The sequence below is a fragment of the Hevea brasiliensis genome, chromosome 6 (assembly GCF_030052815.1).
Source record: "Hevea brasiliensis isolate MT/VB/25A 57/8 chromosome 6, ASM3005281v1, whole genome shotgun sequence".
Lineage (NCBI taxonomy): Eukaryota > Viridiplantae > Streptophyta > Magnoliopsida > Malpighiales > Euphorbiaceae > Hevea > Hevea brasiliensis.
Genome location: NC_079498.1, coordinates 107,043,874 through 107,183,300, shown reverse-complemented (window position 1 = coordinate 107,183,300; position 139,427 = coordinate 107,043,874). Strand labels below are relative to the sequence as shown.

At 34.6% G+C, this 139,427-nt stretch overlaps 14 protein-coding genes and 1 non-coding gene across 23 annotated transcripts in view; 8 read left to right on the top strand and 7 right to left on the bottom strand.

The window, feature by feature from the left end:
- The window catches only part of LOC110658948 (COP1-interacting protein 7), an 11,890-nt gene extending 1,539 nt beyond the window's left edge, over positions 1–10,351 (top strand). For all 3 annotated transcript variants that reach the window (XM_058149141.1, XM_021816750.2, XM_021816749.2), the window contains 8 exons: positions 1–42; positions 127–157; positions 1,779–1,821; positions 2,407–2,559; positions 4,524–6,663; positions 6,791–8,213; positions 9,007–9,090; positions 9,946–10,351. The exon at positions 1–42 is cut by the window's left edge and continues 58 nt beyond it. In XM_058149141.1, coding sequence (XP_058005124.1) covers positions 1–42; positions 127–157; positions 1,779–1,821; positions 2,407–2,559; positions 4,524–6,663; positions 6,791–8,213; positions 9,007–9,090; positions 9,946–10,010 — 3,981 coding nt within the window. In that variant the 3' untranslated portion in view covers positions 10,011–10,351. The remainder of the gene's footprint in view (positions 43–126; positions 158–1,778; positions 1,822–2,406; positions 2,560–4,523; positions 6,664–6,790; positions 8,214–9,006; positions 9,091–9,945) is intronic.
- Positions 10,352–12,532: 2,181 nt separating this feature from the next.
- LOC110658928 (ABC transporter B family member 19-like) lies at positions 12,533–18,507 on the top strand. Its single transcript, XM_021816713.2, has 9 exons — positions 12,533–13,741; positions 13,876–13,930; positions 14,126–14,301; positions 14,443–14,607; positions 14,709–15,004; positions 15,105–15,421; positions 15,782–16,005; positions 16,089–18,026; positions 18,160–18,507. Exons 1-9 carry the CDS (start codon positions 12,533–12,535, stop codon positions 18,505–18,507), a joined length of 4,728 nt encoding a protein of 1,575 aa, XP_021672405.2.
- Positions 18,508–20,474: 1,967 nt separating this feature from the next.
- Positions 20,475–23,752, top strand: LOC110664817 (uncharacterized). 3 transcript variants are annotated; one of them, XM_021824687.2, is made up of 5 exons: positions 20,475–20,657; positions 21,260–21,923; positions 22,235–22,459; positions 22,716–22,807; positions 22,918–23,752. In XM_021824687.2, exons 2-5 carry the CDS (start codon positions 21,273–21,275, stop codon positions 23,543–23,545), a joined length of 1,596 nt encoding a protein of 531 aa, XP_021680379.1. In that variant the 5' UTR covers positions 20,475–20,657; positions 21,260–21,272; the 3' UTR covers positions 23,546–23,752. The 3 variants fall into 3 exon arrangements, with proteins under 3 accessions (XP_021680379.1, XP_021680372.1, XP_021680369.1); XM_021824680.2 differs by having other exon boundaries at positions 21,061–21,923; XM_021824677.2 differs by lacking the exon at positions 20,475–20,657 and having other exon boundaries at positions 20,670–21,923.
- A 909-nt stretch (positions 23,753–24,661) lies between these two features.
- On the bottom strand, positions 24,662–27,530 carry LOC110658950 (uncharacterized). The gene is made up of 4 exons (XM_021816754.2): positions 27,247–27,530; positions 26,097–26,774; positions 25,608–25,952; positions 24,662–25,061 (listed from the first exon to the last, which is right to left on the bottom strand). Exons 1-4 carry the CDS (start codon positions 27,340–27,342, stop codon positions 24,786–24,788), a joined length of 1,395 nt encoding a protein of 464 aa, XP_021672446.1. The 5' UTR covers positions 27,343–27,530; the 3' UTR covers positions 24,662–24,785.
- Positions 27,531–28,647: 1,117 nt separating this feature from the next.
- LOC110664794 (25.3 kDa vesicle transport protein SEC22-1) lies at positions 28,648–36,572 on the top strand. Its single transcript, XM_021824658.2, has 6 exons — positions 28,648–28,832; positions 29,500–29,722; positions 30,062–30,222; positions 30,330–30,476; positions 35,158–35,234; positions 35,831–36,572. Exons 2-6 carry the CDS (start codon positions 29,535–29,537, stop codon positions 35,912–35,914), a joined length of 657 nt encoding a protein of 218 aa, XP_021680350.1. The 5' UTR covers positions 28,648–28,832; positions 29,500–29,534; the 3' UTR covers positions 35,915–36,572.
- Positions 36,573–36,903: 331 nt separating this feature from the next.
- On the bottom strand, positions 36,904–40,809 carry LOC110665205 (3-oxoacyl-[acyl-carrier-protein] synthase II, chloroplastic-like). The gene is made up of 13 exons (XM_021825233.2): positions 39,944–40,809; positions 39,632–39,834; positions 39,341–39,544; positions 39,104–39,214; positions 38,895–38,990; positions 38,693–38,738; positions 38,519–38,598; positions 38,353–38,421; positions 38,186–38,270; positions 37,934–38,088; positions 37,777–37,857; positions 37,560–37,619; positions 36,904–37,384 (listed from the first exon to the last, which is right to left on the bottom strand). The coding sequence occupies exons 1-13, from the start codon at positions 40,323–40,325 to the stop codon at positions 37,268–37,270; spliced, it is 1,689 nt and encodes a 562-aa protein (XP_021680925.2). The 5' UTR covers positions 40,326–40,809; the 3' UTR covers positions 36,904–37,267.
- Positions 40,810–50,820: 10,011 nt separating this feature from the next.
- On the top strand, positions 50,821–54,441 carry LOC110658954 (zinc finger CCCH domain-containing protein 62). The gene is made up of 9 exons (XM_021816758.2): positions 50,821–51,124; positions 51,214–51,329; positions 51,477–51,591; positions 51,683–51,741; positions 52,081–52,132; positions 52,366–52,477; positions 52,937–53,035; positions 53,134–53,261; positions 53,376–54,441. The coding sequence occupies exons 1-9, from the start codon at positions 50,934–50,936 to the stop codon at positions 54,193–54,195; spliced, it is 1,692 nt and encodes a 563-aa protein (XP_021672450.2). The 5' UTR covers positions 50,821–50,933; the 3' UTR covers positions 54,196–54,441.
- Positions 54,442–57,384: 2,943 nt separating this feature from the next.
- LOC110664770 (peroxisomal (S)-2-hydroxyacid oxidase GLO4) lies at positions 57,385–61,383 on the top strand. Of its 2 annotated transcripts, none has more exons than XM_021824622.2 (12): positions 57,385–57,523; positions 58,467–58,614; positions 58,693–58,817; positions 58,896–58,942; positions 59,016–59,093; positions 59,258–59,382; positions 59,580–59,637; positions 59,891–59,953; positions 60,207–60,276; positions 60,582–60,682; positions 60,781–60,885; positions 60,987–61,383. In XM_021824622.2, the coding sequence occupies exons 2-12, from the start codon at positions 58,472–58,474 to the stop codon at positions 61,164–61,166; spliced, it is 1,095 nt and encodes a 364-aa protein (XP_021680314.1). In that variant the 5' UTR covers positions 57,385–57,523; positions 58,467–58,471; the 3' UTR covers positions 61,167–61,383. The 2 variants fall into 2 exon arrangements, with proteins under 2 accessions (XP_021680314.1, XP_021680323.1); XM_021824631.2 differs by lacking the exon at positions 57,385–57,523 and adding an exon at positions 57,536–57,671.
- Positions 61,384–62,042: 659 nt separating this feature from the next.
- LOC110664782 (peroxisomal (S)-2-hydroxyacid oxidase GLO4) lies at positions 62,043–67,166 on the top strand. 2 transcript variants are annotated; one of them, XM_021824642.2, is made up of 12 exons: positions 62,043–62,244; positions 63,011–63,158; positions 63,239–63,363; positions 63,439–63,485; positions 63,568–63,645; positions 63,760–63,884; positions 64,536–64,593; positions 65,125–65,187; positions 65,320–65,389; positions 65,941–66,041; positions 66,406–66,510; positions 66,791–67,166. In XM_021824642.2, exons 2-12 carry the CDS (start codon positions 63,016–63,018, stop codon positions 66,968–66,970), a joined length of 1,095 nt encoding a protein of 364 aa, XP_021680334.1. In that variant the 5' UTR covers positions 62,043–62,244; positions 63,011–63,015; the 3' UTR covers positions 66,971–67,166. The 2 variants fall into 2 exon arrangements, with proteins under 2 accessions (XP_021680334.1, XP_021680343.1); XM_021824651.2 differs by lacking the exon at positions 62,043–62,244 and adding an exon at positions 62,574–62,879.
- A 334-nt stretch (positions 67,167–67,500) lies between these two features.
- LOC110664760 (protein PHYTOCHROME-DEPENDENT LATE-FLOWERING) lies at positions 67,501–77,752 on the bottom strand. Its single transcript, XM_021824604.2, has 12 exons — positions 76,998–77,752; positions 74,331–74,388; positions 74,149–74,213; positions 73,937–74,020; positions 73,442–73,522; positions 72,919–73,080; positions 72,737–72,835; positions 71,281–72,650; positions 70,689–70,906; positions 70,450–70,598; positions 69,487–69,525; positions 67,501–69,395 (listed from the first exon to the last, which is right to left on the bottom strand). The coding sequence occupies exons 1-12, from the start codon at positions 77,148–77,150 to the stop codon at positions 67,893–67,895; spliced, it is 3,981 nt and encodes a 1,326-aa protein (XP_021680296.2). The 5' UTR covers positions 77,151–77,752; the 3' UTR covers positions 67,501–67,892.
- A 1,753-nt stretch (positions 77,753–79,505) lies between these two features.
- LOC110664751 (nuclear pore complex protein NUP107) lies at positions 79,506–117,355 on the bottom strand. The gene is made up of 24 exons (XM_021824592.2): positions 117,044–117,355; positions 116,017–116,396; positions 114,659–114,728; positions 114,122–114,237; positions 112,035–112,066; positions 111,779–111,904; positions 109,780–109,938; positions 109,432–109,524; positions 109,174–109,341; positions 108,688–108,786; positions 108,028–108,263; positions 107,876–107,933; positions 107,416–107,504; positions 107,116–107,247; positions 98,740–98,862; positions 98,097–98,195; positions 97,800–97,988; positions 83,916–84,087; positions 83,625–83,781; positions 83,232–83,434; positions 82,337–82,478; positions 81,474–81,634; positions 80,552–80,668; positions 79,506–80,075 (listed from the first exon to the last, which is right to left on the bottom strand). Exons 1-24 carry the CDS (start codon positions 117,109–117,111, stop codon positions 80,007–80,009), a joined length of 3,258 nt encoding a protein of 1,085 aa, XP_021680284.2. The 5' UTR covers positions 117,112–117,355; the 3' UTR covers positions 79,506–80,006.
- On the bottom strand, positions 96,319–96,425 carry LOC131181075 (small nucleolar RNA R71). The gene has a single exon (XR_009149702.1). It is a non-coding gene; the product is annotated as a small nucleolar RNA R71 (small nucleolar RNA).
- Positions 117,356–117,614: 259 nt separating the features above from the next.
- On the top strand, positions 117,615–121,365 carry LOC110664734 (protein FLUORESCENT IN BLUE LIGHT, chloroplastic). 2 transcript variants are annotated; one of them, XM_058149137.1, is made up of 5 exons: positions 117,615–117,773; positions 118,223–118,383; positions 119,933–120,092; positions 120,318–120,638; positions 120,932–121,365. In XM_058149137.1, the coding sequence occupies exons 1-5, from the start codon at positions 117,617–117,619 to the stop codon at positions 121,132–121,134; spliced, it is 1,002 nt and encodes a 333-aa protein (XP_058005120.1). In that variant the 5' UTR covers positions 117,615–117,616; the 3' UTR covers positions 121,135–121,365. The 2 variants fall into 2 exon arrangements, with proteins under 2 accessions (XP_058005120.1, XP_058005121.1); XM_058149138.1 differs by lacking the exon at positions 119,933–120,092 and having other exon boundaries at positions 118,223–118,375.
- Positions 121,366–122,167: 802 nt separating this feature from the next.
- On the bottom strand, positions 122,168–127,714 carry LOC110664722 (oligouridylate-binding protein 1B). 2 transcript variants are annotated; one of them, XM_021824556.2, is made up of 12 exons: positions 127,413–127,714; positions 125,777–125,838; positions 125,290–125,392; positions 125,065–125,141; positions 124,906–124,967; positions 124,727–124,814; positions 124,507–124,582; positions 124,395–124,425; positions 123,716–123,835; positions 123,345–123,430; positions 122,942–123,118; positions 122,168–122,725 (listed from the first exon to the last, which is right to left on the bottom strand). In XM_021824556.2, the coding sequence occupies exons 1-12, from the start codon at positions 127,512–127,514 to the stop codon at positions 122,687–122,689; spliced, it is 1,023 nt and encodes a 340-aa protein (XP_021680248.2). In that variant the 5' UTR covers positions 127,515–127,714; the 3' UTR covers positions 122,168–122,686. The 2 variants fall into 2 exon arrangements, with proteins under 2 accessions (XP_021680248.2, XP_021680238.2); XM_021824546.2 differs by having other exon boundaries at positions 122,168–122,789; positions 127,413–127,713.
- Positions 127,715–130,339: 2,625 nt separating this feature from the next.
- Positions 130,340–132,546, bottom strand: LOC110664720 (protein TIFY 10A). The gene is made up of 4 exons (XM_021824535.2): positions 132,042–132,546; positions 131,579–131,774; positions 130,866–131,116; positions 130,340–130,695 (listed from the first exon to the last, which is right to left on the bottom strand). Exons 1-4 carry the CDS (start codon positions 132,193–132,195, stop codon positions 130,499–130,501), a joined length of 798 nt encoding a protein of 265 aa, XP_021680227.2. The 5' UTR covers positions 132,196–132,546; the 3' UTR covers positions 130,340–130,498.
- Positions 132,547–139,427: the final 6,881 nt, after the last annotated feature.

Sequence of the window (139,427 nt, the reverse complement as noted above, 5' to 3'; positions counted from 1 at the left end):
GAGATGTCTCAGTTGGAAGCAGCGCGGAAAATCTACTCTCAGGTAATACTGCTATTTTATCTAGCAGATAACAGCTGCATAATAATTGTAAAGATCATTACTAAATTTGGGAACTCTTTTATTCAGGGGGGCAGAGATCAGCTTTCTGGTGCTTTAGGTGCGCAGCTCCTCCTTTTCTTTCTCCCTTTCAGTTGGTTAATTATACTCATTTATCTGGATGCAACAAAATTAAGTACTAGAATCTTCCATTTATAGCAAAAATTACTGCATAATGTCTTAAATTTTTATCAATATAGGGCAGTAGTTATATATAATGAAAGAAAATACCCAAGTCCTGAATTCTGTTACACACCTTTTTCTCATATAAAAGTTCATGAATTTTGAGTGGTTTTAGAATCTTTCATTTGCACACAATTCCACTGGAAAGAAAATACACAATCAGTATGGCTGTAGTCAAGTATCATTGCATGGAATCTAGACATTTGTGGTTGTATGGATTCAAATCCATAACTGGTGGAAAAGATAACTATTATATGCTATTTTCCTCAACAATAATATGTTCTTATTTTTATTCTTCTTTAATTAATTTTTCCTTATTTATTATGAGGAAACTGATACCAATATTTAAGTGAGAATAGCTTATTTGGGTACTGCATTCCTCTTAGTTGGTTTGGCCATTTCAGAACAGTTATGTCAAGAGTGGCCAAACTCCATATGCCTGCTTTGACAATGCAACAATTTCTAAAATACCTTTCTTTTGCAGAATTTTCTAATCTACTATGAAGTTACTTATATGTATTGTTTGATGTATGGTGCCTTGATGTCTAAAACCCTTAATAAGTGATATATATATATATATATATATATATATATATATATATATATATATATTGGTCTTGAGAACGTCTTCAGTAGGGATGGTAGATGGGCAGGTTTTCGCGGGTATCTGCCCCGCCCGAATCCTAATAGGATGGGTTTGGATTTAAAATTTTATATCCGTCCCTGTTTCAGGTTTAATACTGCATATACTTACCTGCTACTCGAACCTGTTTAGCTAAATGGGTAACGGGTAGTGGGTACTCTAACCCATTCATGTTGATGAACTTGAATTGGTTATGTTTCATTCATAATGATTTTAATGTTGTTTGTTTCATTTATTGTTAACTTTATTTATAAATTTCTTCTATGATTTATTTCACGAAAATAATTTATGAAATGAAATTATAGTATTATTTTTATTTAGTTATTTGAAAATTTAGAATATTTTTGGCCATAGTTTTTAATATTTCAGGCTTGGGTTTGGTTATCTGACCTGTGGATCTCTTATATGATTAAAATTTCAGCAAAAATATATTAAAAATTTGGTTTGGGTGGGTTTACGTGGTATGCGGGTAATGATAAATGGGTTTGGGACAGGTAGTAAAAAGATATTTTAAAATTGGGTTTGGGTTCAGATCGGGTGGTATGCAGGTATAATTTTGTGGCTTTAGACATCTGCATTAGGTGGAATAGAGGAAAATGATGCATAAAGAGTTATTGTAAGGCAAATGCCATGTAAAACACATTGCCCCTCCACCCCAAGAAAAATACTTTAAGGTCAACTTTTTGACATGATTGATTGTCCTGGCTCTTATGTTACTGCTTTGGTGAACTTATTCTCCTTATGCTAAGAAGTATCTGAAATTTAATAAAATTTTCCAAATTGGAATTATCTCTGTGAACCAAATAAAGTACATATTGCTCATATACTGACTCAGGATTTGGATAACTTGCTCCAGGTGGAGATGGATCAGGAGCGGTGGCAGGAGCTGATGCAACGAAGTAAATTTCCATTTCTAATTTTTTGGGCACCATGCTTGATTATGTTTTTTGAAAATTTTGACTAGTTTTGGAAGTCCCTACACCTGTTTGAGTTGTTGATTTCATCTTCTGTTGGAAATTTGGAATTTTAAGGAATATTGTACCTTTGATGTAATTTTTGGTCATTGATTGATTAGCTTTTACTGTCAAATCATGAAATTTATGAGAAATGGGGAGTTGCAACATGCAATTTGTTAGTTGAATGAACTATCAAGTTATGAAGCTGCTTTTTATTTGATCTTGAGATATTTCATGGATATGTGGTTTCATGGTAGATTTAGTAGTTGTAAAGATACTGTCTTAAATTGTGTATTAAGATTCTAATGCTTCTGAGGATAGGCTAGTAAATTATCATCTGTTATGGAATAGTAGAAATGCTATAGCCCATGGCTTATTATTAAGTGGATGATCAGTGATGATGATAGGAGTTAAATGGTGCACAGTATTGACAAAACTAAACCATTTGCTGCATGATACGGCCAGTCAACATATGCTTGATGCATTATGCTTCATGCTTTCTTTTTATTTTTTTGCTGTACTATGCAGGAAGGAGCTTCTACGGGCTATTGATGTACGACTTATTGCAGTTAGGCAGGATTTAACCACAGCCCTTGCTCGTGCATCAGCTGCTGGCTTTAATCCTGACACTGTGTCAGAGCTCCAGCACTTTTCAGATCATTTTGGTGCCCATCGCTTGAAGTAAGTAGTCTGGAAAATCCTTAAAACCAAATTGCTAATTGTGTGTTGATTGCATGTGCTTGTGTGCATATTGTGGCTGTGGCTTCAATTTAACAATATTCTGTAATGCCTTAGTGCTGCCTTTGAGGGGTTCAATATAGTGTTTCTTTGGTCTGGTTGAGTGGCAAGCACATGAGGAATGTGAAATGAAGGGAAAAATCTTGAAGAACTTAGTTGCTTTAGGCTTGGATTTTCTCTCTAAAATTGCAGACAAGCTAAGAATTTGACATCAATTTAGCGTTTGGCTGGATTTTATTTTTAGTTTTATAGCTGTACCAATGGCTTGTCTGTGTGAACAGATCCAACTTTGGATTGTATAAGCCAACAAGCCATTGGATGTCAAAAGAAAGTTGAATATGACGTGATAACAAGTAAAAGTGTTGGTTTTCCTTGCACATTTCTCAATGTGACCTTTATTCTGTATAACCCAGGTTAAGATTCACAACACTTGATCTTTTGCAATTCCTTTCCCAGTTTCCCAATGTGCTGCTTATTTTGTTGTGACATCAGAACTTCGGGCAAAATTCACCAAATTATAACATTTATTGCTTCCTATCAACTTTAAGATTGAAACACATTTCTCATACATCTTTTAGTAGTTTTGTTAAACAGGGGCAATATGAAAACCAAGGTATGCATCTTCTCTTTTTGCTTCTCCTAAAAAGAAAAAAAAACCTTGGTTATCTTTCTGGATCTAAGAAATCCCTATTATTTTTAGAGGTTCCCAAAAAAACTATTTTGTCTTGTCAAGCTGTAGCAAATGCTGATAAGTTGCAGCTGCGGGTCCTAAACTTAACCTAAGATATCACAGCATGCCTTTTTGATGGTTTAACTCTTCAGAAAATGAAATATCACCAGGTAATTTAATAATTTGTAACCTTTAAATGAACTTTTGATGCGCTGGCCAGACAAAAAGGTGGTATCTAGCATTCGTTGTTTAAGATTTATGGTGGGGATAATAGCGACACATCATGAAACTTCATATTTTGTCTGGATGCTGTTGGGCAATGCTGCATTATAATTTCCCTTGATGTACCTCAAGTGATTGTATTTGAGTATGAGGGGAGCCATTGGTTTCTACATAGTTGTAAATATTAGTGTTCCTTGTTTTTAGCTTTTTTCCATTGGTGGAGTAGGTTTATTATTGAGTTTGATTATACTCTTTGTGATGTCTTATTAGGGTACTAAAAACTTGTTAGGAAAATGAATAAGCAAGATAGAGTAATCTGTATATTACATTATCTCTCTTAAGCTCAATTTTCAGTATTAAATGATCTTTAGCATTTGTTTATCTCCCTTAGCATTAGCATTTCTTGTTATTTATTTCTTCTTTTATTTGTTATCCTAAAAGTTTTGGGTTGGAGCATTGGGATCCCTTCATGTAGGTCACACGGGGTCAAGCAGAAAGCATCAAGGACAATTGGAGGAAATTCTTAATGATTATGCTGAAGTGTCCTGAATGAAACATGGGACCAGTCATTATTAATCATTAATACTTGCTATTGGGACGTTATCTAAAATATCCCCACTGCAAATTTTAACATATTGCCCAAATTCAGTTTGTAGGCTGTACATTTGTTTTTCTTAAACAAGCCTGGTTGACCCCACTATTTAGGAAGAGTCTAACATCCTCCTATGTTGGAAGCTTATGACAAACACAGGAAAAATAGTTGATTTCAGATCTCATTTTGATATTAAAAAAGATAAAATTCTCTCATTTTGATATTAAAAAAGATAAAATTCTTATGTTCTCAACTTTTCCTGTCATGGTATGGCAGGTTTAATAGTTATAGGGTTTTTTTCTCTTTTCTCCAGGTGCCAACTTTCTTGTACTTCTCACCTTTTTTTTTATTTATTTTTTATTTTCATTTTCATTTTCCCCCAAAATTACAAACTTTAATTGGACCGTTATGTATTTTTTGCAGTGAAGCCTGTAACAAATTTATCTCATTGTGCGAGAGAAGACCAGACCTGATCAATCAAAGGAAGCTAGGTGTTGAGGAGCCAGTGGTCAGGGCTTCATGGGGATCTGACATGTCAATTGATGACCCATCTGAAGAGCCACTTAGATCCCATAATGTTAGGGCCCACCAATCCTCGTTACAAAATAAACACCAACACCAGCAAGCCGGCCGAGAACAACAACTAGATTTAACGCAAAGGCAACACCACTTTAACCAATCCAAAACTTCTACGTTTCATTCAAATACATCTGTACCTGCTCAATCCACTGTCCTGAACGAAAAAAAGGAAGAAGATAAGAAAGAGGAGTCTACCTGGGAGTCATCACCTAGTCTACCAAGCCAACCTGCAAGGCGGCTCAGTGTCCAGGACAGGATCAACCTGTTTGAGAACAAGCAGAAGGAGAATTCGGGTGGAAAACCTATAGCTGTAGGCAAATCTGTAGAACCGAGGAGACTCTCTTCTGATGTATCTTCTGTACCTGCAGTTGAAAAGGCTGTATTGAGGAGATGGAGTGGCGCTAGTGATATGAGCATTGACCTAGGCAATGACAAGAAGGACAATGGCTTTACAGATAGCCCTCTGTGTACACCTTCTTCATCTTCTGTATTAAGTAAAAATAACGTGTTTCCTACCCCATCTGTAGATACAAAGGATCAGAAGGTGTTGAACGATACAGCGAATTCAGTTAAGTCTGATGCCACGAGTGTTTCTGGGTTCAAAGGTCAGGGTGAGTGGCAGACACATGTTGGTGGATTTGTGGGGAAGGATGAGGAAGTGGGGTTAAAGGGGAAGGTGAATTTAAAAGATCAAGCAGGGTCTCAGGCCCAATTGAGGTCATTTACAGGTAGAGCTGAGCAGGCCACTGTTGATCTGGGGGTTAGAGAGAAGTTTAGGGGTACCTTGGGTGCAGATGAGAAGAGTAGTGGAGTAGAAGGTCATCGGGTTGTTGAGGGAAAGTGGAGAGGTAATTCAGATATAGGGGAGACTGTTGGAGTGAACAACCAGGTTGGATTGCAGACTCAGATTGGAAGTTCTGTAGGTGGGGTGGGGGATGTTGAATCTGGGAATGGAGTTGAGGATGTTAAAGCAAGGGATCAGCCATTCAGTCAGTCGCTGGTAAGGGGTTCTCGGACTCATACTGGACCTCTTTCTGGACAGCTTGAAGGTGGTTTTGGAGTGAAATTAAGGGAAGGGTCATATAAAGAGTTTGAGAGTGATCAGTCAGTTTCTCCGCAGCAGTGGAGGTCATCTACAGGTGAAGTTGAGCAAGTGACAAAGGAGGAACTAACAAAGGTGGAAGATCTTGAAGTTCCACGAATGAAGGTCCAGAAACCTTTTTCTGCAGGTCCAGAACAGACTATGAAGCTGAAAGGCAGAAGAGATGAGACTGGCTCTACTTATGGAAATAACAAGCCAGTCTTTCCTAATAAAAAGGTTTCTGAGATTCAGCAGAGCTTTAGTACCGTGGCAGCACCATCAGTAGAGCAAGTTCAGAGGGTAAGGCAATCTAAGGGGAATCAGGAGCTCAATGAGGAGCTGAAAATGAAGGCAAACGAGCTTGAAAAACTTTTTGCTGAACACAAGCTTCGGATTCCTGGAGATCAATCTGGTTCTACAAGGAAAAGCAAGCCTGCTGAGTTGCAGGTTGAACAGGCAATAAATTCACAGTACAAAAAACTGACAGCATTGGAAATATCTCCTGCACAGGTTCAGGACAAGAAGACAGAGGCTGAACCTATTGTGAGTGCTAGTGATAATGCCAATTTTAGTACTCCACCAATGAAGATAGTAGATCAGGACTGTGGCGGTTCTTTGAGACAGAATTTCTCTGAGATGAGTTTTTCAGATGATTCTAGAGGAAAGTTCTATGAGAAATACATGCAGAAAAGAGATGCAAAGTTGAGGGAAGAGTGGGGTACAAAAAGAGCAGAGAAGGAAGCCAAGTTGAAGGCAATGCAGGATAGCCTTGAGCGGAATAGAGCTGAAATGAAGGCCAAATTTTCTGGGTCTGCGGACAGACTGGACTCAGGTGCGAGTGCTCGTCAACGTGCAGAGAAGCTCAGAACATACCACTCTCGTTCTAGCATCAAGAGAGAGCAGGTATTCAATATTTCTGCTATATCTTTGAGAATTAAGTTCTGATGCTGATGAATGTTTAATTTTTGCTTTCATTTTTATTTATTGGAATTTCAGAGCTTCCTCATTTGGTAAGATTCTCCTTTTACAGCATCTGGTGGATTCCATTCAGAGTGAGGAGGATGAGGATCCTTCTGAATTTCTTGAACAGAAATATTATGGACAAGATAGATCATTAGGTGAGGTGTCTTTAACGGATGGTGCTTCTAGAAGCTCCCAAAACAAGAAGTTGGTGCTAAACAGAAATTTCTCTTCATCTACCCCTCGCACAACGGCAGCACCAGTTCCACGGTCATTAGTCAAAATTTCCAACCCCAGTTCTGGGAAGCGAAGAGTGCAATCAGAAAATACTCTTGCACAATCAGTTCCAAATTTCTCTGATTTCAGAAAAGAGAACACAAAGCCCTCTTCTGGAGTCAGCAAAACAGCAAATCGCACACAGGTGAGAACTTATGCCCGCAGCAAGAGTACAACTGAAGAGATACCTCTTGCAAAGGAAGAAAAGCCTCGACGTTCTCAGTCCTTGAGGAAAAGCTCTGCTAGTCCTACTGAATTCAGGGATTTGCCTCGTTTGAACTCCGATGATATTGTTTTGTCACCGTTGAAGTTCGATAAAGAGCAAACTGAGCAGGGCCTGTATGAAAAATTTTCAAAGAATGTGGAGTCGAAGCCTTTCCTTCGGAAGGGTAATGGCATAGGTCCTGGTGCTGGTACTAGTATTGCCAAACTGAAAGCTTCGGTGGCATCAGAGGCTTTGAAAAACGAAGAAGAATATGAAGAATCACCTTTTGAGGCAGAAGATTCGGTCAATGTAGCAAAAGAAGAAGAGGAAGAGGAGGAGGATCTAGAAACAACAGAGTTTGAAGATTGTGCTAACACTGAAAATGGTAAAACAGGGTTAAGCCAGGAATCTGATAAGATTTCTGAATCTGAGAATGGTGATTCTTTGAGATCTCTTTCTCAAATTTCTCAAATTGATCCTTCTTCAGTTACTGAACTGCCGGCTTCCGTTCCTTCAACATTCCATGTCGTGGGGTCCTTACAGGACTCACCTGGGGAAAGCCCAGTGTCATGGAACTCCCGCATGCATAATCCATTTTCCTACCCGCATGAGATCTCAGATATTGATGCTTCTGTGGAATCTCCAATTGGAAGCCCTGCATCCTGGAATTCTCACTCTCTTGCCCAAACAGAGGCTGATGCTGCTCGAATGAGGAAGAAGTGGGGAAGTGCTCAGAAACCTGTTCTAGTTGCTAATTCGTCCCATAATCAGTCACGCAAGGATGTGACAAAAGGGTTTAAACGGTTGTTAAAGTTTGGAAGGAAAAGTCGTGGGACCGAGAGTTTGGTTGACTGGATTTCTGCGACGACTTCTGAGGGAGATGATGATACAGAAGATGGGCGAGATCTTGCCAATCGGACATCAGAAGACTTGAGGAAGTCAAGAATGGGATTCTCACAGAGTCATCCTTCTGATTATGGCTTCAATGAAAGCGAGTTGTTCCATGAGCAAGGTCACCTATATATTTCCTTTCCTTATTGTTAATCGTTTTCTTCTTGTTTGCTGAGAATATTAATTTTACCTGCTTGGATCAAATTAAATTCTAGCAACCATTTCTCTTTTATTGAAAAATTCCATTTGGCAACAGGGTTGTCAACATTGTCATAAAGTTAGCTTGTGAAAATATTTTCCATTTCTAGTGTATTGCCATAGAGATTTTAATGGGGAACAAATTTATAAATAGCTAGAAGCTCAATTATTTTGCTAATGTCCTTTCCTGGATATCCTCTTTGCGCCAATTTTTCTGCTCTTGTGTTTCCAAGATTTCCAATGACAAAATTATCAATCATTATCTGACTTGTTTTTATAACAGTGGCACTGGTGGCCTTTGTGGTGCTGGTTCATTGATCTTCCATATTCTCTCTGCCTGTGGGAATTTTGAACTTCATTAATATTTTAAACTTACAATTTGGCCCATGTAAGTGATGTTTTGATATTCATATGCCAAAGTTATTGAAGGGGCATAATTAGTACAGTAGTGTTCAACTGACAAGGGAGCCTGCTAACTTTTTGCATATCTTTACTTCAAATCTTTGTGTTTTAATGTTTTTGTATTTATAAATAGTTCTCTTTTATATAAGCACTTTGGTGGAGATATATTTCTCCACCTAATTGTAGGCTTTCAGTTGTTAAGTTTTTAAATGTTCTTGTTAAGTTTTTATTCTTCTTGCAATTTTGCTTTTTGGCCTGCATATTTTGGTTATACAGCTGAATCTTGCATAGATGATGTGTCTCTTTTATTGCAGATCAAGCTATTCATAGCTCCATACCAGCACCTCCGGCAAACTTCAAACTGAGGGATGATCATATGTCTGGAAGCTCTATTAAAGGTGATTTTATTAAAATGTTAATATAGTTGTGCAAATGGTAATTTTGTTGGCTGCAAATGTAATAAATGTTTTAGGATGTAGAAATGGTCTCTTAAAGATAAATTTAAATGACTTCCCAAATGTATCCAATACATTTCCATAGGACTTGGTCTTGGTCGTTATATAGTATTGGTTATTGAACTGAAGTCGCATTGGGCAAATATAAGTGTTCCTAGCAACACTCTAGCTCAGACAAATTTGAATCTAAAACTGTAAAGGGTAAATTAGAACTCACTATTGATCAATCTAGGGTTACAAATGAGCAAAGCCAAGCCAGGGTGAATGACTAGGTGGTTTGATCTGTTCATTAAGCCTAGACAAGCATGTGGGCACCAAAACCAGTGATTAATGTTTTTACAATGGTAAGTTCACATGAGAGGGAATGCATCCTGCTTTATATGCGTAATAGATGTAGGAACAAAAAAGCTTGAAAATCTTACCTGTGATCTGAAGTTGTGTTCTTATGTTTCAACAAAGAACACTTTGAAAGTACTTCGAGAAGTAGGTATTGACTGTAAGCAGTCTTTCCATCATGTGCTCTCATGCTTGCTTGCATCTGAGTTTTGCTCAATGAGCTCAACAAAGAGGCCTATTGGTCGTGCTCTTTTTTAGATGATCTGAGCCAGATCAATTAAGAGTTCTTAAGATTTCACTTTGAAAGTAATTCAGAGGTCATTTGCAGTTCTGCTATTAATAATTGTTGCAAGTTAAATTGGCCTTCTGAAGGCATGAAGTAATGAAGGGAAGCTTTCTGTTTCTTTTGGAATTTTTTTGTTTATGATGTTATATTTACACTTTTGCATCCAAATTTTACAGCTCCACGATCGTTCTTCTCTCTTTCATCATTCCGAAGCAAGGGAAGTGACTCAAAGCTCAGATAATTACATGAGAGAAAAGTTTAGAGCCACTGCTTGGAGTATCTCAAGTGATAGGGTGTAAAGGATTATATATAGGATACAAATGCTTGTGTTGAAATACGTTATATATTGTATCGAACAAAAATCGCCGATTGGCATTCTTGTGATTTTGGTAGTCTAGGAGCATTCTTTTTTCTTCTTCTCTTTATTTGCTTTAGCCTTGTGTGATGCGTTATGAGCATTCAGACTCTTGGCAGAAATAGTGTTGGTGACCATTTTAAGAAGAGTGATGTGATTATGCGGAGTAACAGCATGTAAACAAAGACTACTTTATTTTATAATCTTCTTCGCTTTATTACTGCTAATGTTATGCTTTTCTTGTTGATAGCCATAATCTCTCTCTCCCTCTCGGATGTTAGATGTTAATTGAGAAATGGTCCAGTGAAGTGTGCCTGCTTTCAGGTTAATTTAAATTGAACGCAAACCTACATAACTAAAAGAGTGAGCGTAATGAGTTTCTACGCCATTGTAAGGTTGAAGGCTTGATGAGTAGGGGACGGTTAAGTCTAATTGACTAAAGTTATTTTCGTGGAGGTAACTCAAAACTTTAGACATTGTAACAGTTTTCATCTCTTTTGAGTTGGAGATAATTTCAACTAGACCCTGATGGATGCATAGACTAGTAAAACTGAAGAGATTCGTAGACTCAAATTATAAAGAAGAGCAGAAACTCTAAATGGGCTACTACATTTAGTTCAAGTGATAACTGGATTTATAAACTTAGAAAAATATTATAGTTTCACATTAGTCAAGTACACAGAATTGAAGGATAATATAAGCAAAGGAAAACAAGTCCAATTAACTTAAGCTATTTTAGTAGAAGTATCCTGAAATTCAATAACTAGAGCTTGCTGACAGTGAACAAAGCACCCTTGTAATCTCCACTTTTGGAATTATTTAATTGGGATTTTCATCAGTGGACAGAATCAGCCAGATGGGTCTATTATTGTAATCTTCAAATGTTAGAACGTTGTTGATCTCTTGACCATTGGACAGACTGCAAATCATTTTTAAACTTTGCATGTCTTGTATTTTTATTATTTTTTAAAATCATATAAACCCATTTATGTTTGGTCATTACAAAGTGCCATTGACCCTTTTGCGTATAGTTTTAGATAGTCTCAAAAATGCAATTGCTAATGCTGTGATAGACATTTGGAGAACCTGTTAACAACTATTTCCAATATTAAAACTTGGTCCAAGAAACATGAATTTATTATGGGAGATTTTTTTTTTTTAATATTAATTATCAGATGAATTGATTACTTCATCTTTTGACCTACATCATTAAGCATTTAGTTCCTGGCACTATTATAAAGATATTCAAAGGGCCGGCCTTATAGCCTTGTATACTGTACACTTGCCATCCACCGTAGTAAGGTAGACCAATCCATTGATTCATTGCACAAACAAGCCAATTTTATTATTTACCTATGCTTTGAATTCACATTTTTGTTATTTACTTGAAAAATAAAGCTTTGAACTCTCTTCTCAAACTAATTTATGTTTAAAATATGAACATGGATCTCTTTCTGTCAAAAGCGTTGTTTGAAACAATCAATACTCAACTTATTAATAACTTATATTATGCTTGTATGATGCAAATGCAATAAAGGAGACAAATACAAGGGTTAGGCCAAAACATAAAATAAAAATTATTTGATTGCAATGTCAAAATAATGGCATGTTTTTATGTTTAGTATATGTAAATGTTTTTATATTTTAATAAAATTATTAAAATTTTAAAAATAATTTTTTTTTTAAAAAGTATTTTTTTTAAATGATTTAATTTTTTTTTATTAATAAAATATTCTACATTAACTCATTTTCTGACTACCCAAGCACTAAAAAACGCTAAAATTACTATTCTTATTGCATCTTACAAGTTGTTGTAAATAGCAAAGAAAGGGTTAGAAAATGACGAAAACTTGGTAAGAAAACTTTTTTTAAAAAAAATAAATTTATATTTCTAACGAAAGAATGCAGATTGTTTTAATCTTTTCATATTATTTAAATTAAAACGGATAGAAATAGAGAATTTTAGGTTGAATATACACTAATACAATATAAAATTAAGATAATTATAATTTCAAATATATACTAACATAATAAATTTTTATTTTTATGATGCTCTATTTTCAAGTATTAATTATGGCATATGAAAGAACAATTTATCCTTTTCATTATATATGAATAAAGAAAAAAAAAATCTTTCTTACGTGCCAATGGAGATAATTCCTAATTAACGATATTTTTAAGGACTTATTCTCCAATAGATGAACATCTTGAATTTGCAGGCTGCAAAAACAAGCGGCTTAATCAAAGAATCTGAACATTCATTAGTCACTAAGTTCAACCTTGTTCTTTGCTAAAAAAAAGGAAAACTTGAACCTTGTTCTTTTCGCTCATGGCCTAACAAAGTTTCTCTCTAACACTCTCCCTTGCAATTTCTTTACCCCATCAAAGTTCAAACACTTTCAATATCAATGGCTGATTCCTCCTTCGAAATCGACCACTACTCCTACGACCGTTCTCGAAACCATCGTCACCGCAGGCAACGCAGGCACAGAACAACACCTGCTACTTCACACTATGCTTCACCTTCATTTACACAGTTCAGCTCTACTGAAATATCCAGGATTTCTACTCTGCGAAGGACTCCTCGTGGTTTTCGACCAACTCCGTTTGCCTCACAGAATGATATGTCATGGCAGGGTGAACTTTCATGGCAGTTTGAGCCCTCAGGGTGGCAAGATAACCGAAACTTCGGTGCAGTCTTTAGCCCGTGGACACCTGGGACACCATCAAATGCCAGTCGAGTTTTTAGAAGATCTGCCAATGACTATTACCTTTCTCGCAGTTATTATGGTGGGTTTAGAAGATTTACAAATCCATATTATGACTATAATTCTAGCTGCAGTGTAGTTACTTCTGGTAGGCTTGAGCTACAAAGCCATGCTGCTAGAGACAATGATCAGACTTTAGTAGTTCATGTAAAGAACTATAATTCAGATGGTTATGGAAAATCCCATCATGGGGTTTCAACATTTCAAACTAAAAAGAAAGAGCCAATTGGAGGTTTTAGTCCTTTGGCTACATTGGATGAACTTAGTGTGACTGATTATTACACACCCGAGGATGCTAAGAGAGAGGTGGCATGCTTATCTGAGACTGAATCTCGTTGGCATTCAGTTTCACATGCTTATATGGAACTTGAGCATGATGGTATTAGTCAAATTGATCATGGCATGTCACATGGAGGGCATCATCATCATCATCATGATCATGGGATATTACATGGTGGAGTACTTGAACATCACCATTCTGGGCATCACCGTATGAGGCATCAAGTGCATGATGATTGCAAATCAACTAGCCATCATTATGGTGCTGAATCTAATCATGGATATGATGACATTGATTGGAAATTGAGGTACGGTGGTGATGAAGAAGATGATGATGAAGATGAAGATGAAGAGGATGATGATTATGATGAAGAAGCACCAAAGCAAATTGGGCTGTTTGGTCTGTTCAAGTATTCAACAAAATGGGATGTTGTCCTTGTGATTTTGGGTTGTTTAGGAGCTCTTATAAATGGAGGCGCTCTTCCATGGTATTCTTATCTCTTTGGAGATTTTGTGAACAAGATTTCCAAATTAGATGACAAATCCCAAATGATGAAGGATGTAGAGAAGGTACACATTTTCACTTTTTGTTTGTTAAAATAACTTGTGGGAGCCTTGTGCAGCAGGGATTCCCTTTATATTCATTTTCTTAGTGTTAATTTAAGCTCGTCGTTTATTTATTTATTTATTTTTTGTAATTACAGATTTGTCTACAAATGACTTTACTAGCAGCAATAGTTGCGGTTGGAGCATATTTAGGTAAGAAAGATTATAGTATGATCACTGAACTTTTATTTTGCAAAAAAAAAAAAATCCATTTTATGATTTTCTCTTCACTGAAACGTATGCAAGCCTCTTCAAAATTTGTTAAATGTTACTGCAGAATTCTAATGACTTATTTGACAGAATCAAAATCACTTTCCTCTTTAAGTAACAAAATGTTACATGAAACAGAGATATCTTGTTGGAGATTAGTGGGGGAACGATCAGCTCATCGAATACGTACCATTTACTTGCGAGCAGTTCTAGGGCAAGATATCAGTTTCTATGATACTGAAGTCAGCACAGGTGATGTTATGCATGGAATTTCAAGTGACGTTGCACAGATCCAAGAAGTGATGGGGGAAAAGGTCAATCCTTATTTTCTATCTAATTGTGATTAAGCCTGCGAGATGTTTTTCTAATTTTAATAGGCCGGCGAAATTGTGAATGAGCTTACATTGACTGATAAATAGAAGTGATTTGTGTGAACTTCTCTTACGTAATTGCAGATGGCACATTTCGTCCGTCAGGTATGTACTTTCATCTGTGGATATACTGTTGGATTCTTAAGGTCATGGAAGGTATCTTTGGTAGTCTTCTCAGTCACTCCATTGATGATGTCCACTGGCATGGCTTATAAGGCCATTTATGTTGGTCTAGCAACAAAAGAAGAGGTATGGCACTAACTTGAAAGAATTCTGATGTGCATTCTGCTAATTGCTCAAATAAGATTGTTTAACCTTTTGTGTTGTTTCTGATTGTTATATAATTAAAGGTTTCATATAAGAAAGCTGGTGGGGTTGCTGAACAAGCTATTAGTTCAATTAGAACTGTAATTTCTTTCGTTGCTGAGGATCATTTGGCTGAGAAATATGCTGAGTTTTTGGAAAAGTCAGTGCCTATTGGGGCAAAGATTGGGTTTGCAAAGGGTATAGGAATGGGAGTAATCTACTTGGTTACATATGCAACATGGGCGTTGGCCTTTTGGTATGGGGCTATCTTGGTTTCAAGGGGTGAGATTACTGGAGGTGCTGCCATTGCTTGTTTCTTTGGTGTCAATGTAGGGGGAAGGTAATGAGTTCTTTTCTTTTTGAGACATTTTAATCTTTCCAGCCATTAGCTGTTAATGCAATGAGAAGAAATGAAATATTATCTTCTTTTTTTGCAACAGGGGCTTGGCATTGTCACTGACATATTTTGCCCAATTCGCGCAAGGCATTGTAGCAGCAGGCAGGGTGTATGAAATAATAGACAGAATTCCTGATATAGATCCTTACAGTTCCCAAGGAAGGACATTGTCAAGTGTTCGTGGAAGGATTGAGTTTAAAAGTGTTACTTTTACTTACCCATCTCGTCCTGATACTCTAATTCTCAACTCTCTCAATCTCGTCATTCCATCTTCAAAGACTCTTGCATTGGTTGGTGCTAGTGGAGGTGGCAAGTCCACCATTTTTGCTTTGATAGAGAGGTTCTACGACCCCATTAAGGGTAATTCCTACCAATCTATATCAATAGTGTAGGTTGCTTCAGACAAAGAAGTAGAGAAAACTCACATTTCATTAAGTCAATACATAAGCATATATAGCATTACAAAAGGTGCATCAGTCATCACATGTTTAGTTACTGTTTACATCATCAGCTTTTCTACCTAAAAACAGAGAGCCATACTTGGCCATACTTAGCCATACTTCCAAAACCAAAAACTAGACAAAGTACATTAATGAAAATGACATAATTTCTGCATAATGTGACAACAAAAATGTCATAACTATCATCAAATAGCAATTCTATATACGAGTGGAATTCTATTGCATTCCTAATAAGATTGTTTTTTTGATGTTATTGCAGGAGTGATTACCTTAGATGGTCATGATCTGAAGACACTGCAAGTGAAGTGGCTGAGAGATCAAATAGGCATGGTTGGGCAGGAGCCAGTTCTTTTCGCCACTAGCATACTAGAAAATGTGATGATGGGGAAGGAAAATGCCACCAAAAAAGAAGCAATTAAAGCTTGCATTGCTGCCAATGCCCATAGCTTTATCTCTGGCCTTCCATATGGCTATGACACTCAGGTAGTCCGAACACAATCCTTGTAAAATTGCAGGCATAAGATTATATACAGAAATATAGGTTAACTCTTGCTACTTTTGGACAGGTTGGAGATAAAGGAACTCAACTTTCAGGTGGGCAAAAGCAGCGAATTGCGCTAGCTCGAGCCATGGTTAAGGACCCTCAAATCCTTCTTTTAGATGAGCCCACTAGTGCCTTGGATGCAGAGTCTGAGTCTATGGTCCAGCAAGCCATTGATAAGACTTCTAATGGTAGGACAACCATTGTCATTGCTCATAGGCTAGCAACAGTTAGAAATGCCAATGCCATTGTCGTTCTTGATCGTGGCTCTGTAGTAGAAATTGGTAACCATCGCCAGCTAATGGAAAAGGCCGGTGCTTACTATAACCTTGTTAAGCTTGCCTCTGAAGCAGTTTCAAAACCTACTGGGAAAGAAATGGGTGCTTACAGGGAGGCAGAATATTCCATGTACGGAAAATCAGTAGATGATTCGAGATCAAAGAATGTGGAGGAGACGTCAAGATCAACATTAAGATCAAGGCACTTGAAATCTATGCATTTGGAGAACCAAACAGAAGAGAAAATGCAAGAGAAGCCAAAGCCAGGACAATATCAACTCTCAGAGATATGGAAACTCCAAAGACCAGAAATTTTCATGCTTCTTTTTGGCTTCCTTTCTGGTATGCATGCAGGTGCAATTCTCTCAGTCTTTCCTTTCCTTCTTGGGCTTGCCCTTCAAATCTACTTTGATCCGAACCCTTCAAAATTGAAGAGAGATGTTGGACACATCTCTTTGGCTCTTTTGGGTCTAGGAATAGGGTGTATTCTTACCATGACAGGCCAGCAAGGTTTTTGTGGATGGGCAGGAACTAAACTAACAATGAGAGTAAGAAACCTCTTATTTCGATCCATACTAAAACAAGAACCAGGTTGGTTCGATTTTGATGACAATTCCACGGGAGTACTTGTTTCAAAGCTATCAATTGATTGTATCAGCTTCAGATCAGTTCTTGGTGATCGAATCTCAGTCTTGTTAATGGGTTTATGTTCAGCTGCTGTTGGACTTGGGGTATCATTCTACTTGGAATGGAGACTTACCCTTTTGGCTACTGTTCTAACTCCTTTCACTCTTGGTGCTAGCTACTTGAGCTTGATCATAAATGTTGGGCCAAAGTTAGATAATAGCTCTTATGCCAAAGCTAGCAACATTGCTGCAGGTGCTGTTTCAAATATAAGAACAATAGCAACCTTTTCTGCCCAAGAACAAATTGTTAGGTCCTTTGATAGAGCCTTAGATGAGCCCAAGAAGAAATCTGTGAAAAGATCACAGATTCTAGGTTTAACACTTGGTTTCTCTCAAGGAGCAATGTATGGTGCATATACCTTGACCCTTTGGTTTGGTGCCTACCTTGTAAAAGAAGGCAAGACGAACTTTGGTGAGGTGTACAAAATTTTCCTCATTCTTGTGTTGAGTTCTTTTTCAGTTGGACAATTAGCTGGGCTAGCACCAGACACTACCATGGCCAGGACAGCAATTCCTGCTATTTTTGATATTATTTATCGCAAGCCATTGATAGGTAATGATCAAGAGAAAGTTAGAAAAATTGACAGATCAAAACCACTAGATATTGAGCTTAGAATGGTATCATTTGCATACCCTTCTAGGCCTGAGATTACTGTGTTGAGGGATTTTTGTTTGAAGGTCAAAGGAGGTACTATGGTGGCACTGGTGGGTGGTAGTGGGTCAGGGAAATCAACTGTTATATGGTTGATACAAAGGTTTTATGATCCTGATCAAGGGAAGGTGACAATGGGAGGAATAGATTTGAGGGATCTTAATGTCAAGTGGCTAAGGAGACAAATAGCTTTGGTGGGTCAAGAGCCTGCTTTATTTGCTGGAAGTATAAGAGAAAATATTGCATTTGGAAATCCCCAAGCTTCATGGGCTGAGATCGAGGAGGCTGCAATGGAAGCTTACATTCACAAATTCATCAGCAGCCTCCCTCAAGGATATGGAACCCAGGTAAGCTCTATAACAATCCAGTCCTAAGTGACCCAAACAACTAAAGTTATTGGTTGAATATGAATTTAGTCGCCAATGCTTGTTACAAGTTGTATTCCCTGGCAATGACAATTTTTGTTTTCTTGATTTTCAGGTGGGTCAGAATGGGGTTCAACTATCAGGTGGCCAGAAACAAAGAATAGCAATAGCAAGGGCAATATTGAAGAGATCAAGAGTGCTACTGCTAGATGAAGCAAGTAGTGCATTGGACTTGGAATCAGAGAAACATGTCCAGAAGGCACTAAGGAAGGTCTCCAAGCAAGCCACCACAGTAGTAGTAGCCCACAGGCTATCTACAATTAGAGAAGCTGATATGATTGCTGTAGTGAAAGATGGTGCAGTTGTGGAGTATGGAAGTCATGATGCCCTCTTGAATTCCCATCTTAATGGTGTTTATGCTGGCTTGGTTCGAGCTGAAACTGAAGCCACTGCATTTGCTTGACTCTTTGCGTACTGGGTTGTAAATGTTAACCATTTTTGCCAGAGCCCATTAAGGCTAGATCTGTTTTGATTGTTTCCAAATGGATCCATAAGATATTGAATATTGAATCTCTCCAACAATTCTCGTCCATAGCCACAGAATGGCCCTATATCATAATTTTTTTTTAAATATTGAATATTGAATTTTTTTTTCTTTTTAAAAAATTTGACTTAGATTAATAATCGAAATCAAAATTAAAAGGGACTATATTAATTAACTAGAATCATCTCTAACCAAACTGTCCATGACTAAATTACCATGTATATTATTGTCCTGTAGTTAAATAAATTATGGATTAAAGTAGAATATAATGAGCTCTCACTTCAAATACTGACTTTACATTTTAACTGTAAAATATTAATGTTGATGAAAGCTATTGAGCATGAGTATGACTATTTAATAATACATATATCTCAAGCACTGTATAAAACTATTAGGGTAAAAAAAAGTTGGGATGGATTGGGGTTGGTTGAATTAATTATTAATATGAGTAAACTTTGATGAAACATACTTCTTGATGCCATTAATCAATATACTATCCCAAGATTGTCCAATATAATAAGAAAAATCAATATAGAAAGATTTATTTCGAGGTTTAACATAAAATCGTTTAGAGTGGAGAAAGAGAATCTATATAACTGACTCCAAATTTTTGGAATAAAGGCTTAGTTGCGTTGAGTATTATTTTTAGACCGATCTTTTAAGGGTTCATGGTTGCCTCTTTTAATAATATCTTCTTTAATAATCAAGCTTATTTGACTTTATTATTACATTCAATATTTATTTGACAATATAGTGAATCTTATTATTGTAATAAACACTTTGTTTTGTATTACGAAAGCGTGTAAGTTACAAAGAAATAAAGTAAACATACAAAACACTAATATTTATGTGGTTCACCCTCTTAACATAGGGCTACATCCACGGGCATACCATCTTCCACTATCAACAATAATAAATCATTATTACAAGCTTATAGTTATACTACCCATAAACCCAATTACACCCAAGAGAACTCATACTACACAACTGCTCATAATAAATATATTGGTTAGTCCTTCTCAGTCTCCTCTAGACATAACCCAATATATTTACTATTATAATACTACACCACAAAGGGTTTCTTCAACTATATGGGCAAGAGCCCTCTCACCAATGTACAAGAATCCCTTCCTTTTGAATTCTTTATTCTTTCTCCACCTTAGGCTGAAGCCTCTCTCCACTGCAATAGGCAAAAGCCCCTCATCAATGAGCAGAGCCAAATCCGCAGTAATTGGCAAGACCTCTCTCTACAATGGGCGACAACTTCACTCCATGAGCTGAAAGCCACTCACTTCAATGGGCAAAAGCCAAATAACCTTTTCCATCATTCTCTTATTTATGGTGTTAATTCCCTCAATCTTTATCTGATTAGGAGTCCTACTCAATTTAGGAATAACACTAAAATAAGAGTTCTAATCATTATAGGAAATACTTCTCCATCCTATTGAGTAATATTTCTCCCACTCAAATTAAGAAAAAATCTTTCTCCAAATTCCATTAGAATTTTGAGTTATAATTCTAACACACTTGTTGGTAATATTAAAAGATTTATGATTGTTCAGGTATACTTAATTCTAATTGGACAATATAATGATTAATTTTGGCATGCAAGAATAGGACACTTATTAAAAGAATAGACATCAAAATATCCCTCACCTTCCCAAAAACTCCACCCCCTCTAACTCCAAAAGGGAAATGCGACCACAAAGAGACCCACTACACATAGACCAAAATACCCTCAGAATATGTCAATGATTCTATGCAACAAAAATTTGATACTTGAGGTTACATTCGTCATTTCCTGTCAAATAGAAATGAGCGAAAATTTCTCGTATGTGATTAATAGTATTTAAAATCATCTCTTGGCTTTCAAGCTAAGAGACGTTGATGATTACGTGACTGTCATGCAAAGCTATAGAGATTCTGGGCCGCGCCAATGGGTTCTGCCACCAAAACAGCATAGTCTTGAGTTGAAGTTGCCTACCATCTCCGTTCTTTCCCTTCACAGAAGAATCCTTCATCTTTTTCTTGCACTTTCTTCCTTGGAGTTTAGTGTTTCTTCTTAAAAGGTATTCCTTTCATATCTCTCTATCAACTTATATATTTGTCTATACTTCAGATTATTTTGAACATTTGTAGCTTAGCTGTACATTTAAGTACCTCAATTATTTTATGCTTTAGCATCATCAAGATTTAGCTGTCCAAGTAGCCTCTTGTGTTTATGCAGCATCTTTTGGTCTAGGGATAGTGCTTTGGATTGATATTGTCAATTTCCAAGAAGACAATTACTGAAATTTGTAGTTAATTTGATTATCATATGAGGTCTAAAGGCAGCAATGCAATCCGCTATGCATATTTAATGTTTGAACTGATTAAACATCTGAGTTTTGCTCTTCATGGTTCTTATAGTTCCATATTATATGCATTGTGAAGAATCTTCTATTCTGGAGTTTTCGTTTGTTCAATTTGCAGGGCATTAGACTAATAGTTTGGTGGTCGAGTGCTCAAAAAATTTGATGTAATGAAAAAAAAAAAATTCTAGTCCTATAAATTATGAGGCCCCTTCACTGTGTACCTATAATTATGATCCAACACTAAGTTTGGTGCATCATTCAGCTTTTAAATTTGGCTAAAGAAAGGAATTTGGTAAGGAGTTCATATTTTGTACTAGGGAACCAAAAAGAATGGCATCACTTACACCAGGAGTGCTACTAAAGCTTCTTCAGAGTATGAACTCCAAAGCAAAGGTTCGTGGAGAGTATCGGTCTGTTCTGCTACAAGTTATCAGCATTGTTCCTGCCTTGACTGGCTCAGAGCTATGGCCTAACCAAGGCTTCTTTGTAAAAGTATCTGATTCCTCGCATTCGACCTATGTGTCATTATCCAAGGAAGATAACGACCTAATTATGAATAACAAGTTACAACTTGGTCAATTTTTCTATGTTGATAGAATAGAAGCTGGAACCCCAGTTCCAATCCTAGTTGGTGTTAGACCAGTTCCAGGACGAAATCCTTTTGTGGGAAATCCAAAAGATTTGATGCAAATGTTAGTACCATCTGAGGGTCCTGTACCAGTGGATAGTGAAGGAATAAATGGCTCAAAATTTAAGGAATTATTGGAAGGGAAAGAGGGGAGTCCAAGACACAGAATTGTTATAAAGGAGGAAAAAGCTGCTGTTGCTTCTAGATATATGCAGGGTGTTTTGACAGCAAGTTCCAAAATAAGTGGACCTGACTCAAGTGGAGGTGGGAAGAGCAATGAGATGGAGGACAATGGAGCAGGTAATAAGAAGGTTGGATTAGTGAAAGGCAAACAGCAAGAAAACAAAGGTCAGGTATGAAAATCTTGCCTAACGTACGTGTTGATCTTGCAGATATAGATAACAGGTTCTGCTACATGATTTTCTTTAAGATTCTTCCATTTCTTTTCTTTGACAATATTAAGGTGCTACTGAATTACATAGTCCATTGTGCTCTTGCATGATAGATCACAAGATGTTTTCTCCGCAAATTCTGAATGATCAGTTTTTATGTCCAGCAAAGACAAATGGCAATTCAAATCTTTTGTGAAGATAAAAAAATGTTAATCCTTTGCACAAAGATGTAAATGTCAATCAAGTGACAGATATTGCCATTAGCATTGCAGGCACGCCCAACTACTCCTCATCGAAATCGACATGACTCAATTTCATCAAAGCCAGAGGTTGCTGTATCCTGTGCCAAGGAGACTCCAGTGCCTTCCAAGAGCACATCAACAAACTATTCACCAAATAAAAAGGAAAACACAAACTTGAATTCAGATAAAAATATTTTTCCTGAGATTTCAATATCTTGGACCTCTCTGCCTCCAAGCCTCTTGAAGCCTGGGAAGGTTCGTTTCCATTTTTTGCTTTTTTATTCTGTTTTTTCAGTCTGTTCAGTTGGCTTGATGATTGAAGATAAATTTTTAGTTTTGTGCATTGTGATAATAGTCATATTGTTCGTAAGGCCCCTTGATAGTATCATGTATTGATTTTGAGAACAAGTATAGGAAAAAATTATTCATGCAGCAATTCTTGTATCAATTATAATGTATAATACAGTTCTTTTCCCTTTTTTTCCCTCATTATTTGTTGTCATTTCATAAGGGAATGGTTAGAAGAAGATTTTTAGCTTCTTTGATCGCAGCAGAAGCTCAGAAAGAAGCATCTACAACCGCAATTCTTATCAAGTGTCTCAAGTGAGTACATAATCTTCTGTGCCAAAACACATTTCTTTTCAAGTATTTTATTTGATGTAATGATAATATTGTTTCTCATAGATGTCACTCACTTCCATATTTTTCTATAGCATGTTTGCCGATCTCCGCTCCTCTGCCTCACAAGAGAACCCCCATCACTCTCTGACCAAGTTCTTCACACTGCAACAGCTCATCGACCAACCAAATGTAACAATCCCACTAAAAGATAAATCACTTAAAATATCGACTCAGTTTTCATTTCCGGACACAGAAAAAACAACAAAAAAGACAGGTCTAAGTCATGCTAAGAGTACATCGAAGCCTCCAAAGTCTTCAATAGAGTTAGGAGCGACTGAGAAGCTGGAGTGGGCTAAAGGAGATGGAGCAAAAGAAATCAATGAACTAAGGGAGGCTGTCTTGAATGAAACAAGAAATTGGTTTTTAAAATTCTTCGAAGGAGCCTTGGATACTGGGTTTCGTGTTGCTATCCAGGAGAAGAAGGGTAAGGACAGTTCTGGGCGGAGAATGGAGCCAGAGAACAACCATATTGCTGTCACATTGTCACAGCTCAAGCATGCAAATGAGTGGCTAGATAAACAAAGAAACAACTTCAGCTCTGAAAATAATAATGGATTATCGGAGACTGTTGATCGGTTGAAGCAAAAGGTTTATGCTTGTTTGCTTGCTCATGTTGATTCAGCTGCATCAGCTCTAGAGAATCGATCTGATCGAGGTTGATGCAAAAGGGTATTTAAGTTTGAATTTTATGTATCCCCATTGTCCAAAAATAACTTATTAGTAATATTGATTATTGATCCAGGGTAAATTGAGCCAAACAATATTGCAAGTTTGGCAAATCATATTTATAAATGGAAATTATGTGTGGAGTTTTATTTTCATGTAATAAGAGGCCATTTGAAGGTCTGCAGAGTGAGATTTGTTAAAGCTTACTAGATTGATCATGAAGATATGCAGAAGATGAGTCAAGAAACGTCTAACAGAAATACATTTATTTCAAGTGTAACTCCTCACTATAGGCATCAATAGTAACCAACTTATCAGAAGATTAATTAGAATTCTTACCTTGAAGCAGTAGGGCCGTGCTCATCTTTTGAACTTTATGCTGCTCATAAGAGAGAGGAGTCCAAGCTGGAGAATAAGGGCACATGCTAAATTCTCAGATTATCATGCTGATATATTTAGCATGTGCCCGGCTTCTCCAGCATGGCAAAACCCCTTTCCTTTCTGCCATTTTGAATTGAGACAGTTAGGGCTTGGTTTATAAAGTTCAAAGACAAGTACATTTTTAAATGAACAGTAAAATTGCACTTAATTGGTTGTTATTCAAATGTTGCATAATGCTGCAAGCTGATTTGTATCCCACACATTTGTTTTGAGAAGCATTTATTGGTGGTGTGTTTGATTATTGTGGCTTTTGGAATAAGCATTTAATATATTGTCCTTGAAGTAAAATCCAGTGTCATGTTAAGGTGAACCACACAACCTTTGGCTATGCGACGGTTGGAGGTTAGGCTGCCAGAAAGGTGGTCAATTAGAAGTGGAAAGCACAGGTCATTTGTGGGAACTAGAGGCCTACAAGATGCCAACGGAAAGTGGCCTTCCGAATCAATGGCAGCCACCCACCATGGGCCAGTAGGAGATCTAAAAGAATCACTAATGAACACCTTCCCAAAGCGCATCCAAAATCCGTATAGTATAATAAGAATCATAGCATAGGCAACCTCCAAAGTGGAAGTCCTCATAAATAAATAAATAACACCTTGATCACTCACTCAAAATATTTCATGTTGCAAGGATGTTTCATATCATGCAAAAAATTAAATTTAAAAGAGATTCCTCAAGAAAAGGGTCATATTATATTCCCCTCAACAAGTATGTCAAATAACAGTATCTCCTATTGCACCTGTTTGGCATATATTTACAATCACTAGAAACAGCTCCAAGCATATCCAATATTTCAGTACTCTCTGAAAGTTAGATTTAAACGGCCTGGACGAAGATTTGTTTCTTCAAGTAGAGACTTGGGAGCAGTGTTGGGGTGAACTGATCGTACTCCATGAAATATATGTCTAGACTTCCCACCAAATATCAGCACATCTCCTGATTCCAGTATAACTTTTGCAGCATTCTTTTCATCTCTGTTCTCACCATACACGAACTCTCCTTCATCTCCAATTGAAAATGAAACCACAGGCAATCGTTTCTTTAGACTTCTTTCACTTTCATCTTTATCCTGCATGGATAATCAATCATGAGTTCTTTGCAGGACAAAGGAGTATTAATCAATCTCCAGAAAGGCAAGAACATAATTGAGTTAAATGCACAAGGCATCATGGTTGACACAATTTTAGAAAATTCTGGTCATGCTAAAAAAGTGATGCAATTTCAATTAAAACTGCCAAACTATTTAATTCAGTTCTCTACAATACAATACAATACAACTTAACTCAACTCAACTAAGCTTTTATTTCAAACTATTTAATTCAGTTCTCTACAATAAATGATAAAAAAAAGCTAGCTCAGTTCACATCCAAATACTCAAAAAATTTGAGCACATTTGGACAACATTGAAGTTGGAACAGTAAGGTTCTAATAAAAATTATATGAAACTCTAATTCACAACATCAACTAATTCAATGTTATGTGTTCACTCTGGACAATAATCAATGAATGCACTGCATCCCAAACATAAAGAGAAGATTAAAAAAAATATTCCTTACTTCAGTTAATCAACATTTAGTGAAAACTCCACCAATGAAACTAAGTTTTTTATTCAAACCTGATGGAGACCAAGCCGCCCACTTGCTGAGTAAAAATTTACAATACAGATGTCTGGTGACATCCATGGCAGACAATCTTCTAAACTGCTTGCTTCAGAATTTCCTTCTATGAAAGCACAGGAATCTTTCATAGCATTCTCAACCAAGCTACAAAATTCATGAGGAATCTTGGGTGGTTTAGCACCATCTATTGGTCGATATTCTCCATACATACTAGTATTGGGGTCCCAATTCCTACCAAGGCACATCATTCTCAAATGCAGTTTTGCACCATCATGGTAGTTAGGTTGATAGAAACCTCCAGGGCCTAAGCCAAGGTCTCGGCATTTTTTTACCATTTTAACCTAGAATCACATCAGAGCACAAAATAAATAAACAAGACCGTGAACAAAAGAAAATTAACAAGAAGAAATGTTCCCAAAAAAGAAGAGATATAAAAGGAGTAATAAATCGCTAAAGACAGATAATAAGAGAACATCAAGTGAAACCTGATCATCCATAGACAAATAACCCTTCAAAAGAACCATCCCCGATCTTAATATTTTTCCCTCTAATTTGGAAGCTCGCTTGACCTCATTCCGCTTTTCTCTGTTTTTCGCAAGCAACGAAGGCTTCAAAATTACAGGAGTACCAGTCCTTGGCAGAAAAATGTCAAAAGTCTCAATCAGTGTTCGATGCTCTGAATGCTCTGATTCTCTGTTGCATTCAGTACTCTTAGCACACTGTTGTTGGGATGGCTGGTCTTTAGCACCAGAATTCAAGGACGGCAGAGACTGATTTTGCTGGGTAGAAATATTTAATTTGGATGAGAGATCATGATGTAATGTCCCCTCCTTCACAGCTCCCTCTGTTAGCACTTGTCCAGCCTGAATATTCACCACATTATCCTGTGAACTTGAACAAGCAGACGACAATGCAGAACTACCTTCAGAAGCAGAATCGAAAGCCTCAAAAGATTCCAGTTGTTTTGATTCAGAACCACTAGCATTTGAAGCATTTTGATCCTGCTGAAGCACTTCTGAATGGATAGTCCCATCCCCTGAAGGCTTCTTTGGTAGATAAACTTGGGTAGGCACTTTGGAATTCGTACTTCCCCTTCTGCCATGTGACGTTCCATCCCTTCTGCTGAATGAGGAATCATAACAAGCTCCATCTGCACCATCCATCTAGTTGGCAAAATAAATAACATCAGGGAACTTGTCCATCAAACTATAACGTCAATGAGAAATATAGGAATTACTAATTTATCAAAAATATGCTAGTAGCTAAAAATAGGTTAAACAGTAAAATGGGTTATTAACACAACAATTCATTCTTAAATAAAGCAAGCTTTATAGCAGGCAGAAAAGGTAATCAAAAGAATTAAATCTTTCTACCCATACAGATAGTGCCATTTCACTGATTTTCAAGCTTTAAAGAGCAAATCATATAAACACACTATTCTGTTTGACAATTGCAATAAACATCTTCCAGTTAAACTACAAGAGAAGAACGACAAATTGAATGAAGCCCAAAAAGCTTCTGCGTTAAATTAATCACTTGTGAGTATAAACTTTTCAGAAATAGAATTGATCAACAGAGAACAAAATTGAATTAAATATAAAACCAACAACATTAAAAACGAGAGAGGTTACATACATGGCGGCCACGATAAGAAGAATGACCGGCGGAACGGGAGGATCGCCCTCTGGGATTGGAATAACCACCTGATGAAGAAGCTCGGCCACGATTCATGATTGGCGAGGGAAGTTTTGGCGGGAAAAAGGAAAATTAAGGAGTAAGGTCAATTGGCCAATTGCTAGTATGAACTATGAGAATGGTAAAGCAGCACTTGCATGGAAAGAGATAAAGATGGAGAAGAAGCGAATGAGAGAGAGAGAGAAACTTCTAATTGGTTTCTTTCCAAGCAGTGAACTTTGGCCTTCCTTAAGGAATATATATATATATATATATATATATATATATATATATATATATATATATATAAGGATTTTAGATTTTAAATATATAATTTTAATTAATTAATTTTATAGTAAACATATATAAATTTTATGAATATAATTAGTAAAATTTAATTTTGTAATTTATTTGAATTATATTTTAAGTATATTATGAAATTAGTTAATTAATTAAAATATAAACTTTTATGTAAATATATATACATTAAAATTTATTTAATATATTTTATTTATATAAAAAATATAATAAATACATCTGATATAAAAGATACATAAATTTAAATATAAAAATTTAATATAATAATTATTAAATTTATCTTTATATGGATTTCGAATTTTTTATAAACACACATAATTATAATTTACAATTTACTAAATATACTTTCATCCATTTAGCACAATTTTCATATAAGTTGTTAAAATTGCAATTTTTCATAAAAAAACATAAAATATATTTAATTAGGTTCATTAATGGATTTCAAGTCGAAACGATTTCTATCCGGGAGTAATTTCGAATTTTAAAATTCATTAAATTTTTTTTATTAAATTTAATAATTATATTTAAATATAATTTTTAAAACTCTTAAAATTAATTAAAAATAAAAATATAAATTTTTTTTTAATAATTAAAATATAATTTATGCAACTTAGATATATTGAATAATATGCTATTTTAATAGTAGTTAATTATTTTAATAATTAATAATTATTTTATTAACATAAATTATTAATTATTTATATAATAATTTAAAATAAAAATATTCATTTAAATTTTTATTAATTATAAAAGTAACGATATCTTTTTTTATTGGATAATAAATTACTCTTATAATTTTTAAATATTATTATAAATATTATATTATCTAATTATCTAATAATATAAATATTTTAATTAGATTAAAACATTAAAAAATATTATTAAGAAAGTTTTAATTTTAATATAATTAAAAAAAAATAATTATTTTTTGAATAATTAAAAGTGAAAAAAAAAACCCAGCCCACGGAACCTTTAGCCTGGCCCAAATACTTCGATGGAAAGAAAAAAAAAAAAAAAAAAGCGCCTGACCCAAATAGAAGGCTAGTTCGATATTGTACCTTTGAAATTGCCGGTGGCAGTTTCACTTTCAAAGTACAACCTTCAAACCGCTTTGTATTTTCTTCCGTCGATCCCCGGTCTCTGTTTTGCTCGCAGATTTCACCATCAGCTTTTTCTCTTCCCCAGATCTCTTACATCATCGAAACCATAGTCCCAGATGCTATAATCAGGTACTTGTCATTATAAGCGTGTGTGATTGGATAATTACGTATTGAGGTCCGCATTGAATTAATGGGTATTTTGCAAATTTGCTAAACAAGTGCTTAGATGATTTCATCGGTTAGTATTTCATCTGTGGAGATAGATCACAGATTTCTTGTTTTCTAGGTTTGTTTCCTATTGCATTATTCATGGTTAAATTAAATAATTTTGTTAAAAAGAAGAACTGTGTGTCTCTTTCTCTCTCGGGGTTCATTTAGGGATTATTAATGATATGTAGAGAACGTGATTTCTTGGTATTTTATTTAGGGTTAATGACAAAAGATTGCAGTTTTTATTTCTGACTTTGATGATTGAAGAAAAAAAGAAACTTCTTGTTGTGTAGTAGTTTTGGATTTATAGATGGGGCTTTTCTTGACAAATTGGAGTGGGTAGGGTATTATCGTAAGATTTATGCAGACAATTTGGGTTCTTTGCTGTTCGCATATTCAAAATGTGGTCCCTTATCTCAATTGAATGTTTTGTCTCTTGCAAATGATTTTTGATAATAAAAAGCTATAGAGACGCTTAGGTTTCTTATTCTTGCTAAAACGCCAGTTTGAAAGTGTTGGCTTGGTTCAAAATCTGCTTGTTTGCTATCTAATTTATCTGGGTTTTTCTATGTTTAACGTAATGCAGTTACTTTGTAAATCTGAGGAAGATAGAAAGTAAAAATGGTGAAGCTGACAATGATTGCCCGAGTTACCGATGGGCTTCCACTAGCTGAGGGATTGGATGATGGCCGTGATGTGAAAGACATTGAAATGTACAAACAACAAGCAAAGGCTCTATTTAAGAATCTTGCTATGCGTCAAAATGAGCCTTCGAGGATGTCCATTGAAACTGGTCCTTATGTCTTCCAGTATCCTGATTATGTTTGGACTATTTCATGGGATTGCCTTTTAAATTTTGGATCAAGTATAATGTGCTCTCAACACTTGCCCTGTGATATCAATTGTGCTGAACATTTTACATTGCTTAATGAGCTAACTCAAGTCTCACTTTATTCTACTTGATATTGTTGAATTAAAATGGTTTGTTCCTTGCTTTAAGCTTCATTTGATTATTTGATGTGTGTGTGTGTGCTTGTCTGTTCTTGTGTTCATATGTATTACAATTATTCCATTCTTTCTGTAAGCTCATTAAAATATGCCTGTGGAAGTTCATATGTGTGATCATTTACCTTGACTTTAGAACTCAGTTATATTATTGAAGGACATGTTTGTTACCTCACAATGTGTGACCGTTCGTATCCTAAGAAGCTAGCCTTTCAGTACTTGGAAGACCTGAAAAATGAATTTGAGCGTGTTAATGGGGCTCAGATTGAAACTGCTGCTAGACCATACGCCTTCATCAAATTTGGTAGGTCTTTTTGTTTCATTGAACTTGTTTTTCACATTTAATATTTTGTGGACGTTGTTTCCTATACCTCTGCTAGGCTTGATTTGCTTTTATTTTATGTTTTAAAGATACTTTCATACAGAAAACAAAGAAATTGTACCAAGACACCCGTACTCAGCGGAATATTGCAAAGTTGAATGATGAACTCTATGAAGTTCACCAAATAATGACTCGTAATGTGCAGGAAGTACTTGGTGTTGGTGAAAAACTAGACCGTAAGATACACTCCTTTATTTGCACTTAATTTCAGTATATTCTATTATTCTTCTTATGCTCAAATGGATCTCAAAAGAATAAAATGCTGGATATCATAATTAGAGTGCAGGGAAGATCTAAGCTTGAAATAAGTGCAAGTTCATACATACTTTCAAAATATGCACATGATTGTAAGATTTGATGAGTTGATGAATGCATACAGAAGACAACTTGGTTAGATAGGTTAACAAAGCCTGTGTTGCTTTTTCACATTCAACTCAACTCAACTCAACTAAGCCTTTATCCCAAAAATTTGGGGTCGGCTATATGGATTCGCTTTTTCCACTCTAAACGATTTTGGGTTAAATCCTCAGAAATGTGTAATGCTTCTAAGTCATGCTGTACTACTCTCCTCCAAGTCAAATTAGGTCTACCCCTTTTTTTCTTTCTATCCTCTAGCCTAATGTGCTCTACTTGTCTAACTGGAGCCTCCGTATGTCTACGCTTCACATGACCAAACCACCTCAATCTCCCTTCTCTCAACTTATCTTCAATTGGCACCACTCCTACCTTTTCTCTAATACTTTCATTACGGACTTTATCTAGTCTAGTATGGCCACTCATCCACCTTAACATTCTCATCTCTGCAACTCTTATCTTAGATGCATACGACTCTTTCAAAGGCCCAACACTCACTACCATATAGCATAGCCAGTCGTATGGCAAGACGGTAAAATTTTCCTTTTAATTTATTGGGAATCTTACGATCTCATAAAACTCCCGTGGCACGTCTCCACTTCAACCAGCCAGCTTTAATCCTATGACTAACATCCTCCTCACATCCCCCATCTACTTGAAGGACTGAGCCTAGATATTTAAAGTGATTACTTTGGGACAGTGCCACTCCATTCAAACTAACTCCTTCCCTATCACCGCTTTGACCTTCACCGAACTTGCAATGCATGTATTCTGCCTTCGTTCTACTTAACTTAAAACCCTTTGACTCTAGAGTACTTCTCCAAAGTTCTAGCTTCCTATTGACTCCTTCTCGTGTCTCATCTATCGTAACAATATCATCCGCAAAACATCATGCACCAAGGAATACTCTCTTGTATATGTTTCAGTTCATCTAAAACTAATGTAAAAAGGTAAGGGCTTATGGTCGATCCTTGGTGTAATCCAATTGAGATCGGAAAATCTCTTGTGTCCCCTCCCACTGTGCACAATAGTAGTTGCTCCTTCATACATATCTTTCAATACTTTTATATTCCTAATATATACCCTATTTTGTTCTAACGCATTCCATAAGACCTCTCTTGGGACGCTATCATAAGCCTTCTCCAAATCAATAAAAACCATGTGTAGATCTTTCTTCCCATCTCTATATTTCTCCATCAAGCTTCTAATGAGAAAGATCGCTTCCATAGTTGAACGACTGTGCATGAAACCAAATTGATTGAGAGAGATAGAAGTATCATGACGTAGTCGATGCTCCACAACTCTCTCCCACAACTTCATAGTATGGCTCATGAGTTTAATTCCTATAGTTTGAGCAACTCAGTATGTCTCCCTTATTTTTAAAAATAGGTACTAAAATACTCTTCCTCCATTCATCGTGCATTTTCTTTGAGTTTAGAATCTTATTAAATAATTTAGTTAACCATGCCACTCCCATATCTCCCAAATACTTCCACACTTCAATTGGTATTTCATCTGGGTCCACAGCTTTACTTACTTTCATTCTCTTAAGTGCTTCCTTTTCTTATAAAGTTCTAATCCTTCTAGTGTAATTTAGTTTCTTTTCTTTTGTTGTTTAATCTATATTCACGCTTATTTCCATTTTGACTATTATTAAAGAGATCATTAAAATAATTTCTCCATCTTTCTTTAATGTCCTCATCTTTCACCAACACTTTTCCTTCTTTATCCTTAATGCACCTAACTTGATTGAGATCTTGACATTTCCTTTCTCTACTCCTTGCTAATCTATAAATATCTTTCTCCCCTTCTTTAGTTCCAAGTTTCTCATATAACTTTTCAAAGGCCTGTGCTCTTGCTTGGCTAACTGCCTTTTTTGCCTCTTTCTTTGCTATCTTGTACTGTTCATATGCCTCATTATTATCACATTTAGGTAATTTCTTATACCATTCCCTTTTTCTCTTCACTGCCTTTTGTACTTCCTCATTCCACCACCATCTCTTTTGAGGGTGGTCCATGTCCTTTAGACTCCCCAAGTACTTTTCTAGCTACTTCTCTAATCTTTGATGCCATCTGTATCCACATATCATTGGCCTCCATATCTAGCTTCCATACTTCGGACTCAAGAAGCTCATTTTTGAACTTCACTTGCTTTACTCCTTTGAACTCCCACCACTTTGTTCGAGCTACACTATTTCTTCTGACCTTACTTGAATTGTTCCTAAACTTAACATCCAAGACCACCAACCTATGTTGACTTGTTAAAGCCTCTCCTGGAATGACCTTGCAATCCTTGCATAGAGCTCTATTTGTCTTCCTGGTTAAGAGGAAGTCGATTTGGCTTCTATGTTGCCCACTTTTGAAAGTCACTAAATGTGACTCTCTTTTTATAAAGTAGGTATTTGCTAGTATTAGGTCGTATGCCATAGCAAAATCCAAGATACTTTTTCCCTCCTCATTTCGACTGCCAAAACCAAAACCTCCATGAACATTCTCATAACCTTGCCTATCACTTCCTACATGTCCATTCAAATCTCCACCAATGAAAACATTCTCTTCATTCGGTATGCTTTGCATTAAATCATCCATATCTTCCCAAAACCTTTGTTTACTCTCACTGTCTAGTCCTATTTGTGGGGCATAAGCACTAACTATATTTATTGTTTCTCCATCTAGTACTAGCTTTACTAGTATAATTCTATCTCCTACTCTTTTCACAGCTACTACTGCGTCTTTCAATGTCCTGTCTATGATTATACCCACTCCGTTCTTGTTTCTCTCCTTTCCGGTAAACCACAATTTGTACCCTGAATTACCCACTTCCTTACTTTTCTCTCCTACCCATTTAGTCTCCTGAATGCAAGCAATATTCACCCTTCTCCTTTCTAAGGTATCCACAAGCTCCATTAATTTTCCTGTAAGTGATCCAACATTCCAAGTATCAACCCTGATCCTCCTCCTATCCTGCTCCTTCCTAATTGGTCTCCTTCTATGATATCTTCTATTATTTTCTATGTCTATCTTGTGTTCTGTTCCACTATTTGTTCTATTATCTGTCTTATGGACTAACTTCTTTACCCACACCCGTCCATGATGTGGGAACCCTTGCTTACTTAACACCACACCCGGGCGCCGGCATGGCGCGTCGCTTTCGGTGAACGCCCTACACCCTTGCATATTTATCACTACACCCGGGCTCCGATGTAGCGCGTCGTTAGTAGAGGACGCCCCAACGTTTATATCATTTGAATCCATATCATAGGGTGTGACGAAATTTTTACGCTGGTTGTCACCTACCGCAACCCTCCTCCTTTATCCGGGCTTGGGACCGGCTAAGCGCAAACTACTTAGGCGGAGTTGTTGCTTTTTCACATTATGCTAAAATAATTTAAATCTCAAGCTTTTTGGGTTTTTTAACGAAAAATACCTTTGCTTTCCAGATTTGAAGGTAACCTCTAATTGTCATTACTGTTTCCTTTTAGTTGCATTCATTTCATTTATTGTAATATCTTTTACAAGAATAGCATTGCCATACACATATTCCTCTGGTAAAATTCTGGAATTGTTTGGTCTCGCTACGGAAAATATTAGAAAGCTGAGTTCTAATATATCACCTACTTTGTTTGACTTTCATCACTCTCAGTCTTTGCAGTTAGTGCATGCAGATCACCATTTGTGGGTCAAGGAAGGTTGCATAAGCTAGAATGCCATATATATCACATCTTATGGGAATTCTTATTTGAATCCTTCTTGTAGTCTGTTCTTTATTAATAAAATTGCACTTAACCTGTCCTGTGTTATGTTTGTTTTTTTTTTCCTTTGTTATTTGATGTTGGTCATCTGCCACTTTTTCCTAAGATTTTTGTGAGAGCATTAATAGAAAAAACATTTTGTTAATGTGGCCATGCTAAACTAGATAAAACATAACAGAAAAAACATATTTGATGTTGCGGAGATAAGAATGTTAAGGTGGATGAGTGACCATACTAGACTAAATAAAGTTCGTAATGAGAGTATTAGAGAAAAGGTAGGAGTGGTGCCAATTGAGGATATGTTGAGAGGAGAGATTGAGGTGATTTAGTCATGTGAAGCGTAGACATACGGAGGCTCCAGTTAGACAAGTAAAACACATTGGGTTAGAGGATAGAAAGAAAAGAAAGGGCAGACCTAAACTGACTTGGAGGAGAGTAGTATAACATGACCTAGAAGTATTATACATTTTCGAGGATTTAACCCAAAATCGTTTAAAGTGGAGAAAGAGAATCTATATAGCCGACCCTGAATAAATTTTTGGGATAAAAGTTTAGTTTAGTTGAGTTGAGTATTAACAGAAAAAACATTTTTTTTTATTTCTTTACTAATTTTGTCATATAATGGTATCAATGATCTCTCTCCCTCCCCTCTCTCTTTCGCTTTCTGAAGGAAATATGCCTTTTATACTTTGCATAGTTGGTGAAATTTACTGAACAAAAATGCACTTTGCATATTTGGGTGATAATGCAGAGGTCAGCGAAATGTCCAGTCGGTTAACATCAGAATCTCGCATATATGCTGACAAGGCAAGAGATTTGAATAGGCAGGTTGGTTACGCTGATCTGGTAGTTATAGTAAATGTGTAATCCAACTGGCACTTCTGAAACTTGCTTTGTGTTTATTGGCCATGATGCTATGACATGTGAATGTCTTAGGGCTTGCATGAGTGCTTCTCTGAAGTTGAATCTTGTTTCATATCCAAATGGAAAGAAAGAAAGGTTGTGCACACTTTCTATGATGCCATTTTTATGTATGTAAAAATGTTTTAAGAAAATGAATGGAATTCAATATTTCTTTTTGCTACCTTATTGGAACTAGCATGAAAAAAATGCATTCTTTATCCAATGGTGAATGATAGGTCTGTGACTGGAAAGGATCCTAGGCTATTGCGTTAATGTGGATTGTGTGCTAAAAATTTTAGTTAGATGTTGTGGCTATTGCAATGGGATGGATTGTGGTGTTCATTCTTTGTTAAGTCATGCTTTGCATTCAGTTAAAAAAAAAGTCATGCTTTGTGTCTTGCAGGAGATAAACTGTCTCTGGTTGGAATTTACTATTCGCTGTCATTGCTTGCAAATATAATTGCATGAAGTAGACACTGTTGAAATTTATTTATCACATTCTTTACACCCTTTGACTGCAGGCCTTAATTAGGAAGTGGGCTCCTGTTGCCATCGTGTTAGGAGTTGTTTTCCTCCTTTTCTGGATTAAAACGAAAATCTGGTGATCCTTTGCCTTCTTTGGCTTCTGAGAATTGTTGCATCATTTTCCTGGGTTTCTCTATATTGCTGTCAGTTACTTGTGTTCATGGTGAATCATCTGAACTTGGGGGACTTCTGAATGGGAACTAGATGCATGTGAAGACTTAAATCATGTTTCAAGCTGGACTGTAGTTTTTATTCATGGGACACTCTGGTTAAAAGGATTTGTTCTTTAAGGAGCTCCCAACGACCATTTGGAGATATGAAAGAGAGAGACCCTTTGATTTACAAGTTAAGGAGCAAAAATACATTGAATACGAGAAAATTTCTATATTCTCAATACTTTATAGAGGCTATATATTGATCTACATGATTATGGCATGGCCATCAGTATGTGATCTGCAATTACACACTTTCTACAAATTTTAAATTACCTTATGATTTATGTGTTCCTTGTGTCTTTTATTTATTATTTGTTGGTAGTACTCTATCAGCAAATAATTTTCCTTTTAAGTTTTTGGGTGCTGTAATGCGTTTGACATGCATTAATTTTTATCATGAGCTCTGCAGCCATGAAATGTACCATGTTTCTCATAGCAGAAAAGGGCAGCTCTGTGTGCTGCTGAACCTGAAAAGATCGTCACTGAATAGCCTAGTAATATATTGTTTATGAGAGTTATATCATATTGATGATGTTTTTAAAACAGATTCCAGGCATAGCATTTTTCTGATCAAGGCAAGGTGGGTGATAAACAGTCTGATCTTGAGTTTGTATGAAAAGTAAATCCATTTAGATTTGTGGCAAGAGACTTGATGATACTTTTAGTGGTTACAATGTGTTTGCCTGTTTATGTGAATTGATTGTTCTTTGGCTTTTCAATCCCTATTAGACTTGCTTGATGGAAATGCAATCTGCCTGCCCAAATATTATGTTCATTTAGATTTGGCATGTTTCATGCATGAATACATTACAAGCAGCTCTGGTCGGTTTACTTCAGCATGCACTTACCTCCTGATCCCAGCCTGGTCCATGATGAAGCAGCGACTCTGGTTACTGGGTATGCCGTAGCTATTTAGTGTAATTTTTTGTCTGGTATCACCATTAATGTTTAGGAAATGTTTCCAGATGATGATGGATTAAGCACGAAATCAAATGGTCTAAGCACACTCGAGTACGCTATGCCCAAATTAAGTTATCTCCATGCATGCTAATCTGCACTTGTATTCTACTTTTTCACGAGACTGAGTGAGAAGAAAAGAGTGGAAAAATGAACTTGCGATTGAGCCAAAGGTAGCTCTCTATGCTTATAAAAGAGCTATGGACTGACATTCAGTGGAAGAATGAGCTATTGACACGCTACTCCCCCTAACCAATAGATTCATTTATAAGGTGCAAATAAGATGGAAGAATTGTGTCCGCCGAATCCAAAAGAGTTTGACAGTGCCACCTTTATGTCCATCCGTTCTTTTTTGGCACCAACAAGCACATGCTTGTCCTGAAAAAAGAGAACAATGTATTGAAGACAAAGTACTCGGAAACCGGGACGTTCAATAAATCTGTTCGGTTTTGAATCGAATCAAAGTACTTTAAAGAAAATAACTAAGAAATGCTAATTGAATTAAAAAAGAGCATATTGTGAGGTCATAGGGTCCGTAGAAGGAATAGCATACCACGGCTTTGTCCGGATTTTCAAGATTGATGTTGGGATGGATCCATCCTGTTTGTATTGCCTATGTTTGAAAAAGGAAAACCCCTAATTCAGAATCAGGATGAGACATGGAAGTTCGATAATTTGTGGAGCAGAGCACAAATAACATGTCTTGAATCATTTCACTGACTGATCCAAAATTGAAGACTTACTTAAGATGAACACATGGAAGAATTTACCTTAACTGTTGCTACAGCTTCAACTGCACCAGCAGCTCCCAGTAGGTGACCAATCATGGATTTTGTAGAGTTCACCCTTAGCTGAAAATAGTATCAAACTAAGAATGCTGAAGAGTGACTGCTAAGTTCAGAACAGAGCACATGCTGTACTGTTTACCTCAGGGTTCCCGCCAAAACAACGAACAAGAGCTTGGAATTCTCTTAGATCACCTGTTTGTGTTGATGTGGCATGTGCATTTATGTAGTTTATATCTTCTTTGAAAACACCAGTTTGAGCTAAGGCTTGTTCTATGCAAAGAGAGATGCCCATTCCTGATTTTAGAGATGAAAACATGAGTATCAGTTTAGCTTACCATCAGGATATACCCGATTTTCAACTTTTTCTAGCAATTTTGAAAAGCTAGCTTACCATCAGGATGAGGCTCAGTCATGTGATAAGCATCACAAGTGCAGCTTCCGCCAAGGAATTCTGCATAAATCTGTGCTCCTCTTCTCTGTTGTATCAACAAGAAAATGAACTTAAGGAGGAAACTCTTGACCACATATAAGGGGAAACCTTTCATCCTGCAGGTATACCTTAGCATGTTCTAGCTCTTCTAAAAGTAAAATACCGGCTCCTTCTCCCAGAACAAATCCATCACGGTCCTGATCAATGAATACAATTTTAGGGATCAGAATTCATAGGAATTAGCATTTACATCCAATAACTATCCTAGAAGAAAATAGAGAGTTCATGTCCTACAGAATCCCAGGGGCGTGATGCTTTGGTTGGATCATTATTCCTATGTGATAGAGTTCTGCAAGCCACAAAACCTCCCAAGCCTGAATCTCCAATATTAAATAAAATGTTTAGTTTATAGAAAGCAAAGATCTTCATCCTTCAATCAAAACACAGAATGAGAAAGTTATGCTCTACCTATTGGAATAATTGCTGCATCAGAGCCACCACAAAGCATTAAGTCCTGCAAATGGCACAGAAAGTGGAGAGTACAGCATTAAAATTTTGAGATCCACCCAGAGAAATACTAAAAAAAAAAAAGCATAAATTCCTAGAACATGGAATCTAAAAAAAGCAAATTGCAATTGCTGTCTGCAGGAGATGAAAGGGAGGTACTTACTGTTTCACCTCTGATGATGTGATTTGCTGAGTTAAGTATACAAAAGTTGCTAGTTGCACAAGCAGAAGAGATTGAGTAGCTAGGGCCCATCCATCCCTGCAATTAGGCAACTTGTAAATTGCTATCGGCAACTTGTAAATTGCTATGTGCTGGTGCTGCACTAACAAATTTACTATATAGTTCTAATCAATCTAATTTTTTGAGCTTACCAAATCCATTGCTAGTATTGCAGAACCCACGTTAGTCGTTGCAAAAGGTACACAAAATGGATTCATCTTTTTATATGAAACCCTCAATGCTTCTACTCCATCATTAAAAACCTGTACAAACAGTATGATGCCATAAGCAACATAAGGAAGCAAAAGCAAATTCCATTTTAAATTTTGAAGTAATATCAAGCAAGTCTTTTTGTATTACCAATCATTTAATCACCCACCTTCACTTACCTTCATGCCTCCCAATGCAGAGCCAATTATAACTCCACATCTAGTTTTATCCAACACACCCATAACTTGGTCTGTAATTCCACCATCTACCAAGGCTTTCTTGCCAGCAGTAAGCAAGTAAAGCACAAATTTATCTGCCCTCTTTGAAAGCTTTGGTGATACCCATTCATCTGGTGAGAAAGACTTGATTTCACCAGCAATTTTCTGTTAGAATAACAAGTAGAGTTGAAAAACTGATTCAAGTATACAATCAATTACTATTATACAAGGTTTGAGCCAAGGAAAATATACAGTGGGAAACTGAGAACAGTCAAAAGCTTCAATCTCACTTATGCCACTGACACCATTAAGAAGATTATTGTAGAATGTATCTGCATCTTGACCTATTGAGGTTACCACACCCACCCCCGTCACAACCACCCGGCGGTGCTTTGTAAGAGGTTTCTTCATCAATGCAACTTCCTTTTCGGGCTGCACGGCCACTGCCACACCACCTAAAAGAACATAAGAAATAGTTCCTAAGAAATCAGGTGGACATCAACAAAGAACAGGTGCTCACTAATAACCATATAATTACTTAAACATGACGGTGTGGACGATTACCGGAGCGGACTGCCCCCTTCTTCTGCTTTTGACTTCGATTAGATGATTTTGATCCAAAGAGTGAGAGAACATTGTTTAAAGGTGGAGATGGCCTATTTGAATTGTAGAACACCGTCCATGGCTCGAAGGATAGACAAGAACTTACCAAATTTTGTATGCCAGATACTTGGAAAGATGAAAATAAGTTCTGTGAATAGTAGACAGCCCCGCCGTTATTACTGCTGCATTTTGTTATGAGCTTCTTGAGTCTGGCCATCTGGTTCAGCTTCTTGGGAAACTGAAACATAGAGGAGCTTAAAGGATGATCTTTCTCGCAAGCCATAGATATACAACCAGCAAAAAACCAAGTGCACAGTGGGGAGGATATAGAAGAAACAGCCATTGATGGAAAAGGAACAGAACCAAAAAAAAGAAATTAAGAATGTGAAAACAGAGAAAGATTCAGCAAGAAATGTGATAAGAAAGGAGCAAAAGGTTGTTAATGGAGCTGCCACTGCAGAAACTGTGAACAGTCCAATTTAAATGCTGTAAAGAAAAAAAGAAAAAAACTAAAACCAAAGCACCATGATTAAATTAAGAGTTCAGTAGTTTGATGAAGCAAAAAGAAGATGCAAATCTAGGTGGGTTTTTATTCTGCAGAGGAAAAGTATACGAGTTTAGACAATTTCTCTGCCTCACATGGATTACTATATGTTTGTACTTATATCATAGTAAGTTTCTTACGCCTCCAGTCTCTTAATACTAGTGTTTTTTAATCTGTTTGACAAATATGTTGCAGTAATATTCTCTTCCCACAGCATCTGATTCCTTTTACTAGCAGAGTTCCTCTAAAGCTGAGTTCTGAGTATAATTTGAAAAAATGAGAGAAATTTGATGGCGATGATGAAACCTGGTTGAATTATCTTTAAAATCAGTAGTATGATTGATGGGTCTTGAAGTATATTCAGATCCAAACCACAGGATATTATTGTCTCTGCAGACTAAGGGCTTGTAGATTCCAGGTTTCTTGTATAATTCATTTATACTGTCCGAGGTTGATATATTAATTAACAATAAAACAAAGGAAAAAATGGCATGTTCTTGGTTAGAATGAGCAAAGAAGAATCATCTGGTGGCTCATGAGGAAGGTTTTGTCCGCTAAATTGTCACCATTTGCATTGAAACTTGCGCAGATTTTTGTCTGCTAATAAAAACCTCTCTATTAAAATACACGGGAACTTTACATAAGTTTTATAATAATTATTTAATACACAATAATGAGTTTATAATAGATGTATTATGAGCCTATTTGGTATTACTGGTGGAACTACTGTCGAGAAAATTACTTTTTTATATATAATAATTAGAAAGTATTAAAAAATAATTTAAAATTAAATTTGATAAGTTTTAATCATAAGAACACTAAAATAACAAAATATTTTTTTTCAAATGACTTTTTTCAATAGGATTTAAAATGGTGCTTTTATTTATAAAAGCACCATTTGAACCTCCAAACGTGTTATAACAAGTACGCAAATCTAAGACACACACAAACATCACAGTCACACAGTATTGAAAAGAGAAGAATAATAACACAAGATTTAACGTGGTTCAACCATAAGGTCTACGTCCACGGGTAAGACAAGAGAAAAAAGTAAGATACAATCAATCAGAACTCTCAAACCCTAACCCCAATGTTTTTCCTGAATATCTCATAACTCTACCACAAAGGATAGAATATTAAAATATTTATATTGGTTCATACCACGGGGGTGTTGCCCCCGCACCCCTAAGGAGATCAGTGGTGGGCTTCAGGCCGAACCCTATCTGTCCATGCCCTCCGTTGCCACCACAGATCTCACTTTTTATCCCAATCGGGTTGCAGTACAAAACTTACGGGTCTGGTCACAATTCTGGTCTATGAAAATATATATTCAAAATTCAAAGCACAAAAATAACAATTCTTCCTCTTGGCTTGAATTCCATTTATCATCAACAAGATAACCACAAAATACTCTGTCATACCATATGCCCTCGCAATGGCATTATTGAGCACTACAAACACCAAGTCTAGGCAATGCCTAAACTTGCTAACTGGGACTCCCTTAGTCATTATATCTGCTGGATTATCATATGTAGAGACTTTCTGCACAACTACAGTCCCCTGAGATACAATGTCCTGAATGAAGTGATATCTGACATCAATGTGCTTAGTTCGCTCATGGTACATCTGATTCTTTATGAGATGTATTGCACTCTGGCTGTAATAAAACATTGTTGTTTTGTTCTGTATCAGCCCAAGATCACCCATCAAACCTTGTAACCATAAAACTTCCTTTACTGCCTCTACTAAGGCCATATATTCAGCCTTTGTGGTAGACAAAGCAACTGTAGCTTGCAATGATACCTTCCAATTGATAGCACTTCCAGAAAGAGTAAACAAATAACCTGTCAAAGATCTTCTCTTGTATAAGTCCCCTGCAAAATTTGAATCTACATAGCCAATAACTGAATCACTCATGTTGGCTCTGTCAAATGTTAGACCAACATCTATAGTACCCTTCAAATACCTTAAAATCCATTTCACTACCTGCCAATGCTCTTTCCCAGGACACACCATATATCTACTCACAACACTAACTGCATGTAAAATGTTAGGTTGGGTGCATACCATAGCATACATGATGCTATCAACAGCAGTCGAATAGGGAACACTGGACATGTGCTCCATCTCCTCATCTGTTTTGGGTGATATGTCTACAGATAACTTGAAATGGGCAGCAAATAGAATAGTCACAGGCTTAACATTATTCATGTTGAAATGCTTAAGCACTTTCTCAACATAGGCCTGTTGAGACAAGAAAAGCTTCCCAACACTTCTATCGCTGGTAATTTTCATTCCCAATATCTTCTTTGCAGCACCTAAATCTTTCATCTCAAACTCATCACTCAATTGCTTTTTCAGAATGTTAATTTGTGATATGTTTTTAGCAGCAATAAGCATGTCATCCATATACAACAGCAAATAAATAAAGTAATCATCTGAAAGCTTCTTATGATATACACAACTATCATATGAACTACGTTTAAAGCCATTACGAACCATGAATGTATCAAATCTTTTGTGCCACTACCTAAGAGACTGTTTCAAACCATATAAAGATTTCTTAAGTAAGCAAACATGGTTTTCCATGCCTGAAATGAGAAATCCCTTAGGCTGACTCATATAAATTTGCTCCTCCAACTCACCATGCAAAAATGTTGTCTTCACATCTAGTTGCTCAAGCTCTAGATCATGAAGAGAAACCATAGCAAGTAAAATTATGATAGAACTGTGCTTCACAACTGGAGAAAACACTTCACTAAAGTCAATCCCCTCCCTCTGAGTAAAGCCTTTTGCTACCAACCGTGCCTTATATTGAGGTGCTTCAACCCCTGGAGTGCCTTCCTTTTTCTTGAACACCCATTTGCAACCTACCACTTTTTGTCTCTTAGGTAATGTTACAAGCTCCCAAATCTGATTCTTGTGAACAGATTCAATTTCTTCACTCATAACACCGACCCACTGATCTGTATCTGAACAAGAAATAGCTTCTCTATAATTACTAGGTTCATGCACAACAACTGTCTCAGCAACTGATAAGGCAAACACAATCTGCATATGCATATCTCTGTGCTGGTCTAATATGTCTTCTCTCTCTACCAGTTGCAATGCTATATGGTTGTTGTTGCTGTTGCTCAGGTGTATCCTCTTGTTGATTAGGATCTTGCACCTCATCCTCTGAATCACTGGACTGAACTGCTGAAGTATCAATATCAAGCTCCACCTGTTCTTTAACACTGTGATTTGATTCTGCTATTGACTTCTCCCTCTGACTATCCAATGAAGCAGACTCATTAAATGTCACATCCCTACTGATAAGTAATCCTGGAGACTTTGGATCATTACACCATAACCTGTAGCCTGTCACTCCAAATGCATACCCTAGAAATATGCATTTTCTTGCCCTCGGCTGAAGCTTACCATCTCTCACATGAGCATAAGCAGGGCAACCAAATACTCTCAGCCGAGAGTAATCAGCAGGTGAATAGGATGAGATATTAAAAGGAGTTTTGCACTCAATAGTTGTAGATGGAGATCTATTAACCAAGAAATAGGCTGTATTAATTCCTTCAGCTCAGAAATCCTTTCCCAATCCTGAATGTGAGAGCATGCTTCGTGCTTTGTCACAAAGCGTTCTGTTCATGCATTCTGCAATACCATTCTGTTATGGTGTCCTTGTACAATTACGATGTCTCACTATACCTTCATTGTTGTAGAATGCATCGAACTCACGATTGCAAAATTGCAACTCGTTATTAGTTCTAAGATGCTTGACCTTCTTTTTTGTCTACTTCTTAATCATCGTCTTCCACTTTACAAAGATTGAAAATGCCTTATCTTTTGTTTTCAGAAAATAAACCCACACCATCCGAGATTAATCATCAATTAAGGTCATGAAGTACCTGGCACTGCTGTTGGAAGGAATTCTGTTAGGACCTCATAGATCTGAGTGGATATAATGTCACACCTTACCCCTCTGTAACGCATAACATGATCCCGTAGAATACCTAATGAACTACCGAACTTCACCTACTGATAACTCATTAGGTACCCTACAAGGGATTTTAAAACCATTTTCTTACTTTTTGGAAGTGGTGAGCATTTTCTTATATTTAATAGAAGTGTAAATACTAGTTTAAATTTTTGTCCATTTTATTTTTACGCAGTTTTTGGAAAAATTTGGGCAAAGTGTCTTCTATATTTGGGAAAAATAGTTCTTCAAATACCTGTAAAAACACTTCCAATATTTCTTTTTCATCAAACTCACTACTACCTCAACATAGATTCAACATCATTTCTCAATTCAATTGTCATAAAAAATAATACTCAATAATTGCATTCAGTTTTCATTAAAGTAAAAACAATTTACATTCATCAACCAAACTTTACATTAGCAAAACCAAAATAATATTATTATAAACTCTATACAACTGCTCAAAGTCAATTTATACATGTACATACGGTTACATACACAAATATAAATATTACATTCAGGGTATAAAATTATATCTGACAAAACTTCAGGGAGGTAGCTCTAAGATCCTCAGCAGCTCACTCTGCTGCTCCTCTAGTCACTATATCTACGACAGTAATAACAGCTATCGCTGAGTACTATGACTCAGTGGTGCACAATATACTAAAATAACATTTATGCATAATTTAAATTATATTTATTCAAATATAGTAGTGAAAATGAAATATAGATATAAAACATGATTTATAAACTTTTAGTCCAAACAATTTCATTTAGGAAGTTGTGAGAAATCACAAGGCTAGCTAGCTCAAATATATGGGTACCCATTCAAATTTCTTCTTCTACTGGCACACACCTCAACACTTCAGCCAGAGAAGGAATTAAAATTCAAAACTAATTTACCCCACTAGTCGTGCTAGTGAGGCATTCAAATATATGGTCATGACACTGTGGTTTTAAAACTGTCTTAGCAATTTATCAAACATTTATTGCCATTTCAAACACATACAAGTAAATTTTCAATAATTTAAGTCAAAAGCATAATACACATTTTAATACAATTAAGTTATAATTTAATATCACAATTCATTCAAAACAATTTGCAGAAGAAAATTTACAGAAATTTCTATGTTGTGCACAAACCTTATACGAGTCGCCTCTTGGCCTTGACTCGATGCTTCAGGTTCTTTCCCGGTATTCTTTTCAACTGAAACACACAATTTTATAGTGTTTCAGTATCATAATTTATCATAAATCTAAAAATAATTTCAAATATATTTATATATAACTTAAATATGCTTAACTTGACGTTCTTTAAAATTTGTATTTTGGGTTTACTATTCACGACACTATTCAAGATAATTTGTTGACTTTCTAATGCTTAATAGGTATGTGAATTCTAATTTCACCCATATACCACATTTTGGTTATCTAATTTGTTGGTTTTGTTTGTTTTCTCAAACTTTAAGTTTCTTAGGTGAAACTTCCAAAATTTCAGATTTGGTGCCCTATTTTGCACTATTCCATTGGTCATATTGCTATGATGATTTGGTTAAGTTTTCTTCATAGAAGTTATTCCTTATTGTCTTAACTTTATTTCTCTTTTTGAATCACTCAATTTGGAGTTTTGTAACCCTAGTTATAGCCATTTGAACATGGCTGACCAGATTTGATTTTACCCAAAATTCTAAGCATTCACTGGATAATGGTAGTTTTTGTGGGTTGACTGCAGGTGGTTTTTCAAACAGGTTATGGTCAAAATTTGGGTTTTTTTTCTTCATGAAAATTGTAGGGTATGTCTCAGCTTTCTTTCGGTATAAAATTCAGGTCATTTGGACCTTCCTAGGCTAAGTTATGGTCATTTACGTAACTACTGTTCATTTGGTCATTTTTGTACATGTCAGTTTACCTAATTCCGGATTTAGCCTAATTGTTCACTAAGTTATGGTCACTTTCTGGGCATGATTCCTAAATAAAAAATGTGTCATTTTATGTCTAGTTTCATTATCAATTGGCCTCATACCAATTGGGTTGGTAAATTTTCAGTTTTGATCCCTGAAATTGACCTAGGTCAAGCTGCCTGCAGATTGACCTTCACCAATCTGAATTGGAACTTGGTTCCAATAATTCATACACACCACAAATGGTCACAACTGACCATTTCTCAGCTCAAATAAGATTAACTACATTATTTGGCCAATTCTCAAATTTTTCTCCAATTTCTTCAAAATGCTCAAACCCTAACCACACATAAAGTTTAATTTAATGCATTCAAAGTGCACATTCATAATCTCTGCACCTAATGCACCTCAAATAACCATTCAAACACTTCAAACTCATTCATTTCAAATCCTAACCCTAGCTGGATGAATTTCATGTTTGGTCCCTCAACAATTATTTTTGTTTGATTTTTCTCAAATCTAAATTAATTCAAGTAGATATGCATGAATATAAAGAGAAATCAAAGAATGGATAACTAATCTCTTTGTGTGGCTTTTCTCTCTTCCCAAATTCCACTTCTTTCCTCTTCTTTTTGTTGTCAATAGATAAATCAAGGTTCAAGGACAAGATTTACTTGAGAAACCTTAGGGAAATTATAGCTAGATTAGGGTTTGTGAAGCTTAGGGCATGGTTATTAATGGTGGAAGATGAAATGAGGAAACAGATAAGTGAGAGGGGTGGCCGGCCAACTTGTAGAAGAAGAGTAAATTATTTTTTTTTCTTCTTTAAATTGGTCCCTTTTTAGTGGTATTTATCCATAAATTTTAATAATTAAAAATTAGGTTTATTGCATCATGCTTATGTCATGCATGATACAAATAAACTTTTTCTTTTCTTTCTTTTTCTTTTTCATTTATTTTTCCATTAGTTCTTTAATTTAATTCTTGATCCTAAAATTTTCTTTTCTTCAATTTTATTGGACAGTTAGGTCAGAAGTCAGCTCTAGGGGTGAATTGACCAAATTGCCCCTCGCTGGTTCAATCCGGTTTGTAAGTTATTCGATATTTCTTTCGAATCCCTGACCTAATTATTTGACCTATTTAACAATTTTTTTTCATGATTTTTTCTTTTTCACTGTGTTCGCAATAGTTCTAAGGACCGCAGCGTTACATTTTACGGTTCGAAATTTGAGTTTAGACTGACCTTGCAGTCATTTCCCGAGAAGGTCACTCATCGCTGTGACTCCCGGCTCATTTAACTTCTTGTGTTCTGTTTTTCTTATTTATACTTAACTATTTGGCAATTACTAATTATTTGTGTTTAAGGCTTATCTAGGTATCTTAGATGTGGTTCTAATTCTCTTAATTGTCTGAACCGACGCCGATCGCCGGAACAGTAAAATATACCAGGCTATGCAAATAGGGGTTTTACATATAATCCACCGTTCCTCTGGTCTTGCGTACTGCCTTTTTATCAAACTTCACCCTGGTCTGTTTGCCAAACACACAGTGTTCACAAAAGTCCATAGATTCTGTTTTTGGCCCGTCCAACAAATCACGCTTACTTAACATAGATAATCCTCTTTCACTCATATGACAAAGACGTATATGCCCCAATTAAGTCTGATTCTGATTATTGCTTCTGGATACTACTGCAGCTTCCCCTGAAACTGTACTACCCTGAAGAAAATACAATCCTGAAACCAAACTGCTCTTTATGAGTATCATAGAGCCCTTGCACACTTTGAGAACTCCATTCTCTGCATGGTATCTGAATCCATGAGAGTCAAGTGTCCCAAGAGAAATCAGGTTCCTCTTTAGTCCTAGAACATGCCAACACTCTATAGTTCTGACAACGCTATTAAACATCCTCAATCTGACATTACCAATTCCTTTAACAGATAATGCACGATCATTGCCCAGAAACACCTTGCCACTTATCTGTTTGTAAGTGACAAACCAGTTTCTGTGTGGACACATGTTATAAGTAGGACCAGTATCAAGAATTCAGGAATTTTGTCTATGATCTAAACTCACGGATAAAATTTTTCCAGCACTGTCATCACCATCAAAATCAATAAGACTATCAAGCATATTCGCAGAACTTTCTAGTTGCTTTCCTTTTTTATTTTTCAACTTGGGACAGTTTCTCCTGTAGTGACCTTGCTCTCTGCACTCAAAACAGTAGGCCTTTTTTTATTCTTGACTTAGATCTGGCATTAGATTTCTTTCTGCTAGAAGAACCCTCCCTTGAATGTGTTCTTCCCTTGCTCACCAAAGCTTCCCTCTCAAATCTTTCTCTATTATCTGGAAATTTCTTTTTCAACTCCTTCGATTTTAGAGAATTACTAACATTGTCTAGTGAAATACTGTCTTTCTCATACAACAGAGTATCAACAAATGTTTCATAGGAGGGTGGCAAAGAACATAATATAATAAGGGCCTGATCCTCACTATCAATCTCAATATTAATATTATTCAGATCCATAATAATTGAATTGAATTCATCTAGATGTTCTTTAATGGGTGTACCTTCGCTCATTCTCATATTGTAAAGTCTTTTCTTCAGATATAGGCGGTTGGTCAGCGATTTGGCAAATTATAACTTCTCTAATTTCTTCCATGCCACAGATGCTGAGCTTTCAGTAGCAATCTTGCATAGGACATTATCAGTTACGCTCATAAAAATTACACTCAAGGCTCTCTCCTTTAGATTAGCCTTCTCTGCCTCGTTCATACCTTCTGGAAAGTTATCATCGATTGCCTTCCATAGACCTTGTAGGATTAAGGAAGATTTAATTTTAATTTTCCACAGACTGAAACTTGATCCACCATCAAACTTCTCCATTTCATACTTCGTTGAAGATGACGCTATCTGTAAACCCTAGGTTTTGCACACAAAGCTCTGATACCAGTTTGTTATAACAAGCACGCAAATCTAAGGCACATACACAAATCGTACAATCACATAGTATTGAAAAGAGAAGAATAATAACACAGGATTTTACGTGGTTCAACCGCAAGGTCTACGTCACGGGCAAGACAAGAGAAAAAAGTTTCACTATAATGAAAAGAGCAAGATACAATCAATCAGAACTCTCAAACACTAACCCCAGTGTGTTTCTCGAATATCTCATAATTCTACAACAAATGGTAGAATATTACAATATTTATACTGGTCCATACTGTAGGAGCGTTGCCTCCGCACTCCCAAAGAGATTAGTGGTAGGCTTTAAGCCCGTGCCATCCGCTACCACCGCATATCTTACTTTTTATCCCAATCGGGTCGCAGCACGAAACTTTCAGGTCAGATCACAATTCGAGTCCATGAAAAAATATATTCAAAATTCAAGCAATAAAAATACCAAAACATAATGCCAAACAAGTACTATATATACCAACAGCAATGGGTGTTGATATAAGTGGTTGACAATTTTATCCCTTGAATGAGGTTGGGTATTTGAATAGAGAAAATATTTATCGAAAGTTCTTTAACCTTTAATTAGCTGACCATCATGATATACTAGTTATTGAATAGTCAGAGAGTTATTAAATAGTCACGATATCACGATATATTTTTTAGATATATTAGTCAGAGAGTATTAAAAAATAATTTAAAATTAAATTTGATAAATTTTAATCATAAGAACACTAAAATAACAAAACGATTTTTTTCAAACTACTTTGTTCAATAACATTTAAAATGATACCACTATATATACCAACAGCAATGGGTGTTGATATAAGTGATCAACAATTTTATCCCTTGAATGAGGTTGGGTATTTGAATAGAGAAGATATTTATCGAAAGTTCTTTAATCTTTAATTGGCTAACCACCACGATATACTAGTCATTGAATAGAGAAAATCACTTTTTTAGATATATTAGTCAGAGAATATTAAAAAATAATTTAAAATTAAATTTGATAAATTTTAATTATAAAAATACTAAAATAATAAAATAATTTTTTTTCAAATTGCTTTTCTTAATAACATCTAAAATAATATTTTTAATAATAAAAATAATTTGAACCTCCAAACATAATGTCAAATAAACACTATAATACCAACAGCAGTGAGTGTTTATATAAGCGGTTGATAAATTTATCCCTTGAATGAAGTTGAGTATTTGAATAGAGAAGATATTTATCAAAAGTTTTTTAACCTTTAATTAGCTGACCATCGATAATACTGTCTTGATTCACTAGGCTGAGAATATCTATGGAACATGTATATATTGATTGTTATGAGTATTGTGATTAAAAATTAATTTTTAATTATTTATATTAAATTTGACTTATTACTAAAAAAATAAAAAATCAATCAAATTCAACTAAAAGTTAAATTGATTAATCACGTTAATCGATATCTTTGTTCAATTAGAAAAAGTTCTACAACGGATGCATTTTTTAAAAATCCTTCCTCTTTATATAGACTTTAAATTTTGTAAACGAAGCGCATACCCAAGTTAGAGCTGCATAATCAAACGCATCAATGGCAATCTTTGAGCAACAAAAGCCCCAATATCACCAAGACCTTGAAGAGGAGGAAGAAGATTATTACAATGAAGGTGGAGAGTCCGACGCAGAGTATGATTCGGATATGGATCCAAGTTATTGCGTCCTTGAGGAGAGTACTCGAGGCAAACTCGCTAAACTCTCTATCAAGAAGAAATCAAAATTTCGGTGAAGTGTCAAATTTGAATTAAAAAAGATATTATTTTTGAAGTGCTGTTGATGAATAATTACAAACTTGTTTAAATATTTTGGTCCAGGATTGGCAAAAATTTGGAAATGGACGCTGACGTTGAGATAGACCCAGAAGAGGCGGAGATGAATGTGGGAGAAATTGATGAGAAAAGTTTTAAACAAGTTCAAGAGATCATAGAAGGTCAGTAATCAGTACTCAGTACAGGATTTATACGAAGACATCGTTTAATATTTTTTATTGACAAAAAAAATGAGGTAAGGGAATGATAAATCATATCATGATAGTGTGCTTGATATGTGATTTTTGTGGGTCACAATTTGGTTTCAGCTGGGAAGCTAGAGAAGCTGAAAGTGGAGCAGTGTAAAGTTTATTTGAGGAAGAATGGATTGAGATTGACTGGCAATAAGGACACACTCATTCAGCGCATAAAGGAGCATCAAGAGTAATTTCACATCTTCTTTGGTGATGATAACTATTTCTCAAAATCATTTCTGTTTTTCTTCTTGATGTCATTTTTTGTTCTGTTATTTAAGGATTTTGAATGGAGGGGAGAAAAAGTATCCAGTATCTAGCTTTGTTTTGGATTGTAAAGGTAAACTCATTAGCTTTAAATTATTAATAAAATCAGTTTGTAATTTATAACCACCTTGGACAAGAAGGGTAACCATTAGCTTGTGTGATTAGTTGATAAACAGTGCTATGCTCATTGATGGATAAGCTTATGATGGGTTAAGTATCAGTTATAACTTTTTCCTTTGCCATTGGCTAATGGCAAGGATGAACTCTTTCCTGCATGTTATATATTTGATCATTTTTCTACAGTCTTTTATCTGTTTCAGTATTCTATCTATATTTTTACTTTCCTTGCATGCTTATGCTTAGAGAACTGATGGATTTTTTTTTCTTTTTTTTTTTTTATGTTTTTTGGCAGGTGATGCATGTACTGGTGATGTTGTTATGTTTGAGCAGAATGTTTATGAACTGTGAGCCTTTAGACTATTTTCTTTGTGCAACAAATATTTTGCATATGATTAGAATAATCCTGTTTAAGTTTATGACTTTCTTGTTTGCATATGTTGCTTCTCCTCATTTATCTTGTCTTTCAAGGGAAAGTTGGGTAAATTAATAAATTTTCTACTAGTCATCCACACGCATTTCGCTTATAACAAATTTTCTCTAATTTGGACAATTTTTACTTCTGTTGCCAATTTTCTAGGTACGATATAGCATCACGTAGCGCCAGAGGTCCTCCTTGCGGCACAAGGATAGTTGCTGGTCGAATTGTGAAGGAAAGCTATGGTGCTGTGAAACAACAGCATACCTTTACGGTGAGTCCAATAATCATATAATTTATGCTGATGGATTAAGACAATGAACATAGGCATTCCACTTCCTAAATCTTCCATTTTTATATATGGATTGACAAGATATCCAATCAGTTCTTTTTTTACTATCATAGAGCCAAAAATCCATAAAGACAAAGAAATGCTTTAATTTCTATACTTCTCTTATCTTCATTCTGTTTTAACATTATTGACAAACCTTGGTACATATGTACTGATTTCATCCATCTTCTTATGCTAACATGCCAACATGGAAGGCTTTTCAAATGGTAACCTTTGAAATCTTATTTTCAGTGTCAGTGTAAAGTTCTAGTTAAGGTGCCTGAAATTTCTTTGTTAGAAAACAACAGAAGGAAAGTGAACGTAATGATTAAATGTAAAATAAAATTAAGTGTTAGATAAAATATCTTCAATAAAAATGTTATCTTTTGCTTATTTGATCAGATAGAGGTCCTTTGGAGCAAAGGGGAGAAACCCCTCTGTCCACTTCATCCTCTCCTAATAAAGGGTAGGAATTTGTACAGACTGAAGACTTTGAGGCAGGTTTGTAACTGGTAGAAGTTGTTTGTTTTTTACGTCATCTAGTGTTGATCTAATATTATTGTTTATAAAAATTGCGAACCTTTCCTTCATCACTTTAGAGATGGGAAAATGAAGAGGAGAGACGTAAGATTTTGATTGAAAAGCACTCAAGGGGTTCTCTAGCTAGGTGTGCAAGAGAAACTCGAATACAGGAGAAAGAAAGAAGGAAAGTTCTCAGGGAAAATAGGTGCTTAAACCTTATTTAATTTTATTGGAATTTAAGTGTCAATATTAGGCATGCTGGTCTCTTGAAACTTATTTGTTCAAGTATGCTTACATGCTTAAGTTCTGTGTACTTTAGGGCGTTGACAAAGGAGGAGAGAAATAGGAACCAGTCTCAATTGTATGCAAACTTAACAGCAAATCAGGAAATTCATGCTCAGCAATCAGGTTCATCTATTAACTTAGGAAAAGCAGCCCCTGAACCTCGACTGTTGGGTTCATCTGTTGATTCTAGGAAGATGTCAATTCAATTACACAGTAAAATGGGTGGTGGAGCTCAGAAATTAATTCAACCTCATCATTCAGGATCATCCATTCTTCCTGTTAAAGTGGGAAATGGAACTCAGCAGCTGGCTATTCTACCTCAACCTTGGGGATCCTTTGCTAACAGAGAAAAAATGGAAGGTAGACATCTGCAGCCTGCAGCTCAACCTCAGAGATCAGGATCATCCATTGATATGTTAAAGATGGGTAACAGGCCTTTGAGGCTGGGAATTCAACCTCAACAGTCAGATATATTGGCTGATTCTTTAAAACAGACAAATCGACCTCCTCAACGGTCAGGTTTTTCTTTTGAAACTGGGAAACTGCCATTTCAGCCCAAACTGCAAAAACACCACAGGGAGAATGATAATTCGCATAGAGTTCCTCATAACTTGGTTGATTATAGGGGCATTCAGGAAGTTGAGCAACACAACTGTGATAAGGTTGGTTCGTGGTTATCCAACTTCTATACGAATGATGATCATCATAGACAGCCATTGAGAAGCATGAAACATTACCAAGCAATGGACCCTGTGAATAGGAATGGTTACCTACAACAGAAGTTATGCAAATTTTATGCTCAAGGAAGATGCTATTACGGAGACAATTGCAAATTTTTGCACGACCCAAGATAGATTTGTGGCCAAAGGAGGAAATAGGAAACCTTACGGTCAAGCAGGTTAGCAGTATGGCCATACATATTTGTGTTGATTGTGTAGAAGGTTTGAACATTTTGTTTAAATTTTGATAGTTACTTCATGTTGAGGTTACCAGTATTGTTTGTGTACTGTTAACCAATCAATGAGGCTATGCTTAAATTCTTTCTTTAACAGTTCTGTAGCATTAAGCTTTGGATAATACTTGCATTAACACTTGCGGAACTTCTGCCTGATCACATGTTTACTATTGTTGTGTGTGAGGGCTTTGAAGCATATTACCTTTCTTTGTTGTTCCAAGGTTTGATCCTTCATCATTGATTGCATAAAGCAAGCTAGAGTGGAGATGCTACCAGAAGATCAGAGGAGCAATTTGTTAGATCCTGCAAAATTTCAATCCCAAATTTAAGTTTAGAACTAATAGCAGAGGTGCTTCTGGAAACAAAGGCTAGGATCGAAGCAAGCAAAGCCAAATATGAAAACAAGAAATTGAAAAAGTGGAAAAACGACAGAAGAAAACAAAAAGGTCAGTTCAGCTTGAAAGATTCCTTGAACAGCTTGGGAAACAAAAAGAAATCAAAATGACAATTAAAACCATGTTGTTCACTCAAGAAAATCACACCACTGCAAAAATCCTCTTCTGAGCAAACATCTCTCATTCCTACCCAATATCACCTTTCTAGTCAAACTTTAAAACTATATTAGAAACTAATAGTGTGTATTTTAGCACTTGGGTTAAATAACTGATAAAATAGAGAAGTTTATATAAACAGAGGAAATACACAAGAATGGAAACAAGACTGGTGAGGTAAAATGGGCATGACACAAGTTCCTGATAAGTATTAAAATTCTAACAATGACAATTGAATCTAGAGTCTCATTGCATTTAGCACTTATTTGGTTGGAGGTAAGAATGACTAAGGAAGTGCATTAGTACAAAAAAAAGTCCACTTAATTTGTATTATTAAACCAACTTCAGGCAATTGGCCATTCTATTTTCCTTTGCAAGGAAAATAAGACTTAATAAGTTGCATTTTCATAGTTAAGTACAATGTAATTTATTAATATATATTTTATTTGTCATACTTTTAATTATATTATGAACATTATTATTTTTTTTTTTTTTCAATGCTCAAAGTTTAAGTGTCTCTCAATTTAGGATCAAAGCATACCGCCAACTTTACTAATGGATTGGTATGGAATTTACATATTATACATAGACGACTGGTAAGACTCGAATTTTCAACCTAACGTGAGAGTTTTGTCAATTAAACCATCCTCATTAGCATAATTTAGAAGCAATTTGCTTTTTTTTTTTTTTGCAATAAAATATTTCATTAATTTTAAGGGGGAATACATGAGATGCGTTGAGCGGCTCAAGCTTCCCCAAAAAAACCATAAGCCTAAAGCCGATGGACCCAAAATCTGCTCCAAAAACCCTAATTAAAGAAACATTGTAGAGATCTAATCAGGAATCACCCTTACCCAACAAATTACTTCCCAAGAAGATAATTTATATACTAAATATATTTAGAGTGATGCTACATGCATCAAGTTGATTTGCATTAAATATTTAATGTGGATTAAGGAAAATAATTTTATAACTTTATACTTAAAAAAATTAGACTTTTACATTATTACCCTTTTATAAATTTTTCTAAAATAATATGCACAATTTAAAATTGATAATTCAAATCTTTCTCATGCATTTATGTTAGCTTTAAAAGCCCTTCAAATCTCAATACAGAATACAAATTTCAATACAAATGACTACTTTTTATATTTTTATCATTTAAAAAATTTCACATTCATTTTAATTTTTAAAATTTTTTATTTTACTAAAAATAAAAATTAGCAAAAATACATGTAAACCTAAAAGCCTATGCTACTCTTTTTTATTTTTCATATACTAGCATTTTATTTTTTATATTTTTATTTTATAGCATAATTGAAATATAACTTTTGTGATATTAAATTAGTTAACTATTATGACAAGAGGTCTTAAAAGATATATATATTAAAAATTAAAATTTCAATTAACGTTCTTTGACTCTGAAATTTTACCAATACTTTTTGTGATAAATATGTTTTTGTGAACATTTTGTTTAAATTTTGATGGTTACTTCATGTTGAGATTACCAGTATGGCCAATCAATGAGGCTATGCTCAAATTCTTTCTAACACTTCTGTAGCATTAGGCTTTGGATAATACTTGCATTAACACTTGCGGAACTTCTGCCTGATCACATGTTTACTATTGTTGTGTGTGAGGGCTTTGAAGCATATTACTTTTCTTTGTTGCTCCAAGTTTTGATCCTTCATCATTGATTGCATAAAGTAAGCTAGAGTGGAGATGATACCAGAAGATCAGAGGAGAAATTTGTTAGATCCTGCAAAATTTCAATCCCAAACTTAAAGTTTAGAACTAATAGCAGAGGTGCTTCTGGAAACAAAGGCTAGGATTGAAGCAAGCAAAGCCAAAAGTGGAAAAACGACAGAAGAAAACAAAAGGGTCAGATCAGCTTGGAAGATTCCTTGAACAGCTTGGGAAACAAAAAGAAATCAAAATGACAATTACAACCATGTTGTTCACTCAAGAAAATGACACCACCGCAAAAATCCTCTTCTGAGCAAACGTCTCTCATTCCTACCCAATATCACCTTTCTAGTCAAACTTTAAAACTATATTAGAAACTAATAGTATGTATTTCAGTACTTGGGTTAAATAACTGATAAAATAGAGAAGTGTGGCATAATTTAGAAGCAATTTATTATTATTTTTTTATAATAAAATATTTCATTAATTTTAAGGGGGAATACATGAGATGTGCTGAGGGGCTGAAGCTTCCCAAAAAAAACCAGAAGCCCAAAGCCGATGGCGTGACCCAAAATCTGCTCCAAAAACCGTAATTGAAGAAACATTGTAGAGATCTAATCAGGAATCACCCTAACCCAACAAATTGCTTCCTAAGAAGATAATTTATATACTAAACATATTTATATCATATTTTATATATGCAGAAACATACCTCCCACGAAGAAGAGCATCGGGGGCAAAAATGACATTTGGCGCCTCCCGAGCCATTCAATTAGTTGATGGGGACCACTTGAAACGTCACTCGTAGGTAGACAAGGACAAAGGATAGCAATCAAAATGGTACAAGCAAATTCAATTTCTTTTTCTAACCCAAAATTTACTTCACTTTCTAATCTAATCCAGCCACATTTTATATTATCAGTTAATCAGAAGTGTGAAATACACTGTGACAGGCTTACAGCACTTTATCAGACTTCTATCATTTTTCTGGTATTTCTCTGCTTCTATGTGTATGCTTTTCTTGTAGTCAGCTTGCTTGATCCTCTTGTGAGTTGTGAGCCTGAATGAACATGATTTCTTCATGGGTTATCATGTTTTATGCTTTTATTGGCTAGTGCAATTTTTGTTGTCTTTAATGGTATTTTATGAACTGTTACTAGCATCTTTTTAGTTCTTTATTGTCTGTAAATCATGTAGAACATTGGTCTTGGTATATAATCCTATTCTCAGCTTCATACACATGCATGTATTTAAAAATGAGAACTTTTTCTTGACGAAGTTTAGCTGAATTAATTGTAAATACGGTGGTAATAAACTTGTTTACATGTAATCCATGAGATATGGCATACTTCCTTTTTAGGAAGTCATTCAGGAAGTACATACTATTAAGTCTTCATGGACTTTGCTATTAAAAAAACAAAAAAAATCATCTTTACAAAAAATCTCTACAAATTTTAGGGCATATTTGGTTTGCTTTGGAAATAAAATAGGAATTGAATTTGAATCAATATCTCCTCTTCCAAACTTCGTATTTCAAGGGGGATTTTTCGCTTAATTTCAACTTGTTTATATATAAAAAATTGGATTTCTTTAAGAGCGAAAAAAAAAAAAGGATGAATTGTATTCCTGGAATTCTATCCTATTTCTCGAGGACTTTTGCAAGGTGAATTTCTGTTTTCAATATTCTTTTCTCTCCTCTTTACCTGTTCTCTGCACTGAACTTGCTGCACATGAAATTTGAGCTACTTAAGAACTTATATCTAGTTTGAGGATGAAACCGTGGAATTTTGGGGCATTTAACAATAGAATACAAACGCCTATAAAAAAAAATACAATAGAATACAAACATTTGGATTTTGTGTTTTTGCTCAAGGTTGACATTAATCCAACCTAAGTTATTGGGAAGATGGATATCTAACATGTATGATTTCAGGTTAAATGGCAGCTGAACTAGTTAACGTGAATGAGTTCCAAATTATGGCTAAGCAAGTCCTGCCAAAAATGTACTATGACTTCTATGCTGGAGGAGCAGAGGACCAGTATACCCTGAAAGAGAATGTGGAAGCTTTTCAAAAAATCTTGTATTTTCTTAAAACTCATGATGGATAATGTAGAAAACAAGACATTGCCTTTAGTAAAACATCTATTTGGCTTCTCAGGTTTCGGCCTAGAGTTCTTATGGATGTTAGCAGAATAGAATTGTCCACTACTGTATTCGGTCACGCTATCTCAGCACCTATAATGATAGCTCCAACCTCTATGCATAAGCTTGCACACCCTGAAGGTCTTAAGTTCTTACTGAAGAGTTCTTAACTGTATATTTTCCATATTCTGATTTCACCTGCTTTTATTATTGTCACAGGAGAAATTGCTACTGCAAGAGCAGCAGCTGCATGTAACACCATAATGGTATCCAAATAATAGATTTTAAGCTATTTTGCTTACTTTAGGAGCTTGAATAATGATTTATTTTTCATTTTAGGTTTTATCCGTCTCCGCCACCTGCAGTCTGGAGGAGGTTGCCGCCAGCTGCAATGCTGTTCAGTTCTTTCAATTATATGTACTTGGCCTTTTCTGAATTCCTTTTTCAGTTCTTTCAATTATATGTACTTGGCCTTTTCTGAATTCCTTTTAATTTTGGAACTCATAGATTAGATTATTGTCTCTCTCTAATTGTAATATTGCTGAAAGAACTAACCGTAGTAAGCATTCATCTGTGGTTAGGTGTATAAGAGACGCAGTATAGCTGTTAACTTAGTGCAGAGAGCTGAAAGGAATGGATACAAAGCTATTGTCGTAACAGCTGATACTCCAAGACTTGGTCGAAGAGAAGCAGACATAAAGAATAAGTGCCTATCATTTCTTCCCCTTTCATTTTATCTGAATGCACTTACTATTATAGTTTGGTTGAAATGCTTTACAAGTTGAGGATGCAACACAAATATTAGTAGGTGATCTAATCACAAAGGTGTTTCTATATCTCACTTGGACTTCATAAACTATGTGTTTTCATCTCATATGAACATAACTGTGATAACTGCTGCAGAATGATTGTACCTCAGCTGAAGAATCTGGAGGGTCTCTTATCAACTGAAGTTAAATATGTGAGTACAATAATTGAAATGGGCAACGAGCATGCCAAATCTATTTTAAATGAATAGAAGATCAAAGTGACTCTCACGTTTCAAAGAATTTACTGCATTAAAACGTAAACAGTTATCACTGTCTGCCGAAATTTGTCATGTTGCTTTTATTATATTTTGGTTCAAATTATTGCTTTTATTAAAATGTGAACAAATCGCTTAGCCCATCAGTAATCTGCATAATAAGTATTATTTCTATATAATGAATTTGCAGGACAAGGGTTCAAGCTTAGAAGCTTATGCCAATGAATCCTTTGATGCTTCTTTATGTTGGAAGGTATGAACGAGTAAACAACTCTTAATGTTGGGCCATATTTTTAACTTGCATAAGAATGACAACAAAAGAAGTCCTGATTGTACATCTAGTGGAGATATATCTGAGTTAGAGAAAAATACTGTTTGGTTAGCCAATTAAGTTAAATTTTTTAGCCTTCTTGATCTTTAGGTTGGAACTGGAGTGGCATTCTTGTGCAGCAGAATCAATTTATTGTTGTTCATATTGGTTTAATTAGTGAAAACTTTCAATGCAGGATATAGGATGGTTAAAATCTATTACAAACTTGCCAATTGTGGTCAAGGGGATATTAACTCGTGATGATGGTAAAATCAAGCTGCTTCTGATGTTATTTTCATCTCTCCATTTCCTTCTCATGTTATTATTATTTTCCCATATAAGGAAACCATTCAACTTCTAACCTATAAAGAGAACTGGACTAGTACTGCTTGCATTCATTGAAAAATACTAGACCTTAGCTAATCATAAATGAAATTATTTCCCTTCTTCTGTTTCCTTTTGTCAGTGAAGATATACTCACATGAAGAGTGCTTTGAGTGTTTATATGCCTCTATGTTATGTCTCTATGTTTGTTCCATGATTGAATAGCTTGTTCACTTAATATTGGCAGCCATCAAGGCCATGGAAGTAGGTGTTGAGGGAATTATTGTCTCCAATCATGGAGCTCGCCAGCTGGATTATACTCCTGCCACTATTTCTGCTCTGGAAGAGGTGATTCAGTTTTGAATATCTAGATATGTGTATGCATCTTTGCTCACAAAAGGAGAATATACTCGCTGAAGTCCTACATTTGAATCCCTGGACTTCAGGTTGTTGATGCTGTTAGAGGGAAAGTTCCAGTTCTTCTTGATGGAGGAATACGTCGGGGAACAGATGTTTTCAAGGCATTGGCACTTGGTGCACAGGGAGTCTTTGTAAGCTCACTTGTCTCTCCATCCAAATGAGCAAATATATTGCAATCAGACGCTGCTGTATCCTATACGATGTAACTGAAATTAATGAACATCTACTGCAGGTTGGAAGGCCTGTTATCTATGGGCTGGCCGTGAAAGGAGAACATGGAGTGAGACAGGTGATTGAAATGCTAAAGAATGAGCTTGAGCTCACCATGGCCCTTTCTGGCTGTCCTAGCCTGAAAGATATTAGCAGGAGCCATGTAAGGACCGAGTGTGAGAGGCTCCAATCGATGCTCTAATGCTGCCACAAAGTGTTAGATAAATCCAGGATGGACGATTCTGATAATCATTTGTGCATCAAATAGTTGGTTTCAAGCATTGTTAAAACTGCATTCAACTAGGACTAGCAGTATGTATGCTATGCTTTTGTTGTTGATGGCCCTGAAGCACCCTCTGTTAGTGACCAAGAGAATGGGAAATATCAATAACAATAATCTCGATTTGGGTTTGCTGTTATTTGGGTTGTAATCATATGATATGAGGCCTGGTCAGTTGGAAATCTTTGCTTTTTGGTCCTGAACTTTTATATTTGAGCATCAGAGCAGAAAATGATGCACTTACCACCGACCATTTAACATAGCTTGCAAGATAATATTGCATGGTCTTTTAACAGTTAGCCATTGAATCAGGTGATGTTTTTGTCAAGTGCCTCCTTATCATAAAAGGTTAAGAGATCACATATTGGCATCTCATATGAAGAAATTTCTAATATACCAAAAAACAAAAAGTCTTGATTATTAGAAATGCCTGCCAAGAGAACCCAAACCCTAAAATTGATAATAATTTTGCAAGATAAAGCCAGTAAACCATGTGGGAAATGATAATAATTATTATAATGCCAATTGCCAAACAAAATTTAGGGATCAAAACAGACTTGCAGATTGCAACCAGAGTGAGTGGACTATTGGTTTTCATAGAGTGCTGGTTATGTTAAGATTGGCCCATATTAGCTCCAAACTCAATAGGGTACATTAATGGGCTTCGTCTGCACGTTGACCCATACCCATCTTAGCCAGCCAGCAAAAGTACTTAAAACGGGCACATGAAAACGACACCGTACTAGGAGCGCTTGGACAGCCCACACAAACAAAACGACAACTACAAACGTCTCATTTCTCTGTCAGTGATAGCAAAAGAGGCTTCACTCAGTTTTGAGGCGCCAGCTTCATTTGCCTGATAAAAAACATTAACAGATTGCAACTCCTTGTCACTTGCCTACCTTTCTTTCTTTCTTATGCATTGATATTCTAATATAAACTTGTCTTTGCAGTAATCTGATCTCTGTTTAGGCAAAATTCAAATATACTGTTTATCCAGGTACCCTATATTTCTAACACTTTCCTGTTAACCAAGTTCTTGGTCAAACTCTTTCTTGTTTTATATGTGTGATTTCTGGGTTCTTTTGTTCTTTTCTTATATATATACTGAGTACGTTTTGATCATGATCAACTTGCCTCCTTTTTCTTTTCTTTTTCTTTCATTCATGTGAGAGTGAATGAAACAAGAAAAATAAGATATGCTGTGTGAATGGGAAACATGTGAATGCGTATTCTTGTTTTTGCTTGTTTTAAAGTGAGTCTGCTGTGTTTTGATGCTGTTTGTGTAAGTACGACAAGATTGTGTTCCTGATTTTCTGAGAACATGAATAAGTATTTAACAAGAGATATAATTCTCGACTTGAATGATGATTCATCTCATCGATGGAAATAAATTTTAAAATACAGTATGGAGATCGCTTGGGAGTAGTTCTTTCGAGCAAATGATTCTATTTGTTGGGAATTTCAAAAATTTATGGTGGTATTTTATAATATTAGCTTTCTGAGTAACATATAAGCTGTCTGTGGGATAATAAATTTAGCTGCTCGAGCGCTCAACCTTTTTTCAATCTTTTCTGAATCTGCATAATGATCTAGCCTGGGATTTTCCACATTTAATTTCTGAAGGTTCTAAGAGTAAGTAATCACCGAATTATACTACTGTATTAAGAATTCATGCTGCTAAGGTGTGAGTTATCAAATTTTTGTATTAGCACTAGATATTGTTATGGGTTTGGGTTAAATTGATTAACATTTTGTTGATTCAGGACAAATGGAGAGTGAACCAGTGCATGTGAATGAGTTTCAAGAGTTGGCTAGGCAAGCCCTTCCAAAGATGTATTATGATTACTATGCTGGAGGAGCTGAGGACCAGCACACACTGAAGGAGAATGTGGAAGCATTTCGTAGGATCACGTAAAGTGTTGTGCCTGTTAATTCTTAATCCTAGAAATAGAATTTTACTTTTTTTGCTGATCAGTTATCTTGGCTTTTAGGTTCCGACCTAGAATTCTTGTAGATGTGAGTCAAATAGATATGTCAACTACCATATTGGGTTACAGAATCTCTGCACCCATTATGCTTGCTCCAACTGCTTATCATCAGCTTGCAAACCCTGAAGGTTTGGAAGTCCTGAAAGAATTCTCAATCAACATATTTTTAAACTATCATTTAAGTTTGTCTGTGTTTATTCCAGGTGAGTTGGCCACAGCAAGAGCTGCAGCAGCGTGTAACACAATTATGGTATGCAAACGAAAAAAATTGAAATTGATTTGCTCAATTTATGAGTTTACATGCTGAGTCATTGTTCAATAATCCGATGTAGATTTTATCATACATGTCTTCCTGCACAGTGGAGGAGGTTGCTTCCAGCTGCAATGCCATTCGATTCTTTCAATTATATGTATTTTCCCCTTCTTTGCATCTTTGTATTTATTTTGCAGAATCTAGCTTATTTAGCTGCAACTTTTTTCATTATTGTTTTTTCTCCTCACATGCAAGCTATCCTTCTGTACAGATGTACAAGAGACGAGATATATCAGCCCAGCTAGTGCAGAGAGCTGAAAGAAATGGATACAAGGCTATTGTCCTAACAGTTGATGCTCCCATACTTGGCCGAAGGGAGGCAGACATTAAGAACAAGTGAAAATACCAATTCTGTTCCTTTACTCCATATGCTTTTTTTTTTTTTCGTTCAGTTTGATTTGAGCTGCTCCATATAATTTTGAGACACTAGATGTTTCAGTTTCTAATTGTTGGAAGTTGATGTGATTTTTGTATAAAGATTAGATGAAAATCTTTGTATACATAAAAAGAAACATAGCCACACCTAAGTATGGGCATATGTTGACTAAAGCAAGCAATCTTTCACTTTTATAGAGACGCGATTGCTGCTGAATATGTGAGTGGAGCATAGAGAAAAAGTGAGCTGCTGAGTGGAGAGTTGAAAGCTACGAAAATGAAGGAAAGGAGAAAAAAAAAAGAAAGAGAGAGAGAGAGAGAGAGAGAGAGAGAGAGAGAAAGAAAAACACTTCTTGTTTTAATAGTAGCTGGTTGTATATCCTCTGTTTTAATATATAAATTTGTGTTTCTCTTCATCTCCTTGTCTCTTTTTTTTTTTTGTATTTGAGAGAGTTTTGTTTTGTCTTCAATGAAATACAAATCCTGTTCCATCTCTTCTGTTTTTTTCAACACTAACATCAAAAGAAATGTCAATGCAGCTTCTTGTCTATCACTTGATACTAGAAGCCCCTTCAAAAGAATTTCCTCTGAAAGTAGTTGTAACTTTTGCAGGATGGCTGTACCACCGTTGAGGAATTTTGAAGGTCTCATTTCATTTGAAGTTTCCTCGGTGAGTAGAGTAGTTCAAGTCAAAATCCCTATTATTGCATATATATCTGCCAAGTTATGAAGTATGTCATCATTCTCTCATTTATTTGTTTAAATAAGCCATTTATTGAATCCCTCAAACCATCTATGATTTGGTATGTTGAACTTATTAAAATAAGATGAATATTCACTATTTAGCATCTATCAATGGAGCAGTAATCAAATAAACTTGAGATGCTTTCCCAAAGGAATTTAAAATTATGAAATCTTTCATCGTCAAATTCTACTGTTGCTTTATCATTTTCCTCTGGTGCATTTATAAGCATCATATACTTGAGCTTGTGCCATGTGTAACTGTTTTGTTGTGTTCAACACCTGTGTTGAGTTGTAATAAGTGTAATTTTTTGGGATCATAGGTGTTAAATCATTTTTTTACTCTCCACTGATAATTCAAAATTTTTTTCCAATATTGGGGAATATTGTTCCAACTGTGACCGATAGATTGAATCTGTAGAATAATGTTGAATTTACTTAAATAATTAGATTATTGCAGGATGAAGGTTCAAAGCTTGGACTTTTTGCCAAAGAGACTTTTGATCCTTCTTTTTCGTGGAAGGTATGAATTATTGTATTTGTTTCATCAACTTTCTGTTTACTTTTCAAAAAAGTGTGCAAAAGGATACACTCGAAGGCTACATTTCTCTATGTTTTATAATTATTCTGATAATTTAAGTGACAACATCTGCAGGACATAGGCTGGTTAAGATCCATTACAAACTTGCCAATTCTTATTAAGGGTGTACTTACTCGAGAAGATGGTAAGATATTTGTATTTCTTCATTTTTCTCTTTGCAATAAAAAGTATAAAAAAAAAAAAGAAAAAAAAAAAAACAATTCCATCAATTACATTTGAAAGTTTGAATGTGAAAATTTGAATATTGTTTCTCCTTACATTCTACTGATATTAAAAAGGGATAGAAACCATAAAAATTCCTCAATTTATTCTTTGTAGTTTTTTTATTTTAATTTTTAATTCCATTTATGATGGGAGATTTTCAGAACTACTATTTATTTGGAAATTCAAGAGAGGGAGTCCATTACATTAGGCATTTCATTGTTTTCTTTATCATATGAATAATCGTTCCACTTCTATATATAATCATTGCTAAATCTTTTAATTGTGGGCTCTCCCACCCAAAATGACTCTTTGTTCTACCAATTCTTTAGACCTTTAAGCACATGCATGTAAAAATTGTCCCTTAGTAGTTTACTAGATTATATACTATTTCCTCCCCTCCCCTTTTTCTGTTAATTTCACTTTCTTCCAGAGTATATTGACCTATCTCAAAATATGATGGACCATTGGCAGCAATAAAGGCTGTGGAAGTTGGTGTTGCTGGGATTGTTGTCTCAAATCATGGAGCTCGGCAGCTTGATTATAGTCCAGCCTCTATCACTGTTCTGGAGGAGGTAACTATCTTTGTAGTTGTAAGAAAATTTTTGGAGTCTTAACATTGGGATCACTGCAATTTATACTAATAAATGCAAAATCTTTTAATGGTTTTCTTTTACGCTTTGTTGAACTGCACACTTTTGGTAGAATGCTGTATTCATCGTGCCAAATAGAATGTTATAAACTTGCTTGGTGATACTATAAAGCTCTAAACAAGTTAGTCTATGGTTGTAGATCTATGCCAGGCAGAGTTAAACAACATAATTTCTGATATTACTTCTAAAACAAATAAATGTGTTACATAATTTTTCTAATCAGAAAAGCATGTGGCTTTCTCTTTTCTTACTGAATAAAACACCATTTGCTGTGCTGGGTTTGCAGGTGGTTCATGCTGTTGGAGGGAAAATTCCTGTTCTATTTGATGGAGGAGTACGGAGGGGAACTGATGTTTTCAAGGCCTTAGCCCTTGGCGCACAAGCTGTTCTTGTAAGCTCTCCATTCACAACTTTTCATTTTAGGAGTCCAGTGATTTTCATTTCATGCACCAGGGTGTATCATTATCCTTGATAAGACCAACTATAGCAATAGATATGCATACATAGACACCAACCTGTGTATTGGACTTTTTGTGAAAGAGAGAAAGAGAGAGAGAGAGAGAGAGAGAGAGGAAAGTGTAGTGATTCTTGAGCTGCTTTCTCCATGTTATGCTGCCTGAACTCTGTGGGCCTGTGGCTTGTGTGCTATTAAATGACATGTGTTAATGCAGGTTGGAAGGCCAGTTGTCTTCGGGCTGGCAGCAAAGGGAGAATATGGAGTGAGACGGGTGATTGAAATGCTGAAGCATGAGCTTGAGCTCACTATGGCCCTTTCTGGCTGTCCTAGTTTGAAAGATATTACGAGGAGTCATGTGAAAACTGAGAGTGAGAGATTCCAATCCATGCTTTAATATTCTTTTGAAGTATCCTCTAATGGTTTCAGAAAATCAATAATGGTTCTCTGAACCACAAGATATGAGCTTAATGTATATAGGCTGTTCTCAGCAGTGAACTCAACTTCCATATCTGTTTAATTTCAAATAAATTATGTGCTTGTACTACACCTGGCTGCTTTATGAAAAAACCCTAGTGAATTCATTAGTGCTATGAGACTGTTAGAATGTTGCAGGTAGTTATTGCTATTTTGCTTGCGGAAGGCTACAAAGGTGATGTTCAATTACACAACAATAATCAAATTTAAGTAGTAAAAGAGTATACATTTTTTTTTTTAACAAACAGAAATTATCATTGCCTTCTCTTTATATGTTATTAAAATGGAAATAAGTTGAACGAAGGCAGCTAAAATTGAAAAGGGATTAGATTTCATCGTTCTTGACATCAATTGATTAGCCTTATTTCAATGATTTTACATGGATGCAGCTACTGCTAGAGCACAATTATGTGACAAAAAACATATGCAGCTATAGTTGAACAGCTCTCGTAATCACTAACTGCAGATCCACTAATAATTGAATTCGCAGACCATCATCTAATTTAATGTCAGTGATCAAACTAATAATAGCATATTCCTTAAAAAAGTTCTACACGTACATAACACTGCACACGATTTCTTTATACCTACATGTCGCTTAGCAGGTTGAATATATCAAATTGCAATCTGGATATGAAAATTTCCCAAGGCAAGCAACCGTAAGTCATTACTCGTCACTATTTTATCCCTTGCATTATTGATCAGCTATAAATGAAGAATTTTCTCCTTTTAGCTAGCTTCAATTTGATGGAAGTCGATGCCCTATTCTGGCTGCATAGCTTTCAGTTTCCACGAAAGAATAGCTCAGAGGATGTAGCTTTGAAACAGGCAGACCAACTTTACTATGCATTATTAACAGAGTTGCTCTTGTTTACACCTTGGAGCTCCATTGGAGAATTTGTGATGCTTCCAACTGAGCCAAGGGTCTGAGAACTCAACTGTGGACTAGCAGGACAAGCTTCTGGATTACCAGCACTCAATGCATGGATTGCTCCTGAACTCAGCTGTGGACTAGGTTGCTGCTGGGGTTGCTGCTGGGCTTGTTGGTTCAGTTGTGGAATTCCCATGGTTGATGGCGAGCCTACTTGTGGAGGAGAAACAACAGCCTGCAGTGATGAGGATGGATCTTGCTGTTGCTGCATCTGTTGTTGTTGCTGCTGTTGTAATTGTTGCTGTAATTGCTGCTGTTGTTGCTGTTGCTGCTGGAATTGTTGTTGTTGCTGCGGTTGCTGTTGTTGCTGTTGGTTCACATAGAGATTCGTCCTTGACATCAATTTTGGTGGACCCATAGGCCCCATTGCACTCCGTTGCATTGGGTTCACATTAGCTCGGTTCAGAGACTGGCCCAGCATGGAAAGCCCAGCAGAACTTGGGTGCATCTGCCTGGCTCCAGACATTCCACTTATGCCTGACTGAGGGGCCCCTAGTACACCTGTTCTCTGTACCATCCTAAGTTTTGAATTCAGCAGAGCCTGAGTCATTTGTCCAGCACGGATTTGCTGACTTATCGCATTGGTAAAATTTGAAGTTTGGCCCAGATTCAATGGGTTTTGGCCCACATTATTCATACCGGATATAGGTGCCATTGGTCCTGAGATTCCAGGTCCTATTCCCCTTGCACCTCCAATGCCCATCGAGTTGCCCAGGCCTCCTAAGCCCCCCATGTTGTTGCCCATATTTCCCATTCCCATTGCTGTTCCAAGCCCCATCATCATTTTCCTCTGCTGCATCTGTGGCTGCTGCTGTTGTTGTTGCTGCTGCTGCTGTGGTTGTAGCTGCTGTTGCTGCTGTAACAGCTGATGCTGGAGTTGAGAAGACTTGTTGACCAAGTGATTACCCACCTGCATATTAGCATTCTGCCCCAGCGAGTTCAAGTGAGAAAGTGGATTAGATGGAAGCACCATTGGTGACCTATGGAACTGTGAATGCTGCTGTTGAATCAAGGAATGTTGATTTTGCTGCTGCTGTTGTGGTTGCTGCTGCAACTGAGGTGGTTGCTGTTGCTGCTGAAGAGATGGTTGTGAGTCTAGCTGTTGTGGTCTTGCAGGCATTGGAACCGTGGGCAAGAGACCTTGAGACATTGGTAAGGCTTGAGCATTTCCAGGAGGCAGCATCCTAGCATTTGCTAATAGATTCTGGGGCGGATTAATGGATGCATTACAATTAAGACTTGGCTTTACATCATTGGATGCCTGACCTGAAACTGCTTCATTGTATTGTTGCACCTCAACTGCTGAATTATTAGCAGGGATTCCAGCAGCATTTGGATGACTACTTGAGGCAAACTTCATGTGGGTAGGCTTTGGTTGGATATTATCTTCCACGATATACCCTTCATGCATCATCTGCATAAGCAAAATAAATCACTCAAATACGATTGCACGACAAACCCAATATCAAAATTTCTAACAAGAAGTTTTTTCCCCTGAAACATACCAGTGAGCAAAATTGTTCAGCAAGCAAATCCGCAAAGTGCTGTAGAAGAAATTTGTCAGATATGCAAACAGAACATAAGGAATATACTTGTCAGGATAAGCAAAGATTAGTATTAAAATTCAAATTGTAGGATATTATAAAACATGATCCCATCGTAGAGTTTTCATCCCATGTAAATGTTAACACTAATTGTCCACTCAATCAGCATCAATCAACAATCACTTTTGTGATCCATGCAGCCGTACTCAACAGAGAACAAGTCAAGTTTGAAAAGATCAACTACATACAAGGAATCAATGTATCAAAGTTGTACCAGTCATGCTCAATGAAGGAACACTAAGTAAAGGATTAAGATGACTGGCTCAAATAACATAAGATTAGTTACAGAAGAATCATTCTTGCCTAGACCCAGTTTATGTGGACTGCTAGTCATGCTCAATGAAGGAACACTGAAGGAAAGGATTACGATGACTAGCTCAAATAACATCAGAGTAATTACAAAAGAATCATTCTTGCCTAGACCCGGTTCATGTGGTCCAACAGATGGATGGATTTTCATACAAAACTGGTGGTCCCACATGTAATATATCTCTTGATAAGCCTTTGGGTCTATATAGATTGGGCCTAGGCAAGAATTTCTCATCACAAAAATCTATGGTGATATTATAAGCTTAAGGGTCTAATGTGAGCGAAAAAAGAAAACACACACAAATAAAAACATGTTTCCTTAAGCCAGTATTCTAGCTGCTGAGCCTGAGATGGATTTTCTTCACCTGTTGCAGAGAAGACCTTATACACCCAAGAAAAGAGAGAGACCACTATTGCAGAGAAGAATTGTTTTGATTACTCCAAGTAAGTGGGAAAATGGAGTGTCCAATTCAAATCTAGAGTTGTATGACTTGGATTTCTCTTACACTAAACCTCCAATATATCAAACAAATCTAATCAGCATAGATAACTCACAGCATTGGGCAATGTTGGAAGATAATCCTCCACAGACAGGAAATCACCATCCTCTGGTTCTCCATAATGCATTGCTACAGTACCATCACTTTGCTTCTCTAACATGATCATTCTAGTGCGTGACCTATGAACATAAGAACCAACATTCCCTGCACAAATAAAATTACCATTTAGGCAAGTGAATTAAGCTAAAAATTACAAGAGACGAGATCTTAGAAGTCTGCTGATAACATGAAAACCTGGAACTACTCGATCAAAATTTATAATTCTCATCTTGCAGACATTCATGCTGCCACCTACGATTGACTTCGATAATTTTCTTACACTAGCATCATCTTTCACATCCTCACTATTGGATAAACTGGCGAGACAAGCCGTCAGATTTTGATGCAAATAAATGTTGGGTTTCCTGACAGAGTAGTCATCAACCTTATTTTTCTTGCAGTTGAGTTGATGCCTGGAAAAGCAGCCAGTAGAACATGAATAATAAGAATAAGATGGAACAAATGAAATAGCCAGTGAAATCACAAGAAAAACCTTATTAAGACGTTACGAAGGACAAGAACAATTTATTCAGGTTAAAGCATGCTACAAACATTCCCTGAATGTACTTCAGCTTGACTTAACGCTCAAATGAGAGGGAAATTAGAAGATAAGTAACTCAATTCATACATTCTTGACAAATCAAATTTATGCTTATGCAGAAAGAAAAAATGATTGTGGTACCTAACAGAAAAATTTTACCACATAAAGGAGAGAGGAGGAGAGGGGCACAAAAAACAATGCATAAAAGTGAAGAACTGCAATGCAATGATATTTTAGTGATCATACCTCATAGTCACCACCTCAATTTTTGAGAACCTTTCAAGCAAGGATGGATCAGCCACAGGTGGAGATCCAACTGAAGGACTACTTGCATTTAATGGTACACTCATGTTACTAACACTTGCAGGAGAGCCAACCCCAGTCATTACTTGAGTTATTGGGAGTCGCTTTGCAGCAACCTGGGCCTGGTGTTGTCTTTGCAAGGAATCATTAGCACTGGAAATCAAAGATTGGGCTCCACCAACAGCAGCAACTGAGGTGACAGCTGACTTCTCCTTTTGCGATGATCCAATTGCAGCATTGGCTGCAACTGCCCCAAAGTGGGGCCCAGCAGAACCACTAGAAAATTCCCCAGATTTTGATGATAATGGTGACTGAGGCAAAGCCCCAGCAGATAACCGGGGACTTTGCACTGTTTTCCTCTTCTGGAGTTGGTCCTCCTTCCTTGAATCTTGGCTGAGATTGTTCCATGCTGCCTGAGGGAAATTTGATCTCATAAGATGAGCTGGTAATCTTTGCTGTAGTCGTGATTGTTGTGGGTCCAGATGGCCTGTTTCTGTCTCCATTATATCATTTTTACCCTGACTGAGCTCTGGGCCATCCAGCTTTTCCGTTTCAAACTGTTCTTCCTTGGGACCAAATCTTACACCTGACTGTGCAGCAGAAAAAGATGTTGGCACAGGATTTTGATTCATAACCCCTTCAAACATCTGCTGGGGATATTTCTGAATGCCTGCATTAGCATAATGAATTCCTCTTGCCATTGCTTGGTGCTGTGATAAAGAATTCCTCCAGTTCATTTCTGATGCATGAAGGCCATCCATATGTGGCCCTATTTGCTGTTGTTGAATTCCATCAGGACCCACTGGGGTAAGCCTTGCTCTCTTATTAAAATTGGATAAGGGTGACATTTGCCCATCTTGATTGTCCCTCTTACCATGAAGAGAAATACCAGAATTCATATTGTTGCCATATGAGATCATAATGTCCTGCCCAGTAGGGGAAGCTCCTGAAATATTAACAAGAGACCCTGACCCTTGCTCCTGCGTACTTCTTGGGGTGCCCACCACCATCTGATATCTTGGTTGTTGTGATACCAAAGGTAATGCTGGAACATTGCCATCAGATCCAAAGCTTCTTGCTCCTAGGGCCAACATGTTGATTGGAGCAAAGTTTTGCACTGCCAGATTCTCTGGGACACTCTGTGGCATCATATTGCCAGAAACAATTACAGAATCTCCTAACCTGCTGCTTGAGCTTTCTGCCACTCGATCTATACAAACTTTCTTCCCATGGATTCTGCTAGTAGATGTTACAGTAACTTCAGGCATCTGTCTTAATCTTTTCCTCCGCAAGCCACTCAGACCCAAATCAAGCTGCAATTGATTCTCAAAAGAGTTAAGAAACAAAAAAATTAATTCCTTTAGCCAAAAAACATTGAGCCTGTCTCCAATTTTATTACCCTTGTGGGAGTTGGATCATTACAAAGCCTATCCAATTTGGGAGTAGGGTCTAGAAAAAGCTGTGGTTGCAAGGCTTTCAATATCCGGGATTCCACTTCCTACAGTCAATGGTGAATACAAATATGTGACCTATTGATGAAAAATCAATTTCCAAGGATGAGATGAGTTAAATGATACCTACCATGAAATCACCATAAGTCCAAGAATTGTCTGAGATCAATGGGATATCCTTCACTACATTCTCCAATGACATCCTAAGGCGCAACCTATTTATAATAGGGAGTCCATCAATGGATAGAATACTAGACCTTTGCTCAGAAACACATTTTCGATAATCTCGAACCTGCAAGAATTTTGATATTGGGAAATTTAAAAACCTCAACACATGCCAGCTTCAATGACTTCATGACTTCTTGCCTACCCCCCATGCATACACATCTCCAAACAAATGCTAGCATTCATGTAAGGTAATTACTCATGAAATTTTGTAGAGAAAATAGACCAAGCCTAACTCAACCCCAAAAGCTAGCTCAAGGGGGAAGAATTGCCCAAGTCTTTATATTTAGAATAATCTCCTTGTCCCAAAAATATGTGGGACAACAGAATTCATACTTACTTAATATTTATTTATTCAAGATAATCTGTACCAGGCTAACATTTTTTTTTTGGGTGTAAATGTAAAGAAGCAGACTTCGAGTACTCACCTCACATATGAGTGTACCATTAACATATTTGCATGGCATATCATCCAGAATATCTCCAGGCAACCGGCCAGACTCGATTGACTCCAAATACATTTAGCACATATACGGAAAAATGTCAGTTCAATAATTAAAAAAAAAAAAAGAAATAGTTAATGATAGCTAAAGCAGTATTGGGATGCAGACAAGAATTTAGGGATAGGTATCCTTATCATTTAATCTTAAAATATTGTTGAAGTCCTGAAAACATTTTAGACAATGGAAGATGCTTTCAAGAGCAGGCCCAATGTGTTGCCCATACATCAAACAGGTGAAGCTGAGAAGCAAAAGATATTATGAAGTTTATATATTGTCCCATTAATAAGTTCATGGCCACACAACATATGTCTACTCTAGGTCAAATAGAATATCTCATTTCACAATAAAGCTACCTTTAAGGACTAATAATAATATATCACTAACAAGAGTTGAAAGAAAAGGAAATTAGTTGATATTTACTGAAAAAAGAGTTTCAGATGTCTTATCATATGGATGCAACAACTTTGAACCATCTTGAAGTGTAGCCTGAAGTGCAGCCTCATTCTGAAAATCCATAAACTACATAGTTTCAAAATCAAACTTAAAAATTGCATTGAAAGGGATTCTCTTTTTCCCCTTTCCTTTCACTTTCCTCATTTTATTCCAGAAAATCAATGTTCTTTGAAACCAACCTCTGAAGGCTTTCCAATAGAATATCCATCAGCGTAGAGGTTCAATGTGAATGAAACTTCATGCTCTGGATGCAGAAGAAAAAGAAGACAGTAAAAAGATTCACAATCTGAACTTGAAAGAAGATAACCACCAAAGAAAAGAAATTTGTCATCCAAAATTGCAGATATTCTAAAACCATTACCAGAGATGGTTGAACTTGAAATGCCGGAGACATCCTCACTGCCCTCAACTAAGTCACACTAATGTCAAAAAAAATTCCAAATTATAATAGGAATAAAAAGAATAGCACTGATACTGACCCTTTAATCCGCACAAAGATCATGTAAGGGCTCTTGATTTTAAAGAAAGAAGACCTTCCCCCTCACCACAAAAGGAAAAGTAAAAAAGATGATGCTTTAAGGAAAAAAATTTGTTATCCATCTATGACACTGTTCTCAAATATAAGAAAAAGAAATGAAATCAACCTTCAAGTATCAGCTCTTGAAAAGGAGTAAAGAAAAATAATGCCACGTGTTATATTTTAGCAAAAATCTTCACTTAAGCATGTGAGATAATAAAAATATACATCTAGCAGATGCTAAGTTCAAATTATATATTTTACGAAACATCTTATACTCCATGTAGTATGTAAAATACTTGATAAAAGACAAAGAACAAAATCTTGGATCTTTTGTCTCTGTATTAGTGATAGTGACTTTGCGAATTAATGGAGTAAGCAGCAACAGGATATTTAACTACCATTGGCACGCTTAATTGCACAAATCGTTCCTGAGCTTAGGGGGTTACTTTCATTTCCATCCTTTAACTTTAATTTGTTAAAATAAAATCATTGCACTTAGCTTTTATTACAAAGAAAGTCCTTCTTGCCAAATTCTGGTGTTAGCTCCGGTTAGATGAACAAGTGGTTTTCCAGCATGACTTTTTTAAATAATAAAAATAATTAAAAAAAAAAATTGTGTCATGTTTTCTTCCCTCCATCCTAGATAGAAAGGGTGATTATCTCTCTAAATTCTCTCCATCTCTTTCTCTCTCTCACTATTTCTCTTCTTCCTTTTCTCTCAAGACAACCTCCTTTCCATAGTCATCAACTCCCTCATCTTTTCTTGTAAAATTTCCATTTATGCACTAAACATCCAAACCAAAGTAAAAAACCCATAGAGATCTAACCCCAGAAAATCCCAAAGAGGGAACCCATAAGCACACATACCTGCATATATATACGTTCGACAGAAAAGCAAAAACTCGGAACCAAGAAACTAGAGAGAGAGAGAGAGAGAGAGAGAGAGAGAGAGAGAGAGAGGCACGAATGGGTATGTATGAGTATGGAGGACATTTAGGCATAAAGTGAGGCATTTACATATAGAGAAGCACAGATGCCTATGGTTAATACTAGGGTTTGTAATTCTAAGGTTGTCATTCAAATTTTTTCCCGTTTCTCTATTTAATAATTTGCAAATGAGGGAATGAAATGACAAAATCAATAGTTGTATAATTGACAAATTGAGTACCACAAAGAGGATTACAGTAGCTCAAATCGAAGGCAGAGGTAGAAGCACCAAGAGGAAGCCATAAAAGTAGAGAGCTTTAGATTGAGGTCGATGGTAGAGCTTGCATTCTGTGGTGGTGGCGCTGTGTCGATGGAGGGGAACAACTAGTGTGTTGTGGGTCAAACTGAAGAGAGGCATTGTGAAGGACAAGGATAATGGGTTAGTCGAGAATGTGCTGATGGAAATTTCTCCAAAGATTTGCCAATAGCTGTTGAGATTATCCTTACTTCAAGCTTCAACCTTGCTGGTTGAAAGGAAAAGGGGCGACGCTACAATGGTGATTGTGGGTATGTGGGTTTATTTGGGAAGCAGGGTATAAATGAAATGTGTTTGTTGCCAAGTGATTGAGAAACAGATAGTGTGGGTTAGTGTCTGTACCAAGGGATTCAAGGTTAGATGGTGGAGATGGAATGGGAGCTGTGAAATGGTGAGGGTATGTGTTGTGTGGTGCTATGAGGTCTTTAGTCTTTGATTGCGAAGAATGACACTGAAACTGGGTTTGTAACTATGGTGGTCGAGCGATAATCAACAAGAAAATGGAGATGGCAGAGGCAAGGAGGAGCTAGTTCTGCTTATGGTGTGTTGGGTTGTGTCTCCATGAGTGTAGGGTTGAACCTTTGGTTGAAGATTAGTCATATGTGAATTTTTATTATTTAAAAAAGCCACGCTGAAAAAGCCATGTATGCAACTTTCTTTCCAACAAAAGCTAAGTTCAATGATTTTATTTTAACAAATTAAAGTTCAAGGATGGAAATGAAAGTAGCCCCTAAGTTCAGGGACGGTTTGTGCAATTAAACCACCATTTGCAGGTATAGCACAACAGTCTTCTCTACAAGCAGGCTTGTTTAGGTGATATGCAACATTTTCGCGCATGTGTGGAAGAAGACTACTCAAGCTTCACAATGCAGTTAGTAAAACTACAACAGTGCAAAGATCAAATAAGTTTAAAATTTGCAAATCTTTTCCCTACTTTCTCAAACTACAAAACTGCATCCAAGTAATGACAACAATAGCAAAGTTAACAACTAATCCTCAGTTCAGTTGCGACGGAAATGCCAACAATTGGATAGAAATTAGGATTTCAAAACTACCAATTCTGATTATATCTTCCTGGCATAATAACAGCGCCTTCCATTGAACTAAGCCAAACTGAGATTTGCATGGCAATGCTTAACTAAATTTAATATCACTGAGCACAATCTACCTGTGCCTTCATTTATTTCCTTCCTTTCTTTTATCTTCCACTTCTGCTACAGCGTCCTTCAGTTAACCAAAAAGACTAATTAAGTTTAGATAATTACCTCGAGCTTTCTCGTAGAGGATTCATTCTTCGAGCCAATAACGGAGACATCATTGGAATTTCCCGAAACCTCATCGAGAGCAGGCTCCGGTAGAATAACGGGCTTTGGACAGAACCTTCTGCCAGTTTTTGAGACCTTAAAAGAGACTCCCATGTAAAAGAGCTTTGTTCTTCGGCTAACTAGAGGTCTTGCGTTGGTGTTTGGATCATCAGAAAGTAAAGGAAAATACCAGCAGGCCCCAAAGAAAGGAAGATTCTTTGAATATGAATAAGCCTTTTGAGAGATAAAACGAGATACCCAGTTGGAAATCTTTGAGAATTTGAGGCTTTCAAAAGCATAATTGAGATATACAGTAGGTGGGTTTCCTTTTTTTTTTCTTACTTCTCAACGAAATTGAGGTTTTATATAGAGTTTGGATGACGAGAAAAAGGTAGAAAATTGTAGAAACTATAATATCAGAGTCTCAGAAACCTCAATTCAGAAACCAACATCAGCACTTCTGAGAAACTTGAGATATTTAATGTTAATGGCCAAATCTGAAGAAAGCGAAAGAATATGAAATAACAGTGCCTGCCTGGTGTTGAAACCTACAGTGATGAAGGGCTTCGTTGAAAAAAGATTGAGGTTTTGAGAGTGTTTGGACACTGAGAAGGATGTGGGATCTATAAAATCTGAAACTCTTGAGTTTGGAAAAAGAAAAATGGCAATGTATAGGGAAAAAATAAAATAAAAAGAAAAAAAAGAAAAGAGAGAGGGAGGGACACGCGGGTTCTAAAAGGAGAGGGAATTCTTCTCTACTGGATATTTGTAGGGTTGACCCGTTTCTGTGAAGTTCTCTCAAGTCTGACCCGGGGTTTTATTCTTTTTTTTTTTTAAACCTTCGTTATAATTTAATTACAAAATTAAATTAATAAATTATTGATTCAATGAATTTATCAAAAATTAATTAAATATTATATGTATTAACATATATAAATAAACAATTTTAATCATTTATTTCTAATATTTAAACTAAAATTTTAATATTTATTAAATTGTATTTATATGTATGTAAATAATTTTTAAATTTATATATGAATATTTAAATTTTAAATACTTTTAGCAATTTTTTAATATTTATACAAAAATTTTATAGTAAAATAATAATATTAAAATATTATATATATAAAAAAAATTAAGCTAATTAATAATGTTACTGTAGATTTTTTAATTCTTAATTGAAAATCGATACTTAGATCCAAATGACTTGAAAGAACAAAAAAAAAAAAAGTGAGATTCCACGACTATCTTATAGTCAATTCAACACTTAAATTAATAATAAAATATAATTAATTATAAAAATTAATTTTTAACCTATAAAGATAATTATAAAATATAATTAATTATAAAAATTAATTATAAAATATAATTAATTGTAAAAATCTCGTACCATATTTTGAACCTATAAAGATAAATTGTAATCATCTAAAATCTCGACTTGAATTTCACCTTTTTCTTATTTATATATAACATTATACACATTAATTAGTGTGTTTAATCTCAACCATAATCACTGAAGTGATCTCTAGTTATTCGGATCTCTAAAAATGTTGGTCCCCGCATTAATGTACCTCAAGATATCTTTCTTATCAGAGATTGCCCTTTAGGGATCCCTTTTAGCCAATCTTGCTACTTTGATTTGAATCCAAAATGAGATAGAAAACTAGACTCAGTTAATCCAAACTCACTGAGCTCAATTTTTTGGGCCTGAACTATGTCTGTTGGTTTGATTTTTTTAAAGACTACTTATAAAATTTTGAGTTTAAATTTTCAAATAATTTGTATTATTTAAGTATAATTAATTTTTAATAAAAATTTATTGATTGATAAATATCTTATAATCCTTTTTGCATTAATTTTTTTAAAAAATAATAATGTAATAGAATAAGCTTTACCTCAGAATTGTGATTAGATAGATGTAATTAGTCCACTAATACAATAATTATAATGAATATATATTTTGATATTCATCATTTAAAAAAAAAAAATTTATTTACTGAATCAAAAAGAGAAGCGTAGGAAAATATGAATTTGGTTTCTCATATTTAGATTAAAAAATGTAGAGTAAAAGAAAATATTTTTTTTCTATTGTCTCTTTAAATTGTAGAGAATAAATTAAAATTTTGTGTAATTGCGTTTACTTTATTTCTTGTATTATTTTCTTTTTTTTTTTTTTTTTGTAAACATGAAAATCACTTTCTTGTATATTTTTTTTGTCATCTATTTTCTTTTCTCTTCACTGCCCATATTTCTAAACGATTTAAGCTCTTAATTAACCGCTATAAGTAGGAGATTCCACTTAAAGCACTTGGCTTCATACGACCTCATGATGCTCAGACCATATCAATCAATTTATTATATAAGTATCATATTATCATCCAAAGAAAGGAATGAAATATTCACCTGTTTAAGTTCTTTTTTGGTTGCTTGCTAAAAAAAAAAGAAACTAGATATTATGCAAGTAGAAACTTCGCAATCCAATTTTGTTCCATCCATTTTACCCATTTCCCAAATATTAATATATAAACTAATTTCATGTGTAAAAAAATGATACGCTTAGTGCATAGACCACATATTCCAAGAAATTAAAAATTTCTATAAATATGACTTACAAAACATGCCTGGATGTCAGAAAAATGGAAGCAGTGCTAATGAAACTTGGCTGAACCGAGAACTGTGATATCACCAAAAGAAACCAGCTACAGGGTAACTCCGAAGATTTTGCACAGTAATGGCTAGTGAAGTGGGATTCAGGAATTGATGGAAGGATATTAATCTCTGAGGAATCTTCCTTCACTACCAAACAACCCTTAGTTCCCCACAGCAGCAGCGATGCATGAAAGTATCAAAGGCGTTCCAAATCCACACACATATGACAGAGAGTACAAGACTGATCTAAACTATGATATTGAAATTATTTGTAGTAAGCACAGATTCTGCACCATATACCTTAAATCAGTGTGTAAATGATCAAGATGAGAGTGCGTCATTAAGCTCCATTTTGAATATTGAATATTCTCTCTCAAACAAAAGAAATTCCTGCAGATGGGACAGCAGGAGAACATCGTCAGCTTAAGCAAATTAATGATATAGGCATGCCCAGCCCTCCTATATCACAGTCCAAACCAGTAATCCAAAATTTCAAGGAAAAGGTATGAAGTTAAAGATAAAGCAGTTCTAGTTGAAAGAAATTAAATTAAAAAATTTGTGACAAATTTAGTTAAGATTTTAGTGTTATATGACTATGCATTGTAAGAATCTACAATTGCAATGCAAACGTTAGGGCGCAAGTCAAATAAACTTCAGTACAAATCCTTAACCTTAGCAATTTGGCAGTCATATGCCTTCTTCACAATGCTAAATGCACATCATAAATATTGCTGCTGATAATGGCATTTATGGACATAAGAACCAGAGCAAAACCCAAAAAGGAAATGTTGCTGCATTTACAAGCTTCTAGTCTAGCTAGAGTTTCTTTTCTCATTCACAAATGATCAAATGAATAATTAAATTACCTGCAATTGTTGCTGACTAAATAAATGGAGGAATCCAGTTTCCGGGCAAGCAACAAGTTCGATCAACTCATCATGGTTTTCTGGTGGATTGCCCGACTCCATTAGTGAAACCGAAACCTGAGGAATATCAATATTGTTAACTGTGCAACAGAAACTTTGAGAAATGGCAAAACCCTTAGCTGTGCAATATAAATCATAGAAATGGTAATGCTATTAGTTGTGATGTAAGGTTATGTCTTTAGAGCAATATTATGTTTCAGATTAGATTGGTTGATTACTCTTTCAATCTTAATGTGATAGAATTTAAGGTTATGGTTACTCTTTCAACAGAAGCCGTAGCTGTTCCATTATAAGTTCTAATAACGATTACATCAACAAATGGTTGGCAAATCAATGTTAAAAATAATTCAACAGACTCAAGTCCCAATAACATTTGTCAAACCTACCTCTACAACACAAAATTTAACGGTCTCAAGCCCAATACCAATTTCAAACCTACTTATACTTCAATTTGTTAGTCATTTAATCAACAATAATAACAACAATAAATAAATCAACAAATAAAGTAAATAAAAAACAAGGTATTGTTTTTAAACTGATAGGTTCAAATAAGAAATAACCACGTAGTAATATTCAAAAGAGAACTCAACTTCCATTTTCATTTTTAATTTGTATATCAAGCACAAATGGTCAAAGGACATTAATATGTCAGTTAACGTAAAAACAAATGAATGGGATATCATTTTATTATTACAATCCTTGTCATTTTTATACTATTCAAATCCACTCCATTCTAGCATGCTGTAACAAACATAAACTATGGGCACTGAAAAAAAAAAAGTGTTTCAAACAAAATTAAATCATATGAGGATCAGTCCAGCACATATGCACCAAATTTCTCAGCTCCAAAGAACACAGTTACCTGCATACATCGAAGAATGACTTCAGGTATACAACACCTACGACAAAGACCCTGTACAATATATGTTGCTGGCCCTTCCAAAGAACCCTCTGCACTTGAATACCAAGCATCTAATCTGGATATTTCCATTGTAACTCCAACTTGAAACCGAGCAAGCTCCCCTGCATTAGATGATTTTAAGTTCAACTGGCACTTCTGAAACAACACAATGTCCTTACATAAAACTTTTTGTTAGCCTTATGGTTCCCTGCTGTACTTGCATGTGTATTTTTGTTTCCATTACCAACAGCTCTTTCACCTGTCTTTACAGTTAATAGAAAAAACTCGCTTCTGTTTCTTTTGTATCATTAACTCATTATCAACAATATATAGGATACACATGTTCTCATTATTCTTCACACCTTGTGATCATATTCTATACATCCAGTACAAAAGAGCAAAAAACGAAATGATGACATGACCCAAGTATCAGATGTCTTGCTAGTTTAAACTCTCAATTCCTCCACCTTCTTCTACACCAATCTGTGTACACAACCTCATTTATTTATATTACCATCTCAAGTGTTCAGTTCTAAGTTCAGCTAGTTAAATATCCTAGTATACCAAAAAGGCTAAAGTAACATATTTTACTTTTACACAATGATAAAATGAAAACCCTTGCAAACCAGTATTAAGTAAAAATATAGCGTATTAAACTATATCACATTTTAACTAGACGAGAAACTCAGTGCTTTGTTGTGCTAGTAAATTATTCAGAAAAGTTTATAATTTAGTCTTAATATTATTTCACTTCACGCTTCTTCATAGCACAATTGCAACCCACATACCATCAGGCCAGAAGTAGATGCAATATTGCCTTTTACCTTTGAATCCAGCCGCCATGACAGTACCAAGAATACCACCATCATTAGATTGGTGTAACCCAAGTCCATCACCCTCCACAGCCAAACAGCGAAGAACAACCTCAATGCAGTAATTGTCCCTTGTCGAAATGGCAACGTTCACCTGCTCAACAAATTTCAGGTTATGAACAAAGACAATTACAGAGAGAAAATTAACTGGAAAGATTGATCTCCTTTTGCAAGCCACATGAACATATATTTCTGCTGTCCTCGTTCTTGAATAATCCATTTGTGTTTGAAGACCACCCTCCTCGACCCCTCATAAAGACCAAATGAACCTTAGAATAACCCATGCTAGATCTAGAAGAGATGCAAGTTTGAAGGCTGTAAAAAAAATGATATGTTCTATCCACAACCCCATCCATCAACTACCTCCCTACCTCAAAACTATGCATTAGCATTGCCCCGAAGAAGCAATTCCAGTTTCATGCCTCAAGATCCAAATCCAATAGTAAATCATAATAATTTAACCATGGGATAACACAGAACTAATTACCTTATTTTCTTTCCATTTCTGATTCTATGACAGAAAAACTCACCCTTTTAGTGCTAGCTAGGATCTAGTTTTTTTAGTTTAGCCACAATTTTACTCAATAAGATGAACTAAAATGCTCACTCTTTGTTATGCAAGGTATAATCTCTATGTAATTGAATCCCAGAAATCAGCCATCCATAAATCCATGCAATTTTATGGACCAGCTCATTGAAATTAATCAATGAACTTAAATAAGTTCAAGGAATATTGACACATGAATTAATCATCATCAGATATCCTATATTAAAATATATAAAAAACCATATTCAATCTTTTTCAGTTTTAATTAATAAATAAAACAAAATATTCATATAAACATACCATTAATTGGCGGTGCAACACAATTTCCTCGCTTACTGAAGAGTAGAGGGCACTCATTAATGCAGTACAAATGGTGGCATCTGGACACATACATTCACCAGAAGGCAGACAGAGCATAGCAGTTGCATGCAGTTCAAGAAATACAGGTGCCGTTGATTCATATGCATGATCTTCAACAGAAGCCAACCAAGGGTTTTCTTTCTCTGTGGTAAGCATTTGAAGCAAAGATATCAAGACATCAGTACCTCCACAATAGGTTCATGAATCAGAGGGAAGGTAACTAAATCCCACCACTCTTGATGAAAACAATTATAAGAGGGCACATAATTGCCAGTCCTCAGTCCACGTGGGTGTTTATCATGCATAAATGAAGGAATGAATATAGTCACTTACTTAACACCAACGACAAAGACAAATTCAATGTTTCCTTGGCTGCTGTAATGGCTCTTTGTTTTTCCTCCACTGAGAGTTCAACGGGAGGAACCTCTCCATTCTCTAATTCAATTTTGAGCCAGTTGCGATATGTTGCATCACAGGAGTAGTACTCGCTCTATTAATACAGGAACAAATAGATTACAATGTTAAAGCAAATAAAATAGTCAGAAGATAAGAGAGAGAGAGAGAGAGAGAGAGAGAGAGAGGAGAAGAATAAAATGTAGATAGTATTAGTAACAAGTTGCATACCCAGTCTTGAAACTCTTTCAGATTCTCGGAAACATAATCCTCAAGGGTATCAGGTATTTCTGAAAGCTGCTTCAACGGCTCAGCAAGTAAACTAAGCAATGCATGTGCACCTATTGGCATTGCTGGCACTCTCCACATAGAAATCAGAGCAAATTCTCTGAACAGGATGTTGCTATTGAACGAAACAAGAATTGAAGTTCAGAATGATGCAAAGCAGGATAAAAATAAAGGCTAAAAGGCAATCATATAAGAAATACTACAAATACACACACACAGCCTTCAGGAATAAAGGTAGCATTAGCAATGATAGCTTTTGTTTATCTGATAAACCCATTTTATATAGATATTTTAGGGTAATTTTGCATCCATTTTGCCTTTTTAGTTTAGTAATTTTATGCTCTTAATGCTTATTTTAGTTAATTTGTTAATTTTAGTTTCATTATATTTGATTTTCAGAATTTTAATGTTTTTGATAGCTTTTATTAAGGTAAAAAGGTCCATATAGAAGAAATTCAAAGTGATCTGGAAGCTTAAAGTAGAAAAGTGAAGAAAATTTGCTTAAAGGAGAATAGCAGCCGAGACTTTCAAGGACCTCCACATGCCCCGTATTGAAGGTCGTGTGAAGATAAGAGTTACCCAGCAGAAATCAACATAAGGCATGTAAATTCACACTGTGTCGTGTAAACAGAGACTTCGGAACAAAACACGCCGAAAGTTTCATGGGCCTCCACATGACCCGTGTGGCGGGTCGTGTAAACAGAGATTTTGGAGAAAACACGCCAAGACTTTCAGGGACTCCCACACGCCCCGTGTAGCTGGTCGTGCAGAATCTAAAGGCTCCTCCTCTGAATCAACATGAGGCATGTGGAAAACAGCTTAAATCAACATGAGGCATGTGGGATGGCGTTGGCAGATTTGCTGATATGGAAAAATTTTCTCTTTTCATACCTTTTGTCCTTATTCCTTTAGAGACTATTTTTAGGGCAACCCTTGAGTGGATATAAAAGCATCATATTCTCATTTTTACCATAAGGAGAAAGACAGAGAAAAATCAAAAGAGAGAGGAAGAGGGAATCACGCCATTTTTGGAGAAAGAATACCTGCAGAGTGACGTTTTCCAGCTTCCATTTTCAGATATTTAGATTCTCTTCTTCTGGGTTCTTTTATTTTTAGTTTTATTTTCATATTTTCTTGTTCTATTTCATATTTTCTACTTGTAAATACAAGCATAAGTGTTGACCCTGTGTAGCTCAAAATGAGCATTGATTTTGATGATAACAAAACTCAAAGAGAATCTATCTAACCCAACTTTAAAAGTGATGTGTAGATTCTTTGTCTTATTACTAAAGAATTCTTGAAGTTGCATCTAAGGAGAAAGGATACTTAAAGGCATTTCAAGACAAATTCAAAATAAGAAAAGGACAAGACTATGGAAGCCAAGACTCAAAGAAAAGGTATAAAAGGCATAGTATTAAGGAGTGAGTCTTAGGTCTTTTGTAAAAAGAATGAATGAGAATTTAGTCATATGGAGCTCAAAAATGAAATTTTATTTTCTGATTATTTTTTTCTCATCATGACCTTGAATACTACCATTGAAATATTTTTTAAGGTCTAAATCATTTGACATTGCAAGTTGAGATATGCAGATGTTGACTTAGTTTGCTAACTGGTTTGCTAAAATCGTTAGTTTACTAACCAGTTCTTGTTGCTCATAAAATTTTATTAGTTTGCTAATTTATCAGAGCTGCTCAACTTCGCACAAAAGGACAAAATAACGGCTATTTTGTCTTGGGCAGTGTGTATAACGTTCCAAAAGGGTTTCAAACGGTCTAAAATAATTTGGGACTATATATACACCTTCTCTACTTCATTTACAATTTAATGAAAGCTTACATTTGATCTCCAACATTGAATTTTCATTTATTGCTTTCATTCAAGAGCATCTAAAGATTTTGAGCTTCCATTGGCAAATCAACTCATCTCTTCTTTATAGTTTGATTTGTATTGAGTAAGAGTGAGTGTTGAAATATTGAATTGCATTCAAGAGAGGTTGTACAAGCACCTATTGAAGCTTGGAAGTGTAAGTGCTTGTGATAGCACTTGTGGAGGTTTCAAGCTACCTTGGTGTAAAAGCTTGGTGTTGAGAAATTGTAAAGGGCTTTTGGTCTCTTGCCTTCAAAAGAGCAAATAGTGGAGAAAAGACTCAAAGAGGGTTCTTTGAGAGAGTGGATGTAGGCTAGCTAAGCCGAACCACTACAAAATCCTTGTGTTTGATTTCTCTAACCTTTACCTCTTTACTTTTATGCAATTTAAATTTCTTTTCTCATATACATGATAGTGAATGTTGGTTAAATAGATTGAGTTGATAAATTTGTGGACATATTGAGAGACTTGAGAAAATTAGTTGATAAATGCTTTATTAGAGATTGCCATATACATTGATTGAGAATTGAATTGCAACATAGAAACACATTGTTGAAGCACATATTACTTTCTCGTTATATAGAAGAATCACATAGTTGAACAAAGCCACAATTTTTCATTAGGCTATAAGCAAGGGCCGAAAAATTGTTAAAGTCCAATTCACCCCCCTCTTGGACTATTTTGGGACAACAAATTGGTATCAGAGCTTGACTCTCTTGCTTAGGGTATTACAACCTTAGAGTGATCCATAATGGCTAGTTCATCTAGTAATACTGCCGGTATACCTGCACCTTTAGTTGAAGGATACTCAATCACTAGACCACCGCTTTTCAATGGCACTAATTATTCATTTTGGAAAGTAAGAATGAGAAATTTCATACAATCTGTAGATATTGATGCATGGAGAATTATTAAAAATGGCCCACATGTTCCTCAAAAGAATGGTACTGGAACTACAAAGGTTCCAAAACATGAAGATGAATATGATGACAATGATTGGAAGAAAATCTCTATAAATGCTAAAGCTATTAATATTTTGCATTGCTCACTTGACCTTAATGAATACAATCGTGTTTCAGGATGTCAATCTGCTAAGCAAATTTGGGATAAGCTTGAAGTGACTTATGAAGGAACTGATGTTGTTAAAGAATCCAGAGCAAACCTTCTGATTCGAGATTATAAGTTGTTTGATATGAGGCCAGGAGAATCAATTGCATATGAGTACAAGGTTTCTCGATCTTGTAAATCTTCTCAAAGCACTTGGTAAAAAATTTGAGGAAGCTGAACTTGTGAAGAAAATTCTTAGATCACTTCCAAAGTCTTGGGAAGCAAAAACAACAGTTATCCAAGATACCAAAGATTTCAAAACGTTCACCTATGATGAACTCATTGGTTCTCTCATTGCACATGAGATGGTATACAAGAAGGATGAAGTTGAATATGAGCAAAAGAAGAAGAAAAGCATTGCTCTCAAATCAAACAAAGATGAAGATAAGAAGAAAGGAGTTGCATTTAAAGTTGACTCAAGTGACAACTCAAGTATTTCAAGTGATGATGAAGATGAAATGGCTGTGCTTGCAAGAAAATTTAAAAGAGCTTTCAAGAAGGGTGGAAGCAAATACAAGAAATTCTTGAAGAAGTATACTCCCAAGGATAAACATTTCAAAGATTCAAAAGAAGAAATTGTATGTTATGAGTGTCACAAACCTGGACATATCAAGCCCAAATGTCCACTACTCAAAAAGAAGAAAGGAAAAGAAGATAGGAGCAAGAAAGCTATGAAAGTAGTATGGAGCAACAGTGAAGAGTCTTCAAAATGATGAATCGAGTGACAAAGAGGCTGCTCTTCTTTGTTTGATGGCATGTGAGGAGAAAGTTGAAAGCTCACAAAAAGATGAAGAAAGCGACAATGAGGTAAATTCTTATGAATCTCCTAATGTAGAAGAACTTGAACTTGCATTTGCTAGAGTATATGATGAGTATAGAAAATACAAGAGAAAGTGCACTAAAATGAATTTAGAGATTGAATCATTGAGATCACAAAACACTGCCATGTCCAATGTGTATAAAGAAAATGAATTTTACAAAGGACAAATTGCTTTGTTTAAAGAATTAGACTTAGAGTTGAAAATATCAAAAGAAACATGTGAGATGCTCATTGAGAAAAATAAAGTTCTTGAAACTAAGGTAGAGTCTTTGACAAATGATTTAGCAAAATTCACAAAAGGAAAAGAAACTCTAGATGTACTTCTTGGAAACCAAAGAATTCCGAGTGAAAAATATGGAATTGGTTTTGATGGTTTCATGAACTATGACAAATATAAGAATCATTTCATTAAAGCATCTACTTCTTCCTTGCCTAATGTTACATGTTATTACTGCAATAAAAGAGGTCATATGATTAGTTCTTGTGCATTTAGAAAAGGTCATCTTAAGACAAAGAAGGTATGGGTACCAAAGGGAACCTTACCTAAGGTCACTAACCCCCAAGGACCCAAAGTTGCTTGGGTACCTAAAGCTAAATGATTAAATTTCAGGTATGTTGCAAAGGAATGAAGGAAAGTGATAAATGGTATATAGATAGTGGTTGTTCAAAGCACATGACTGATGAAAAAGACAAGTTTTCAAAAATTGCAATGAAAGATGGAGGATATGTAAAATTTGGAGACAAAGGGAAAGGAAAAATAATTGGAAATGGCACAATTGGCACCAAACCTTGTATTGAAGATGTATCGCTTGTTGAAGGTTTGAAATACAACTTGCTAAGTGTAAGCCAACTGTGTGATAAAGGCTTTGAGGTAAAGTTTACTTCGTCTCTATGTACAATCAATAGTTTAGATAATGACACATTGTTCATTGCAAATAGATCAAATAATGTTTACTTGCTTGACATGAATAATTTTGAAACTAATCATGGTACATGTCTAGTATCTCTTGATAACTCTAGTTATTTATGGCATAGAAGACTGGGTCATGCAAGCATGCATACACTCTCAAAACTGTCTAAGAAAGAACTTGTTAATGGTCTTCCTAAGATTAAGTATGAAAATGAATTTCAATGTAGAGCATGTGCACTAGGAAAGCATACTAGAGCATCTTTTAAGTCTAAGAATATTGTGTCTACCACTAGGCCATTAGAATTGCTTCATCTTGATTTATTTGGACCCGTAACTCCTACTAGTCTTGGTGGAAAGTCATATGCTTTAGTTATTGTTGATGACTATTCAAGATATACATGGACATTTTTCCTTGCTCACAAAGATGAAACTTTTGAAAAATTCACCTCTTTTGGTAAAATGGTTCAAAATGAAAAAGGCTTTTGCATCTCATCTATAAGAAGTGACCATGGAACTGAATTTGAAAATCATTTGTTTGAGAAATATTGTGATAAATATGGAATCAATCATAATTTTTCAGTTCCTAGGACACCACAACAAAATGGGGTAGTAGAAAGGAAAAATAGGACTTTGCAAGAAATGACTAGAACTATGTTAAGTGAAAATAACTTGCCAAAGTACTTTTGGGCTGAAGCTGTTAATACATCTTGTTATGTGTTGAATAGAGTTTTGATTAGACCAATTTTGAAAAAGACCCCTTATGAGCTTTGGAAAGGAAGAAAACCAAATATCTCATATTTCAAAGCATTTGGTTGTAAGTGCTATATTTTAAATAACAAGAAGGATAATTTAAAGAAATTTGATGCTAAATCCGATGAAGGAATCTTTCTTGGGTATTCAACAAAGAGTAAAGCCTATAGAGTGTTCAATAGAAAGACTTTGGTTATTGAGGAAACTATTCATGTATTGTTTGATGAGGCTAACCCTTCTATTAGAAAGAAAAATGCTTGTGATGATAATGATGAACAGGTTTTTGAAAAAGAAAATATAATATCAAGTCAAGAAATGGAACAAGTTGATGACAAAGATGAGGAAACTCAAGGAGAAACTACAATAGATGTCCATGATGCCAATGAAGATCAAATTAATGAAGAAATGCCAAATTTGGAAGATTTACAAGTAAATGAGCCCCAACATGAAGATTTACCTAAAGATTGGAGATTCCATAGAAACCATCCTCAAGAAGACATTATTGATGATCCATCTCAGAGGATGATGACTAGAGCACAATTGAGAAGATATTTTGGTAATGTTGCTTTTGTTTCACAAATTGAACCTAAATGTTTTGAAGATGCTCAAAATGATGAAAGTTGGATTCTTGCTATGCAAGAAGAACTAAATCAATTTGAGAGAAATAAAGTTTGGAATTTAGTGCCTAGACCAAAAGATCATTCAATTATTGGTACTAAATGGGTTTTTAGAAACAAAATGGATGAAAAAGGCAATGTTGTTAGAAACAAAGCTAGACTAGTGGCTCAAGGCTACAACCAAGAGGAAGGGATTGATTTTGATGAAACCTTTGCTCCGGTTGCTAGAATTGAAGCTATTAGAATGTTGTGTGCCTTTGCATGTTTCAAGGATTTTATGCTTTATCAAATGGATGTCAAGAGTGCATTTTTAAATGGTTATATTGATGAGGAAGTGTATGTTGCACAACCTCCAGGTTTTGAAAATCATGAACATCCAAATCATGTTTATAAACTTACTAAAGCCTTATATGGTTTAAAGCAAGCTCCTAGAGCATGGTATGAAAGGCTTAGTAAATTTCTTTTACAAAATGATTTTCAAAGAGGCAAAGTGGATACAACACTTTTTGTTAAGAAGCATCATAATGATATGCTCATTGTGCAAATTTATGTTGATGATATAATTTTTGGTGCTACTAACGAATCTCTTTGCAAGAAATTTTCTAAGATTATGCAGAATGAATTTGAAATGAGCATGATGGGTGAGCTTACATTCTTCCTTGGACTTCAAATTAAACAAATGAAAGATGGCATCTTCATAAATCAATCAAAGTACATCAAGGATATGCTAAAGAAATTTAAGATGGAAAATTTGAAGAGCATGGGCACTCCTATGAGTTCAACAATTAAAATGGACAGTGATGAAAAAGGTAAAGAAGTAGATACCAAACTTTATAGAGGTATGATTGGCTCTCTTTTGTATCTTACTGCATCTAGGCCAGATATACACTTTAGTGTTTGCTTGTGTGCAAGATTTCAATCATGTCCAAAAGAATCCCATCTAAGTGCAGTCAAAAGGATTTTTAGATATCTCATAGGCTCACAATCAATTGGTTTATGGTATCCAAAGTGCGAATCATTTAATCTTGTTGGCTATAGTGACTCGATTTTCTTTGGAAGTAGACTGGACAGAAAAAGTACCTCAGGTACTTGTCAATTTCTTGGTCATGCACTAGTTTCTTGGCACAGTAAGAAACAAACTTCAGTAGCTTTATCTACAGCTGAGGCAGAATATATAGCTGCTGGTAGTTGTGTTGCTCAAATCTTATGGATGAAACAACAATTGGAAGATTTTGGTTTAAAATATAATCTTGTTCCAATTAAGTGTGACAACACAAGTGCCATAAACTTGGTCAAAAATCCAGTCCAACATTCAAGAACTAAACATATTGAGATTAGACATCATTTTATTAGAGATCATGTTCAAAATGGAAATATCAAAATAGAGTTTGTTGCCTCTGAAAATCAACTTGCTGACATTTTTACAAAGCCTCTTAATGAAGAAACCTTTTGTAGAATTAGAAGGGAAATTGGTATGTGTGAATCACTTGCTTGAAATCTAAATCATAATGACATCATGTATCTACATTTTATTGAATGTGTAATTGATCTGCTGTGATATTAGTTTGCTGAAAAATCTTTAAAGAATATTAGCTAACTTGTTTGTGTACTTGTGAAATTAGTTTACTAAGTTGTATGCTAATATTGCGTGACTAAAATTAGTTTGCTATATCGTGTACTGTTCAAATCTCAAACCAAAACGTGATTATGGCTGAAATTTTCTGCGTGTCCAGTTATGCATTTATCTTTTCACATTTGATATTACATTCTCAATGCTGTGTCAGACATGTAAAAATATTTATTTGTGCATATAAAGATAAATAGACTTGTTTAAAATAAAAAAAAAAAGGGGGAAGAAAACAGGTTCAGAGAAAGTACACTGGAATAGAAAAGCGCGGGACTCAAGAGAACTTAAAATCCTCTGCCACACGAAACCGTCACCCTCTCTCTCCTCTGCTTCGGTTCACGAAACCTCCAAAATAAACCCATTTTCTTTCCGGCAAAATATATCCAAACCCATCAGACCTCGTCTCTCCTTTCCTCTCCACTCTTACATACCGAAAAACCAGTACTCAATTTCACATTTTTTTTTCGTCAATGGCTCATGCTAAATGAAAATCTCCAGTTGCTGCGGCTGCTTCCTCATCCTCATCAGCCTCCGACGATATCCCTGTCGCTGCATTACGAAAGAAATTGAAAGGGAAGAAAAATTTACCTGAATCGAAATTAACAAGTGGGTCTTCCGACCCATCCAAGTGTCGAACCCAACATGCTTGACGCCAGAAAAGAAAAAGAAGCGGCAAATGCGAAAGAGTGATACCCAACGCAAAAATGGGGCTGCCCAATCTTTGGGCTCAGTGGATAAAGCACTATTAGATTGAAAATTTATCAAATGGGAGTACTTCAATCAGGTAAACTTTCAATTCAAAGAGATTTTTGAGTTTCAAGGATGGATGGCTGTTTGTGAATGTACAAATGATTTTGAATAACAGTTTATATGATGTATCTGTTGAACTGATAGCTACGGCTTTGAAATTGCCCAATGATGGAAATAAAATTTCCACCCATAAGGATGTTGCTAGGATGGCAGGCTTTAATTTGGTTAAGTTTGAAAAAGGTGCTTAGAGCAATTTACTATGGTTATTTGAGTCACTTGGATATGTGTATCATGTGGCACATTGTTAACAAAGTGAAAATGAATTTGGCATATTAGATTTTTAAGAACATGTGCAAAGCTTATGGATTTGGAAAATTGCCTTATGCACATCTCTTGACTGCTGTGTTTAAAGAGCTGAATGTGAATGTCTCTAAGGAAAGCTCTAGGACTGATTTGATGGTGCTTAGAGAAATACATTCAGACACTGATGGGAGAAAGAAAAGGTTTGAAAAGGGTGGTTCCTCCTCTGCTAAAATTGGTTCTGATTCTTGCATATTTAGTTTCCTAGTCTGTTTGCTACTTTTGGTTTTTAGTTTGCTACTGTCTACCTTACTGCGTCTACTTTGGGCTGACCTGCTTCTTTTTGGATTATTTTCTCCTATTTCCTTTTTGATTGATGACAAAAAGGGGGAGAATGGAAATATGTTGATGTGAATATGAAATATGTTGATGTGAATATGTGTTCATACTTACTTGTGTTGATGGAAATATGGAAATATGGAAATGTGTTGATATACTTGTGAAGTGTGATGATATGAGAATATGTGTTGATACTTGTGTTGATGAATATGTGTTTATACTGGTGTTTATATTTGAGAATTGTGAAAATGCTTTATAGCATAAATTCAGGGGGAGCTTATGACAGATTTCTTGGAAATTATGTGCATATATTTAGGGGGAGCATTTTCGGTATACTATACTTGGATTTACATACTCACATAAACTTTCACACACTTTTATTTTTGTTTGTTGATTCAGTTGAGTTTTGTCATCATCAAAAAGGGGGAGATTGTTGACCCCGTGTAGCTCAAAATGAGCATTGATTTTGATGATAACAAAACTCAAAGAGAATCTATCTAACCCAACTTTAAAAGTGATGTGTAGATTCTTTGTCTTATTACTAAAGAATTCTTGAAGTTGCATCTAAGGAGAAAGGATACTCAAAGGCATTTCAAGACAAATTCAAAATAAGAAAAGGACAAGACTATGGAAGCCAAGACTCAAAGAAAAGGTATAAAAGGCATAGTATTAAGGAGTGAGTCTTAGGTCTTTTGTAAAAAGAATGAATGAGAATTTAGTCATATGGAGCTCAAAAATGAAATTTTATTTTCTGATTATTTTTTTCTCATCATGACCTTGGATACTACCATTGAAATATTTTTTAAGGTCTAAATCATTTGACATTGCAAGTTGAGATATGCAGATGTTGACTTAGTTTGCTAACTGGTTTGCTAAAATCGTTAGTTTACTAACCAGTTTACTGACTGCTCCTAAAATTTTATTAGTTTGCTAATTTATCAGAGCTGCTCAACTTCGCACAAAAGGACAAAATAACGGCTATTTTGTCTTGGGCAGTGTGTATAACGTTCCAAAAGGGTTTCAAACGGTCTAAAATAATTTGGGACTATATATACACCTTCTCTACTTCATTTACAATTTAATGAAAGCTTACATTTGATCTCCAACATTGAATTTTCATTTATTGCTTTCATTCAAGAGCATCTAAAGATTTTGAGCTTCCATTGGCAAATCAACTCATCTCTTCTTTATAGTTTGATTTGTATTGAGTAAGAGTGAGTGTTGAAATATTGAATTGCATTCAAGAGAGGTTGTACAAGCACCTATTGAAGCTTGGAAGTGTAAGTGCTTGTGATAGCACTTGTGGAGGTTTCAAGCTACCTTGGTGTAAAAGCTTGGTGTTGAGAAATTGTAAAGGGCTTTTGGTCTCTTGCCTTCAAAAGAGCAAATAGTGGAGAAAAGACTCAAAGAGGGTTCTTTGAGAGAGTGGATGTAGGCTAGCTAAGCCGAACCACTACAAAATCCTTGTGTTTGATTTCTCTAACCTTTACCTCTTTACTTTTATGCAATTTAAATTTCTTTTCTCATATACATGATAGTGAATGTTGGTTAAATAGATTGAGTTGATAAATTTGTGGACATATTGAGAGACTTGAGAAAATTAGTTGATAAATGCTTTATTAGAGATTGCCATATACATTGATTGAGAATTGAATTGCAACATAGAAACACATTGTTGAAGCACATATTACTTTCTCGTTATATAGAAGAATCACATAGTTGAACAAAGCCACAATTTTTCATTAGGCTATAAGCAAGGGCCGAAAAATTGTTAAAGTCCAATTCACCCCCCTCTTGGACTATTTTGGGACAACAATAAGTAAGTAGATACTTAAGATTTCAGAGTTGGGTGTAATGATTTAAGTTTTATTTGTGGATTTGGACTAGTTTTAATCAGATTTTAGTATATATAAGCTTTGATTCTTATCTTGTGTGCTTATTTACATACCCATTGTTGGTACCCTTTGGGTTTTGTTCTTAATCTTAGATTGAAGGACTGAGAGGTGAAAATCTAGGATAGATAATCAAGATAATGAACTTAATCACCTAGTCTTAGAAATAAACTAGAGGATTAAGAGGAATTTCAAGTTGATTAAAATGCTTAAAGGGTTTTGGGTAATTAAACATCGCATGAGAATGGGGTTTAGTTTCCTTTAAAATACTCTTTAGTTTGCTTGAAAAAGAAATTAAAGGAAATTAGAATCAACTTTCTTCAAACTTGTATTTCCCTTAATCTTGGCTTTGCCTATCCAAATCCCAATAAAATTTACTTCATGAACCTCAACTCTAGAATCAATTTTTACCATTAATTAATAAAATCTTTTGTTACTTGCTGAAATTTTAGTAAATTAGTATAGTGCTTAAAATTTTAATTGCTTAATTCATTATAATTTCCTTATTTTTTCAATTTAATTTGCTGCATCTCTTACTCTATTTTTGGCACAAATTACCGATAGCCCAAATAATCATAACTTTTATAGTTTGGTACTCAAACAACAAATCTCTGTGGGACGATATCTTTTCTTTACTACTTGAACGACCCGTATACTTGCAGAGTACGCAATCAAGTTTTTGGCGCCGTTGCCGAGGATTTATTTTGTTTGATATTAGACGATTGATTGTTGGTTAATTGGGGCATTTTATTTTTTTTATTTTAATTTCTCTTCTTTATCATTTTACTTTGAGATTTTCTTATTCTGGTTTTTCAGGTACATATCTTTTATATGAGAAGAAAAAAAAGTGAAGAAATTGATTTAATTTTTGATCCTGAGATTGAAAAGACAGCTAAAGCTTTAAGAGCAGAATCTAAAAGAAGAAAAGCTGAACTCAAAATTCAAAGACAGCAAGAGCAACATCAAGAGCAACAAGTGATAGAAGCTATGGCAAACAACAACAACCGATCAATTAAGGATCATGCTTTTCCTAATTTTGGAGATTTTCGACCGAGTATTACGAGGCCTAGAGTGGAAGCAAACAACTTTGAGTTGAAGCCTTCACTTTGTCAAATGGTTCAACAATCACAGTTTGGGGGAGGTCCTACTGAGAGTCCACATGTGCACCTTGCACATTTTCTTGAGATTAGTGACATGCTGAAGATAAATGGAGTGTCAGATGATGCCATCCGACTGAGATTATTTCCTTTTTCTTTGAAGGATCGTGCTAGGGAGTGGTTGCATTCATTACCTCCGGGTTCAATAACTACTTGGGATGAGTTGTCACAAGCTTTCTTGGCTCAATACTTTCCTCCTAGCAAGACTGCAAAATTGAGAAATGAATTAACTTCTTTCAGACCAAGGGATGATGAGAGTCTCTATGAAGCTTGGGAAAGATATAAGGATCTTCAAAGGAGATGTCCACATCATGGAATCCCTAGATGGATGCTAGTTCAACATTTCTACAATGGTGTTTCTCCAGCAATTAGAAGTATAATTGATGCATCTTCAGGAGGTGATCTTATGGAAAAGTTAGAATATGAAGCTTATTCAGTATTGGATAAAATTGCTTACAACAATTATCAATGGAGCTGTGAAAGAAATGAAATGAAGAAGCTACCAGCTAGTGTATATGAATTAGATGCCATGAGTATGTTCAATGCCGTGCTTTGACGAGAAAAATGGATAAGTTAAGCATGAAGGTTGCCTCATCAATTGGAGGATCTAGTCATACAGAAGATATTGGTGCGAGAAATATGCATTGTATCAATGATTTTCCTTCCTATGGGCAAGAGTTTGGAAATGAGCAAGTTGATTTCGTTGGAAATTACAATAAAAAACCAGTAGGTAATCCTTTTTCTGCTACATATAATCCAGCATGGAGGAACCACCCTAACTTTTCTTGGGGAGGTCGACAAGGACAGCAACAGAATTATCAACAACCTCCTAATTTTTGGCAACAGCAGCAGAATTTTTAGCAAAACAGAATACCACCTGGATTTCCACCACAAAGGAATCAAAAAATACCTATTCCACAAGCACCAGTTCAGTCTTCAGACCAAGATTCAATTTTTAAGTCTATGATGGAGATTTTCTTAACTGCTCAACAGAAACAAGGAGAAATGATTCAACAATTAACTTCAAGGATAGGCCAGCTTGCCACTCATAACAGAATGTTGGAAAACCAAATAGCTCAACAAGCAAGCTCTTCCAGCAAAGCACAAGGAAAACTTCCAAGTCAACTAGAGAATCCTAGAGAACATTACAAGGCAGTGATCCTAAGGAGTGGGAAAATTGTGGGAGAAAAAGAGAAAGATAAGGTAGAAGAGGAAAAGAAGAAAGAAGAAGAAGACAAAAATGAATCTATTCTGAATCATGATGAAGTTGAAAGGAAGTTGAAAAAGAATAAGAGGAAAAGTATGTGCCTCCACCACTATACAAGCCACCATTGCCATATCCTCAGAGGTTTCAGAAAGCAAAGCTAGATAAGCAGTTTGGGAAATTTTTGGAAGTTTTGAAGAAGTTTATCTTAGACAGCAACTGAACAACTTGAAGGCGATCCTCCCCTAAATTTCACGAGCCTCATGCATTGAACAAATGGACAACTTAATAACAATTATCCCCACAAATCAATAAGCACCCATAACAACATAGTAATGGAAATTCACTTGTCAACATTCAAAGAAGTTCAAATGTCATAATCACAGATTGAGGATCCTTACTAGTAGCCAGAAATCAGTCTGTTGTCTTGTAAGAATATTAATCATGAAGAATCCCATATTCCATTAGACATTATGTTGAACTTTTACCTGTGCACTAATGCCTGCAGAAGAAGTTTGACACTGACATCCTTAACATTGGTAATTGTAGAGGGCGGTGTAAAACAGAGCCATTGGATCACCAAAGCTTTTTGTAGACTCTGCAAACGGTGCTGCTCTGCAACCTCCGATGACTTATCATATTTTCCAACTTTGATTTCTCGAGATCTTGACAGAACCCTGTTGCAGTATACCCAATCAGAATACCAACTATAAAACGGTAATCACATAGTTTGCATGTATTTTCTTAGAATTCAAAAAAGTATGGTTTATTAACTTTTGAAATACCTCTCAATGATTTCTTCAAAACTGCCTTTTGAATCATCCTCCAAAGAAAATGGCAAGTACTCCATAGCAGAAAGGAAAATTTTATACTTGACATGCACACTGTTCGCCAGGCAAAAAAAGGCAAATATTAGCGCATCAACATTGTAAACAAACAGGCTCTGACCACAATAATAACTCAAGAGCTTTCCCTTCCAGTTCAACATGCAACCTATAAAAGAAGGTTACACAAAGCAATGAAGGAATACTACTAGATCTAATCATACAAGGTCGTGCCTACACAGAAGGTTTGGAGAATAGGAAAGCCCTTCCAGAAAAACATTTCATTCAGTTTTGCAAATCTAAGTTCATTGCCTTCATACTTCAGACACAGAAGTTCTTTAGTAAGCCTGTTTGCAATGAGTTGAGAAAGAAACTGTGTATCACCAACCTGTGCCATACATAAGATCCCCTGACAATAAATATCCAATGACCTAGCTACTCCTATTACACATGATTAAGTTCTATATCAACAACCTTTCGATTATAATAAATTAAGTAAGAGGATGCAAAGCTAGAGAAGACAGTATTAAAAGAAAATAAACTAAAAAAGGCATGTCTTCACTTTTCACCTTTAAACACAACCTTGATGACCAGTCAATATTACCTACTATTTAGCCTTAGTTCCATCATGTGCACGAAAATATCAATGCAACGATGACGTGCAAGCTGAGAAGCATAAATCCCAACCAACTCCTCATGTTGCTTTGAGAAAAGAAACATCACATACCTGAAAATTGAATTTGCAGACATCAGACAATGAGCGGAACTCTGACTTTTTAGTAAAAAAGCAAGCGGACCACACCACACAGGGCCCTCAAAAACACAACTTGTAGACAGTAGAGGATCTAGAAAACTTTTTTATCTGAGTATAACATATAAAAAATATGCACATCAAAAAGAAAATTTTCGAATTGATTTTCAAGTATTAAAAGTTCAACATTTAAAAATTTAGCAGGGTAAAATTGAGCAAATGTAATCAACATTTTCATGTGAAAAGAAGAGAATGAATTATCGAATTCAAGCAAGTCATACAAATAAATAATTTATTTTAAAGTTTATCAAACAAGGGTTCAATAATGTTCCAACTAACCCAAATAACTTTCAAACGCTAAGCAAAGAGGCCCAAAATGGTTAACCCAAGTTATTTAGTAATTGAACCTAGGTTATATATATATTCTACATATTTCTCGTAAGCCCACGATGTGGGACTTCTTTTTGCTAGTAGGGCATTATAATCTCTCCCACTGAATTTTGCAACGTTCTCGTTGCAACCATGCTGGTGCAAATCTAAGTCTATTGTGCTATATCGAGTACAATTACTAAGCTAGGGCCAGACCCTTGGGTATTGCGATTCACTAGTGTCTCGGTGGCTACCTCGTCTCTAGCCACGGATAGCCCTTTCCTCATAGCCCACTAGTTTCGCACAATCTTCTAACTCAGAGTGTGTAACACCCCTATTTGCATAATCTGGTATATTTCACTATTCCAGTGACCGGTATCGGTCCGAACAATTAAGAGAATTAGAACCACATCTAAGACACCTAGATAAGCCCTGAATGCAAATAATTGGTGATTGCTAGAGAGTTAAGTATAAATAAGAAAAACAGAACATAAAAGGTTAAATGAGCCGGGAGTCACAGCGATGGGTGACTTTTCCGGGAAGTGACAGCGAAGGTCATCGTAACCCTAATTCTGAAACGGAAAATATGATGCCACGGTCCTAAGAACTACTGCGAACATAGTGGAAAAGAGAAAATCATAGAAAAGAATTGTTAAATAGGTCAAATAATTAAGTCAGGTATCCGGAAGAAATATTGAATTACTTGCAAACTAGATCGAACTGGTGAGGGGCAATTTGGTCAATTCACCCCTAAAGGTGACTCCTGACCTAACTGTCCAATAAAATCGGAGAAATGAAAATTTCGGAATCGAAAATTAAATTAAAGAACTATTGAAAAATTAAGGAAAAAGAAAAAGAAAGGAAAATTGGCTTTATTACATCATCACCTTAACTCACATGTGACATCATAAACTCAACTCAACTCAACTCAACTAAGCCTCTATCCCAAAAATTTGGGGTCGGCTATATGGATTCGCTTTCTCCACTCTAAACGATTTTAGGTTAAATCCTCAGAAATGTGTAATGCTTCTAGGTCATGTTGTACTACTCTCCTCCAAGTCAATTTAGGTTTACCCCTTTTTTTCTTTTTATCCTCTAACCTAATGTGCTCTACTTGTCTAACTGGAGCCTCCGTATGTCTACGTTTCACATGACCAAACCACCTCAATCTCCCTTCTCTCAACTTATCTTCAATTGGCACCACTCCTACCTTTTCTCTAATACTCTCATTACGGATTTTATCTAGTCTAGTATGATCACTCATCCACCTTAACATTCTCATCTCTGCAACTCTTATCTTAGACGCATACGACTCTTTCAGTGCCAAACACTCACTACCATATAACATAGCCGGTCGCATGGCTATACGGTAAAATTTTCCTTTCAATGTATTGAGAATCTTGCGATCACATAAAACTCCCGTGGCACGTCTCCACTTCAACCATCCAGCTTTAATCCTATGACTAACATCCTCCTCACATCCCCCATCTACTTGAAAGACTGAGCCTAGATATTTAAAGTGATTACTTTGGGACAGTACCACTCCATTCAAACTAACTTCTTCCCTATCACCAGTTTGGCCTTCACTGAACTTGCAATGCATGTATTCTGTCTTCGTTCTATTTAACTTAAAACTCTTTGACTCTAGAGTACTTCTTCAAAGCTCTAACTTTCTATTGACTCCTTCTCGTGTCTCATCTATCAGAACAATATCATCCGCAAACATCATGCACCAAGGAATACTCTCTTGTATATGTTTCGTCAATTCATCTAAAACTAATGTAAAAAGGTAAGAGCTTATAGCTGATCCTTGGTGTAATCCAATTGAGATCGGAAAATCTCTTGTGTCCCCTCCCACTATGCGCACAATAGTAGTTGCTCCTTCATACATATCTTTCAACACTTGTATGTACCTAATAGATACTCTCTTTTGTTCTAACACATTCCATAAGATATCTCTTGGAACACTATCATAAGCTTTCTCCAAATCAATAAAAACCATGTATAGATCTTTCTTCACATCTCTATATTTCTCCATCAAGCTTCTAATGAGAAAGATCGCATCCATAGTTGAACGACCGGGCATGAAACCAAATTGATTGAGAGAGATAGAAGTATCATGACGTAGTCGATGCTCCACAACTCTCTCCCACAACTTCATAGTATGGCTCATGAGTTTAATTCCCCTATAGTTTAAGCAACTCTATATGTCTCCCTTATTTTTAAAAATAGGTACTAAAATACTCCTCCTCCATTCATCAGGCATTTTCTTTGAGTTTAGAATCTTATTAAATAATTTAGTTAACCATGCTACTCCCATATCTCCCAAACACTTCCACACTTCAATTGGTATTTTATCGGGTCCACAAGCTTTACCCACTTTCATTCTCTTAAGTGTTTCCTTTATATTTAAAGATCTAATCCTTCTAGTATAATTCACATTCTTTTCTATTGTTCTATAGTCTATATTCACGCTATTACCATTTTGACTATTATTAAAGAGATCATTAAAATAATTTCCCCATCTTTCTTTAATGTCCTCATCTTTCACCAATACTTTTCCTTTTTTATCCTTAATGCACCTAACTTGATTGAGATCTTGACATTTCCTTTCTCTCCTCCTTGCTAATCTATAAATATCTTTCTCCCCTTCTTTAGTTCCAAGTTTCTCATATAACTTTTCAAAGGCCTGTGCTCTTGCTTGACTAACTGCCTTTTTTGCCTCTTTCTTTGCTATCTTGTATAATTCATATGCCTCATTATTATCACATTTAGGTAATTTCTTATATCATTCCCTTTTTCTCTTTACTGCCTTTTGTACTTCCTCATTCCACCACCATCTCTCTTTTGAGGGTGGTCCATGTCCTTTAGACTCTCCAAGTACTTTTGTAGCTACTTCTCTAATCTTTGATACCATCTGTATCCACATATCATTGGCCTCCATATCCAGCTTCCATAATTTGAACTCGAGAAGCTCATTTTTAAACTTCACTTGCTTTACTCCTTTGAACTCCCACCACTTTGTTCAAGCTACACTATTTCTTCTTACCTTACTTTAATTGTTCCTAAACTTGACATTCAAGACCACCAACCAATGTTGACTTGTTAAAGCCTCTCCTGGAATGACATTGCAATCCTTACATAGAGCTCTATTTGTCTTCCTGGTTAAGAGGAAGTCGATTTGGCTACTATGTTGCTCACTTTTGAAAGTCACTAAATGTGACTCTCTTTTTATAAAGTAGGTATTTGATAGTATTAAGTCGTATGCCATAGCAAAATCCAGGATGCTTTTTCCCTCCTCATTTCGACTACCAAAACCAAAACCTCCATGAACATTCTCATAACCTTGTCTATCACTTCCTACATGTTCATTCAAATCTCCACCAATGAAAACATTCTCTTCATTCGGTATGCTTTGCATTAAATCATCCATATCTTCTCAAAATTTTTGTTTACTCTCATTGTCTAGTCCTATTTGCGAGGCATAAGCACTAACTACATTTATTGTTTCTCCTTCTAATACAAGCTTTACTAGTATAATTCTATCTCCTACTCTTTTCACAGCTATTACTGCGTCTTTCAATGTCCTGTCTATGATTATGCCCGCTCCGTTCTTGTTTCTCTCCTTTCCTGTAAACCACAATTTGTACCCTAAATTACCCACTTCCTTACTTTTCTCTCCTACCTATTTAGTCTCCTGAATGCAAGCAATATTCACCATTCTCCTTTCCAAGGTATCCACAAGCTCTATTAATTTTCCTGTAAGTCATCCAACATTCCAAGTACCAACCCTGATCCTCCTTCTATCCTGTTTCTTCCTAATTGGTCATAATTCAATTTTAATTTTCTCAATTTTTGACTAAGTCAAATATAATTAATAAACACATAAAAACATAAAAAATTAAAAGAATTTCATTTCTTCTTCTCCCATCCCATATGCCGTCCACCTCCCATCTCTCTCTCCTCACTCTAAAACCTCCATTAAAGCTCAATTTTGAGCTTTAGTAATCAAAAAATTAACCCATAAATCCCTAAATTTCTTAGTTAAAATCTCTAATCAAACTTTGGCAAGAGGAGTGGAGGAAGAAAAATTCAAAAAGAAAGTGGAAATTGAAAGAGTGAAAGAGCTACCAAGAGGTTAGTTTGACTTCTCTTTTTCTATCTTTAAACTCATAATTAGATACTTTGATTTAGTAGTTAATTGTGAAAATTAGAAAAAAAATACCAAGTTAAAAACCCCCACCAATTTCGGTCAAGTTAGGATCCCTAGGGTTTGGTATGCTCAAGTTAAATTAGGCATGAAATTAAGTTTAATTAAGATGGATTAAGTGATTTATGTAGTGAATTTGAAGTGAATTGAACAAATTCTAAAATTAGGATTCTTAACCCTCTTGAAAATTTGGGAAAAATTGAGAAAATGATCAAATGATGCAAATGATCTTAATTGAGGTTAAAATTGGTCAATTGGGACCATTTGTAGTGTGTTTGAATTAGTAGAATGAAATTGCAATTAGGATTGGTTAGGGTCACTATTCTGGCAGCTTGACCTAGGTCCCTTTCAGGAACTAAAACTGAAAATTTACCAACCCAATTGGTGTGAGGCCAATTGAAAATAAAAACAGACACATAATGGCACATTTTTTATTTAGAAATTATGCCCAGAAAATGACATTAACATAGTGAACAATTAGGTCAAACCTGATTGTAGTGCACTGCCACTATACCAAAATGACCAAATGATTTGGCCATAACTTGGGCTATACAGGTCCAAATGACCTGATTTTTGTGGCATTGGAAAGGTATAACATAGCACTATAATTTTCATGAAGAACACTAACCCAAATTCTGCCCATAACTAAGTCATTTTGCCACCCAAAGTTAGAGACCCAAAACTACCAGAACCAAAATAGGTGCCCAAAAATCTAGGTTAGACCATTCCGGCTAGCAATGTTCAAATGGCCATATCTTGGACTACAAAACTCTAAATGGAGTGATTCAAAAAAGGAATTAAAGATAAGACAATAAGGAACAACTTCTATGAAGAACACTTTGCCAAATTTCCACAGCAACTTGACTAATGGAACAGTGCAAAACAGGACACCAAATCTGAAAATTTGAAATTGTACTTAGGAGACCTAAAAATTGAAGGGGCAACTAAAACCAATAAATTTGGTAACCAAAATGTGGTATGTTGGTGTAATTGAAATTTCCATACCTATTAAGTATAAGAAAGTCAACAATTTGACTTGAATAGTGTCGTGAATAGTAACCCCTAAATGCAAAATTCAAAGAACGTTAAATTAAACATATTAGAGCTGGACATAAGTAATTGTGAATTTATTATATGTTATGATACTGAAGCATTGTAAAATTGTGTATTTCAGTTGAAAAAAATACCGGGAAAGAACCCGAAACATCGAGTCAAGGCCTAGATGCGACTCGCACAAGGTTTGTGCACAACATAAAATTTTTATGTAAATTCTCTTGACAATTTGTTTTGATGAATAAATTGTGAATTATTTTTATTGCAAATTTGTGAATGAAATGAATATTATGTTTTTGACTTAAATTGTTGGAAATTTAATTGTATGTGTTTGAATTATCAATAAATATTTAGTAAATTGTTAAGATAGTTTTGAAACCACAGTGTCATGACCATATATCTGAATGCCTCACTAGCATGCCTAGTGGGAGGAATTAGTTTTGAATTTTGAATTCCCTCTCTGGCTGAAGTGTTGAGGTGTGTGCCAGTAGAGGAAGAAATTGAATGGGTACCTATAGTTTGAGCTAGCTAGCCTTGAGATTCCTCATAAGCCTCCGGCTATTGAGATGAACATTGTACTAATGGCATGATATAACGGTGTTTTTATAAAATTTATTTTGAGACTTCCGAAATGAGACTGTTTTGACTAAAATTATAAATTGTGTTTTGTATTTGTTTTCATTTTCAGTACCATATTGGAATAAATGTGATTTGATTTATGCATAAGATTTTATTTTAGTATGTTGTGCACCACTGAGTCATAGTACTCAACAATGGATGTTTATTGCTGTCGCAAATAGAGAGACTAGTAGAGCAGCGGAGTGAGCTACTGAGGATTTCAGTGCTACTTTTGGACCTTTTGACGGGTATAATTTTATACCCTAATTGTACATATTTATTTGATATATGTAACTGTATGTACATTTGTAAATTGATCATGAGCAGTTGTACAGATTTTGTAATAATGTTATTTTGGATTTTCTGATGTAATTTACACTGATGAATGTAAATTAATGTTTCTTGAATGGAACGTGAATGAAAACTATTTAGTATTATTTCTGAAATATTTGAGTTAGAAATTGATTTAAATTGTGGAGATTGGGGAAAATTATGTTGACTTGAGTTTTAATGGTGATTGAGATTGGTTGAAGTGGTATATTTGGAAGTGTTTTCTACAGGTAAAATTTTTTGTTTTCTCAAATACAGCCGGTACTCTGCCGAAATTTTTCTAAAATTTACGAAAAAATAAAAATGGACAAAAATTTTATCAAAACTTTAAACTTCAAGTAAATGTTTTTAATACCTGCTAGAAAAGCTCACCACTTTCAAAAAGTAAGAAAATTGTTTTAAAATCCCTTGTAGTGTATTTAATGGGTCATCGGTAAACAGAGTCGGTAATTCATTAGGTATACTACGGGATCATGTTATGCCTTACAGAAGTGTAAAGTATGACAGAGTGGCTCTGAAACCAATTGTAACAACTCAGGTCCAACTAACCCAAATAACTTTCAAACACTAAACAACTAGGCCCAAGATAGTTATATCCAAATTATTTAGTAATTGAACCTAAGTTATATATATATCTCATATTTTTCTTGTAAGCCCACGATGTGAGTTTTCTTTTTGCTAGTGGAGTGTTACAAATAATTAAAATTATGAGAGGTCAATTGAACATTTTAACAACCCTCAGTTTTGAAGGTGCATCAGCCACTGCTCGTAGAACCATGGTTGTGCCAAATGGACATGCAGGATATGTATATATTATATACCCTGATGAGAGGGTATTTGTGTCACTGTGTGCATGCCAAGGAACATGTGTGCATCTTTACTCTCCATCCATGTCCAATGCAGATCCGGGTTTTAAATAACAAAATAGGAAACAATTTTGAAAGCAGAAATAGTGTCATAAAATCATATTGAATAGGCAGCTGCTATTGTGAATTGTTTTACAAAATTAGCAAAATGACTTGAACCAACATTAAATGAAGAATATAACTAAATATTATAATAAAAGTACTTTTAACAATCTATGGTGACAAAAGTCAAAGAAATGGTTCATTACAAAAAGTTACTTCCCTAAACAAATGGATTGTAATACTAAAATGGCCTAATTACCAAAAAAAAAAATCCAAATTTTATTGCAGTTTTCAGAATAACCCAAATTTTTATTTTTTTAAAATTTTTTTTTCAATTACTCAAGCTTTGCTTACATGTCATCAGACTTAGAAATTGAAAAAAATAATAAAAAATCATATCAAGGGGTAGTGGGTTTTGTTTGTTAAGAAGCGCCACTATATCTCTCAAGTCTTTCATGATTTTTTAAAGAAATTCACCATTGCCAAAGTCTTTCGAAAAATCCATATCATCAGATGTGCCAACGGCAGCTGAGGAATACAATCCAAATATTGATTCTAGTTGTGAGGTTATTATTTAATGAGATTAGGGATTTTGATCATATAGTTTAATGAGAAAACAACATTGTTTTGACTTAATCAAGTGCTCATCTATTTTTCATTTCCATGTTAGAACAAGTAAATTTTCATTTTCCACAGACCAACACAGCATACCATGTAAGATTGTAACAAGAAAATACTTACATATGTAGAATAAGGTCACCAACATTCATAAGCTTCTCTGTAAAAGAATCCTTCATTTCCTCAGCAAGTAAATACCTAAGAACAAGCACTAGGTGAGCACCAAATCGAATCATTTGAGGATCACCATGAGGCCTGACAGTAAACAAAATTCGCATTGGTGAAAAAGTCAACTTAGAACTCGTTAAATTAGAGACTTAAATGGAGAAAAAAGGAAAAGGAAATATTCAGAAACGCATTGTTCCCTCTGCAGACTGTTTATGCTGCAAAAAGAAATTAGCTTGATTAATCCTAATAAACTACCTAAAGACATTTTGATCATCTTCTGAAGGTGCTATCCATGACCAGATCATGTCCAACAGGTGTGGTATGTTACCCAACATAAGATCCATCTGTAAAACAATGTGTGTTTAGAGGGAAAAAAATGGTTAAACAAAATGTTTAAAACCAGAACTAATTATATTCTTATTGAATAAGTAATGGAAATAAAAGTAACATGAGTTTACAAATACAGGAAACTCAAAGGGGGTTTTTCTTTTTCTTTTTTTTTTTTTTGTCCTTTTACTGCCAAGAAGGTGGAAGGGGCAGCCTCTTTTTCCATGCATAATGTACAATGCATATATTGAGAAATTATATTTGAAAAGCCTAATTTGAAGACCTGAATACAGTAATTAATTTCATATATAATAAATATTCTGAGGTCCCAACTATGAAATGAAAATCCATATGCAAGTGTGCAACATTATTTTATAAAAAGAGAAACCTCAATTTGCCGTTGATGCTCTTTGCACCCTCGAGTAACAGCTTCATTAACCATTTCACTAAATCATGTAGAAAAGGTGGAAATATCACATATATAAGCATACCAAAGATACTGCACAAGAACAAAATTGAAATGGTAAATCATAAATATACCCTGAGTGGAGTTTCTGTAGAAGAGCAGACAGGTTTCGTGGTTGCTGGTTCAAAACTTGGAGTGGCCAATTTTCTGGTCCCATGGAAGACTGAGACATACCATTTATTAGTTCAGGACTTCCATCAATACCATCTCCATAGCTTTTAAGCTGCTCTATTCTACCAGGTTGTGAACGAGCTAGCTCCAAATCTACCTGAACATCAAGCCAAGACTTTGCCATTGCCCAGCATGCTGACTGCGGACACATTGAGGATAAGATTCTAGCTACTCTCAGAATTGATACTGATAAAAACGAAAAAAGACAGAAGCAATATCACAACTAGATGCAACTAATTAAAGCATCATACTACAGACGTCAGCGGCAATTCATAGAAGTTCTCAATTCATTGACTACTGCTCTTGGTTATATCACAACTGATTAGAGAATAAGCAACATAAGAGCAAAGCAAGAAGTTGTGAAGCAAGTCCAAAACATATCTTCACCAACACTGTGCAAGGTATGCAACCAGAGAGCACATCAATGAATGATCCCAAAAAAGAAACAGCTGTAGGACCAAAATATTTTGAGAACACCAAAATCTGCAATACTTGTTATATAAGATTTCCAAAAAAAAGCATTTCCAGGATTTTACATCAACAGGAGAGAGAGAGAGGGATACCTCCCAGTCCGTGCAAATTGGAAGCATGCGTTTAAGATCACTGCATTGTACTGCATATACAGCAACTTCATATTTTCCACCATTTTGCTCTGCAATTTTCTTCAAAACCAGGATACAAGCAAAAAGTAGTAAACTCTGAGAAACTAACTATGCTGGTTGCATCAACAATGAAAGATAACATCACAAACTTGCAACATATTACTCTATTAAGGTAAAGAAGTCAAGACTCATGAATATATACAGGGATAAAAGTTCCGGTATAAACACGAATGGTAAAAGAGCCGTTTTAACAAAAAAAGTGCAAAAAGTGCATTTAGGAAATTCTCAGTGAAGAAATTTGGATGCATTCCCTATGGAACAAAAGTAGTTACAAAAGAAGAATATTATGCACTGAGAAAAGAACAAGCAAAAGAAATAGGAGTGAAGCATGTTAAATCTGAATGTAAGGGTGCAGGAAAACTTTTGATCTCCTCCATTGGACCTTACCTCTGATGCACAATAGGAAGCCCATTTCCCAAGGCGCCATTGATGACCAATGCCACTTTCCAATTCAATGGCTTGCAGGGTTCTGTTCTTCCCATTCTTCACCAGGGCTTCAACAGAAGGAACTAGGTCCAGCCCCCCAAAAGGACATAAAGTTGCAGCTCTCCAAGGCTGACAACAAGGATATGCATATCAAGAAGGGCTAAGATAAAACACAAAGTGAAATATTCCATGATCTTAAACCTTTAAAATTTTGAATACCTGTCCAGCAGACCGGCAAAGGTCACATGCCTCGTCCAGTCTTCCTGCCCTTAATAGAGTCCAGACATCTTCCAGAAGAGACTCATCTTGTTTCTGCACAGGTAAAATGCCAAAAATATTATGATTTACGTATTTTTAGAATATACCCACACGTTGGAGCTGCAAAAAGCAAATAAATTTTACCTTAATTCTTTAATTCTTTCACATCCATTTTAAATTTACATAAAATATTATGATAAAAATTAGCATCCGTACAGAGATTGAAGTAACAGATATCATGCTAGCAGTTAAAAAATACATAATAAAGACAGATTAGCATTTATAAAATAGTTAAATTTGCAAGAGTACTTTATCATCTGGTAGCTGATGAGCGTGTTCACGAGTTGGAGCATCAAAATCCAAGTGCTGAACAGTATTAGTACCAAAGGAACCTTTCTTCAAAAGCCGTTGGGTATGGTGCCAAATTCCAGAATTGGGAAGATAGGTACCAACATGAGACCCCCGCACCTGAAATATTAATAAATACATGTCAAAGACAACTAAAGAACTCTCAGAATTTCAATACCTTTTATGGTGATGCTTTAGTACAAATCCCAGATTGCTCAACAAAGGGGAAGTACCACTTAAGACAACATTCCACCAATAACATCCAAAAGATAGGAATGTTCAGCAGAAGGAGAAAGGAAATCCAGGCTATCTTTCCATATCTTAATCCTTCCAAAGGAGTTTAAAGTTGCAGTTGCTAAATACCTAGATGCATAAGTTCAAACACCAATCTACAAAGCTTTATAATGTTGTAAATCAATATAGAGAACAGCTAAGCTTAGTGGGTGGTGCAGTATGGATTAAGCTTAGGAATTATAGTCGTTGCAGATTTAGTAAGTTTAGAGTTTTATTATTTAGGAATTTTATTATTATTAGATTTATTATTATTATTTTAGTTTAAGTTTGTTTTGAATTCTTAATTAGAAATGAGAAAAGGTTTCTAATCCTAATGTAACTAGGGTTGCAGATTCTATAATAGTCCTAGTTTTTCTGTTATTTAGTAGCTTTAATTATTATGACATTATTTATAATTAAAAAAGATATTTGAGAATTTGTTCCTATAGAGAATTTTCTCTTGGTTCTCGGGAATTTGTTTCTCTTGATCATGGCTTCTTCCTGGTTCTACATCACTGGGAGACACAGAACTAGGATGATCTACAAGCAAAACATTCTCTTTTTTTTGTTTTTTTTTGGTGGGGGTTGGTAGGGTTATGGTGAAGCATGCTGGATTATAAGGAAAGGGCAATCCATTGTGAGTAGAAAATGATGAATGTCCAAGAATATAATCACACATGCATCATATATCCCGCATGCATTTATATGACATCAAGCATATCTATTATATAACAAAGCTAAGAATGCTTATTTGAAAAAGGTTGCATCAACAGTTCATTGCAAAGAAAATATGGATAAAGCACTCTACTTAAAAGATAGTTCAAATACTCCAAAAAATGTTCGAGTATGTAGTCATGAAAACATGTCTCCAAAAGAAGAAAAAACCAGGAACTGAACTTCTCAGAGGCAATACTCGAGAGACAATCATGAAAATAATGTAATGTAATGTGCTATGAACATTAATGTGCCATGAACATTCTTATGTTTGGCATAACCTACAGTACCAATTTTCCAGCCTTGCAAACACCAATCTCTCAGACAGCCATTGTCCTCAACTCATAGCATTTTCAAAACCATGTTACCTGTATCTGTCTCAATTAGATTAGATACTGATTTACATTTAACAAGGCAAAAGTGAGCCATGACTTCTTTCATAGGCATTGTATTAACAAGTTCCGACTTCCAACTTGCCAATGTTTCCGTGCCCAAGTTGAATGGCTTCATGAATACTTGCCTATGGCACATGAACACTTTTCACAGCACTAGATCACTAGATCAAACTCTAATAAGAGAAGGATAATTGGTGAAACAGGTCCCAACTCAACCATTAAGGATTGCTACAATCATTCGAAGTTGAAACCATGATGAAATAATCACCTACCTCACCTGAATGCTAACAAGTATTACCTTAAAGCGACAAAGGTAAAATAAGCAAATATATGAGATGGTGCTGTCTGTTTGTTAATCATACTCAGTAAGCATCCCACTTTAATCACCTCAAGCAAGACTATCTATGCAAACTTCGTATAGAATTTCACAAATTTTCAGGGGTAAAATTCTTTGGAGGAAATTCAGGTGGGAGAAGACTGGTTTTGCCAATCATCCAATATAATGAAACTATTAAAGACTATAGCACTCCATGTACTAGTTAACACTAACAAATTAAAGAAATTTGAAAACTAATCACCTTGCTTTCCAAATCAAGGGCTTTAGAGGCTAATCCTTCCAGCCACTGAACAATTCGGAGGCATGACTGTGCTGTATGATCATTCACAACGAACTGGCAAGCCTCTAAATGTGATGTTGATGGTGACTGACATGAGCCAATTAGACATAAATGAGAATAAACCCTTTGAATCATATAAAATGTCAAAGTGCATAACAATTTTAGAAAGGAAGAGATATTCTTTTTCAATAATAAATGGAAAAAGAGAAGAAAATACCACAATAAGCTCTTCAGGAGGTTCCTCTGTCACTGCAAGAAAAATGAAAAATCATCATTAATGAAACCAAAAGCTCAACTAGAAAAAATTTGGTAGAAACACAAACTTCGAGAGACAAAAACCGGGAGGGGAGTGATAAGTTTAAAATGAAAATAACAATACTCAACTCAACTCAACTCAACTAAGCCTTTATCCCAAAAAATTTGGGGTCGGCTATATGGATTCGCTTTTTCCACTCTGAACGATTTTGGGTTAAATCCTCAGAAATGTGTAATGCTTCTAAGTCATGCTGTACTACTCTCATCCAAGTCAATTTAGGTCTACCCCTTTTTTTCTTTCTATCCTCTAGCCTAATGTGCTCTACTTGTCTAACTGGAGCCTCCGTATGTCTACGCTTCACATGACCAAACCACCTCAATCTCCCTTCTCTCAACTTATCTTCAATTGGCACCACTCCTACCTTTTCTCTAATACTTTCATTACGGACTTTATCTAGTCTAGTATGACCACTCATCCACCTTAACATTCTCATCTCTGCAACTCTTATCTTAGATGCATACGACTCTTTCAGTGCCCAACACTCACTACCATATAGCATAGCCGGTCGTATGGTCAGACGGTAAAATTTTCCTTTTAATTTATTGGGAATCTTACGATCACATAAAACTCCCGTGGCACATCTCCACTTCAACCATCCGGCTTTAATCCTATGACTAACATCCTCCTCACATCCCCCATCTACTTGAAGGACTGAGCCTAGATATTTAAAGTGATTACTTTGGGACAGTGCCACTCCATTCAAACTAACTCCTTCCCTATCACCAGTTTGGCCTTCACTGAACTTGCAATGCATGTATTCTGTCTTCGTTCTACTTAACTTAAAACCCTTTGACTCTAGAGTACTTCTCCAAAGTTCTAGCTTCCTATTGACTCCTCGTGTCTCATCTATCAGAACAATATCATCCGCAAACATCATGCACCAAGGAATACTCTCTTGTATATGTTTCAGTTCATCTAAAACTAATGTAAAAAGGTAAGGGCTTATGGCTGATCCTTGGTGTAATCCAATTGAGATCGGAAAATCTCTTGTGTCCCCTCCCACTATGCGCACAATAGTAGTTGCTCCTTCATACATATCTTTCAATACTTGTATGTACCTAATAGATACCCTCTTTTGTTCTAACGCATTCCATAAGACCTCTCTTGGAACACTATCATAAGCCTTCTCCAAATCAATAAAAACCATGTGTAGATCTTTCTTCCCATCTCTATATTTCTCCATCAAGCTTCTAATGAGAAAGATCGCTTCCATAGTTGAACGACCAGGCATGAAACCAAATTGATTGAGAGAGATAGAAGTATCATGACGTAGTCGATGCTCCACAACTCTCTCCCACAACTTCATAGTATGGCTCATGAGTTTAATTCCCCTATAGTTTGAGCAACTCTGTATGTCTCCCTTATTTTTAAAAATAGGTACTAAAATACTCTTCCTCCATTCATCAGGCATTTTCTTTGAGTTTAGAATCTTATTAAATAATTTAGTTAACCATGCCACTCCCATATCTCCCAAATACTTCCACACTTCAATTGGTATTTCATCGGGTCCACAGGCTTTACCTACTTTCATTCTCTTAAGTGCTTCCTTTACTTCTAAAGATCTAATCCTTCTAGTATAATTTACATTCTTTTCTATTGTTCTATAATCTATATTCACGCTATTTCCATTTTGACTGTTATTAAAGAGATCATTAAAATGAAAATAACAATGGTGTAAAAAAATCAATCCACCATGATAAATAAATTTATAAGACATTCATACATTTGCATAATCAATACCAAATGCATGACGCATGAAATATCATATATACTCAATATCCAAATATACTAAATTTGCCCTTTGCGCGGGTGGGTGTGCCTGTGCACACAAACATGTCCAAGAATATGGATGAATATTTATGGGGATATGCACACTATCAAACAGCTCCTTAAGAACATAATACACCCAATTAAAGAAGAAATACTTGAAAAATTCATCTTAGATAAATTGCAGAAAGTAAAAATGGTAGAGTATCAAGATTGATTGCCTTTCCCATATAGGTACCAGAGAAGAGACCAGGTAGCTGCCTCATCAAGCAGAAGCTGGGCCTTCTGCCTCATCAATTTGTCCTCTACAACCCGATGCCGTATGTTGGGCCCATACCTAGGGAAACAATGCACAGCATTTGCAGTCATATAACCACTTAAGATGTTGATATTACACAATTTATGAATAAATTGACCAAGTTTTATGCATGAAAATTTCATCTACTATCCAAGAACCTTCAGAAAGATCAATCATAATTTACTCAACGTGGCTTATGATCTTCTATCCAAATACAGTCATTCAAAGCAAGAACTTGTGACATGAGACAGTCACAGTTCTAAATGCAGAATTCTCAGATCATGACAGGAAATCGAAGAATCACAATCTCCACATCCAAATCAAATATACTAGACAGCAGAATCAAATTCCTTCATATTTTATAAAACTCACTATCATAATAGAGTCTACTGCAACTAAAAAAATTCAGGCATATATTTAATGATAAAAACTTGTAAATATACTCATATTTGAGACACACCTAATAGACTCTGAAACATTCCTGCATGATTTCTCAAACCTTAAAATCAAATCAGGAATAGGCATCAATCCTGCAAAAAGAAATAACCATGGACATGAATAAGCGAATAATCATTAATGCTTCCTCAAGATTTGAGCAGGATAAGAATTAAACAATCAACAATGACAAAAGAAAATGTGTACAGAAGTTTTCTCAATCATAAATTTTTCAAGAATAAGGAATTCCCTCCTATGAGTGATTGACTCCTCCGCCAACCCTGATTGACCAAAAAATTGGAATTTACAAACTTAAGAAAGGAACTGAGTAAATATTTACTATAGGGCAGGAAAGTTTTTTATGCCTTCTTATGGTGCTATAATTCCGAAGCTTTTAGAGGAGTTTCCTTGGCTAATAAAATGGCAACATTTATACATCTATTTATTTCAATAAACTTTTAGCTTTCATTTGCACCTATACTCTTTTCAGCACTCAATTTCTCCTGCCTCTCAAGATGAGAAAAATAAATAATCAATAAATAGTTATCGTAAACCTCAAGCACCAAATTCTTAACATTATCTCCCTCAAGTAGAAAAGCCAGTTGCCATGGCAAACAGCCCTTAATTTTCTGGTAGAATTGACACATTAAACATTAACATTAGAATTTTGAAAAATCACAAAACTGTTTCAAAGTAAATCAAGTAAACTTGCACATTCTACAACTGCACAACTATAATACATATCAAAATTTTGGGTATAGCACTAAAATTAACAAACTGGTCATATATATGAAGTTTTGCACCATCATTTTGTCCTTTTATCTGCATAAACAATACAATTCACAATATCAAATGAATGAGAGAGAAAGAGAATCTCGTCTTGTCTTTGCCATGACTGCCCCCTCCCCCCCGACACCAAACCCCCGCCCCACAAAAAAAAGGGAGAAAAAAAAAACACGCCCACCCAAACTAAATCAGATAAAATAATAATCTAATTCCCATGCCTTCAGCATCACATAAGGTCTCATATATCAGCATGCTTTCCATAGCATATATTCTATTCCAGAAACTATGTTGTTGATTGTCTAGTGTGGAATTGAAATCATTTTTCTTTTTAACATCTGAATTGAGAGGCCTATGGTCCATTCTCTAAATCATTCTATAAGTGAATAATAAGAGTAGAACTTCCTGGATGAGCTCCTTATCATGAACCAAGCAAATTGATCACTCTGTTACCAGTTCTAATCTGTCCATAATCATTTTCAATTTTAGATTAATACTATGAATTACCAACAGTTACAGCAACCAATGTGGTTTCTTCATCTGTCTGACATTTTGCAAGTTTAAGACTAAAGATATGATTACACAATTTATTTCAAGCACCTTGGATAGAAGAATCAAGAAGAGATGCAAATAGACCAAAAATTGTCTCTCCGGTATCCGTCAATGACTCATCCTCAATCTTGCAAGCTTTAAGTGATTCACTTCCTAGCCATCGTATTGAATCAACACCAAGATCAACCTCTGAGATGTCGTGACTATCCATGGACAATCTCCTCTTAAAAGCAGAATGAGTCCTTGCGGGTGTACCTTCAAAGTGATCAGTGTCGACACTATCAGCCTCTTGTTTGATATTCTCAAGAAGAAGAGCAGCATTTGTCGGGCTGTGGATACTCTGCCCCTCATACAATAGCCTGGATTCCTTAAACTTGGACACTGAAGTGTCTTGATGCGGTGATACACTTGAAGTTGAGTGCCTTTTCCTGCACATAATCCATGTGTTGGGTGCCAATATATGCAAGGAGGGAATATTGCATGACAATTAAAAAGACTTTCTAGAACAATGTCAAAAGAGAGAGAAAAAAAATAAATATAAAGAAAAGAAGCAAGTAATATTTAACCAAGCGCAACATACACAAAATGGAAAATACAACAAGTAAAATTGCAGAATGGAAAATTATACAATTGCAGCACTCTGAGGTTTCTATAAGTTCCTCTGTATCTGACTTAATTATTTTCCCATTATATGTATAGCTAACCTATAATTAAGGCCCCAACTTTCTTTTCAACTAAAATTCCAAAAATGATAATCATCAATCTGCTTCATTTTCTTAATCCTTCACGTTTCGTTGGTATTCATGAGATTTCAATTCAACTAAATGCTGAATTTGAGAAGACAATCAATCATTATTCAGGAAATTTGTCATCGTTTTTTTTTTTTCAGAAAAAAGAAAACTCAAAATAAGCTGTCCATAAGTTAAACAACGAGTATATCAAACCCTAGCAATCACCCAAAAATGAAAAGCAATTTCGTTTCTTTCCCCAAAGTCACCACCAGCACAGAATCCTATATAACAGATACATATTGAAGAGCAAAAGGAAGACGAAATGGAGAGAATAGGAATTATACCCGTAACGGCGAAACTGTTCTCTGGAAGTGAGATCTTCGGGATCGAAGTAGCTAGGAGAAGCCTCCATTTCAACGTCCACTTTGTACCCCCAAAAGATACCACTGGTGCGCTCCCAAATTACAGTCCTGAGGAAAAACCCTAAAATTTCAGTAATCAGTTGGGTGGAGCTACAACCCCTTGCTCTAGATGCTTGAGCGCGGGAATGTGCATGGAAAAAGGGTTTTGAAGTCGCTAAAACCCTACAGACTAGTGAGCGTCACACATGGAATGGAACTCAATTTTGAGCCAGAAACAGAAACCAGCAACGCAGCCAGCCAACTCGGGTTTATATGAAACGCATCGTTTTTGTGACATATAACCTGATTTTATTTAATTTTTTTTCTAATATATTTTTAAAATTTTAATAACTTTGTAGATTTCACATAATCTGATTTTTTATATTTATTTATTTTAATATTAATTAATTTTAGGTGAGAAATGAAGGTAATTATCTCCAGTCATATGTTGACTCAAAACGGTGTGTTCTGAGACACAGAAGAGCATCTTATCCCCGTTCTGACAGAAATCACCATATGTATAAAGGGCAGCCCACTGGAGCAACACCTACAGTTTTATCTTCTTCAAACCAAATGGCGGTAGTAATCCGTAGCGCTTGCTTCCTTGCCGGTCCATATTGTGTCACTTCTCCACCGTCCGATCTCGTCATCTCCGGCAATCTTCATCTTCCCGGTCTTTGCTTCCTCGCCTTACACGATTCCTTCCCTCATTTCACCACTTATTTTTGTCATTTTCGTTTAATATTCACCCTTGTATACTTTACTTGATTTTTCAATTTCTGTTTCTTTATTAGTTTGTTCCTTGATGCTTGAATTGTGGAATGTGGACGTTAATTTTGACTATTTTTTCAGTTTCAGTAGCATTTGCTTTTCTTGTCTTAAACCTATGGAAGGAATAGGAAAGGAAATTTGTTGAAATTGTACAATTTTGATAAAATTTGGGTTTAAAGTTTTAAGATTTTTGTAAATTTAACAGATGGGTTGGTAGGTCATCTCTTGGTGATCAATTAGTTGCTGGTCATTGCATGATTGTTAGAATGCCTTTGGATAGGAAATGAAAAAGGTAGTATAAGTATTCATGCATGATGAATCTGAAGTGAAATTTTAATTATGCTGAATCAGGGAAATTGGATTCACTTTTGTTTAAAGTGGAAAGGTTTGCAACATCATTTGGAGATGCCTCCAGTGTACCATCTCCTTTTCGCCACAAGTTAGCAAAGACCGAAGGTGTACATCTGAGGCCTGCAGTGCAAGGAGAAGTCATTCAAATATCAGGTATGATGGTGAGTCCTCTGTTATCTTTTCTTTTATTTATTTGTGATTATTGCAACTAGTTTGTTGTTGCTTTATAAAAACGTTAACATTATGTTTGCAAAAACTTGTAGGGAGGAAAATAAATAATATTTTTTGACTTCTTGTTTGGATGAGAGGAAAATAAATGAAATAGAAATGAAAATAAAGTTATTTTTCCTTGTTTGGAAAGGGTTTAAAATAAAGAGAGGAAAGAAAGTTATAATGAATTTATAATTTTATCCTGTGTTCTTAAAAAGAACTTAAATAAAACGGATAATTTTGTAATTTTCTTATGAAAAAGCAACTTTCCTTCACACTTGTTTTTATTTTCTCTTCAAATTGGAGAGAAAATAACATGGGGGAAAAACACTTATTTTCTTTCCTATTTTTATTTTCTCCTCTTTTCAAAACAAGAAAACGTGTTTATTCTTCCTTGTTTCTTTAAGTTATTTTCCTTTGCTTTATTTTCCACTGAGGGTGTGCATGGTTCTTTGGGGTCCTGAACCATAATAAGCCGATCAGAATCGTAATTATACCATACCGAACTTATTTTAATGCTTTGGTTTGATTCTGATTCTTCGCTAAGAACTAAACTGGAATCGAACCGAGAATCAATTTTATGCATATATTTTTTTTTATGATTTTTTATGGTAGTATTGTATACTTTCAATATAATTATATATTTACATGCAATTAAAATTGTAATAGATACAATTATTGATGTACAACCCAATATTATCTTTTATTTCTCTGCATTATTTAATAATTAAATGCTTAATTCATAATTATTTTTTATCTTATGGTTAAAGTTTATATAATTAATCAATAGTTAAAAGGTATATTATATGATATACTTATACTATTATATTATATAATATGTAGAATCTTAAATTATATATGTACCTTATAGTTAAATATTAAATAATTTAGAAATAGTTGGAAGATATATTATATAATATATTATGTATTAATAACCTACTTCAAAACTTAAATGATAATTAAAGTATAACTTTTTTATGGAGATAAATTGTTTCAAGAATTAAAAACCGAACTGGAACCATACAAAGCCAAACTGAAACCGAAACAACGAAGGTGCCGATTCCTAGGCAGACCTCGAACCGAAACTAGAATTGTAAACCCCTATTTTCCACACATCCAACCAAAGGGTAAGGTTCAGGACTGAGAGAACATTGTTTTGTGCTATTTGGCACCTGACCACTGTAGTATAGCATTTACGGGCAATTCCAATAAAGCACCATGCTGTTTTCCCTAGTTAAACTACCATTCCAGAAGGCGAAAAGAGGAGTGGGTTTAGATACATTGTGTTTCCCAACCTTTATATCATTGCTTCAAACGCAATGAGATTGCTGATAATGTAAGCAGGGAAGATGATAAAATCCATAAAAATATTTGGAATTCTAGAAAAATATTCTTGCTCTATGTTGCCTTTGTATGTCTGAATTTCTTTCCATTAAGATGGATTAGGTCTCCCATAGCAGTAACTAGTGTTACGACAACAATACACCATTCTCTTTGCAGGGTGATTTAAAATTGAGATCCTCGGCAATGGCATTTTTTGTTAATGCCTTGATGTGGACTACCCCTTTTGAAGCTTTAGCTGAAACATGTGAGGCTGACAATTCTTTCTTCAACATGCCTTTGCTACTATTTGTGGCTCTCATAGGAGCTACTGTTGGAGGTATGGTGCCTTTTATGTGAGAGGAAGTTCTATATCTTCAATTTCAAGAAGTGAGGGTTTGCACCAATGAAAATATACAGGAGATGAGTGTGGGAGCCTCTCATGTCTTCCCATGCTTGTTCTCTGTTTTATTGATGGTTCTTACTCGCTCACTTTGAAAATGATTACTTAAAGCTGTGTGATATACATTGTTCTTGCTGTAATAATTCATTTCCTGTACAACAGGATTGCTTGCACGACAGAGGAGAGGGGAGTTGGAACGGCTGAATGAACAATTGCGCCAAATCAATGCAGCTCTAAGGAGGCAGGCTAAAATTGAGTCCTACGCCCCCAGCTTGAGTTATGCTCCTATTGGTAGTAGAATTGCAGAGAATGAAGTGATTGTTGATCCAAGAAAGCAGGAATTGATTTCTCGGTTAAAAACTGGAAAGAATTTTTTGAGGAATCAAGATCCAGAGAAGGCATTTGTAGAGTTTAAGACAGCTCTTGAGCTTGCTCAGAGTCTAAAGGATTCAATAGAGGAGAAGAAGGCTGCAAGAGGTTTAGGTGTGTCTAACTCCTTTGCCATATGATATATTCTTATAAACAATCAAGCAACAAATAAAAAGTTATTGTCCCATTTCATGAAAGTGCTTTGGATCTTGTTGACCCAAGCTTTTAATAATAAGTCCTTAGATGGCCTCTTGTTGAGATGAATCTTTTTCAAACTATTAGCTACTTACAGTTTTTCTCATCTTCATTTCTGTTTGAGCTTGCAAATAAAAGTTAATGTCTTCACGTCCTTGATCATTTTTATCTGCAATCACATTTTTACAGCTAATCTTAATCTGCTTTGTCAGGGGCCTCACTGCAAAGGCAGGGAAAGTATCGTGAAGCCATTAAATATCACTCATTGGTTCTTGCGATCTCTGAACGAGAAGGAGAGAACTCTGGGAACACAGAGGCTTACGGGGCAATAGCAGATTGTTATACTGAACTTGGAGACCTTGAGCGTGCTGGCAAATTCTATGACAAGTACATTGCAAGGTTGGAAACAGACTGAGGGGTTTACACGTCCTGATCATTTTATCTTTATCAGTAGGGTAGATCATCATAGAGGCTCTGCATGCAGATGAGTTAGTTCTTTCTTTTTTTTTTTCATCACAAGTTTGTAACCAAGTTAACCACCCAATGCAGAATGACACCTCTAGTTAATTTATTTGGTATTATTAATTTGTTTTTCATCGGTCACTGTTTAATCTGCTATAATAGATTTAGCAACCACTTGCTCATATATATTGCTTTGTACAATTTCATGGCCAACTATGAATGGGCATTGGCAAAACTTCAATTAGAAAACCATTTAAATTTATTGAATAGATAGCATCTTAGAGTCTGTTTAGATATGGTAAGGAAAGAATAAGTAATAGGAGGATAAGAAAGGGAATAGAAAGATAAGAAAGGATGAGGAAGGAAAATAGTAAGGAGAGTTGTAATATGTTTGAAAATAAGTGAATTAATAGAAAGATAAAGAGATTTGATGTATATTCTTTATGTTTGGAGAGATATGAAAGAGGGGTAAATTTAAGAGATATAAAAATAAAAATATTCACAACTAATCTTTTTCCCTTCTTATCACTCTTACCACAAATTTAAGATGTAAAAAAAAATTGAGATTTAAAAAATAAAAGAAAAAAATTTAAAATTTGAAGTGAAAGAATAGATAAGACTTTTTCTTACTTATCCTTACCCTTCATTAATTCAACTCTGGTAAAATAATTACTTATCATTCCTTATCATTATTTACTCCTTCACCCTCATCCAAACAGGCCTTTAAGAACTTAGTTAGGTTAGCCGGAAAACTTACAGGCCCCCATAGGACATCGGGAAAATTCTATAATGTTAAACCCACATTATTGTTAGTGAGGGTGTATGATGCATGTATACTGTGTATACTGACTAATCCCCCACAGCATTGCCCGCGGGCACAAAGGTAACTGCCTGCGTTACATGTTATTGCTCTAGTTTGTAGACATCGTAACAGGAAAAAAGAACAAAAGCTGGTAAGCTGAACATTCCACACCTCAACCATCACATAATGTGAAACAACTCTTAATAAAATGCTCATACAACAAAGAAATATCAAGACAGTCAAAGCTATTAAAGCAAACTAGTGTCCATGCTAGACAGCTCATTCCCTCACCACAATCACTCAACCCTACTTGGTAGATGATACTCATCCCCACATGGTCGAAAATAAAAAGAAGAAAATACATAATATGTATACATCCATACAAATGGCAAGCATATGATATAAATATGCAGATAACCCCACTGCAGGATGAAGAGAACATAAAAAAGATTTCCTAATCGTTTAAGACTTGAATAACACCTGCAAAGGCAGTAAGAAAGGTATGGCGCTAACTTATATCATTACTGGTAGTACATAAGTTGCTGGGCAGCAGCAACATTCTGAAACCCACCATCGTATATTGCCTGGCTTGCTCCAGCTGCACCCATTCCCATTGCAGCTTGTTTAAGAGGATGCTGCCCTTGAGGATGCATTAAGGCATGGACACCACCCATCTTGCCCATTGCTAGTTGCCGCTCATATGTCAAAAGGTCAGCAGCTGAGAGGCCTGGCAAAGGTGCAGCTGCAGGTGGGGGCAGTGGGTTAGAATTTGTCCCTGGTGGAGTAGGCTTGCTACCCCAAGAGCACTACAAGCACAAGAAAAACATTTGAAAATAAGTTTCCAACTACAATGGAAAAAGGTCTCCTTCAAGTTTTCTATCACATGAAAATACATCTCTTTCCAGCACATCAAAATTATACCTATAGATATAAAGGTAAAAATCACAATTAGGCATACCTTTACTTGTTTGCCACAAAGAATCGACTGGGTGTTTCCCATCTGAATAGCTAAAGCTGCCTCAGCATGAGTACTGTATCTCACAAATCCAAATCCTTTATCCCTCTGGACTCTGACCTCCTCAATAACTCCAGCACCAAGAGAATGGAAGTGGCGGTGGAGATCAAGCTGGGTAACCTGCCAAACAGAACATAAATTCTTAGAAATTGTAAGCCAGATTTTCTAAGATACCACAAAAGCCGTATTTTCTAAGATGTCACAAAGTTTTGCTGGCTTCTATACATTAAATGAAGCAAAACACATTTTCCTTTTATGAGAACTCATTAAAACACAATCACACATACATACATGCCAACACAATGCATAAGCATCAAACCAAAGGATAGGTAGAAAAATTTCTTACATCTGGAGCCAGATTTCCCACGTAAACAGTTGTATACTGAGGATTGTTTTCTGGGGCCTCATTATTAGCTGTCTCTTTACCCTCTTCTGCACATATCAAGGGAAAAAATTTGTTAGTTGAACTTTCATATTTGTTTGCCTTTGTGGCAGGAAAATTACATATATCAAGCCCTACATAAACAATAGGACAATAAAAAAATGAAAACAAATTATTGTCGCTAGTAAAGCATCAGGCATTGATCCACAAGATACTAGAAATCACCATATTCCAGAACAGAATAATGATGATCCGCACACATCTCAGAAGATAAAACCCTAGAATGCTAAAAACATATACCATTAATTCTCATCATAAGATCCAGACCAACTAACCTGAGGCACCATTTGTTAGTTCCACCACACTTTTAGCATCAGAGCTTTGTTTGTCATCATTGGCACCAGCACCTTTCGTGGCCCAGTTACAACGAATCTGTCTGCTCCCAAGCCACTTCCCTAGAAATGAGACAGACAAGCAAACATTATTGCCATGCATATGGGTGCAAGCAAAATTATTAGCCTTCTTCAAACACAGAGACAGAGTTGAGACTGGGTTAAAACTAGTATATGTATATGCTAATATTGCTAGTATTGCAACAACAACAGCTAAATCTTAATCCCAAATTAATTAGGATTGGCTACATGGATCTTTTTTTGCCATTCAGCTCTGTTCTGTTTGAAACCAATCCTGCATTAATATTGCTAGTATTACAATTTTAATTTTCCTTATTACCATTACCAGCTGAGGAGATATTTATTCATACATGACTTTGCAAGTAATTTGATAGCAAGTAAATAACAAGGTAAACTGAAGATAGCACATTGCATCTTTCCAATTCGAGAAAGTGATTAGGTTGAGCAGTATTTACTAAGTTAACAATGTGATTAAGTAGAAAAAGAATTCCCTCATTAGACTTCTTTGGATGATCATTACAGCACATGAATTTTAATACTAGAGTACTAATCCTCAAGCTCAAACTATTAAACAAATTTCATTAGTTCCCATCATCCATACCTGTTAAGTCATTTATCGCACTTTGGGCTTCCTGAATAGAAATTACAATTGTTAGTGTCATGATAAGGCCTAATTTAATATAGAGAAGAAACACTCATTATGAAAACACCACCTGTTGATTCCGGAAAGAGACAAACCCAAAACCTCTTGAACGCCCAGTCTTCTGATCCCACATAACCCTTGCATCTCTGGAACCAGCACAAAGTCAGGGATGGTCCTCCACTTTGAACACCAATTAGAATCATATAATATTTTTTTCAGAACTTCATAAATTCAAAATGCTAAATTAGCCCATCAAGCACACAAATATCGAAGGGAGGGAAAAGACTTACGAACAACTGGCATAAACTGAAAAGCAGGCAAAAAGGGTTGCATCAGTAACCTCAGGACTAAGATCTCCAACAAAAATGTTGTAATGACCTGTACATCATAAACAAGTACAAGATTATAAACAACCAAAATTACATATATTGATTAAGTATGAAAATTTCAAAGTCAACCAAGAACCAACCTGATGTATCTTCCCGCTGACTACTAGCATATGCCCAATTAACTTTGATAGGCTGCCCAAATCTGCAAATCACAAAATAACAAATAAGGATAAAATAAAGTAACAGCAGACCAGTAGTAGTAGAGCAAACCAACAGAAAATTGAGAGCTAGCTACATACAGATGCCTTCCATTAAGAGATAATATAGCAAGAGCAGCTGATCTGCGATCAAAGTAGTGGACAAATCCATAGGATGACTGCATAAACAGATACAAAGGAGATGTCAAAAACATTGCAAAGAGCTGGATTGTAAAAATGGCAAATTAAATCTTTCATATCAATGCATAACAATTAAGGAGGAGAGTATATAAAAGGTCAACCATATTTAGGCAATTGAAGCCATACCTTTTCCTTTCTAATAAGCTTACAGCCTTCAACAGGACCAGTACTTGCAAAAACTTCTTGGAGAAGTGGTTCAGTTACCTGTGTATGGATATTTCCCACATAGCTGCATTTTTTCAAAAATAAAGAAACTAGAAGTTTTTAAAAAAAAGAAAAAAAAGAAAATAAATGAAATTATAAGTGACCTTTGTCAATTATCAAAAACAAGAGAAAACACACAAGTAGCTATCACATTTTCATGTAGTTTGAGGTATTGTTGAAAAACAAGTACAGGTAGAGAGTATTAACTACTAACACTACACAATGGCAACCATTACAAACAACCAAGTTGGTGAAGAAAAGCACCACTGCTTCATAGATAAGAAAAGTAGAAGCGACATAAGCAGTTGTATAAGCATGTGGATGAGATGGTAAGAATACAAAGAAACAAAAAGAAACAAAATTTTAAAAAAATAAAAAGGAAAAGGAAAAATTTCAGGCAAACACTCACACACTGCGGCAAGTGCTTGGATCAAAACCAGGAGGCAGATTTCCACTGGGAATTGGCTCAATCTGCAAAATAAAAATGTAAAAACGAAAAGAAAATAAAAAAATGAATTAAATACAAGAAAAATCCCCTCCTTAATCTACCCAAATCTGAAGCATTTTAACCCAAAAGAAAAGTTCATGAGGTATTATGACTACATTGCAAACATTAAAAAAAAAAAAAAAAGAAAAGAAAAGACAAGAAAAGAAATCCCACAGATCCACAGAAAATTATGCATGTTAATCAAACCTAAAAGAATAAGACAACACGGTTCTCTTAACAAATCCAAATTATGGCCTGAGTGACTCATAACTAGATAGAAAACATACAAACAAAATCAATATTTAAGTCGTCATCAATTATACTCCACTATCCCCTTTTTTTTACTGGTATACTGTTAAATTCATTGGTCAAGTTAAGAGCACAAAATTCAAAAAGAAACTCCCATTGATTTCCTAGATGGAACTCAAAGCTTCAGATCTTTAACCCAACACAAATTAATCACAGTTTCTTGTGCTTTTCTTAAAGAAGTTCCAGAAGGCAAAGCTAAAAATCCAACTTTTTTAGTTGTTTACAGCATATAACATTAGAATGAAAATTGTGACATTCTCTTTAAGTTTATTAAAACGACAAAACAAGGGTTAGTTTGATTTCATCATGTTAATGGTGACAGAAACTATACACTTCCCATGTTATCAGACAGCCTACAAAGAATATTGCATGTTGCAAGTACCATGGATGTAAAGAAAAAAGGAGCCAAGATTTGGATTTTTTTTGAGAGGAACATGAAAAACTAGTGATATTCAAACTGATTGTGCAACTCAAATAATGTTGAAGTATTCAAGCCTAATTAATAAACATGGCTCAATGTAATAATGGAGTCTACACCAGCCATTATTTCATTTTGACTTGGACTGAACTTGCTTGAAAGTATTTTGACAAGCCTGGAAAGACAAAGGACACCACAACAACGTCTAACAAATTGAGCCAAAATAACTAAAATTTAGTGACGATCAAGAAGCAAATCAAAGACTAGTAGAGTACTAATTTAAGTAATCTAGGAAAAAAGCAAAAATTTGATCTTCATCAAACAACAAAGTCCTATCATTTCTGCATATCTACAGGAATATAAAAGAAGTGAACTAAATTAAAACCAATTTAGCAGCTCAACAATGTCACCATATAGCAAAGCCCAACTAGCACATAGCATAACACAGCAAGGTTAACTTCCCATTCATTTGCAACAATACCCCCATACAAAGAGAGAGAGAGAGATGGGTAAGAGGGGGGGGGGGGGGTGTTTAGAAAAAAAAAAGTAAATAACTATACCAAATTTAAAACCCTAACATTACAATGAAGACAGCAATAACATCCATAAACCGAGGAATTCAAAAACGTAAATGGTACAGAAATCACAAACAATCAAACCTCTTAGCTACCAAAACCTAACCCTATCTCGAACAACCCAATCAAACAAAGAGAAAAAAAAACCTCGAAAACAATCAAAATCAAGTAACAAAATATTCAAAGACAGAAACGCAATCCTATAGATGATTCGAGAAGCAGAGAAATTGCGGAATACAAAAGAGATAGAAATAACCTGAGGAGGAGCGAGAAGGCCAGGGTGGTAGAGAGACTGTTGTTGAAGAAGAGCTTGTTGCATCAGAGCTTGTTGCTGCTGTTTAAGCCTCTGGTGCTGCATTTTTTTGTGTTGTAGAAAGGGAAATCTGTGTGTTTGTTTCCCGAGAAAAGTTGGTGCTTTCCTTTCTCTCTTCTTTTATTTTTTAGGGTTCGAAGTAAATGGGGCCTCAAAGGGAGAAAAAAGCGAAAATGAAAGAACGAGACGGGTAGAGACGCCCCTCTGAAGGAGTGAGAGAGAGAGAGAGAGAGAAACGAGCGCCTCCAAGTTAAGTATTTATACTTGGATTTTATTTCTCCAATGAGAGGATGATAACCTCACAGTTCTTCTTCGAAAGTTTAATGAAGCATCCAATAAAATGTAAAGAGCTGTCACTGACGCAGATTGCTTGCCATTGTGCTCGCATGGGTAAAAAAGCAGTAGCTTCGTGGCGAGATGTTATTGGGTGATGGAGGGCGCTAAGTTTAATTATTTTGTTTTTTGGGGAATAATTAAAAATTATATAGCATTGTGGCAAGTCTCAATTGAAGGACTAACTTTTAAAATAAAGTATTTAAAGGATTTTCACAATTTTTCATTAATTTTTATATAACATTATTTAAGCCTCAATATATAACATTTTAAATGTTAAAACTCTAATAGAAATTGATATTAGTTATTTTTAAAAATTTTGGTTTTTTTTATCAACATAAAATAAAATCATTTTTTACAATTTTATGTGAAAGTGTTACTTTTAAAATTGCTTAAAAAGTCATTTTTAAAATATGAAAATTAATCTAAAATCATTGAAATCTCATTTTATTAGATTTTTTTTTTGTCGAAGATAAATATACACATATTCGAATTGAGTAGAAAGTATATTATTTTATTAAAATATACTAATTTTTATAAGCTTACACTGATAAACAAACTCACTTTAAATTTTTCCCCACAAACACACGTGTACATTCAAGTAACAGAAAACACAAACATATTGTACAAATTTTGGCACCACCAAACGCATAACTTAGAGAGCAGGCCTTTTTGCCCTTTTTTTTTTAACTTTCTTGTAAAGTGCTTATGTGCCTTCTTTGAATTTGTGAAAGTTGAGAGTAGGGATGAGGAAATTTTTTCTTTTAAAAAAAATTATTAAAAAAAAGGGCTAATCCAACCTATCATCAGTATAATTATAATGAATTAATGTAATTCTTGGATCCCCTGGGCCTAATTTGGGCTAGGCTATAGCAATCCAGGATTAATTGTGACACTGTCCCAGGCATTATCATTAGAGAGCAACATAACCCATTTTTGGGTTTGGCGTTCTCAAATCAACCAAGCAGGAGTCACTCACAGAATTTTTTTTTTTTTTTAATTGGGTTCGAATGTAGTTTTAAAACCCATGTTTTGCTTGGACCTAAGGGCTGGAAGGGATGGATATGTGTCTGAGGCCAATGGGCAAAAAAATGCGCACAACTGCCTGGCAGTAGGCTCCGTTTCCTGGCCAGTTGCAAAACCAGGCCTGCTCTATCTTTTTTTTTTTTTTTAATATGCAAATACACACCCAAGGTTAGAGACAAAATATGGCACTGTTCAATAAAATCGTGATAATTTTTAAGTACATGAAATTGGATTTGGTTATTTTTAATTTTTAAAATTAATAATATAAAATCAAATTGCATAGTTTTTAATTAAAATTTTGATTTTAGTATTAATTCACTATAGAGAGAAATTTTTTCCACTTCTTTGTATGAATATATTAGAGGAGGGAGAGACGAACTATAAACTTAATTATATGAATTGGCACTATCCAGCAACAGCTTGTAAAATAATATTTAATATTTTAATTATAATTAAAATATTATATCTCTTATTTATACTGTTTGATGACATTTTATAATACTGTTTAAATATTTAATGAGTGATTCAAGAAAAATTTGTCCCTCTTGAAGGTTGAGATAGTATTTTAATCTAATCAATGAGATGATACAATTATTTTTATATTTAATTATTAATTTAATAATTATTTTTATCGAACACTTCTGCTTCATATTAATATATAAATAATTAATTACTAATAATTAATATTTAATCGTTAATAAAATAATTGACAGCTATTAAAATAACAAAGCTAATATTACTGAAAATAATCTGTATATTCCTCTCCTTTAATGGGAGAAGCCAAAGCAGTTCTGGAGGCAGTGCATTTAGCTCAATCTTGGGGTTTGCTTCGGCCACCGTTGAATCAGACTTGCAGATAGACATTCCTTCTCTTAATAATGCTGCTCAGGATTCCATATCCTGGAAGATCAATGCTGCTGTCCGATTGGTTAATTAGAGACCTTCGCTCCCATTGTCATTCTATTCAGTTTTATCATGTTAACAGAGGTGCCAATGCACCTGCCCATTGTGTTGCTGAGCTTGGTTTTTAGAATCAGTATTGGCTCTTGGATCTGCCAAATCAGCTAGGAGCTTTATGTGTTCTTGACGCCCAGAGGGCCCTTGAAATGCAATTGTCAATCAATTTGCAATTAAGAAGCATAGAAATTGCAGTGCAATTGCACTGTTTAAATCTATCAAATCATTACATGTGGCTTTACTATTTACAAGTACATTGGATCAAGAAAGAAGAATTAATCATTTCCCCTCTGAATGCTAAAAATGATAATGACCACTTGAATATGACATTGCTTAATTAAACATGTCACATGCCTATATATATTGCCTTTAGCCTAGGTATAGCCTCATTGTTCGCTTGATTATGTTGCTGGTGGACCTACAAATTATTAATTAATATAATTTATTGATGTATATGCATGTATTCTTCACCAATTAAAAAAATATATTATTAAATATTTTTCCTAATAAAATTATTATATATATTACAAAATCATGATTTGGATAATTAAAAATTACCACAAAATTCTTCAGTATATGGATTAACTTAATTAACACAAGAAGTTAATTACTTCACAAAATTCTATACGAGTAAATTAAAGAAGGGTAACAGCTAGGATTTTTTCAAGTTCACTACAACATCCCAAGTTGTATGGTGATCATGAACAAATCAACTATAATTTAAGCTCAAGCTGTTTCGATGATTGGCCTTCTACTTCTAGGTCAATAATAATGGGATTGCTTTCTTCATCTGGTCTAGGACGAGCAGGTGATGAGGGGTTGTTTAATTGATATGGTGCCTTTGATGCTACCCTATCTTTCCTCTTCTCAAAGAACCGATGCAGTGAAGCTCTTCTAGCAATTGGCAAATCTGCAAGAACACAAGAACAAGAAAAAAAAGTCATTACAAAGGAAAAAAAAATTATACAGTTCCAAGACCTTACAGACTAGAGACGACTGCAATATCACACTGAAATCTAATTTAATGAACAAGTAATGTTAAATTTATATATATTTAGAGCAGGGTATAGAAATATCAACCTGAACCATTAGCCTGAGTTTGCAATCGAAGTCCTTCTCGAGCATTATTATTGGAGGCAATGGAATTAGTTTTATCCATGGCAGAAGTAGAAGCAGTCGTAGTAAAGCCGTTTTTAGAATTGGAGGTTCCTTTGCTTGCTAAAGCCATGATCTCCTTAGCCTTATCAGCAGGAAAATCGTCATAAACTATCACCTGGCCCGCGTAAAATATTGTCAGTTGGGCAGTTCCAGGTTCTTCTCTGGAGGATTTCCTGATACCATTAAAAACAAAGTCAAGACTCGTGTGGACTAGATTTTCTGGTTCATTTTCTTGACTAAATTTTTTGGGATTCTGAGACCCAGACTCTAACAATTTCAATTTATTTTTATTATTATTATTATTTTTTAATTTCTCTCTGAGAATTCAATCTAAACGCACTGTGACACGTGCATGTATTTATTTCTGTCAATTCATATCATTAACACTACGAACACGACGAGATAGAAGGTGTTTTAAGTAATTTCACCCATTGCAAATCTGCGGGGAAATTTTACTATAATGGAATTCATTTATAAAATTAAAAATTTTAATATATATATAAATATATATTTTTTTAATTCATAATAAATGACAAGTTTTCCATTGGTGTGCATGTAGAAGTAAATAGATATCCATGATTTTTTTTTCTTAAAATATTGAAAATTTATAGAAAAACAAAAGAGCTAATACACACCTCAAATCTGCAGGCTTGTTAGCAATGGAGTCCTCCTCGATAGGATTTGGAGAAGCAAAACCCACAAATTGTGGGAAAAAATCCATGGGTTTTATATTTGCAGATGGCACAGAGTTTTGTCTTAAAGTCTCAGCAGAATTTTCAATGTTAGACAGTAGATTCAGTGTTGTTGCCGGTGGCATATATGCTTCAGGACCTGAAACGTTTTTGCCAAACAAATTCTTATTTAACCTCAAACAGAAAACCCCCATACTTTATTTCTACATATATGAATTAATCTAGCTAATTATATTAGTTTTTAAAGCAGTTTCAAGAAATGAATATTAATGGTAGATTTTATTTTCAACACCCACAAAAAAGACTAGTTAATAATCAAGTATTCCCAGAGCAAATAATTAAAAGAAGCCCAGAAAATATTCTAAGAGGATAAGACTGTAAAGAAAGAAAGAAAGAAATGGTATACCTTTAGCTTCAAGCTTTCCATTAATTCCGAGGCTAAGATCTCTAAAGCTTCCTCTTTCCTTCAAATACTGGCTCAGAAGATTGCATGTCTGAGCAAAATTAGATTTCTCCGGTGCTGCCTTGCCGGATGACTTATTCTGGACCAAGTTCGCCATATCGCTCAGAATTATTTTTCTCACAGATCTTGAGAGAACTGTAAAGTATACGTAATTTTGTTGATGAGAAAGTTGATTTCAGTGAAGTTTTCTTGGGAATGGAAATGAAGAAAGAATGGATGGTGGCTGTTAGCTTAGGACAGGGAAGAATATATATGAGGGAGTTGGGTTCTTTAGAGCATGTTCTTTGAACCTGATTAGTCCACGAGCTGTAGCAGACTAGCCGTTTCGTTTATCTTCGTGTACTTTAATAAATTTGTTTGGAGCACGTTTTATTTGCATTTCAATGAAAAGCAAAGGATGAGAACAACAGTGCGCGTAAGGTTACGGTTTCCGGGAACAGGTCAAGATGGAACCTCACTGAGAACTTTCTCTGAAATTGCTCCTGTATTTGCACTCAATTACAATATTAGCCTTCCATTTTATTCCCATCATATATATATTGAAAAATTATTTTCTTTTCTTTTGTTGTATATCACATGTGACACGTGATCAAATGACATGTGATCATAAGTATCTCAACCCAATTTAATTAAATTTTTATTTTAAAAATTTGACCATAAATATATTTTAGAAAAATTATTTACCTTTTTAAAAGAGTAAATTATTTTTCAAATTTTAATGATACTTTTAAAATTTAAAATATTAATATATATTATTAATTTAATTATATAATTAAATAATAAAAAATATTTTAATAATAATATTTTTATATATAAATTATTTTTTAATAAACAAACATAGTTTAATATTAAAATAAAATATTCATTAATTTAAAACAACATTAAAGGATAAAAAAATAAAAGAATATAAAATTATGAAATTGAAAGTGTTGTTCTATATTTATTTTTATGTACTTTATATATAATAATTGAATTATTCAATATTATACTATATGAGAACTAAAAGACTATTATTTTTAAAATGGTGATTCCTATATTATCTTTGGCTCTAAATTTTTTATTTAGAGACTTATTGTAATATTGTATTAAATTTTTAAATTCTACTTAATTTACCAATTTGGACATATTCTGTATGCATACGGAGTATATTTATGATATATAACATTGAGTAGGATATATTAGAATTCTTATATTTATTTTTAATTCTATAAAAGAATTCGATTAATAAAATTTATAAATAAATTAAATTAATTGAATTATAAATTTAAACAAGATAAATATTAATAAATTTAATAATAATCTAACATTTAAATTTCAGTTCTAGGTATTTTATAAATTGAATTGTTTTAATTGAGACTCAAAATCAAAATTTTTATAGCCTATAAAATAATTTTAGTATTATTGAATTAAAACTTAATTATTAGATGAATTAAACTTTTATCTTCACAAAATCAAGATGGCATTATTAAGTTAAATTGTGTATGAATGAAAAAAGTTCTCAAACTTGATCTAACCCACTTTGAATTTGATAATTTTTTTTAACCCCATTTGTGCGGAGAAGGAATAAGAAAATTTTTTACACTGTCATAAGATTCGTAACTCATCTCACACAATAATATATTAATTTTTTTTGAGAATGATTATAGATAACTCATACTCATTTATCAACCGTTAAATAAAATTTTTATATATAGATTTATACATTATATATATATACTTTAATTAATTTTACACATATCTTAATATAAATATCTAATATAATAATTATTAGACTCGTTCTCATGTGAGTTCGAACTTATATTAGATATAATTTATTTTTTATTAAAAAATATATATTATTAAAATAATATTTAAATTTTATATTTTTAATTATATTTTATTTTTTAATAAATAAATTTATATTATATACTAACAAAATATAAAACAAAATTCCCCACTCGTCCCGCCCCACCCAAAACTCTTGTGGGGCCAGGGACGGGAAATTGTGTGACCGTGAATGTTGGATAATCACATGCGAGATATTGAATAATCACAAGGACAGCAAACTTCAAATTTGTATAGGGGTGGGAGGGTGTATTCGTAATTATGGTGCAACTCCGTGTCCTTTAAAGTCATTATGGCCACGAATGGAGAACGTTATCTTCACAATCACAGAGTTAGTTAGGTGGATGGAGCGGGGTGCTATTAGGAGCCGACGAGGACCGACAGAGGTACGTGGGACCCAAGTAAGTGTAATTAAGGCGAAACCGAAGCCCCACACGTTCACGTTTCTATCCATTATATGCCGCTTTTGACAATGCTATGGCCTATCGGGTTATAGAAAAAACATAATAGATCACGTGTTAAACTACTCTACGTCACGGGATAATTTTGTAATTAATGCACTTTCACATAAAACGTGGCGAGATCCGGTTGGTTTTCTGTTTGCGTAGTGTACAATTAGCTGAAAATACGATTCACGTGGCTAGTGGCTCCTGCACTGTTAATTAATTATTAATTAAAAAAATAAAAAAAGACTATTTTTGTTTTTTAAAAAATAAAGGAATATATGCATATGATTAAAAGAAAAAAGATTAATCATAGTTAAGTTTAAAATAGTTAAATTTAATTTGAAAATATTTTTATAATTTAACTATAAAAGATATTATATTTTTTTAGATTCAAAATAATAAAATATTGTGTAGATATCATTTAATTTTACTAATAATACAAAATTCATAAGATACATTATTTAAATTTAGAATTTTCTCTATTAATAATTTTTTCTAGTTTGTGCATAAAAAATTTTCTAAAAAAATAGAATAACAAAATTTTTATATTCGTGAAGGTTAAGAATTTACCACTGAAAAAAAAAATGCTTAATTTATTATTTCAATGATTTTAATTTTTCTAAACTAATAATTATTGTCTAAGGGACAATAGCTCTTATAATTTATGTTTTGGCAACACTGTTATTAGAAGAAAAATCATTTATTAGAATATTAATTTTATTTTTAACATTTCAAGAGATAAAAAATATATTTTTTATAGAAATAAAAATATTTCATTAATAAGAAATATAGTATAAAAAAATTTATAAATCAATATATTATATTTTTCTATAAATAAAATTAATCACTCATATTAAAAATAATATAAATAATTTAAGAGAGCTGATAGTGTTGACAAAACATATAAATTAGCCAATAAACAGACTATACACTCTATTTTTTGAGTCTATGATCTTTTTATTAATCTCATTAAATAATCTCTAAATTTAAATATTCTATTAAATAAAAGATTTACACCATAAAGTGTTTTTCTCTAAAAAAAAATTCAATAACAAAAATACATAATAACTCTATTGAATGAGAGAAAATATTATAAAAATTCAAGATTTACTAATAAAGATAAATCTAATAATTTATTCGTTCAAAAGATATCAATAATAATAGATCTAATGAAATATATTTAAAATCTATTTCAAATAGATATATATTCAATAATTATTAAAAAAAAAGGGTTTGTCATCGATAAAAATATAAAAATATTCACTGATGATCACTTAAATAAGAAATTAATAAATAAGAAATTGATGAGAATAAAATAAAAAAGAGAAAGGGAAAAAAACATATAAATCAAGGGATTGAAAAAAAAGTACAACCATATATTCACTTGTGGTTTTCCAAAATTTCACCTTCCAAAAGAAGACTTCGAAAAATATGGGCGTAAGCACGAGATAAAGTAAGGGAGTGAAGGGGAAGTTGCTGTGGGGCAGAGGGAAGGCACTGGAGCAAAGCCCTTGGGGTTACGAAGATTGGGGTGGGGAGTTAGGTGGATGGAGGAGTAAGCCAAAAGAATGGAGGAGGAGGAGGAGGGATGCAAATATTCCCATAAATACCTCCATAAATAAATTAAGGTAATATATAATTAAATTTGAGATAAGTATAAATTTAATGTATAATATTCAAGATGGGTTGTGTATATTTATTATGTATTTTATAATAATATAAAATTTAAATATTATATTTTAAATAAATATATTTAAATATTTTATAAAATTATTTAAATTTTAAAATATAAATTTTTAATAAATATCAAATTTAATTTAAAATTAAAATTTAAATATTGCCAATTAGAATATTTAAAATGATATTTTTTATTAATAATATAAAATAATAATATCAAGCAAATACTTATCTTACATTGAGAAAAAAAAAAGAAAATAAAATAATTAAAAAGATGGGAAGAGAAGGAGAAGGAGTTTGTTTGGATTCAAAAGGGAATTGGAAGAACAAGAATGAGAAAAAATATATATTTTTTATGATAAAATTACACAATTATTTCTCAAAATTTAATTATGAATGAAATTAGTTTTAATATTTTGAAATTGAGTTCTTTGATGGGAGTTTATTTCTCAAGGTTAATTATTAAATATATCTAGAGTATTAAAAAATAGTACTTCATTCTCTCATAAAAAAATAAATCTTCTCTATAATATAAAAAGTGAATCACATATAATTATAAAAAGTAATATATATACATAAGGTATACTTAATAATTTCTCATTTTTCAGAGTCATTGCAAAAAACGTGGGCGTTTGGTGTCTAAAGTTAGATAAAAATATTCACCGATGATCACCTAAATAAGAAATTGATGAGAATAAAAAAGAAAAAAAAAGAGAAAATTATAGATTTTCTATAGAAAAAACATATAAATCAAGGAATTAAAAAAAAAGTACAACCATATAATTTGAACACATTTTTCATTCAATTTGACATTTTTTTAAATTACTTATGATTAATATTTAAATTTAAAAATTAATAATATAAAAATGAATTTTAAGATTATTAAATTAAAATATTGGTTAATTTAACATTCCTTTTAAATTTAAATCACTATCATGTCATGATTTGGATGTGCATTTGATTTTATTGAAAGAAGTAGACCGAACAATCAAATTAATTTTGGAAATAAATCAAAATGAGCAAGTGGCTCTTTTTTTATTATTATTATTACCCATAAAAAAATGTCACTCTAATATGAAACCATTTGCAAAGACTTGGAAGCCGAGCAATCAGCGCCTAGCTAAACTTGATTGAAAACCACAATTTAACAACTCTTATCAATTACTCGAATGATCTTATTGGTCAATTGAAATTCAGTGCCTCACTTGAGTGGCCGACAGTTGCCGTGTAATCTAAAATCATTATAAATATTTATATTAAAATATAAAAAAATTAATTAAAAAATATATATAATAAATATATATAAATATTTAATCTAACATATTAATTAATTACATATTTCGTAGTATAAAAATTCAGAAAGTTAAATATGGACAATTTTCAATTTCTTTAAATAAATTGAATTTGATGAAAGTTTCAAACATCAATTATTGTATAGAATTTTTATTCTTATATGACAACGGATTGTTAGTAATTATAATTCCATCATATATATATATATATATATATTCTTAATATTATATTTGCTCAGCTTTAATAGACTTGAGTAATCTTTAAGTTATACCTTTTTTTTTTTTAATGCTTAACTAGTTGGGTGAGAGGGATGGGAATTGTTGATTTGATGATAATATTTTTGCTTTTGCTTAAAAAAACTTCAATTAGCATAGATAATTTTATTTTCATCAATAATGTTGCTAAAAACATTTTTTAAATATATAAGACTTCAATGTGAAAGAGTTTGATAACGACCAAGTCTTATTCTTCAATTTTGATTGATATTTAATCCGTATCAATAGATGCTACTTTTATATATGCTAATGGATTAAATTTTTATAAATATTTAATTTGATTAAATTTTAATAAAATAAATTTTAATAATATATAATCGGGTTTGAATTTTAAAAATATACTCGTGACGGATTTAAATTTTATATATTAAATATTTATTATTTTAAATTATTTATATAAATATTTAATTAAATATATATATATATATATAACATGCATGTGCAGGAGAATCTTTTTAGATTTTATTTTTGGTTCTGGTGTGAATTAGCAAAGTTTGGCAATCAAGAATGGTACCAAACTTCCACACGTTTTTTACGTGGATGCTATGCTAGTCCAACCCAATTAATCAAAGCTTCCATTTTATATATATATATATATATATATATATATATATCGTTGGAGATAAAGACATGGAAATTGCGCTTTTTGAGGGTTCATGATAAGAAATATAAATAAATATGAATGAAGGATTCATGAATGTGAATTAGACATTTATTTTTTCATTAAGATACAATATTTTTTTTTTTAAATTGACACATTATTGATTTTTTTTATACTTTGTGAATAAGTTAATATGCAATTATTACACATCAATAAGAATAAATGTATAATAAACAAATTAAATGTTTTTATTATATTATTTTTTAATTAATTATTATAATCCACATAATTTTTTTTAAATAAATATTAACGAATTTTCACATTATTAATTCTCCATAAATAGATGAACTTATTCCTGTAAAATTACTTTTTATTTTCAAATTGAGATGTATATCATTATTTTTTACTTTGAACAACAACAACTCTAATTAATTTTATATTTTATTAATTATAATAAATTATGAAAATTTATTAATTTCAGAATTTCAAGCTGTCAGATTGACCGTAGGAATTTTTTTTTTCTTTTTTTTTTCAAAAGATTGCCTCAGGACATTTGAGTTCAGATCCGTAATTTTTTTTTTTTTTAAGCCAAAACACTTGTGGTTTTCCAAAATTTCATCTTCCAAAAGAAGACTTCGAAAAATATGGGCGTAAGCACGAGATAAAGTAAGGGAGTGAAGGGGAAGTTGCTGTGGGGTAGAGGGAAGGCACTGGAGCAAAGCCCTTGGGGTTACGAAGATTGGGGTGGAGAGTTAGGTGGATGGAGGAGTAAGCCAAAAAAATGGAGGAGGAGGAGGAGGAGGAGGCATAAATACCCCCATAAATAAATTAAAGTAATATATAATTAAATTTGAGATAAGTGTAAATTTAATGTATAATATTCACGGGAGTTGTGTATATTTATTATGTATTTTATAATAATATAAAATTTATATATTATATTTTAAATAAATATATTTAAATATTTTATAAATTTTTTTAAAATTTAAAATATAGATTGTTAATAAATATCAAATTTAATTTAAAATTAAAATTTAAATATTGCCAATTAGAATATTTAAAATGATATTTTTTATTAATAATATAAAATAATAATATCAAGGAGATACTTATCCTACATTGAGAAAAAAAAAAAAAGAGAAATAATTAAAAAGATGGGAAGAGAAGGAGAAGGAGTTTGTTTGGATTAATGAGAAAAAAATATATATTTTTT

What these genes read in the sequence shown, in the direction of transcription:
- LOC110664722 (XM_021824546.2), bottom strand. Translation starts at nt 127,514, where the DNA reads ATGCAGCACCAGAGGCTTAAACAGCAGCAACAAGCTCTGATGCAACAA. An exon ending in TGCGATAAATGACTTAACAG is followed by an intron (nt 123,836 to 124,394) that starts GTATGGATGATG and finishes TCTCATTTCTAG; the next exon opens with GGAAGTGGCTTGGGAGCAGA. An exon ending in TGGGAAATCTGGCTCCAGAT is followed by an intron (nt 123,119 to 123,344) that starts GTAAGAAATTTT and finishes TCTGTTTGGCAG; the next exon opens with GTTACCCAGCTTGATCTCCA.
- LOC110658950 (XM_021816754.2), bottom strand. Translation starts at nt 27,342, where the DNA reads ATGAATCGTGGCCGAGCTTCTTCATCAGGTGGTTATTCCAATCCCAGA. An exon ending in CTTCTTATCGTGGCCGCCAT is followed by an intron (nt 26,775 to 27,246) that starts GTATGTAACCTC and finishes TTTGCCAACTAG; the next exon opens with ATGGATGGTGCAGATGGAGC. An exon ending in ATTTGTCTATGGATGATCAG is followed by an intron (nt 25,953 to 26,096) that starts GTTTCACTTGAT and finishes ATGTGATTCTAG; the next exon opens with GTTAAAATGGTAAAAAAATG.
- LOC110658954 (XM_021816758.2), top strand. Translation starts at nt 50,934, where the DNA reads ATGGCAATCTTTGAGCAACAAAAGCCCCAATATCACCAAGACCTTGAA. An exon ending in AGTTCAAGAGATCATAGAAG is followed by an intron (nt 51,330 to 51,476) that starts GTCAGTAATCAG and finishes ATTTGGTTTCAG; the next exon opens with CTGGGAAGCTAGAGAAGCTG. An exon ending in CGCATAAAGGAGCATCAAGA is followed by an intron (nt 51,592 to 51,682) that starts GTAATTTCACAT and finishes CTGTTATTTAAG; the next exon opens with GATTTTGAATGGAGGGGAGA.
- LOC110664817 (XM_021824687.2), top strand. Translation starts at nt 21,273, where the DNA reads ATGGCATCACTTACACCAGGAGTGCTACTAAAGCTTCTTCAGAGTATG. An exon ending in AGCAAGAAAACAAAGGTCAG is followed by an intron (nt 21,924 to 22,234) that starts GTATGAAAATCT and finishes TTAGCATTGCAG; the next exon opens with GCACGCCCAACTACTCCTCA. An exon ending in GCCTCTTGAAGCCTGGGAAG is followed by an intron (nt 22,460 to 22,715) that starts GTTCGTTTCCAT and finishes TCATTTCATAAG; the next exon opens with GGAATGGTTAGAAGAAGATT.
- LOC110664751 (XM_021824592.2), bottom strand. Translation starts at nt 117,111, where the DNA reads ATGGAGGCTTCTCCTAGCTACTTCGATCCCGAAGATCTCACTTCCAGA. An exon ending in CCCTTGATTTGGAAAGCAAG is followed by an intron (nt 109,939 to 111,778) that starts GTGATTAGTTTT and finishes TTAATATTTCAG; the next exon opens with GTGCGGGGGTCTCATGTTGG. An exon ending in TCATTCTTCGATGTATGCAG is followed by an intron (nt 80,669 to 81,473) that starts GTAACTGTGTTC and finishes GATATTCCTCAG; the next exon opens with GTTTCGGTTTCACTAATGGA.
- LOC110664782 (XM_021824642.2), top strand. Translation starts at nt 63,016, where the DNA reads ATGGAGAGTGAACCAGTGCATGTGAATGAGTTTCAAGAGTTGGCTAGG. An exon ending in GAAGCATTTCGTAGGATCAC is followed by an intron (nt 63,159 to 63,238) that starts GTAAAGTGTTGT and finishes CTTGGCTTTTAG; the next exon opens with GTTCCGACCTAGAATTCTTG. An exon ending in TCAGCTTGCAAACCCTGAAG is followed by an intron (nt 63,364 to 63,438) that starts GTTTGGAAGTCC and finishes TGTTTATTCCAG; the next exon opens with GTGAGTTGGCCACAGCAAGA.
- LOC110664720 (XM_021824535.2), bottom strand. Translation starts at nt 132,195, where the DNA reads ATGGCGAACTTGGTCCAGAATAAGTCATCCGGCAAGGCAGCACCGGAG. An exon ending in AACAAGCCTGCAGATTTGAG is followed by an intron (nt 131,117 to 131,578) that starts GTGTGTATTAGC and finishes TAATGGTATCAG; the next exon opens with GAAATCCTCCAGAGAAGAAC. An exon ending in AACTCAGGCTAATGGTTCAG is followed by an intron (nt 130,696 to 130,865) that starts GTTGATATTTCT and finishes GTGTTCTTGCAG; the next exon opens with ATTTGCCAATTGCTAGAAGA.
- LOC110665205 (XM_021825233.2), bottom strand. Translation starts at nt 40,325, where the DNA reads ATGGCTGTTTCTTCTATATCCTCCCCACTGTGCACTTGGTTTTTTGCT. An exon ending in TGCAGCAATTATTCCAATAG is followed by an intron (nt 38,599 to 38,692) that starts GTAGAGCATAAC and finishes TTGGAGATTCAG; the next exon opens with GCTTGGGAGGTTTTGTGGCT. An exon ending in AAGCTGTAGCAACAGTTAAG is followed by an intron (nt 37,620 to 37,776) that starts GTAAATTCTTCC and finishes TTTCAAACATAG; the next exon opens with GCAATACAAACAGGATGGAT.
- LOC110664770 (XM_021824622.2), top strand. Translation starts at nt 58,472, where the DNA reads ATGGCAGCTGAACTAGTTAACGTGAATGAGTTCCAAATTATGGCTAAG. An exon ending in ATGCTTCTTTATGTTGGAAG is followed by an intron (nt 59,954 to 60,206) that starts GTATGAACGAGT and finishes CTTTCAATGCAG; the next exon opens with GATATAGGATGGTTAAAATC. An exon ending in TTGGTGCACAGGGAGTCTTT is followed by an intron (nt 60,886 to 60,986) that starts GTAAGCTCACTT and finishes CATCTACTGCAG; the next exon opens with GTTGGAAGGCCTGTTATCTA.
- LOC110664734 (XM_058149137.1), top strand. Translation starts at nt 117,617, where the DNA reads ATGTATAAAGGGCAGCCCACTGGAGCAACACCTACAGTTTTATCTTCT. An exon ending in CATAGGAGCTACTGTTGGAG is followed by an intron (nt 120,093 to 120,317) that starts GTATGGTGCCTT and finishes CCTGTACAACAG; the next exon opens with GATTGCTTGCACGACAGAGG. An exon ending in GAAGGCTGCAAGAGGTTTAG is followed by an intron (nt 120,639 to 120,931) that starts GTGTGTCTAACT and finishes CTGCTTTGTCAG; the next exon opens with GGGCCTCACTGCAAAGGCAG.
- LOC110664760 (XM_021824604.2), bottom strand. Translation starts at nt 77,150, where the DNA reads ATGGGAGTCTCTTTTAAGGTCTCAAAAACTGGCAGAAGGTTCTGTCCA. An exon ending in ATGGTACACTCATATGTGAG is followed by an intron (nt 73,081 to 73,441) that starts GTGAGTACTCGA and finishes AAATTCTTGCAG; the next exon opens with GTTCGAGATTATCGAAAATG. An exon ending in TTTTGATCGAGTAGTTCCAG is followed by an intron (nt 70,599 to 70,688) that starts GTTTTCATGTTA and finishes TTATTTGTGCAG; the next exon opens with GGAATGTTGGTTCTTATGTT.
- LOC110658928 (XM_021816713.2), top strand. Translation starts at nt 12,533, where the DNA reads ATGGCTGATTCCTCCTTCGAAATCGACCACTACTCCTACGACCGTTCT. An exon ending in CATATGGCTATGACACTCAG is followed by an intron (nt 16,006 to 16,088) that starts GTAGTCCGAACA and finishes ACTTTTGGACAG; the next exon opens with GTTGGAGATAAAGGAACTCA. An exon ending in CTCAAGGATATGGAACCCAG is followed by an intron (nt 18,027 to 18,159) that starts GTAAGCTCTATA and finishes CTTGATTTTCAG; the next exon opens with GTGGGTCAGAATGGGGTTCA.
- LOC110664794 (XM_021824658.2), top strand. Translation starts at nt 29,535, where the DNA reads ATGGTGAAGCTGACAATGATTGCCCGAGTTACCGATGGGCTTCCACTA. An exon ending in ATACGCCTTCATCAAATTTG is followed by an intron (nt 30,223 to 30,329) that starts GTAGGTCTTTTT and finishes TATGTTTTAAAG; the next exon opens with ATACTTTCATACAGAAAACA. An exon ending in TGTTGGTGAAAAACTAGACC is followed by an intron (nt 30,477 to 35,157) that starts GTAAGATACACT and finishes GTGATAATGCAG; the next exon opens with AGGTCAGCGAAATGTCCAGT.